The sequence below is a fragment of the Oryza sativa genome, chromosome 6 (genome assembly GCF_034140825.1).
Source record: "Oryza sativa Japonica Group chromosome 6, ASM3414082v1".
NCBI classification, from domain to species: domain Eukaryota; kingdom Viridiplantae; phylum Streptophyta; class Magnoliopsida; order Poales; family Poaceae; genus Oryza; species Oryza sativa.
In genome coordinates, this window is record NC_089040.1 from 20,852,160 (window position 1) to 20,982,055 (window position 129,896).

The 129,896-nt window shown below is 43.5% G+C and overlaps 15 protein-coding genes, 4 long non-coding RNA genes, 2 other non-coding genes and 1 pseudogene across 22 annotated transcripts; 16 read left to right on the forward strand and 6 right to left on the reverse strand.

The window, feature by feature from the left end:
• Positions 1–3,805: 3,805 nt before the first annotated feature.
• LOC107277193 (RING-H2 finger protein ATL65) lies at positions 3,806–4,795 on the forward strand. The gene has a single exon (XM_015786860.2). The coding sequence runs from the start codon at positions 3,911–3,913 to the stop codon at positions 4,697–4,699; it is 789 nt and encodes a 262-aa protein (XP_015642346.2). The 5' UTR covers positions 3,806–3,910; the 3' UTR covers positions 4,700–4,795.
• A 4,575-nt stretch (positions 4,796–9,370) lies between these two features.
• LOC136356836 (uncharacterized) lies at positions 9,371–13,847 on the forward strand. The gene is made up of 3 exons (XR_010741865.1): positions 9,371–9,822; positions 11,898–11,969; positions 13,526–13,847. It is a non-coding gene; the product is annotated as an uncharacterized lncRNA (long non-coding RNA).
• On the reverse strand, positions 10,137–11,335 carry LOC107281289 (protein ALP1-like). Its single transcript, XM_026025959.2, has one exon. It carries the CDS (start codon positions 11,318–11,320, stop codon positions 10,262–10,264), a length of 1,059 nt encoding a protein of 352 aa, XP_025881744.2. The 5' UTR covers positions 11,321–11,335; the 3' UTR covers positions 10,137–10,261.
• LOC107276431 (glutathione S-transferase T3) lies at positions 12,068–13,159 on the reverse strand. The gene is given in 2 exon segments (XM_026026427.2): positions 12,068–12,306; positions 12,308–13,159. Coding segments are annotated over 2 exon segments (960 nt in total). The 5' UTR covers positions 13,127–13,159; the 3' UTR covers positions 12,068–12,165.
• A 344-nt stretch (positions 13,848–14,191) lies between the features above and the next one.
• LOC4341210 (E3 ubiquitin-protein ligase EL5-like) lies at positions 14,192–15,939 on the forward strand. The gene has a single exon (XM_015786307.3). It carries the CDS (start codon positions 14,637–14,639, stop codon positions 15,681–15,683), a length of 1,047 nt encoding a protein of 348 aa, XP_015641793.1. The 5' UTR covers positions 14,192–14,636; the 3' UTR covers positions 15,684–15,939.
• Positions 15,940–23,067: 7,128 nt separating this feature from the next.
• Positions 23,068–25,208, forward strand: LOC9270717 (uncharacterized). The gene is made up of 2 exons (XM_015787086.3): positions 23,068–23,854; positions 24,385–25,208. The coding sequence occupies exons 1-2, from the start codon at positions 23,204–23,206 to the stop codon at positions 25,003–25,005; spliced, it is 1,272 nt and encodes a 423-aa protein (XP_015642572.2). The 5' UTR covers positions 23,068–23,203; the 3' UTR covers positions 25,006–25,208.
• A 4,318-nt stretch (positions 25,209–29,526) lies between these two features.
• Positions 29,527–35,339, forward strand: LOC4341211 (putative DEAD-box ATP-dependent RNA helicase 51). Its single transcript, NM_001421612.1, has 12 exons — positions 29,527–30,188; positions 30,320–30,505; positions 30,936–31,121; positions 32,544–32,630; positions 32,749–32,790; positions 32,868–32,957; positions 33,103–33,408; positions 33,501–33,539; positions 33,618–33,722; positions 34,167–34,235; positions 34,315–34,440; positions 34,860–35,339. The coding sequence occupies exons 1-12, from the start codon at positions 29,856–29,858 to the stop codon at positions 35,037–35,039; spliced, it is 1,749 nt and encodes a 582-aa protein (NP_001408541.1). The 5' UTR covers positions 29,527–29,855; the 3' UTR covers positions 35,040–35,339.
• Positions 35,340–37,170: 1,831 nt separating this feature from the next.
• Positions 37,171–38,731, reverse strand: LOC4341212 (RING-H2 finger protein ATL74). The gene has a single exon (XM_015787846.2). The coding sequence runs from the start codon at positions 38,029–38,031 to the stop codon at positions 37,360–37,362; it is 672 nt and encodes a 223-aa protein (XP_015643332.1). The 5' UTR covers positions 38,032–38,731; the 3' UTR covers positions 37,171–37,359.
• Positions 38,732–38,991: 260 nt separating this feature from the next.
• On the reverse strand, positions 38,992–46,568 carry LOC4341213 (uncharacterized). Its single transcript, XM_015787845.3, has 4 exons — positions 46,206–46,568; positions 44,617–44,710; positions 43,601–43,693; positions 38,992–42,702 (listed from the first exon to the last, which is right to left on the reverse strand). Exon 4 carries the CDS (start codon positions 42,507–42,509, stop codon positions 39,453–39,455), a length of 3,057 nt encoding a protein of 1,018 aa, XP_015643331.1. The 5' UTR covers positions 42,510–42,702; positions 43,601–43,693; positions 44,617–44,710; positions 46,206–46,568; the 3' UTR covers positions 38,992–39,452.
• A 5,072-nt stretch (positions 46,569–51,640) lies between these two features.
• LOC107278073 (uncharacterized) lies at positions 51,641–53,239 on the forward strand (annotated as a pseudogene).
• Positions 53,240–55,148: 1,909 nt separating this feature from the next.
• LOC4341214 (E3 ubiquitin-protein ligase Os06g0535400-like) lies at positions 55,149–56,353 on the forward strand. The gene has a single exon (NM_001421613.1). It carries the CDS (start codon positions 55,278–55,280, stop codon positions 56,031–56,033), a length of 756 nt encoding a protein of 251 aa, NP_001408542.1. The 5' UTR covers positions 55,149–55,277; the 3' UTR covers positions 56,034–56,353.
• A 3,168-nt stretch (positions 56,354–59,521) lies between these two features.
• LOC136356946 (uncharacterized) lies at positions 59,522–62,220 on the forward strand. Its single transcript, XR_010742033.1, has 2 exons — positions 59,522–59,662; positions 61,793–62,220. It is a non-coding gene; the product is annotated as an uncharacterized lncRNA (long non-coding RNA).
• Positions 62,221–64,193: 1,973 nt separating this feature from the next.
• Positions 64,194–64,293, forward strand: LOC112939505 (small nucleolar RNA Z101). Its single transcript, XR_003243219.1, has one exon. It is a non-coding gene; the product is annotated as a small nucleolar RNA Z101 (small nucleolar RNA).
• A 110-nt stretch (positions 64,294–64,403) lies between these two features.
• On the forward strand, positions 64,404–64,490 carry LOC112939449 (small nucleolar RNA Z102/R77). Its single transcript, XR_003243163.1, has one exon. It is a non-coding gene; the product is annotated as a small nucleolar RNA Z102/R77 (small nucleolar RNA).
• A 4,059-nt stretch (positions 64,491–68,549) lies between these two features.
• LOC107275500 (RING-H2 finger protein ATL39) lies at positions 68,550–69,153 on the forward strand. The gene has a single exon (XM_015786862.3). It carries the CDS (start codon positions 68,550–68,552, stop codon positions 69,051–69,053), a length of 504 nt encoding a protein of 167 aa, XP_015642348.2. The 3' UTR covers positions 69,054–69,153.
• Positions 69,154–73,711: 4,558 nt separating this feature from the next.
• LOC107281394 (uncharacterized) lies at positions 73,712–76,986 on the forward strand (the record flags this gene model as incomplete). The annotated part of the gene is made up of 4 exons (XM_015787406.1): positions 73,712–74,744; positions 74,846–75,384; positions 75,526–76,298; positions 76,407–76,986. Coding segments are annotated over exons 1-4 (2,925 nt in total), but the record flags the coding sequence as incomplete, so codon positions are not given.
• Positions 76,987–89,898: 12,912 nt separating this feature from the next.
• LOC107275861 (probable CCR4-associated factor 1 homolog 11) lies at positions 89,899–90,720 on the forward strand. Its single transcript, XM_066311746.1, has one exon. It carries the CDS (start codon positions 89,899–89,901, stop codon positions 90,718–90,720), a length of 822 nt encoding a protein of 273 aa, XP_066167843.1.
• Positions 90,721–91,917: 1,197 nt separating this feature from the next.
• LOC107277142 (RING-H2 finger protein ATL43) lies at positions 91,918–93,355 on the reverse strand. 2 transcript variants are annotated; one of them, XR_001546692.3, is made up of 3 exons: positions 92,698–93,355; positions 92,282–92,429; positions 91,933–92,207 (listed from the first exon to the last, which is right to left on the reverse strand). XR_001546692.3 is itself a non-coding variant. In XM_015787309.3 (2 exons), exon 1 carries the CDS (start codon positions 93,268–93,270, stop codon positions 92,698–92,700), a length of 573 nt encoding a protein of 190 aa, XP_015642795.1. In that variant the 5' UTR covers positions 93,271–93,354; the 3' UTR covers positions 91,918–92,429. The 2 variants fall into 2 exon arrangements, 1 of the variants encoding a protein (XP_015642795.1); XM_015787309.3 differs by having other exon boundaries at positions 91,918–92,429; positions 92,698–93,354.
• A 1,232-nt stretch (positions 93,356–94,587) lies between these two features.
• Positions 94,588–95,182, forward strand: LOC136356784 (uncharacterized). Its single transcript, XR_010741765.1, has 2 exons — positions 94,588–94,844; positions 94,980–95,182. It is a non-coding gene; the product is annotated as an uncharacterized lncRNA (long non-coding RNA).
• A 665-nt stretch (positions 95,183–95,847) lies between these two features.
• Positions 95,848–99,281, forward strand: LOC107276708 (uncharacterized). The gene is made up of 3 exons (XM_015787268.3): positions 95,848–97,849; positions 98,126–98,174; positions 98,497–99,281. Exons 1-3 carry the CDS (start codon positions 97,532–97,534, stop codon positions 98,691–98,693), a joined length of 564 nt encoding a protein of 187 aa, XP_015642754.2. The 5' UTR covers positions 95,848–97,531; the 3' UTR covers positions 98,694–99,281.
• Positions 99,282–102,861: 3,580 nt separating this feature from the next.
• LOC107276107 (E3 ubiquitin-protein ligase ATL23) lies at positions 102,862–104,794 on the forward strand. The gene is made up of 2 exons (XM_015786864.3): positions 102,862–102,995; positions 104,039–104,794. Exons 1-2 carry the CDS (start codon positions 102,862–102,864, stop codon positions 104,622–104,624), a joined length of 720 nt encoding a protein of 239 aa, XP_015642350.2. The 3' UTR covers positions 104,625–104,794.
• Positions 104,795–110,899: 6,105 nt separating this feature from the next.
• LOC136356949 (uncharacterized) lies at positions 110,900–113,750 on the reverse strand. Its single transcript, XR_010742036.1, has 6 exons — positions 113,101–113,750; positions 112,918–113,015; positions 112,429–112,511; positions 111,858–112,002; positions 111,536–111,723; positions 110,900–111,186 (listed from the first exon to the last, which is right to left on the reverse strand). It is a non-coding gene; the product is annotated as an uncharacterized lncRNA (long non-coding RNA).
• Between the last annotated feature and the right edge of the window lie 16,146 nt (positions 113,751–129,896).

Below are 129,896 nucleotides of genomic sequence, written 5' to 3' on the forward strand. Positions count from 1 at the left end.
CTTGGGGACTAAGGTTTCCTAGAAGGCTAGGCGTCGCCGGTGAGCACCCAAGATTATGGTGTGCCTCAAAAAGTTTGTGAAGGCTTCGATTTCGCCTCCATAAGAGAAGAAATCAAGAGTGAAATCGAGAAGTACATGTGTGCAACCTCGTGAGGAAAGGGTTAAAATATACCTGGCCTTTGTGGCCCCTCAACGGAGACGTAGAATCCATGGATCCAAACTTCGGGAAACAAATCAACATGTCTCATCTCTTGGTTTGCTCGTTCTTGCCATCTCTCATATTGTGCTTAGCTTATTTTTACTCGATCTACTTGCATGCTTAATTAATATAGTTGGTGACCTTATATCTTGCTTAGATACCTTGTTTGTCACCTTTCGATTCATATATATTTTATTTGTTCGAGCTACAAGTTCATAGCTAGTGTTTTATTCTGTTATCTGCCGAACTTTTCGGTTAAGACCAGAACTTCCAATCCCATACCGAAAGTTCCGATTTGAACCGAAAGTTCTTATCATTCTAATATGCTATGAAGTTGTGATCATTTTTGGGAATACCTATTCACCCCCTCTAGACGACATCAAGGTTATTTCAATAACACATGGAATTAAAAAGTCAGTAGAAAAAATTCTAATAAACCCTTAAATGTGTGTAGAAATTGGGGATAATTGGAAGAATATATAGGACAATTACAAACTAACTAACTTTTGGGTGTAAAATACAAAAATTCGGCATGACCAATTCAACATTTCATAGCATAACAACTACTCCATCCGTCCCAAAATATAACAACTTTTAGCGCTTAGGATTTGTCCCAAAATATAACAACTTCTCCACCAACATTCTCTTCCCAACCAATCACAACGCTCCGCCATTCACTTTTCCCACCTACCTCCACTAACTCATCCAATCACAACCCTCCACCACTCACTTCTACCTACTTTCTTAATAACCGTGTCCAACTCTAAAACTTCTTATATTCTGGGACGGATGGAGTACAAATTAACATTACTTGCACATCACTACAATATTTTACATGAGCAACAAAATAACCCATTATCATAACAATAAATGTTCATAACTAAACATGAGCATATGTACTCACCTAACAAATAACATATCAACTCTACAAAACCATTTTCCGCAGGGACGGAGGTAGAGTATGGGAGGAGGTGCCCAGGAACCTGGTCAAGAAATTTTTAGTTATAACTCACCGATTTTCACTATGTGTGCACCCCTCAATACAAACTTAGGTACACGCATCAGCTTAAACTTGATCTAAAGTAGATTAAATTAAGCAAGAGGCAACCTCCTCCATTTCGTTCTAGCTCCGTCCCTGATTTTCGACATCACTAGCAAACCATATTTCACCTATTTCACAAATATTCATATCTCAACAAACACCAATCGTTCACAATGTATTTGCCCTAATTCCAATACATTTTTTCTTTTTTCAAATTTCTTAATTATTTTTGGTTTTGCCCTCTTTGAAAAATTTTCTTAAACATATGCCACTACAAATCAAGAACTACATCCATGAGTTTTTCGATTTTTTTGGGAATTTTCAATTTGCTCAAATTTCATCTAAACCATACAGCGGTAAACCATTACCGTGCCCCGGTGATAAGCGCGGTAACCGCACGCGATAAGGTAAACCCTGCCACGAAGCACAAGACTTCAGCATATTGATATGGAAAAGTGACCTTAAGAAAATATATATAGTACTATGATGACCATATCTACCGTCATCTAAGTCGCCCTTCAATCAATGTGGATGAACCATTGAAGACACCAGAACATATCTACATTGTGAAGTAGTGAAAATGCTACTCCCTCCGTCCCAAAATAACTGTGTCCAACTCTAAAAATGCTTATATTATGGGATCCCAAAATATAACAACTTTTATCTCTCAAGATTTGTCCCAAAATATAACAACTTCTCCACCAATATTTTCTTCCCAACCAATCATAACTCTCTACCATACACTTTTCCCACCTACCTCCACTACTCAACTAATTAGAACCCTCCACCATTCACTTCTACCTACTTTCTTAATAACTGTGTCCAACTCTAAAAATGCTTATATACTGGAAGAGAGAGAGTATCAAAGACTGGGAACTAAGCTAAAGAGGATGCACAACACAACCAAGAATGGAGATCTTGTTGCTTATTTCTAAGAACCGCCCACGTGCCTATTATGTGCCCGTGCCAACATGGCACGGCACGCCTTGGTACCTCACTGGGTCGTGCCTGAGCCGAGGCATTAACACGTGGCTCGGCATGGCAAGGCCGGTCTGGGTTGCGCCATGTCGTGCCCCCTATTTATCCACCACTACTAGAGATACTCATTTTTCCCATTTTGGCCAAGCTCAGGCTACAAGGAACAGAAAAATTCAACTGCTACCATGCTATTGTCTTGTGTACCGAAGGGAAATGTCTTTTGCCTTTGGCATAGCATAGGTCGAAACATTTGTTTGAAAATTATCACTCCCGCCACCTTTGGCTGTCATGGTTCATTTGGTTTGAACTGCAGCAGGTGATATTCTGATTTTCCGTAACCACTTCACCTAGCCACTCTGGAGGCAGCTTCATTTCCCATTTTCCATCTCTTCCGTTCTGCCACTTTTCCTTTGGGTGACAACGGCGAACCGTGACGTACGGTTTTGGTCCACTTGTCCTTGTAACCGTCAAAAGTTACGGGAATGGTATTTTTCCAACAAATTTCTTTACCTTGTGGTATACGTCGTACTATCTGAAGATTTTTATATTATAAGTCATTTAACATTTTTTTAGTCAAATTTCTTTAAATTTGACCAAGTTTATAAACAAATATATTACTATTTTTAATATAAAACAAATATATTATCAAAATATATTTAGTGTTGAATTTAATGAACCTAATTTGGTGTGATAAATGTTACTAATTTTTTCTATAAATTTGATCAAACTAAAAAATTTTGATTGATAAAAAAATCAAACGACATTTAATATGAAGGAGAGGAATTACTATTTTCTGGTGCGAAGACAAGATTTTCGGTTCATCAGTTTTTGAGGTAAGAGCATGACCAACAGTTTCATTATTTCCTTATTCTATTTCATATCCTCAAATTAAGGAAGTTTTGGTCAAAAATCATATCCAACTCATTCTCCACTTTAAGGGAGCGATTTTTTTTCCCAACCGCTCTCTCATGCGCACATGGAGAAAAAATCGCAAGATAAAGGAGGAGCTGGCCAGGCGCGATGTGCGTTTTGGGGAGGAGATCGGGAGGATGAGTAGAAGAACTAATTTGTTAAAGGGAGGGTCCACTTTTCATTGTAGGAAATCAATTTTAGGAAGATTAGTTTTCTCACTTCCTATATTCAGTTTAGGAGAAAAAAAATAGTTTTGAAAATTAATTACTGTCAATATCTTGGTGATGCTCTGACACCTCTCTAAAAATACAATGTAAAAGCTACACACCGTACACAAAAATTGTTATTACAAACTTTTTACCATACTAGTACGCTTGAATCTAGCTTTTCTATAACTTCCAACAACCTCAATCAAATGATTCTGCCAGAAAGAATTCTGCAAGAGTTTTTTAAGTGATTATATTTTTTTTTGGTCTGTTTGAAATGCTAGAGCCAACACTTCAACAGAATCAAAATGCCGCGTTCCCGCACTTCCACTCTATACACTACGTGCTTGCCATGCCATCCTCCCAATTCGGAACTCGATCGCCACCGCACGCGAATCCCAAACACAAATCATGCTGCGCCCAACCTCCATATAGCGCGCGCAACCAAACCCCCCCCCCCCCCCCCCACCACTTTCCCGCCACGTCCCCTGCGTGCCACATCGCGGCCGCTCTCCGCCGGCGCCGACGCGACGTCTCTGACTCCGAGGCACGCCGCCGGCCATCGATCAGGCCATGCCCGGCGACTCGGCGTCGTCGACGCTGCAGTACACGGGCATCGGCGCATTCGTCGCCATCGTCGGCATCGTCGTCCTGGCCGTCATCTTCTACACCCGTTCGTCCGCCCGTCACGCCGCCCCCGGCGCGGCGCCCGACGCGGTCACCGCGCTCCAGGGGCAGCAGCAGCAGCGCGGCCTCGGCCTCGGCCCCGACGACGTCTCCGTGCTCCCGACGTTCACGTACCACGCCGCCGCCACCGCCTCGCCCGGCCGATGCGGCCTGATCGGACGCGGGGACGCGAAGGCGGCGGCGGACTGCTGCGCCGTCTGCCTCGACGAGCTCGGCGAGGGCGCCGTCGTGCGCATGCTGCCGTCGTGCAAGCACTACTTCCACGCCACCTGCGTCGACGTTTGGCTGCTGTCGCGGGCCACGTGCCCGGTGTGCCGGGGGAGCCCAGGGCAGGAGAAGGTCCGCCTCGGCCTCGCGTCCCTCTCACCGCCGCTGCCGCAGCTGCGCCGGTGCGCGCCGTCGCCGCCCAAGGAGGCCGCCGCCGCCGCCGCTGCCGATACGTCGAGAGCCAACGACGATGACTCCTCCGCAGCCGCGTCGAGGTCGCCATCCCCGATAAGATCGAGCACGCGTTTCGACCTCGCGGCCGCCGCCATTGACGCCGCCGCCCGTAGTCCGGCAATGTCGCCGTCGCCGACTCGCCCGTGGACTCCGGAGCGTGTGGCGCGGGTGTCAAGGTCACCGTCTCCCGTGACGACGACGGCGACGACCGATTTGCACGTGGTCGAAGTGTAGAGTACACGGAATGACGGAAGCGTACTAATTTACGCTTTCGCAAGAGGATGTCACATTATTGACTTTTCAGTTATTAAGATGTTTATAACCACGAAATTCATCTAAGCAAATGAGCCGATTGGCTCAAATGTGCATTCACCAATTTGACGCTGATATAAGAGGTTAGAAATAATACAAAAATTCATTTTTTTTCTACTCTTGTTTGTTTGGTGTTCATGCTGCCGAAGGTGATCGTGACAACTTGATTCTTTCCTATACTTGACTGCTTATTTGGTACGCAAGTGGACATTTGTCAGAACAGACTGACTTGTCATGTAGCCTACCCTTTGACTTTATTTACAAGACATTTTATGTTTTTTTTAGAACAGACATTTTAGGTTATCAACCCATTTCGACGATGCGCTAAAAAAGGCTTATTTTCATTTCAGCAATATTTTTTTTCTCTCAAGCACATGCTGCATCATCATTAAAAAGGAGGAATTATGACAATATGGTACATGTCTATAAAAACGAAAGAAATAACAAATTTGATCCCTCAAGTTCAGCAAGGTTTTGAGCATGTTTAGAAAGCTTTTGGCAGCAATAGTTTCTCACAGAATTTCCAGCTGATAGAATTCCCCCAATCCGTCCCAAAAGAAAAATCAATATGTGTGTCAAGGTTTAAATCTAGGATTGGGGTATTTTTGGAACAGAGGGAGTATGTCAGAACCTAGAAAATTCAGCGTTTTTAGATTCTTACAAGTTGGCTTCTTAGAATCTTCTCCTTTAGAGTCTTTTTTCGCTCCATATTATTTTTTATGTTCTAATTGCTGTGTTTCGTATTGTAAAAGTGTTTTAGGTTTGTTTTAAATCAAACTTATTTAGATTTTATCAAATTTCTATTAGAAAATGATACCATTTTCAACCCAAAGCAAATAATTAAACACATATTCAATGTATTCAACAGTAAATTTAACGAAATTAATTTAATATTATATATATTGGTATGTTTTTTTATCAACTTCAAAAAACTTAATTAAGTTTAACTTAGAACGATATTAAACACCTTATATATCTTGAATTAATGGATGGGCCAAGTTCCATTCAGAGATTAATTATAAGAAAAACACAAAATCCCACTTCATAAGAAGATATGCATGAGGATGTTTAGTATTTGTCGGTGATATGGACCCGGGATACCCATGTTAGGGGGAAGGAGTGGAGGAGCCCTTTCCCCTAGCCACCTGTAAGTAGCCGAGAGGCGCCCCGCATCCACCTAGGGGCCTCGGGGTATCCCGTCGCACCCCTCGGGCCCGAAGGGTTGCGCCACCCCAAGGCCCCCGCTCAGCTGCCATGTGGCGGCTGGGCGGGCGGAGGAGGGGGCGCCACTGGCACGTTTACGGACAGCGTCCCAACCACCCACGCAATGCGGCATGGTTGGTCGTGCGACGCCACCCAAGGGATTGACGTGCGTCAATCGCTTGGACCAGTCTGTGACCGGTGACAGATGGATGGGACGGGTGGCAGCGCACCCACGCCCCGCCCTGTGTCAGGCAGCGTGGGGGCAAGTATGCCCCGTCCCATCAGCCATTAGGGCTCAGCACGCACGTCCAGTGCGCTCCCGGTATCATGAGCCCACAAAAGTCTTCAAGGCTTAATGAGGGAATGACAGGGGATGTCCCCCATGTCAGATGGGAGACGGCGTTGGGACCCACCTCGGAGCAAACGGCCATGTTGCTTTTGGTCTAAGGCATGAGCGGGACCAGAACCCAAGGAAGAGAGACCCCTCTCCAGGAAGGGTGAGACGAATAGAGGCGGTGCATGTGGTATCCCCTTGAATTATAAAAGGAGGACCTTACCCGCCGAGCAAAGACGACGACTTTCGAGAACTTGAACTCTAGGGGAAGCACAGTTAGGTTTTCCTAGGAGCCCAAGATTTCTTGTAAGAACTCGAGCATAGTTCCACACACACAGTAGTAGGGTATTACGCTTCCGAGCGGCCCGAGCCTGTATAATCTCTGGCCTCACTCCCGATCACTTTCGACCACCATAACCAAATCCTCAGCTAAGGTCAGCTCTTGATCACTCGTGCCTTATCCCCTGGCCAAACTCACAAAGGGGAGGGTCTCACGTCCTCCTGCTAGAGAGGGTTACTCCTCGACAGTATTATAAGAGGAGACATTCTTAAAAAGAACAGTGCTCTTCTAACCACTTGAGACATGTGTGGTGGAAAGAACTAAAGAAACACACGCGCTTGTTCACCTCACCTCGTCTGGCGGTGCATGTACATGATAAGTGTGTGAATGATTCATCAAAATTGGCTCCTAATCCTTGGGCGGACACGGTTTCCTTTTGCAATTTTGTTTTCCAGCAAAATTCGATATGTCTTTTGCAGTTTTGTTTCGCTGCAAAATTCGGTGTTTGTTTTTTGAAACACACCAAATAATCCAGTGCGTGGAGTGGAGTGGAGTCCGTATAGGTTATGCACAACTTATCCAGTTTGATTACACGTTGTGGAGATCGTGCAGGCATCTTGATCACGTATCCTGTTATCTCTATATAAACCAAGCCATCGTCTCCTTTCAAGACAGTGAAAAGCAATCTAGGATTTTCTTCCTCCTCTATGTTGCATTGTCGCTCGTAGTCTATTCCGTCCTGCTTGCTGACATGCACCGACTATCGGTAGAGCTAGTTTTCGGAACCTTCGCCTTCGACCTCCTACACCGAGAGAAGGCGGCGTTTTTAGCAAGCGCTTCGCACGACAGCTCACTAGTCTTCCATAACGGCTTGTCTTCCTCTATGCTCTAGATGCGCACCAATGACAACATCTAACACCGTGTGTTGTTCCTGCGGTGCGTGCTACTCCTCGTCAACCTGATTCACAGCACAACCACGGTCCTCGGTACGTATTCATCATGTTTCGCCTATTTGATATGTTCATGTTTTACTATCTAGTTTACATACTTAGATCGTATGATGTGGTTCTACTAGTATTTACAAGTTTAATGTTATGATTAATTTATGAAATAAACTAAATTTATATGTTCTTTTATTTCCATCGATATATGGAATGTTTGCCCCCATTTACCTTCACCTGAGTCAAACCACATAGCACAAGTGAATGCATGGAGTGGATATATGGTGGGTGGGCTAGCATGATGAGGTAAGTCAAACCGGCTTTTCACTCTTTTTTACTACTAGCTGATCAGGGAGCATAGTTGTTTTCTCAAAGAGAGTTCACCATCAAAGTTGGCATACGGTTGCCTTGCAAAGATGGCACTTTAGATGTGCCCCAGGGCCACTTTGCGCCAAGGGCAAACTAGCTTGGAGGACCAAGATAGTCTAAGGCCTTGTTTAGTTAGGCAAAATTTTTAGGTTTTATTGTTACATCGAATATACGGACACATATTTGAAGTATTAAACGTAGTCTAATAACAAAACAAATTATAGATTTCGCCAGGAAACTGCGAGATGAATTTATTAAGCCTAATTAATCCGTCATTAGCAAATGTTTACTGTAGCACCACATTGGCAAATTATGGCGTAATTAGGCTTAAAAGATTTGTCTCGCAATTTACACGCAATCTGCGTAATTGATTTTTTTCCTACATTTAATATTCCATGCATGTGTCCAAACATTCAATGTGGCAGCGTGAAAATTTTTGTTTTGGGAACTAAACAAAGCCTAAATTAAATGTCATGAACCAGGCTGCGTTCAAATGTGAGGAGCTTTTCCATTGCACGTAAAACCAGATGAACCATTAGGATATAATTAATTAATTATTAATTATTATAAACTTAGAAAATATATTTATTTAATTTTAAAAAGATATTTTATTTTAAAAAATCGTAACATTTATCAGTTCGAGAATATGCTCACTAAAAATATACAAACCATATATATATTGCAAAACTAAAAACTACAATTTGATAAAATCCACGTCACCATATCTTGTAGAAAACGAGTCCTTTAAATACTTTATGCTTTTTTAAAGTAAATTGGCATTTGCTTCTAATATACATAGGAGACTGTCAAAAAAAGCTCGAGGCTGGCAAGCTGTTCGAGCTCAACTTGTCCTAGGCTCGATTCGAGCTCGGCTCGAGCTCCAAACGAGCTGAGCCTGAGCCTCTCCCAAAGCTCGTGAGCTTTGTCGAGCTGAGATCGAGCTTCTAACGAGCCTAGCTAGTAATATATGATTTTTGTTATTATTTAATTAATTAGGATATCAAATATGTTATTTGTATATCTTGTATTGGTATTATATATTTATTTTATTCTTTTTTCCTCTGCTATTAATACGATGAACAAGAAACTAATTATGTTTTAAAGATTATCCTTGAAATATGCATTGTTCTACTTTAAAAACCTAGGCAGGCGAGCTCGCTCGCTCTCGGCTCGTTGACAGCCCTAAGCACATGGGTAAAATGATATTCGGGCCCTCTTCCTGATTAGGCAAACATTAGATAAGACTGCTTTAGCCTATGATAGAGTAATAATGATTGTCCTGTATGTGTACTACTTTGTCCGCTATTCTAAGGGCAAGGCCAATGTATATGGTAAAATGCATAACAAGAGTGGGCCCATCTACAGGTAGCAATAGTTATTAAGGAAATCTCTACAATGATACTGTTTGTTTGATGGAAATAAGGTGGGTCCCGCTGGGCCCCACGGGAGAAAAAGAATACAGATCACTCCTAACCATCTGCTTGTTCGCGCGAGTGAAAAAAAATCCTCATCCACTGTTACTCTGTTCGATCCCCATTTCCTCCGCCTCAGATCCCCAATTCCTCTCTTCGTCGCTCCGCTCGATCCCCAAATTCTCCCACAGCGCATGCACTGGATCCCCAATTTCTCCGACGATTGCTCCTCCCGTGGCTGCGCCAACGTCGCTGCTCCTCCCGGCCTCCCCTCCTTCGGCTGTGACCTCGCTGTGCCGTGGCTTCGGTGCCACGTTGCCGTGCGCGGCCTCACCCATCGATGACGCTGCGTGCGCGAACTACTCCGGCCGCGACGCTGCCGACGCGTGCTTCTCTGTCTCGTCTGCGCCACAAACTTGAAGCTGCTCTCAACCATCAGCACCTACTAGACGGTCACCGCCCTCAACTTCGCCTACATCGTCCGTGAGTTCTGCGTTAGAGACAAGGTGATTGATTCCGTGGCCTCTCCTTTTCCGTGTTGTGGAATCTCTTCTTGCTTTTGGTTTGCCCGGTGATTAAATTTATATCTGTTTGTGCAAGTGCTGCTGCTGCTACGATTAAATTTGTCATCAAATATGTGCAAGTGCTGCTACTACAGATTCTTTTTCTGTTTGTACGTATGCATCATGTGAATCGTTGATTTCGATCCCGATGGAATTTTCATAGAGTGTTTAGTTGTGCTCCAACAGATCTGAAATTAAAAAAAATGACCAAAAAAACATGATATTTTCAATATGACTTGTGCTTGACTAATTAAGGCAATGGTACTGGTACATTACTCTTAGTGCATGAAAAAGTAAAGAGTCTCAGTTACTAATAAGAATAAATTGGACGACTGAAAGAAAAATGGAAAAAAGAACACAAGTTTCATAACACAAATAAACTCTAGTTTTGTTGTTGTTGACCACCATATTTCTGCCAAATGTGCTCCATCAAATCTGACTTTAGACGTCGATGGGTTGTTCGATCGCGAATATTCATGTCTGCGTCTAGGACCTCTGCAAATCCATGGATTGGCCCATGGTCGAGTCCTGCTAGTTGTACAGAAGATTGTGATTGCTCATATGTGTTGTCATCAGGTATGTCATAATCGTCTCTCTTATCCTCAACTATCATGTTGTGCAAAATAATACATGCATACATGATATCAGCTAGTTCATCCCTTTCCCAAAGCCGTGCTGGGTGGCGAATTATGGCCCAACGTTTTTGCAAAACCCCAAATGCTCGTTCCACATCTTTCCTTGCTGATTCTTGGCGTTGTGCATACAATTTAGCCTTGTCACTTTGAGGTCTAGTAATTGATTTGGCAAATGCAGCCCACTCTGGATAAATATTATCAGCTAAATAGTATCCCATGTTATATTCTGTCCCATTGACAGTAAATTGAACACTAGGAGCTCTTCCTTGTAGCACTGCAGTAAACAATGGTGACTGATCCAACACATTGATATCATTGTTTGAACCAGCAGCACCGAAAAATGCATGCCAAAACCATAGGTCAGCAGATGCAACTGCTTCAAGCATGATAGTGGGTACACCATAATCACCACGTGTGAATTGTCCCTTCCATGCAACCGGGCAATTTTGCCACTCCCAATGCATGCAGTCAAGACTACCCAATATGCCAGGGAACCCATGAGCCTCTCCTTGTTGAAGTAAACACTGGATATCTTGTTCATTAGGCTTGCGAAGGTATTGCTGACCAAATATATGTCTAACACCTTGAACAAAATTTATCATGCATTCCATTGCTGTGCTTTCTGCAACCCCAAAAGTTTCATCCATAAGGTCAGCTGGTGTACCATATGCCAACATGCGTATGGCAGCTGTGCATTTTTGCAACGGTGATAGACCAACCTTGCCAAATGCATCTCTTCGCAAACGAAAATATGGAGACCAAATGCCAAGAGCTTCAACAATGTGCAAAAATAGATGCTTTCTCATGCGAAATCTTCTACGGAACTGATCATCGGTATATAAAGGATTGTCGGAATAGTATTTTGCAAACAATCTGTTGTGGTCGTCTTGGTAATCTCTATTGATGTACCTTCGTTTGTAGCCCCCACGACGATTAGAATGACCAGTTTGTTGTGCTTGCATTTGAGCTTGAAGTTGAGCTTCAATCTCATCTTCAATCTCAGCTTCCATAGGATCATTGATTTCTTCCAAAATCAGCTCTTCAAGGTAGTCACTAGAGCTAGAATCATCTGACTCACTAGATTGATGTGGTGACTTGCTGGACATTTTTTTTTTTGAAAGTGGGAAGGCTGTTGAGATGAAGTTGAACAAAATGAGAATGGGTGTTGTTCTGCTGAACTACATTACCTATTTGTAGATGATACATTTTACAACGACTAGATTTGTCAGATTTTTACAACAGCTATATTTTCCTGGGTTTTGTCAATATCCTAACAGCTAGCTCTTGCTTTTGTCAGTCTTTTACAACAGCTATATTTTCCTAGGTTTTGTCAACATCCCTCTTGCTTTTGTTCTCTATTAATTATTGCTCATATGTATTCAGGTGGAGAAAAAAAAACAGATTGGTCATGGATGGAAGAAAAACCATCAACACCAACTAGATCCATGTGAAAAGGTGATTTCTCAAGTACTAAGGATATTGTAGTTTCATTCCATAGCTGTAATACACAATATTTATACAAATTACCATAACATAGTACAATACAAATAGGTTCACAGTACAAGCATCAACACAGTACATAATTTTAATATATGACAAGAATACTGACATTATAAAATAAGCATAATTGCTAACATTGCTTGCTAGTCATTTATTCCTCAGCAAGTTCTCTAGCTAATTGGTCCAATACATTTTCATGTCTCTTCAGTTTTGCTTCACTGGAGGTTGATGTATCCTTCTCCATCAGTTTTAAATACATTTGGTATTTTTCTGCCCTTGCCTTCTCTTTTTTTTGCAATCGCCTTCTCTTTTTTTGCTTCTGCTCCAATCAGTGTTGCTTCTGCTGCCTTTAGCAATGCTGCTGCTTTAGTTGTAATAGCTTCGTGAAAGAGAACCATATTTTGACTTGGCTTATCCCCTAAAGGTGATGGTGCACCTTTTCCTTTTTGCCTCTGTTTTGCTGCCTTCTGCCCCTCAGGGCGCTTCTCTTTGCGCTCTGTTTCCTCCTCTGTGTCTTGGTTCGACGATGAAGTATATGCTCCTGATTCAGAAATCTTGCTCCTCTTATTATGGCTACTCTCTTCAAGGACTCTACGCCATTTAGGTTGATCTTTAAGATCTTTCCACATATACTCCAAGGTGAAAGGTTTTTGGTTGTTGTGCTTTTTGTACCATTCACGGGCTTTCTCCATTATCATATCATCAGAATACCCACTTGTGAAAGTAGTTCTAGCTTTAGAATAAAATCCACAGAACTTAGTGACATCTCTCTTGACATTGTCCCAATGTGTTCTGCATTGCTTGGGGTTCCTTTTGTTCCCATTGCTAGGCATATTGCTGTTGAACTCTCTAGCTACAGCCTTCCAATATTGTTCTGATTTCTTGTCATTGCCTTTGATGGGATCAACTGAATTGTTCAACCAAGAACTCATTAGTCGTATATTGTCATCTTCAGTCCAATTGATGCGTGTCCCTCTTCTTCCTTCTTCACTGCTATCACTTGCCTCTTCAACCTCAACTACTTCTTTCTCATTATGTCTTGTATGACATGGAGAAGCTGATCCATGAGAAGAAGTGTTGGCTGTAGCCCTAATTGAAGTACTATATTGCATACCAAACTGTGATCTATTGGCTGCAAATCCAAATGCTTGGTTAGATGAGTGCACCAGATTTTCTTGAAGTTGAAAACCTTCCAAGCTTCCTGGAGTAGGTTGCCCATAATATTCTTGTTGCTGAGCACCTTGAAAGATTGGAGGGTGTCGATATGGCTGGTAGTTGCTTGGAGGACCAAAAGGATGGAAATTTTGGAGAAAACTAGGTCTGAAGTTTTGGGGATAACTTGTGGGAAATTGGGTAGAAAGGGAGTTTTGGGCCTCACTATTTGTTGCTTGGCTTGAGGAACCTTGGTTGAGGAGGTTTGAGAAGTTTCCTTTGAAAGGCTCCATTTAGTATGTGGGAAAACTGAATAGATCAAAAATTGTTGTTCATCTCACTTGTTCCTCCTTTTGTAGGCAGCAGAAGAATGCTGGAGGAAGACAACGGCTAGGGGACCAAATGAGCAACTCAAATGGAATAGCAGCAACGGCTAGTAGTACTCGTTACTATGTTTAGTAACTGACATGTATATTTTATTGGTGTGCACAGAAAAACAGTAAAAGTATTGTATTTTATAGCTTTGTTGCTACACCTTAAGCTTAAGGTGTACTTTGGTTGCATCGGACTTGTGGTCTGACTCCACAATGCTAAATGCGTTGTACTGTAGCAGTATTTAATGTCTAAGGTTACTTTCAGTGTACATTGTGGATGCCCTAATGCACTCGTAATCTTGCTGTCTCTGCTTCGTTGCTGCCATCCTATCTTAAGTCCTATCCTAGGCTCCTAGACATGGTTGGGGTAGTGGGCCAGAATATTTATGCTTTTCTGGAAAATTTTATATGGAATATTGTCCATATTTGATTATTTTCAACGTTACTCCTCTAGTGCCTAGGATGTTCTAATTGCAAATGTTTTTAGTATTTCCAGTTCTCGATGATGTCACTGTCTTAATTGTCCCAAAATATATTTTACAAAATGATACGTGCATCTGTTGGTTGCGAAGTTGACCGCAGCCTTATATTTGATCCCTATCCAGGCATTCACCAGCATATGTCAAGCAACTCGCAATTTCACAATGATAAAGTCACCAATCAACCATGACTAACAAAATGCACAAAATCACCACCGAATGATTTGAATTCAAGCATGACCAGATAATCTAATAGATGAAATTTATTTAAACAATACCACTACCCAGCAACCCAATCCAACACGAAATTATCACAAAACGATGTCCTAAAAAAATATAATAATCCTTCTAACCAATCAAATACTAATACTCCATGGCGTGGCGTCTCATCATGTCTCGATAGATCATCCAAGCCCAGCTTAGCTTAGCTTAGCTAGCGACCCAACTGAAAAAACCCTATCATGCGCGAAGCATGCATGCCTCGATCGATCTCGCACAACCACCCTCTTCTCCTCGATCGATCGAATGGTTGGTTCGGTTTGGTTTTGATTGATCGATATTGCTTTTGTTTACCATTGCCATGTCCTTGAAACCGGGTGGTGTTCTTGGTCGCCGCCATGTCCTCGCCGCCGTCTGATCCGAGCTCCGGTGGTGGCGATGGCGGCTCGGCCGTGCCGGGGACGGCGAGCTCCAACTTCACGCTGCTGTACATCATCATCGCCGTCCTCGTCGGCGTGATCCTGTACATGGCGATCCGGTACGGCCGGTCGGTGATGTCGGAGTGGCGCCAGCTGCAGGCCGGCGGCGGCGGCGGCGAGCCGCGCGCCGCGCTGCTCGGGCTGAGCTCGGACGACATCGACGCGCTCCCCACGTTCACGTACCGGGCGCGCGGGGCGGCGGCGTCGCCGCTGGTCGGCGGCGGCGGGAGGAGGGGCGGCGGCAGCGGCAAGGGGAAGGGGGCGACGACGGTGGTGGTGGAGTGCGTGGTGTGCCTGCAGGAGCTCGCCGACGGCGACGTGGTGCGCGTGCTGCCGGCGTGCAGGCACTTCTTCCACGGCGGCTGCATCGACCTCTGGCTGCGCGCCCACTCCACGTGCCCGGTGTGCCGCGCGCACCCGGAGCCCGACGGCGTGCGGCTCAGCGACGTCGTGGCCGTGTCGCCGCCGCTGCCGCAGCTGCGCCGGTGCGGCCTGTCGCCGGAGCGGCCCACGGCGGCGTCGCGCGCCCTGGCGGACATCCTGGCACGTTCTCCATTGAGGGGCAACACCACCTCGACGACGACGACCACCACCACCGGCGGACCGATCACGTCGACGTCGTCGAAGTCGCCGTCGTCACCGGTTCAAGCGGCGATCATCAACTACGTGCAGGCCTCACGTTCGCCGTCTCCGACGGCGTACCACAGCCTGAACGAGCGGTGGCCGAGCTCGCCGACGCCGGTTGTGGTTGTGCGGTCGAAGTCGCCGTCGCCGTCGTCGCCACCGATAGGTGGTCTGAGTCTGCAGACGACGACGGCGGCGGCGGCGAGAGGCGTCGGCGTGGTGGAAGGGGTGGATGCAGGTGCAACCACGTCGGCGTCGGCGTCGGCGCCAACGCAGGTGGTGGCGCTGTCAAGGGAAGGTGGTGGTTCGCGGTCCAAGTCGCCGTCGCCGGTGCCACATTAATAACGAGGCTGCAGAAGAGACGCCAGGATAAGGCTATAGCTTGACAGGCAATTTGATTCTTTCTTCCTTTTTTTTTTTTGTGTATGTCTCTTGTATAGCTTGTGGGCTTAGATTTGCTCCTTGATCACATTGTCTTGACACGAAGAATGTGTGTATTTTGATAGAACGGAAATGACAAAGTCCTGCCAAGCAGGGGTTCTCAACATTAAGGGCCCCTTTAAATCAAAAGATTTATGGAGAAATTTCATTGGATTAACATCGTTCATTTTTATCACTTATTTTAAGCCGGTGAGATGCGGTTTTCATTTGCAAAAGGAAAAGATAAACCCTACCCAAAACACTAAGCAATCATTTTCAGCCCTTGCTACATTGTGTCCACCTCTCTACCTGTTCAAACTCAGCCCAGCCCAATCCAGCTCACAGTCTACCAGGCCGGGCTGATGCCCATAGCTTGGGCCTGCGTTTTCAGCTCGTTTTTTCTGAGGCCCAGTCCAGAACCTGACACAATCATTAGAACGTACGTATTATGGCAAATTAAATGATCGAGATGTTTGTAACTGTCCATTAATTGACCAATTTACAATTATGCATATGTAACTCAACAAATCAGCGTGTTTTGCTATTTATAGGTACGACTATACCAAGACCATTTCAGTTGGAATTTTCAGGTGAAAAATCAATCCAAAATTTTCAATTTTGAGCTTTCAATTCTATGAAAAGAGACATGGAAATTAAAAAAGAATGAATCAGCGTCTTCGTTTCAGATTGGCATATATGGTGAACGTACAACTAAGCACTTGAAGAAACTCTCGAAATATCTTCATCTAAAACATGGGCATCTGCAAAAAGATGCACATAAAAAGTTGAGTTAGAGAACACAGAGAATAGATTGCAGAAAATGCATGCAACTTGTGCTGTACTCTGGGGCAATTTCGTTCTTACCCTGCTTTGATGTTCAATATTGATTTTGCCCCTGTTTTTTACGGTTTTCTTTTTACCCTTTGTTTTTCTGAATCGAAACCAAAATTTACCCCTGTTTTGGATGGGTATCTTAACGGTGTTAAATCTTTGACAAAAAGACATCCTTACCTTACTTGCTATATATTACACATTTGACACTATTTTTTATATGAATTGTGTATTTGTTACTATTTATCAGCTCGCAATTCTGATAAACTTTCACAAGTATGACAATTTTGCCAGACTGGGCAAAATTTTGCTTCAAAATTTCACATAATTTTGCCAAAAAATTGGACACATTTTGACAAAAAAAAAAGATAGAATGGCACAAGTTTCACACATTCTTAACACAACAAGCGGAAGTATAGCAAAGCATCACAAAGTCAAAAAATTCCAATCACAAAGTGAAGTAAATCCAATCCTACATCCTCTTGCTCCTCCCATGCCAAGTGCTCAAAGTCAAGCAAATCAAGTCTTAGTGCCTAGTCGACACTGCTCGCCATCGTGTTCACCTCCCTTGTGCCAACTCATCGTCGCCTTGCACCGTCTCTGCGCTCTACTTGTTGGCACGATGTCGCGGCCTCCTGCTCCCCCACCGCCGCCTCCAAGACCCCTTCCCGTCCCCGCCGCTGCCAAGACCCCTCCCCGTCGCCGCCGCCAAGACCCTTTCCCATTGTCGCCGCCACCAAGATCCATCCTTACCACGGCGAAGACCCCTCCCTACCACCTGGCAGAGTAGCCACCGCCTCCTCCCCACATCGGGTCATCGTCGTGGCCGCTTGCTTCGCCTGCTAGTGGCCGCTTGCTTCGCCTGCTAGTGAAGCTGCCGCCACCGCCTACTCCCCACTGCCTCGCCAGGGAAGGAGGTGGCTGCTAGTTGCCGCCGGCAAGATCGCCGCCGCCGTCGCCGACTCACCGTCACCGCCTAGGTCCCCTAGGGTTGGAGAAAATTGATTGGGAGGGTAATGGCGTCGGAGCCTGGCTCCCTTCCTTTCTTCTCTCCCTAGGAGGACAAAGGTCAACCAAAAAAATACATAATCAATATTCCCTCTTTTTCTTATTTTTTTTAGCTCAATAATTCAAGGTCCACTAACTTCTGTCAAAAACAGGGGTAGATATCTACTTCATTTAAAAAAACAGGGACAAAAACGAAAACCCTAAAAAGCAGTGACAAAATCAATATTGGACATCAAAGCAAGGATAAGAACGAAATTGTCCATAGATATCTGCTGACAGTTTGCAATGGGCCGTGTCAGGTGAAGGAGCTTTAGGAGCGGAAAAAGAAAGAGGTCGGGAAGCAGCACCACTGCATAATTTCACCCAACGAGATTATTACACACATGCAAATAACTTTTTAATAGGAATTAGCAAGATCAGAAATACACGGTTGATTTTCATCTCTTTGAACGTGTATTAGCAGACACATTTGTGAATGCGTGAGTTGGAAGTTTTGTGTGTGCGGGACGCATTCACGAGCGTGCGAGCACAGTGGTGCGCAAATATAATACGTGTGCGTTTGCTATGTGATAAAATAATAGGAGGAGGTCAAGATAAATAAACCTTCAAATCCCATAGTAAAGATGCACGTTCAGTCACAGAGTCACTCATCGGCAAAATATGCGAATAAGAGTATCAACTAACAAAATCACCTCCATTTCGGACAAACCAATAAAAATATATCTTAAGGTTTTCTTTCGGTTTTACATTGAGGGTAAAAAATAACCGACTTCATAGTTCCGTAGAAAATGAGCTTCTAGCAAAGTACAAGGGCTAAAATTGGATTTTACCTTTTTCTAGTGGAGTCTATTTTGGCAAGTGTGCATACAAATGTGCACTGTGTAATGTCCTTTTCATTATCCACATGTGTGCATTGTATAATGTCTTGAGTTAGGTCTTGCGCTGCCATACATGCATCATGACAGTGCGGTAAGTGAAACAAATGAGTGAGGTAGGTTTCCAGCATGCAACTAGACCGGCTAATATTTTAACAGCTCACACAATGGTTCGTTCTTTTGGTTACAGTCTTACAGAATTCAACTGTACATAAGACCCAAGCTGGTGACACTACTATACGATTGATTTTTCTGGACGCCTCCCCTTTTTATTTCCGTGCGGTTTGTAAGTGGAATCGCACAGAAAAATTAAGAACCGGTGCTAGGGTGTCGCCCGCACGGGAAAATTGGCGCTGTAGCAGTGAGATGACCGAAAGAATTCCAAGGCCATCTTTGCTCGATCTGTGCTCGCTGATATGTTTTGGATAACGGAACTGATGAACTCCCAACCTTTGTACCAATCATGGTCTCATGGATGAAAACACTGTCCTTATAACTAAATGCTAAGCATTTCATATTGTTTTACGGACTCATCTTTTCGCTATATTTATTAGCTAAAATTTAAATTTTCAGCCTTAAAGATTTTAGGTTTTTTCATCGAAGTTTATTTTTCAGCCTTTGTTTTTAGGTCGTTAAGAACACGTGTATAAAAATTTTATTCACAAATTATTTTTCGTTTGCAAATGTGCCGTACGATGAGGCCCTTAGTGATGTAAGCTTCAAATCGAAATGAGGATTTACGGTTCGGTTACTGATGGGGCCCTTATGGTATCATGTTTTGCTAAGTCGACAATACTAGGCTAGCTGTCCAACAGAGCCGCTTTACATTGCTGTCTGACATTTTTCATACAACAGGGTCTATTAATTATGGATTGCACAATTGAGCAATTGCAGGAACTGATCTTGACACTGGTGGAGAAATGCTTTCTAGTCCCGGTTCATAACCCCCCTGTAGTCCCGGTTTTCTAACCGGGACTACGAATCCGGGACTAAAGATCGCTATCTTTAGTCCCGGTTCAAATAACCGGGACTAAAAATCAATCTTTAGTCCCGGTTGGTGTTACCAACCGGGACTAAAGATGGGAGCATCTTTAGTCCCGGTTGATAACACCAACCGGGACGAAAGATATTTTTTCTTTTTTTTCTGCTTTTAATATTGAATATTGATTTCACACAATCCCATCCCATATCCAAATCATCACATATTACAGAACATCTCCAAATCCTCAAACAAATCATCTCCAAATATATCACAAACTCTTAAAAAAATTACATCACAAGATTCTAAAAAATTCATCACAGATTCACATCTCACACAAAAATACATCACAGATTCACATCTCAAAAAAAAAGAAAAAAAATCCGGCCGGCGGCCACTGCCGCCTCCCCTCCGCGCCGGCCGGCCGGCGCCGCGCCGGTCGCCGCTGAGCGGCTGCCCACCGCAGCTGCCGCCTCCGCGCGGCCCCCGGCGCCGCTGCGCTGGCCGCGCACCGCTGCCGCCGCGCGGCCCCCCGCGCCGCCGCCGCCACGCGGCCTCCCGCGCCGCCGCGCAGGCCGCCTCCGCGCGGCCCTCCGGACGGGCAGCCGCCGCCGCCGGGCCCTCCGCGCGGGGCAGCCGCCGCTGCCAGCCGCCAGCGCCTCCACCACCTGCCTCCGCGCCGGCCGGCGCTTGCCGCCGCCGGCCCTCCACGCCGGCCGCCGCCCGCTGCCGCCAGGAAGACAGGGGAGAGAGGAAGAGGAGGAGGAGAAGGAGGAAGAGGAGAAGGAGTGAGGAGGAGAACGAGTGGAGGGGAAGAAAAGCTAAGGATAAGACTGAGGAGCAGGGTCAGACAATGGACACGCGAAGAGATAAACATCGCGCTCGGCTTGGGGTGATTTTTAGTCCCGGTTGTTCTAAACAACCGGGACTAAAGATGGATCTTTAGTCCCGGTTGTTTATACCAACCGAGACTAAAAATAATTGGGGCCTGACACGACCTGACAACCTCTTCAACCGGGAGTAAAAATGATCTTTAGTCCCGGTTGGTGTTACCAACCGAGACTAAAGATCAAAAAATACCCCTAAGTTTTTAAACCGGGACTAAAGATGCTTTTTAGTCCCGGTTTTTATTGGAACCGGGACTATTGTGGAATTGGGCCGACCGACCAAAGATGGTTTCTCCACCAGTGTGAAGAAAATCCTGTGGATAAAACATTGGAATCTACAAAAGTTTTGTGCGGAAAATTAAATAAAGACTAAGGTGGTTACTCCCTCCATCCCCATATATAAAAATAATATATGTTGTAGGAGAAAAAATTAGTGATAGAGAAAAAAGTTATAATCTTCTTTATCAATGTAAAGAGTAACGGTGGTTGTTATAAGATTTGAACAAATTTAAATGGATGCGATTAATAAGACAATTAGTACTCTCTAATCCATCCTATAGGGATAATTTTCTTTTATTAAATTGTATAAAACTCTACTATTATGATCTAAATAGCACAAAACCACGGAGATTTTGGCATGTGGAACATAACTCAAGGGATTATGGTTTTAAAATTTCTCAAAACCCTACCATTGACCATTTTGACATACTCCTAATCAAAAGATAAAATTTGCTACAGGAAATTTAAAATTTGTGTAATTTGCTGGTAGGCATCGTTAAAATATGTCATGACTGAAAGACACTTTAAAAAACTGGTAATTTGCTGGAAGATTTTTTTCAGTTCAATTAGAGAGAGAAATTCTTCAAAAAGACAAGAATCCCCTAGGGTCAAAAACTTTTGAGCTGAGAATAGAGTGAAGGTGAAATATGATTTATGCTAGTGATTTACTTATGTTGATTGTAAATTTACAGTTGCATAATTTCTAAACTTTTACTCTAATGCCATGTCTGAAGCATGTGGTCCTAAGGTCATTCTCGTATTTCTTAAGAATTTATTTCTTCAATTGAGTCGAGAGTATCCTCTAGCAAATTATCAGTTGTTTAGAGTGTCTTTTAGCTGTAACACATTTTTTCGATGTCTATCTGCAAATTGCACAAATTTTGAGTATCCTATAACAAAATTTGCCATATCAAAATGATCAATAGTGTAGTTTTGTGAAAATTTTATGACCAAAATATCTAGGCTTATGTGCCATATGCCTAAATCTATGTGGTTTTTGGTTTTGTACAACTTAAACTATAATAGCTGTGGTTTTATAAAAAATACCCTCTTTGTACAACTTAATCCTGATTTTTGGTTCAGGATTTATAAATTATTTAATAAATTATTGTTAGAATTATATTAAATGTTCATTAATTTACAAGTGAAGTAAAATGCGGGAAATAAAATTTTCTAAATATATGGCTGGATTTACCATGCTTCTCAAATCAATAAACTGCATGTTTTATTAAAAATAAATCTGTATAGAAGTTTTTTTCAGAAAAATGAAAAAAATATTTTTCAAATTTATGATAGTTAATACTTATTAACCATGAGCTAATAATCCGCTCCATTTTTTGAGCCGTGAATAGCCACAACCAAATACTGAGCCGAACTGAGTCTAAACTATTTCGTCACGCGTAGAAATGATCATTATAAACAAACACACACATTTAGACACTTGGTAGCTATTGCCATTCTTTTTTTTTACAAACCAGCATTTAGACCATGAATAGTTTCATTAAATATAGTAAAAGAAATAAGACTATAACCTATAAGGTTTATATATAATATGAGTGGTGTAGGGTTGCCTTGCCTTACATATGAGTAGTGATCACCTCTGCGCTCTTGTCGTCCTCACCGCCATCTGTGCGCCCATACAACTACACAAGCACCCACTACCCCTCTTCTCTGCCACGCTCGCTGGCCTATTCTTTTCGCCACCGCTATCGCCACACATCACGGAGACATGGTCACATATAGATGAAGGGGAAGAAAAAAAAGACGAAAGGAGCCGCAATGTCATTTTCCCCTCAATTTATTGAGTTGGCGGTTAAAATGTGATAAAACTTAAAAAAAATCAGGTAGTCATTTTCCCCTTAATTTGTTGGAGTATGCTATCCAAGAGGATAATAAGTAAAAAAAAACTATCTCTATGCGAATGAAGGAGTTGTTCAGCTGCCTACGGTGTTGTTTCGCAGCCTCTAACAAATTTGACTTATGTAGCAAGTAATAAGTAGTAACCGGCTACGTGGTTGTGCCGTTAATTGTAGCAGAACAGCCCAAAAAAATACTTTATTTTGAACCACCTATTGAATGTATGAATTATTACGATTTATACGAAAATCATGTAAAAGCTTTTCGGATCCAAGAAACAATTTACAAGGTTACGAACAAACAAAACTAAACTATATAAACACACTATAAAATTCCTGTGTTCTAGTAATAAACAGCCTGTGCTGCGTGATCCCACAACACAAAAGGCCACGGTGACAAAAATATCGCGAATCGCCTGATATTTTGAGCGTACGAGGAGTGTGGGCGTGCGTGCCTGCCAAGTCTATCCAACTGAAACAAGCGAGCGAGAAAGGCAAGTAGGTCCACCAACCAGCAGCCGAGTCCCATCGATGGCGACGCCTCCCAATCCCAACGAGATAAACACGCCGCGCGCCCCGCCGCCACCATCCGCATCCACCATTCCATTCACCATTCCACCCCTCGCCCGCGGATTCTTGGAACGCTTTGCTGCTGCTCGCGCATGGTGGATTGGTGGGGCTAGTGCTAGCGATCGCGAGGAGGAGGAGGACGGCAAGATTGGCGGCCATGCTGAGGGCGGTGCGGCCTGCGCCGTCGGCGGCGGCGGGGCCCGCCGCACCGCCGGGCGACGGCGAGGCGCGCGCCTGCTACGGCATCGTGGTGGCGTGCGTGTCGCTGCTGCTGCTGTGCGCGCTCGTCTCCGCCGTCGGCGTCGCCAGGGCCTTCGCCGCCACCGGGGTGCTCGTCCTGCTGCTCGGCCTCGCCGGCTGGCTCGCGCCCACGGACGCCTTCGCCGTCGCGCTGGCCCCCGAGCTCTACGCGGGGAACGCCGGCGGCGGCGGCGGTAGCGCCCGCGCGGCGCCGGCGGTGCGGCTGCAGGTGCGCCGGTGCGCGTCGTGCGGGCTCGCCGCCCAGGCCATCGACGCGCTGCCCGCGTTCGCGTACGAGCCCCCCGCCGCCGACGTCGAGGACGGCGGCGAGGGCAAGCCGCGCGGCGGCGGCGCGCTGTGTGCGGTGTGCCTGGAGGACGTCGTGGCCGGCGAGACGGTGCGGCGGCTGCCGTCGTGCGGGCACCTCTTCCACGTGGACTGCATCGACATGTGGCTGCACGCGCACCGGACTTGCCCGCTCTGCCGCCGCGACCTCTCGCCGGAGAAGGTCACCGCGAAATCCTCCGCCGCCGCCGCGACGGTCTCCTCCACCGACGTGCTGCCGCCGGTGTGAAACGCTAATTCACCTTGCTTGGTGTTCACTACTAACATCACCTAGTGTTGTTATTACTGCGTCACTGTACATTAATTCCGAATGTTCTACCACTTGGTATACTAACTAATTAGCATTTCCAAACCAGAAAAGTGTGCCCTGTAACCGTGTTCTGTAACCCATTATTTTCGGGATCAACAGGACATAATAATCAACCAAGATTCCATAAGATTGTGACCAAACCGGCTATTTGGAATTTAGCCGGCATAGGACAATACAGAAATCTCTACAAACTCTCAAATTAATATACTCTACTAACTTTGTGATTGATGCAAACGCAACCGATTTGGACAGGTGTACGTACTTAAAATGGTACGGTAACAGCAACGGACGTGCTTGACACGTCTGGAACTCGTCGCCCACGTCGAGAGCGTGACGCTGCTGGTGTAATCCGCCAGCTATGTTCATGCAGATCGTGTGCTAGCTACTCATTTCCTAGTGTTTCTTGTATTCGGCGTCGTCGCTGCATTTCGAAAATTTCGTAGCATTTCGTAGGAATTTGGCACGAAATAAATCAGTTCAAATCATCGGAGAAATCGCTGGTCGGGATGCCCGAGGCGGCGGCGGCGGAGGAGGAAGGCGGTGATGGCTGCTCGACGAGGCTAGGGTGCTACGGCTTCATGGCGGTGAACGTCCTGATGGGGCTGTACTGCTCCATCGCCTACGCCGTGAGCGCCACCGTGGCGGGCGCCGTCGCCGTCGCGGTCGCGCTCCTCCTGCTGGCGCTCGCCGGCAGGCTGGCGCAGACGACGGGAGGAGGCTCCGCCGCGGCGGCGGCGTCGGGGCGGCGGCGGCGGCTGCTGAGCTGCCCGTGCGCGTGCGGGCTGATGGCGCCCGGCGCGGGGGGGATCGGCGTGCTGCCGGCGTTCGCGTACGAGCCCGGCGGCGGCGGCGGCGGCGTGCTGTGCGCGGTGTGCCTGGAGGACTTGCGCGGCGGCGAGATGGTGCGGCGGCTGCCGGCGTGCGGGCACCTGTTCCACGAGGACTGCGTCGACGTGTGGCTGCGCGTCCGCCGGACTTGCCCGCTCTGCCGCCGCGTGCTCCCGCCGCGCAAGTCCGTGGCGGCCGCGGCGGCGGCGTCGGCCGCTGTGCTGCCGCCTGTCTGATTCGGTAGTCGTTTCTGTTGTATCGTCGCAGTAAAATTAAGTGAAACTGCGCTCCTAATTTGCAGGTACAATGATTGTAATTGGGCTAAGATCTTTGTGGGTTCTATCAGTATTCAATGTAACCCCGTGTAGTGGAGTGGGATATCTACTTAATTAATACTAACTGTAAAATCATTAGAGAATAAAAGATTTTTGGACTCTAATTTTAGTCACCTCTTGAAGATGCTATCTAGGCCCTGTTGGTTGTTTGTGACTTTGTGTAAGACCTATGGGGACAAGTTGATGCATAGACTGAAATACTCTCTCCATTCTAAAATGTTTGACGCTGTTGACTTTTTTTAAAATATTTAACCGTTCATCTTATTCGAAAAATGTAAGTAATTATTATTTTTTTTCCTATCATTTAATTTATTGTTAAATATATTTTAATGTATACATATAGTTTTACATATTTTACAAAAAAAATTTGAATAAGACGAACGGTCAAACATATTTAAAAAAAGTCAAGGCATCAAACATTTAGGGAATGAGGGAGTATATTGGCGACGTGGCTTGAAATATGTTTAATGTGTTTGACATTTTAAATGTTATAATGACTATTTCTTTTATAACAGGATGTCATATTGGCATTTTCACTTTAAACTAGGAGGGATAGGACGAGGGTGGAGGGAGAGTAGATGGTGGCGGTGCCGGTGCCAGGGACTAGGAGACGGCGACGACGGGATCAGGAAGAGGTGGCGCTGCAGAAAAGGGAGGGGAGGAGGGATGGGGAGGCGGCGGCGTGAGAGAAGAGGCCGACAACACTAGGGACGCGGCGAAGAGGGGGAGGACGGGAAGTGCACGTTGTCTCGCCATCACGATTTTTTTACCGGGGAATCATGATTTTTTTCTATCTTAGGGACGTGGAAGGACTTTCTTGTAAAAAGAAGTTTCTTCGAGTACCATGAAAAGATTTCACCAGTTCAAGGATCTAACGGTTTCATATTGTTTAGAGGGGAAATCGGATGGCTCACATAATTTTACATAATAACTTTTCAAGAAAGATTACTCCTATCAATACTTTAGATTTGGGCTGGTTTAAACCCCGTCCAACGAATATGGGTCCCTCCAATGTGTAAACGGGCTAGTGCTAATAAATAGTGGAGGCCCAATCCGGTAGGATTTTCTCGGTTTCTCTACACGAAAAAGGAAAAAGTCCATCTTGACTCCTTCAATTATAGGTCGAATTCATATCCCTTAACCATAATACCAGATAGTTTAATCACTCAACTACTAAAACCAATAGTATCGGTGACATGGGACCGGGGGTATCTTGACTAGAGGTTTGGGGCAGCTGCAGTCACCCACGTGGCCTGACCCCCTCGGGGGGGTCGGGCCCGAGGGTGATGTGGCCGCCCCTCCCTCTGTCTCCCCGAGGGGTCGGGCCGCTCCCGTTTCGGCCCCGAGGGCTGGGGCGCCCCGACCCCCTGTGGGTTTGGCGCCACGTGTGTGGGTTAGGTGAGCACAGCGGCGCTCACCTAACCGCGTTTATTGCGGGTTGGACGAGCGCCCCACGCCGCATTTAATGCAGCGCAGCACACTCGTTCGGTCCGTGACAGGTCACAGTGTGTGACCGGTCAGATCGCGGGTTAGGTGGCAACAGGCGGCCTTTCGCACGCCTCGCCCCGTCCCGTCGGAATGATGAGAGCCTCTAGGCACTCGTCCCTAGCCGGAGCCGGCGTGCTGACTCCTGGAGTTAGCACGTCAGTCCCGGCTAGATTCATACCAGGCTTCATCGCAACCATTACAAGGAAGTCATTTTATGAAGAAGGGCTGACGTGTGGCATGCTAAACTGACGCGTGGTAGACAAGAATGACCGGTTTGTGACTGGTCTGACGCCGGTCACGTCATCGGCAGACAACCGTGCTCCCACGTTGCGCCTGCTTCCGGCGGAGTGGAGGTAGGTATGGCCCATCCCATCAGAGGGTCATTCGGACAACAGCCATGGCAAATCTCCGCCCATTAATGAGGGAGTAACAGGGAGATCCCCGGTGTCAGGCGAGTGATGACGCTGGGCCTCACTCAAAGACAAGCTGTGATTTAGCTTCCAGGCGAAGGGGCAAGCCAGTTTTTTCTTTTTTGGGAAGATAGGGTGAGTCCCCACCCAAAAGAAGAGTAGGTAGAAGTGGTGCATGTGGGATCCCCTTGAGATATAAAAGGAGGACCTTGCCCACTTAAGAAGGGGGGAGTTGGGGAAAGAAGGGGGAGAAGACCTGAGCTCGTAGAGGAGAGAAAGAGGAAGAGGGTTTCTAGAGTTTGAACTCTCTTGCTCTCCAGCTCTTTGTAACTCCTTCGTACACAGATCCACCAGAACACAGGAGTAGGGTATTACGCTTCTCAGCGGCCCGAACCTGTCTACATCGCCCGTGTCTTGCGCATTTGCTCTCTCGCAAAACATTCCACAGATCGAGTGCTTAGAACCTCACCTAGCGCCCCCGGCCGAACCGGCAAAGGGGGGCCCGCGCGGTCTCCCGGTGAGGAGCCCCACGCTCCGTTAAATAGAAAATGACTCTCTGTGGTTTTGAAGGTGGTTTTCACCGGCATGGCGTCTCCCTGTCACGTTGACTTAGTTTTTATCATCTAACATGGCGTTACAATAATAAAAACAATAAAATAATATGTGGACCCCATTGGTTAGTGACAGCTAGGGCTGTCAAAAAAAGCTCGAGGCTCGCGAGCTGCTCGAGCTCGACTCGTCCTAAGCTCGATTCGAGCTCGGTTCGAGCTCCAAACGAGCCGAGCCCGAGCCTGTCCCAAAGCTCGCGAGCTTTGTCGAGCCGAGCTCGAGCTTCTAACGAGCCTAGTAATATATGATTTTATGTTGCTATTTAACAAATCGGTAGATCAAATATGTTATTTGTATGCCTTGTATTGGCATCATATGTTTATTTTATTCTTTTTCCTCTTACACTAATATGATAAACCATAAATTAAATAGTTTTTAAAAATTATCCTTTGAAATATACATTGTTCTAATTAAAAATCGAGCTCGTTAGTCGAGCTCGAGCTTGATCGAGCTCAAAGCGAGCCTGTTTGAAAGCTCGAACATTTTATAGGCTCGGCTCGAGCTTGTATCGAGCTCGAGCCTAGGCAGGCAAGCTCGCTCGAGCTCGGCTCATTGACAGCCCTAGTGACAGCTTCTTTTCCTATTTCCGGCGCCCGGCGAAACATCTGGGGTGTGATACGGATTTAGGCCCAACTCATCTAAATTGAACCACGCCTCTGAATTATTTGTTTGCGCTTTTGTCTCCCTCAGCATAGCTAGTTGAGGCGGGACTTAAGGCCCTGTTTGGGGGAGCTTATCTAGAGAAGCTAGGAAACCTAGTTTCTGTCTTCTAGTTCATTTTCTGGATTCTACAACTACAGCTTCTTTCTAGTTTATTTTCTGGATTGTACAACTACAGTTTCTTCAAATCCGAGTGAAAATCTGGACTATTTGAGGAGCTTCTTGCAGCTAGAGATTCTAGAGGCTGTAGATGCCAGAACTCATCTAGTCGAACCACACCCCTAAATTAATTTGTTTGTGCTTTCATCCTCGCTCAGTGCAAAACAATTAACCGGATTTTTTTTCAACCGGACACCTTATCTTATAGGATGGTCTCCTTTACCTTAGCTAGCCAAGGCGGGACTAAAAAACGAGGATGACGATGAGAGGATGGCAAAGTTAGGCAACCAGTGGTTGGTGGGAGAGGACGACAACAGGGAGGACCAAGCGGTGGTGGTTGGGGGAAACGAGGATGATGATGAGAGGGTGGCGAAGTTAGGCAACCAGTGCCACCATCGATATTAGTTTCTATCTCATATCGTGTTAATTGAGGGGGGGAGCAGCAGTGCCACGCTCAGCAAGGAGAGTGTGTGCGGTTGCACCCAACATCCATCTCCTCTTCGATGCAGTACCCTGTGACCACCGCTAGCACCACCGTTGTACCCTCGTTAGCTCCCTCCTCAGCTGAATACCTTCCCCGATGACGACACTATCGTGCAGCACAACAACATCAGCCCACGCCACTCACGACCCAAGTGGCGACGGTGGCCTCCTCAGCCATCGTAGCCGCTTGACCTTCTCGTTGGGAGACGTCTCTGCTTTGAGCCACGCCGATGCCCAACTCCTGGCCTACCAAAGCCGCCGAACGCCCTCCCCCACTTGAACTTGTTGTCCTCGGCATCGTCGCTGCCTTCCTCTCCCTCCTCCTCGCCTGGCTGATCTCGGCGCGCATGGCCACCACCTCTCACGTCGACCGGTAGGCGACATCCTGGTCCTACCGGTCCTCACCATCGTCTCGACCATAGAGAGAGAAAGAGCGCTAAGAGGTGGAGAGAAAGAGAGGAGAAAATGAGGAAACAGTCACTAAAACTATGGGTCCCACGTATTATTTTTATTATTGTAGTGCCATGTTAGATGATGAATAATAAGTCAATGTGGCACGTACACGTCATTTCAATATAAACCACCTTCAGAACCATTGGAAAAGTTATTTTGCACCGATTTTTTAATAATAATAATTAAGGGGGCAAGATATATGGTAGCGTGGTTGAGGGGTACAAACCAGACTGGGCCTATAATTGAGGGAGTCATAGTGGACTTATCCCTCACGAAAATCCTCTTGGCCCGCTCAAGCGACGCTGCCCAGCCCACGACCCGACTGCCTTCCTCGACGGCCGGACTGCCGCCACCGCCACATCGCCGTCGCCTGCAAGCATCCTCCTCCACGGCGCCGGGCCGCCCCGCCGCCTCCTCACCCCGTCGTCCAAGCCCCAAAAACTCTACCCGATCGGCTTGCTTCGCTTCCCTCCCCTTCCTCCCGACGCAATGCACCCGATCAAACTCTGTGCCCGCTCGCCCCGGCCGTCGTCCAAGAAGCGGAAGCGCCCCGCCGCCGCCGCCGCTACTCCGCCGGAATCTGAACCGGAGCCGGTACACAACACCGCCGCCTGCAATTCGGAGGGAGAGAACAACGCGACGGGGAAGAGGAGGGAGCACAACAACAAGAAGATGAAGGAGGAGAAGAGCAAGAGGAAGAAGAAGCAGGGGGAGGGGAAGAAGGGATCAGGGATTCTGACGGACAAGCTCTTCTCGGATCTCCCCATCTCCGACCTCACCGCCAATGCCATCAGAGACATGAACTACACCCACCTCACCGAGGTCACCATCCATCGTCTAAAAATTCCACAGTTATCCATCTTCTTTTTGTTGAAAAATTGTTGGATTTCAGTGCTCGACAGATATGTAACGAGGTGTCATTTTTTTTTTCATGATTGATTGATTGATTGCAGATTCAGGCTAGATCGATACCGCCTCTGATGTTGGGAAGCGATGTGATGGCGTCAGCCAAGACCGGCTCAGGGAAGACGCTTGCGTTCCTCATCCCGGCGATCGAGCTGCTCTGCAGGCTGCGCTTCTCGCCGAGGAACGGGACCGGAGTTATCGTGCTTTGCCCAACAAGGGAGCTCGCTATCCAGGTGCATTTTCATACGCATTGCTAGTATTTGTTTGGCGTTTGTTGGTACCTGACAGACAAAATTTTTCATGCATGATGCAGCAGTATTTCTTTTGGATCCATTTTATACTACATGTTTTATGCCTGTTCAACAATTGAACTTGTTGTGACTTGTGAGTGAAAATAAAAAATCAACATTGGATGTACATGTAAAATGAGATAAGATTGTACTAGCTTTGTTAAGGCAATTTATGTTCATGTCAAGGTATTTTTAAGAATGCACAGAAAGCTGCTTTTCACATTGCTGTTGCCAATTATTAGCAAATTCTTAAACTTTAAAAGGCAGCATTTTGTAGTGTATCTAAATTTTGGTTCAGATTATGTATTGTTAGTGGCTCATCTTTGTATTTCAGTATAATTAATCATGCGTCTCATTGATTCAATTGCTCTAGACACACAATGTTGCCAAGGAATTAATGAGGTATCATTCACAAACTCTTGGATATGTAATTGGTGGTATTGACTTGAGGGGCGAGGCTGAGCAGCTCGCGAAAGGGATCAATGTATTAGTTGCAACGCCAGGAAGGCTTCTGGACCATATGCAAAAAACCAAAAGTTTCAAATATGAATGCCTAAAGGTAAAGAAACACTTTCCTTTACAATGTGGAACTAAACCTGTCTGTTGAAATAGTTTGCAGATTAAAATTTCCTTATTGCTTAAAAAGTACGAGCTGCATTTTCATGTTTCTCTCGCAATTTGCATAATCAATCACCTGATTATTTCGTATATAAATTGTGTGCCTGCATCTACCCTTTATTCTGTCCAGTGTGTTTGTTAGTACTGAATTAGAGTATATAAATCAAATTTCAAAATAGATTTTGCTGAGTATATGCAAAGCTGTATTTTTTAACATTAATTCGTACTGTCTCCAAATTGCAACTTTTAACAATAATTTCTATTGTATTATGTTTGTAAAGACAGATAGAATTGTACTTTTGCGGAAGTTGTTTCATTACAAGTCCATACGTATAATTTTCATGTGCCCGGTTAAATATTTAAAAAGATACAGATGGTAAAGGTTTTTGATGTTTGACTAGAGGCATGTCTAAAACAACTTTCTATAGGTTCCAACATTTTGACAATTTTACCCATTTGAAAAACTTATTGCGAAAATGGATCACTAACTCAGCGCCATTGGTGTTAACCTTGGAGATGGCGTTTGCCAGGTCATTGGAGCTCAACATCAATAGCATTGGCACTGAGCTCTCTACTAACTAAAAGGAAGCACATGCCTTATTTGATATAATGGTGCGGCTAATGCAGTGGTGGAGCCTCTTGCTTTTACCCAAGAGGTCATGGGTTCAAATCCTCATTCTCTTAATTTTTTGGATGGAGACTTGAACCCATGACCTCTTGGGTAAGAGAATAAGACACCACCACTATACCCTTATTGCTTTTACCCACGAGGTCATGGGTTCAAGTCCTCATTCTCTTAATTTTTTGGATGGAGACTTGAACCCATGACCTCTTGGATAAGAGAATAAGACACCACCACTATACCAAGCACACCTTGCAGTCAAAGAAGACATTCACCCCTTTTAGCTAGTACAGATCTCAGTGCCAATGCGCATATATTGAGCTTCGTTGATCTGGCAAACACTCACCTCGGATAAGAGGTCAACACCATCATTTGTGGCGCTAAGGCGTTATAACTCAGAGCCATCAGGTCTGGCCCTGAGGTGGTTGTATATTTTTGCAATAAAGTTTTTGGCACGTTCTCAAAAGGGTCAAATTGGCAAAATTTCGGGTGATAATTTTCTACTGTCAAGTCCTTGTTAGCTCTGTTGCAGATTTCTTGTTGTTTTGTTATTAGTTGCACCAAGTTTATGGGTGTTACATGGAGTCAAATCTAGTTGATACTTTTGCCGTTGCCATATGGACAGGTAGTTTTGGCTGAAGCTACAGAATGCCATGAAATTGCTGTCCAATATAATGAATGTCGTGACTGACCCCCTCGCCCTCTTCACTGTCTTTGACATAACTCATCTTAATGTTGTAGTGCCTTATAATTGATGAAGCTGATCGTATACTTGAGCAAAATTTTGAGGAACAAATGAAACAAATATTTAAACTCCTTCCTCGGCAGGTATATGACCATCTATCTGCCCGTCTGGCAATTTCATTTCATATGCATCATGCAGCCTTTAACTTTTTACTGACATAATACTGTATTTATCCTGCAATTTATTATGCATCATTTGCAGGGTAGGCAGACTGTTCTTTTTTCTGCTACACAGACTGAAAAGGTTAGTGGATCTGTTATTCAGCTCATTCAAGCTGTTTCCTTCATTGGTGTCTTTGCTTATGTGCTGGCATTCCGTAGGTTGAAGATTTTGCGAAGTTAACATTTGGGAGCAAAGAAGAAAGGCAGCGAACACTTGTTTATGTTGGAGTTGATGATCATGAATCAAAGGTATTGAACTTTTGAACTGTTTAACTGTCCTTTTAAGTTTTTTTTATGTTGGAATTTGACTGAATTACATGATGATCATGAACACAAGATTAGTGGAACTTTTTTTTGTTCTTTGGTGTGAGAAATAATTGCGATGCTCTTTCAGGCTACTGTTGAAGGATTGAAGCAGGGCTATTGTGTCATTCCTAGTGAGAGAAGGTTTCTGGTTCTGTATGCTTTCCTAAAAAAGGCACTTTCTGAGAAGACGAAGGTCATGGTGTTCTTTTCATCATGTAATTCAGTCAAATTCCATGCACAACTTCTGAATTTCATCCAGATAGAGTGTTATGATATCCATGGGCAACTAAAGCAGCATCAACGAACTAGTACATTTTTTAAGTTTCACAAGGCAGAACATGGCATCTTATTATGCACTAATGTGGCAGCACGAGGACTTGATATTCCTGATGTGGTGAGGTTTTTGACTTGTGGTTTTTAGACCATTTAATTAACCACTCCTATTTTTGTCCACTTACTAACCTAAGAGTTTGTTGCCTTGTTTAGGACTATATTGTGCAATATGATCCTCCAGATGAAACAAAGGTTAGGGATTTTAAATGGTGCCAAAGAAAATTTCTATTCCTCACTTTTACTAACTTGACATTGGAATTTAATTTGCAGGATTACATTCACAGAGTTGGTCGTACTGCCCGTGGCGATAATGGCAAAGGAAGTGCAATACTGTTCTTACTACCGAAAGAATTACAGTTGCTCATTCACCTGAAAGTATGAAATAATTCATCTGACAATTGTTTTCTCACAAAATACTTAAAATATGAATCTAGTTGTATAATTTCATACCATAAACATTTTTATGATTTGACTTCTCCAACCCATAATATATTTGGACAGAGGGAATAACGGGCTTGTTTGGTTTAGTACCTTACCAATATGTTGTTAGTGTCAAACTCTAGGCAAGTTTTGGCACTACCAATATTTCGGTAGGGTAGAATTGTAAATGAGTGTATTTGGATTTATGCCAATTGAGAGCCAAATTTTAAATTGTGGTGAAGAATATTCTAGAATTGTGCCACATTGAGTATAGGCATTACCAAACATTTGGCTTCAAACCAAATCATCACATTTACTATTTAAAGTACCAAAAAATTGGTATGGCAACATTTTGGTATCAAACCAAAACGCCCCAACATGTTTCATGTTTTCCTGCAGGCAGCTAATATTTCTGTATCTGAATATGTGTTCAGACAAGAGCTTGTGCCAAAATTGCAACCTTACCTTGTGAGTGTCTCTTTACATAACTACAATGACTTAATCCCATTATTTCAATATGTAGCATTATGACTCAAGTTTTGAGCAGGAGAAAATTGTTGGTGGGAATTACATCCTAAACAGATCGGCGAAAGAAGCCTACAAATCCTATCTTTTGGCATACAAATCACACTCTATGAAAGACATTTTTGCTATCCATCAACTTGATTTGACGGTAAAATTTTACAGTGTTCTTTCTCAGGGTTGTCTTTGGTTTGTTCGCATTACTTTTCCTCTGCATTTTGTTTTCATTGCACGTAAGAATTCACACTAAATGTTACTCAGGTTTGTTGGGGCATATTTCTGTTCTCTTTCCTTTAGTTCATTTTTAAATTATTCTTTCACTTATGAAATCTAATCTTAGTTCTCAAGTAGAAGCACAGTTGTTATTTTCTTAATTTTACTGTTAGATTAGCATGCTAGCTGAGGATGAAAAGTCTAATTGTCAGTTGGTGTAAGATAAATGCTAATGCTTCTTAAACTCTTTCTTCAACGCCAATGAAAATGGCGTGTGTTCATTCGCATACCGAATTAGAGGGTTTGACACCACAGAAAATTGAACTAGCTTGTGTGTTATTCCTCGCTGTCTTGCAGAGCGTAGCGGCTTCGTTCTGTTTTAGTGAGCCTCCAAAGGTGAATCTGGACCTGGAGAGCAGTGCGTCAAAACATCGAAAGAAGAGGAATGTAAACACTGGCAGGAGGCATGGTATCGGCCCTTCAAACCCATACGGAAGGAAAGGCAGTGATGATCGTAGGCAGTTTGCAAGATTCTAGAGAGGAAGACCCTGTGTTTGGAATTTGATAGATCATCTAATATTTTTACTAGTGGTTGAGTCTCTGTTTTTGTTCCTGATCATTGACACTTTCACTAGTTCTGGTTGTCATCTGGTTAACACAGGTAGAGGTAGGAGGATGTCACAAATTGGGAGAAGCTTTTGCTGAATACTAGTGATGAGTTTTTGTTCTCCCAAATGAGTGTGGCTTTTTGTAATTAGTTAGTATGGTAAATGGTCTGTGTTGCAAATAACTTATCCACTTATCGGCGGCGAATAAATTAGTTAGCATTATTTTTTTCATAGGTCGATAATGCTTGTGTTCTGAAGTCCCAAACCTTTCCTAAAAAATGCTATGATTGTCCTGCTTGAAGGACATAACCTATTCCTTCATCAGGTGCTCAGCTTTTGAAGTAATCACTCCGTTCCAAAATAAAGGACGTCATTCACTTTTGACATAATGATTAACCATTTATCTTATTCAAAATAATCATATAAATATCTTTTTTTTACTTGTTTTAACATCATAGAAACTACAACTTTTACATATTCATACTTACTTTTTTAATAAAAAAGAATGATCAAATGTTATGCGAAAGATCAATGGCGTCATATATGTTGGGACGGAGGTAGTATTATAGAGATAGAAGTTAGGTAGGGTTAAATACACCCTAAAGTTAGAGCCTCTTTAATTTCTTACAAAATTCTTGATTATGTTGAGACTGTTAAGGCTATGTTCAACACTACCCTTTTCCAACTTCTACTTTGTTATTTTTCATGCTAAATGATACGTTTAAAGCAACATTTATGAAACTTGTCTTATTTTTCACGCTAAATGATACGTTTTTAGCAAAAAAAAATCTATAGAAAAGTTGCTTTAAAAATCTCATTAATCCATTTTTCACGTTTTCTTAACTAATACTCTCTCCGTCTCAAATTATAAGACCAATATATTTTTAGACGGTCTTCAATAGCATACTTTAACCATTAATTAATTTCATATTATGTCATCAACAGCTATAAAATTACTATCACATGAAAATATTTTAAAATACAAATCTAATAATATAACATAATAATACTTGACCTACGTATTATTAGTGTAATTATTAATCAAAAGTGCCTAGTTTGATTTTCCAAAAAAAGGACCACCTATAATTTAGTACAGAGGGAGTATTTAATTAATCATGCGCTAATAAGTTAGCTTGTTTTTCGTGCGAGAAGAATAAGGTACGAACGCATTCAAACACACCCCCTAAATAAATAATCAGTGAGAGGACGGTTAAAAGTATACCATATTTTTTTATGGACTTCAATACCCGGCCAAACCTTTATTCCACTTGGAGTTAATAATGTGGCCCAAGTATTCAAGTGATTGTAGTGCAAATGAGCATTTGCTTCTCTTAAGAAATAATTTGTGCTGACCAACAATGTCAAAAACATGCTGCAGGTGATGCTGTTGAATGCAGATTTGCAAAATTCTAGGGGAAAAAATAGAAATACTCAGTCTTCTCACATGCCTTAATTCCAGTGCTTCTTAGCTTAACCCTGATGTCAGTTAGTGACATCCCAAATTTAATTCAGACTCCACAGTTCACATCATGGACAGGTTAGGACTTAGGAGTGGTTACCTGTGGTAATTCCGGAACATGGTTCACATTTTTGGTATGAAATTTCAGAAATTTCGGGTCTACTGATAGACCATGGTGCGATGTGCCTCTGGCCAAAAACTTTCAATGTGCTTTAATTTAGTAAAAGGAATATTTAAATTCAGTGGAAATTTGTTTAAGTTTCAAAAAAAAATCAAAAGTTTCGCCCCCAAGATGTTTTTTTTTTCACTCACAGAGATTGCGAACCCTGTTACTAACACCCCATGGGTCCATGAGACCATGACTAGTTACGTGCAACGCACCGTGCGTTGCAGCTGGATCGGGAGATAAAAATGTAGTTCAGTTTCTTTTATGTCGAATTGGGAGATAAAAATGTAAACTGAGTTTTGTTTATGCCGTTTTTTCACGGGTTTTTTGGATCGTTTTTTTTTTAAGAGGGAGTGGTTTTTCTGTAGAGGAAGAAAGACGAAAAGTAGTTAAGAAAATTGTCCGATCATAATTAACAGGGTGACAATTTGTGTATGCGACAGGCTTCAGATTTCACAAAGATGAGTCGCGTTAGCATCTACAAACAGCAGAATAAGCAGAGTGGCAAGAAAAACTGGCCTATTGTACCTCTAATCTAAACATGTAGTACAAATTTGACAAATTTTGTCTGCCATTCTGCAATCTTCTGCATCACTAGGAGGAAGACACAGGAAGTACGACGAGCTACACCGGCGGCTCCGTCTCCGGCTCCGGCGGCATCGGCGGCAGCACGCCGCCCTTGTGCTTGCGCTCGACGCGGCGCCGGCAGACGGGACAGGTGGCGTGCGAGCCCAGCCACATGTCGATGCACGCGACGTGGAACGTGTGCGCGCACGACGGCAGCCGGCGCGCCGTCTCGCCGCCGCGCAGCGCCTCCAGGCACACCGCGCACTGCGCCGCCGCCTCGCCGCCGCCGCCGTGCGCGGACGCGTCGTACGCGAACGCCGGGATGGACGCCAGCGTCTCCCCGGACACCCCGCCCCGCGCCGCCGCGCCCTGGAGCTCCTCCGCCGCGGTGACCGCGGCGACTCCTCCTCCTCCTCCGCCTCCTCCCAGCGGCGACGGCAGCCGCTCCGCCAGCGCCAGGCGGCGCGACGCGCACGAGAACAGCAGCAGGAGCGCGCTGTAGAGCGCCAGCGCGATCCACACGTACTTGACGAACGCGGCGAGGACGACGAGCAGCAGCAGCACCGGGTACGACGCCACCATCAGCGCGCTCCGCTGCCCGCCGCCGCCGTCCGCGCCGCCAACGCGCCGCATGGCGCGCATCGTCAGCCACGGGGACTCCACCGGCGCCGGCGACGACGACATCGCTGCGCGTGCGCGACGACACTTGTCACTGAGCAACGGCGACATGGGCGACGCAGCTTTAAGCTCGTCCTGTCCGAGACAGAAACGGATAGCAGCTAGAGCAGAGAGCAGAGGCAAGCTGCAACTAAGGCAGGTTGGATGCAGGTAGCTTTCGTGGACGCGCCAGGTTCGCTAATGGTATATACATTTTCTTTGTAATCCTCATGATTAAGATAATGCCTCCATGGCGATTAGGTTCAATGCTTATTTCATCATAGATTTGTTTGGATGAGCATCTAGCTACGATATTGGTTTTGTCCTACTAAGTAATTATCTGTTGACTTTGAAGGATAACAAATATTTTTTTATTGATATTGTGGTTGTGCACACTCTAAACCAGGGCTCCCTGAGATGATACTAATAACAGAGATGGTGGTCAAATAGAGATGAGAACACTGCCGGTAAAAGGGGCATCGGTCCATAAACTTTTCATAAATTGCTACTCTGTTACCATCATTAGAAAAAGCAATCCAGTTGCTACTTGCTAGTCTTTTAAGACCGAGTATATCAGCTGAAATCAAGCAACAGAGATCTTAGATTAAACCTTAATCTATCTTAGAGACCATTGTGTTCAGAGATGCACCATTACATCAAAGACTTCGGATAAGCAGAGATGAAGTCTAACCTTTTGTATGGTTCATACAACTAAAACTGAACTAAATTTCCCACAAATTCCTACCTGTTCTAAACAAGACCTAAATCACAGGCTCGAGGTCCAAATCCCAATTCTAAAGATTTGAAACTGTTCATAGAGCAACAGCTACACAGCATACCAACATCCAAAACTAAAAGATCAAATCAAATGGATGCCAACAAACCTGTACCTTGCTGGAAAGAAAACAGCAGAGAAACAAATCAATAAATGGACGAATGATACCTTGGGAGAGCTGCAGCAGGGTGTCTGTCCATTCCCATCACAGAAGCATTGCACAGAATCTAGTTCATCGTTACCCCTATGATGATCAATTGGCAACCTAAACAGAAGTTGGACTCAATTCATTAAGTTCCAGGAAAGGGAGGCCAACAGAGATTTCCGAATTAATCAGACTGGCCTCGCACAGTTCAATTTTACATGGTCCAACAATGCAAAGTACGACAAGAGAAAGGACGATTGATAGTCCAGCTAGAGAACTAGATACAACTATCGGTAACTAGGTAAAGCAGCTGCAGGAAAATTAATCAGTTCAGACTGCAGCTAATCTTGCAAAACGGTCCCGATTGCCTGACAACGCCTTCATAGTGAGGATTGGAGAATAGGCAAAAGCTGCGGCCCATAACATTACTGCTACATACAAATTCTGAAAATCCAGCAGCTTCTGTCACTAAGCAAAATATTGAATTGTGGACTACCCAACTTCTGGAAAACCTTTAGTTCCGGTAGCATCACAAGAAATGCTCTAGCAGATTAACTTGGGATAAGGCTTATCTCAGATTGATTCGGTGAAAAGAAACATCTCTGGCACTGACAAAGGATCGAGCTCCAAAAAACCTCGAAGCTTGCCTCCTCTTTCATTTGTCAGATGGAAGCAAGGAATCTGGTGAGAGAACTTTGGGTACTCATCTTTCCTTATTGTCTTCACAGCTCCCTCTCTTCTGTCTGGCATAAATACTGCCCTATAACCATCCACCTTTCTTAAAAGCTGAACTTGTATGGATGAATCAGTGTGGCCAAATATCTCCACCAATTCATAGTCACATTTCTTATAATCTTTTGCGGTCCATCCAGTCCTCCAGTTCTTGAAAACAGCCCAAATATCACCTTGGCAAGGAACTATTTCATATTCATTTCTTCTACCAGGTTTGGCCTGTACAGGATGAGACAAGTACTCTGTACCATTGTAAGTTTGAATACCATGGAAACTGGAAATCTTAAAGGTTCCGCACGCAACTGTTAGATCTTCTCTTACCAATCTTCTCTCCTCTTCACTCTGTGGGCAAGCATCAAGCCATCTTACTTGCAGTTCATTATTCTTGACATCAACAGTTTTTATGCAGGCATAGTAATTGGGGAACTTATCTACATCACTATAGAGAGCCCAGATCTGCCCAGGTTGAAATTTGTGGATCGATCTTATTTCTGAAAATTCAAAGAATTCTGATTCAGGATATAGTACTTCTGCTTGGGCAAAATCATCAGGTTCCTCGTCATCATCTGTACCTTCTACTGCAGATCGAGCGTTGTGCTCATTGATCTCTGCCTTTGTTGTCCTTGTAGCGAACCCTGTATTTGCGCATGTAGCATGTTGGCTCTCCCCAACATCCACCGATCCCTTGTGACAGTTATTTCCACTGGATGAACCTATGTGTTCAGCACCAGAACCCTGCACTTTCACTGAACAGCAGCTTTCTGGAACAACAGAAGCAAAAGCCACTCCAAAGTTCAGAGGAAGCGCCGCAGGATCAAGTTCAATAGCCCCTTCTGGAATCCCTTCTTTTTCGGTTCCAATCATCGTATGACGAGGGACACAATGTGAAAACCTTAGTGTGTCATCCTGAGGTATCACATATGGGGATGCCTCTTTAGACTGAATAAACAAGCTAACAAAGCCTTTTATCTTTACAAGTGGCATGACAATGATGCTAGTGCTACTAGTGAGATCAGAGAGGACTTGAACAACTTCATACTCATAGTTTTTGTGTTTGTCAGCATCTGCACTCCAATCAATATCCCAACCCTTGAAAAGAGCCCATACTTCGCCTTTCCTAGGATATATTTCATAAGAGTTTCTTGTCTTGTTTTTTTCATAGAAAATGGCATGAGAGAACATACTGCTCTCTTTTGCTGTATCTGACACTCCATGCTTAAAACGTCCACAAGACACTGGTAGGTCCCCAGAAGACCAAGCAGCCTCTGCTTTATTTTTGGGATCAAACTCCAGCCAAATGAAATTTAACATAAACTTCGGGACATGTTTTACTTTTGTAATTCGAGCATAGTATCTTGGCATACAGCTTTGACTATCATAGCAAGCCCATATCTGGTTGGCTTTAAACTGATTTATATGTCGAAGTTGATTGAAGTCAAAAAATTCTGAATCCGCACAAATAACCTCATTTGGAGCATCATCAGAGTTTGACTCTAGACCATTGTTGCTGACAGAATGGGATAATTTTTCTTTCTCAGCACTATTTCCTCCACCAGACATTGTTTCCCTCTTGATTTGCTCAGCACAAGCAGAGCCTCTCTCTATGTCTTCTGTATTATTGTAATTATTAACACCATTAGTTGGACCATCATGCCCAGGCCCAGTTGTGTCAGCATTCAACTTAGTTTCATTGTTTTCACCACCATGAAACAGACCGCCTTTCCTTAACCTTTTCAAACTGGGAGAACTCACAAAACCATCATCACCATTGCCGTGACAGTCAGTGTCGTCACCATCGCTATCTTCATTATACTTAACTTCTTGCTTCTGCCTGCTTGATCTGCGGGGATGTTGATCTGGCCCTACATTACTTGCAGCAGGACCATCTTCAATAATCTCTTCTTCGCTATCAGTGCTGGTGTCTGAAGCGCTAGATTCACTAGATTCAAACATAGCTTTTCTGCGCTTTTTTGATCCAGCAACTGAAGAAGCTTTTGAAGAATTCCCTGTTGCCTTAGCAAATTTTCTTTTGTTCTTTAGCCCACCAGCCTCGTTTCCATCAGCTCCCCTCTTTGTTTCTACATGTGCATTATGAGAACCAAAATTAGCATGGACTGGATTGGCAGAATTCTGAGCTTGCTGTCCTACATTTGCTTGTGAACCTGGAAAGTTTTGTGGTGCTCCTGAACTTTTCCACACCCCAGCAGACCTCTGATTTGCCCCAGAAGGAACAGCTTGCTCGTTTAAATCAAGTGCAACAAAGGGCTTCAAGCAATTCTGACAACGGAGAGCTTTCTTCAATATTGAAAGGTAGTATTGATATCGCATGCCACAAGTTGGGCATATGGTCCAAAATGTTTGTGAGTCTGAAGGATTTGAGGGCTTATGCTGTTGTGATTGATGCACATTATGGAGATTCACAGGTGTAGTGGTAGGTCTAACAGGTGCAGTTCTCCTTGATTGCTGATAAGGAACTCTTGCAGAACCAATTCTGACTGAGGCATTTCTTTTCATGTCATAGACAGAACGTTTTGAGCGGTCTGTAAGCGTCATGTTTGCTTCTCCCACTAATTTAAATGCTGCCTCTGCACCTGCAAAATTGTTCTTGTCTGGATGTAGCAAAAGAGCAAGCTTACGATATTGTTTCTTTATTAGTGTGTCATCAGCTGTGACAGGTACTTGAAGTATACCATACCAATCAATCTCTCCATTAACCTTCGTTGCAGAAGCACAATGAATATCACAAACAGTTAACATTTGTGAAATGTTGCTGTCAACATCTTTGGAGAGATTTTGTGCCTTGTTAATCATCCTTTTTGCACCAGCGAAATCCTTCTCCCGCATTTTTTTTTCAGCCAAAGCTTTTGCCTTAACAGCCTCATCTTTGTTGCAATCCATTGTAACTAGAATAGATAGAGATCCAAACCCCTAATTTCTTTCAAAAGCATACCAGTGGCAACAAAGTGTGATTTTTCTATCCATTCTTTTTCACACTTAAACTGTGCTGAATACAGCACCTTATTGTTCAGGAGCTGAGATATGCTATGGCTTCAAATAACAAATGGTACACCAATTTTAACAAGTTGCCAGCCTGCACAAAATTTGAACAAGTGACTCTGATTAAGAATTTCCATTTGGACCAAAAAAACACTTGTTGATAAATAACAGACTACAGTAGAACAAAGGCCAAATAGGCCTTCTTGCCTATCTCAAGAAACTAAATCTACAGCAATATCGCTTCACCATTAGTAATACTCCATCCGTCCCAATATTGTTTGCCAAAACAAATTCAGTGTGGCCCAAACAAATTTCACATTTGTGTGGCAGACTGAATTTGCCAAAAAAGTAGCAGCATAAACCAAAACTGTAATTAAAGTGGTGGCATAGATCAAATTACTAAAAATATCCTTATAGGAAGACTGGAGATGCTTCGATTACTTCAACATTTTGATAAAAAGTATTCCATGGTTAGAAACGGGCTGAGAATTGGGTGTAATGCTGTTACCCATACTACTGAAGGTTTGGCTAGGGTGGGAGCTTGGGCTGGAATGGTTTGGTTTGGTTTCTATCAATAGATTTGTGGGTGAGAAGCTGTCCTTGTTGGGTAGTTTGGATTCAGAACGGTTTCAAGACCATTAGCAGGCCTACTTACAAGAACAAAACATAAAACTTCAACACGATTAAACAATCTTTTAGCCTGCATCATGCCCCCCTTATGGAAAGGAGTAGCATTTTCTTGGTGAGCGTAAAATTATTATTTGTATAATAGGGATTGACAAAACCCCTAAAATTTCTGTGTTTTTCCCCTGAGTGTTCAGTACTGTAGAGAATTGCTGACCAAGGGCCAAAAAAAAAGAGCGAAATCAATAATACATCTAGGAGATAAAAGCATTGTATATTTGCTAGTATATAACACAGATAAATTTCTTCTTTTCAGACAAAGAGGAATATATGCAGCAAGACTAACAGTTGGTTGCACTTTGCATTACCTTTGGTTTCAACTTTAATTAAATGCAAATGATACAGCATCAGCCAAAAGGTTTGAGAATCTGAATAGTGTTATGTGGCCAACAGTATTGCACCTGAAAGAGATCAAGAGCACAATTAAGAATCAGAAAGAATAAGTGGGGAAGCTTTATAGACTGCATATCTTGTGACATTTTCAAATTAGACAATGGTTACAATACAGTAAAATCAGCATGACCACAGTTCAAAATATACAGATTATACAACAAATCACTCTTCTAGTAAAAAAGCTGAGTGCATAGTAGTTGCCACAGCCTTTGGGACATTATCAATGATACCAAGTCATGTTCAAAGTGTTCCCACACAATTGACCTCCTGCTACTAAATACTTGCAAGGAAGGCTCATTCACAGGACAGTGGTTCCAAAGCATTCTGAAAAATTTACATGCTTGCATACTTATGCATCACTCAACGCTAGCAAATTAACTCCATAAAATGACATGGCTCATGGAAAAGTATCCCAGTTAATCAAAGATACATACCAAATCCAATTCGAGGATATGTGGTTCAGGTTGGTTTTATGCCTCTGTACAGTTCAAAAGAAAATTCTGGCAGCATCACCCTATTATTCTCCAAATACATGTCCTGAAAACAAGCTCTGAGTTTGTGTATCCGGAGAACAACAGGGTGAGGCTGTACGAGAGGATAAAAACCAACCCAAACCACATATACTTAAACTATCCAAATATCATTGCTAATATGCCAGGATGTCATGTCATATTTAGTAACAACAAGTACCCACAAACAGGAGACAAAGGTCTAAACTCTCCATATGTCCGAAAGAGAGTACACAATTAGACATTACTAAAAAGAGTGTAGATTAACAGAATAGGCAAGTAACTAATCATGCATAGGTGTTAGGTCATACAGTGGCAAACAGCAGAAATAAAACAACAGTAATATAACTCCAATCCATATTCTTCTAACATTGCATATTAAGAGAATAACAAGTGTTTGCAATTCTTGCAATTCACAGTACCTTTTGGTTTCGAGTTCAACCAAATGCAAATGATATAGCACCAGCCAACAGGTTTGAGAATCTCAATCTTGTTGTCTAACAAACAGTATTTTACCTGAAAAAAATTCAAGAGCACAATCAGGCATCAGAAAAAATAAGTGGGAAAACTTTATAGCTTGCATATCTTGTCATATTTTCGAATTAGACAATGCTTACACCATACAGTAAAATCAGCATGCTCACACTTCAAAATATTCAGACTATATGACAAACCACTGTTCCAGTCAGAAGGGTGAGTGCACGTTAGTTTTACACATAGCCTTTGGGACACCATCAATGATTACCAAGTCCTATTCAAAGTGTTCCCACACAATTGACCTTCTGCTACTTGATACTTGCAACGAAGGCTCATTCATAGAATCACCAGTTCCAAATCACTTAGGACCATTTACACGCTCACAGAAGACTCATCACTCAACATTAGTAAATTAACTCCAAAAGATTGGCTAATGGTGAAGTATCCTGATTTCTAGTTAGGCAAAGATACCTAATCCAATTTGAGGATACGCGGTTCAGGTTGGTTTTCATGCCCTTGAACAGTTAGAAAGAAAATTCTGGAAGCATCTCCTGTTGTTCTCCAAATACATGTCCTGAAAACAAGCTATGAGGGGCGTCCGGAAAACAACAGGGTGATGGCACAGGATATTCCTCTCGAAATGTCTGAGGGCAATAACATATACTCAAACTGTTCAAAAGTCGTGGACAATTTAGAAGCTTTTGATTATTCCATATTGACACGTCATACTTGTTAGCAGCAAACATTCTCAAACAGGGGGAGTAGGTTACGCATTCTAAACTCTACAGATGTCAGAAAAAGAGTATGCAATTCGCATTACTAAAAGAACTGGACATGAACAGAATAGGCAAGTATCTAATCATGTATAGGTGGTGTACAATGGCAAACGAAACAGAACAAATAAAATCATTCTTCTAAGGACAAACAGATATTATTAAATCTCAAATAAAATCAATAGCATGGTTCAAAACAGCTATAGACAAGATACTGACAAATTTCACTGGCTAATAACTACAGAAGAAAAAATCATTAGCATTCGCTACTGCAACATTATTCAGTAAACTTAAGTAATCATTGCATACACTAAAAGACCAAACTATTTACTAGTGGATTCAGCTTATTCGTCGCATGCGTTTTGTCATTAACTTGCCCCTTCTCAATCTACCTCCCCAGAATCCGAAATGAATAATTTTAATATAGCACTTTTCTGATGCCGTATATTGGTCGGAAATTACAATTAGAGGTGGCAGGCACTATTAGCTTGCATGCAATTGTTGCAGCCTTCTTTTTATACGAGCATTTAACACTCGCACGGTTAAAGCCCACTTTACTAACAAGACGAATGCGGCTGCACGAACCCTAATTTCAACGACCTCATGAACTAGCCACCACCAACAGACGAACCACCGCAGCTCACCCCACAAAAACTCAAAAACCCGCACGAATCGTCAGATGAAACCGTATACCCCCCACCCAAAAAATAATACAAAATAGCACGGAACGAACGGGCATTGAAGAATCGCCACGAGCTTACCCCCAAACCCCCTCCTCCAGATCTAGGCGGCGGCCTCGCGGGGAAACGACGCGTCGGCGAGTTCCCAGCCGCCGGTGCCGACGACCAGGGGGAGAGGAGACGAGGGCGAGAGACCCCCCCGGCCGGCACCCGCCTGGAAACGGAGGAGGAGAGGGGCGGCACCACCCCCACCCGGAGAGCGAGCGTGGGGGAGGGCGGCGCGGCGGCGAGAACCCCGGGCAGCGGCGGAAACCTAGCGGGTGGGTGGGGAGGCGGTGGAGAGGAGAGGCGACGGCGGTGGCGTGCGCGGCTGCGGGGGAGCCGAGGCGAGGGTTTGGAGAGGGGGGGGAGGGGAGTCCTCGAGTCTCTCGCGCAGGAGAAGACACGAGTAGTGTGCGTCGCACCGTACTATACCACCGTAGGGTAGGGGACTTCTTTTTTTTACAGTTTGATCCTCTTCGAAAACCTGTTTTTATAGATAGACCCTTTTAAGCAATTTGTGATAAAAAAATAGATTCGTAGCTCCACGTCGATAACCTTGGGTGTTTCAGTCGAACCGAAGTGTTTTGGCGTGGATACCCACGGTGACAAAGGGCGTGTGCTGGAGATTGATATGTTAATATCTCAGCATGAAAAGAAGGGGGAAACGATAAACCGACGTATGTCGATTCATCTCTCGTGATATATATTTTATTGTGGGGAATGGTACGGTCTTCCCTCCTCATTCCTTCCTCCCTCCAAATCATGTCGATTTGATACTGGACTTCATATGGAAATTAAATCATTCCTAATTTAGCTTTTACTTTTAGGATTACTATTGGGATAAGTGTGTGGGAGATCAAACACCAATGACATAGGTGTAGACTATCAGCAGCAGACAGACTAGTGTTGTCCCCATCCACCTCACCAACCACGCACAATGGACACTTTGATACTTCCTCCGTTTCACAATGTAAGTCATTTTAGCATTTCCCACATTCATATTGATGTTAATGGATCTAGATAGATATATATCTAATAGATAGATATTCATTAACATCAATATGAATGTGGGAAATGCTAGAATGACTTACATTGTGAAACGGATTGAGTACTATGGTATAAGATCATTGGTACGGATGTCGAGATATTTAACCTCAACTTTGGCGTCGAGTTTCGGATCCATTTATACAATAAAGTTTTTAGATGTATTTGTAAAATAATTTTTACAAAAGGGCTAAAATGAAAAGTCCAATCACCTTCAGCCTCCCGCTACAGGACCAGTACATACCGAATATCCTAGACCAAGGCTCCAAGCTGGCAAGTTGTTTGGGATGGAGAGGATTTTTTAAAAGAAGGATTAAAAACCTTGGTTTTTCTTTCCTCTAAGAGGATTTTGGAATGAAGGTATAGATTGGAAGAATTGAAAATCTTGCCAAGTTTTCCTGTTGCAATATAAATCAAAGCAAAAGAAAAATGAGGTCAAAGCTATAAAAGTTTTCGTGAAAAGTGATAGCAACGGATGAGCAATCTTGAGAGGGAAAATACCGACCACGACTCCAGGACAAATCAATTTTAGAGAGCGAGTATAGCCAAAATGATAGACATAGGGTCTGTTTGGTAGATTTTCAACTCCTAAATTTAGCTTCAGGAGTTGTGTCTGGAGTAAAGTTGTGGAGTAGCCTAAACACAACTTCACCTCTCTAGTTCATTTTGTGGGAGCGCTCCACCCAGCTCTTTTCCAAAGCTGAAACTGTTTAGTTGGAGCTGGAGCTGTGCTAAATAGGCCCATAAGCCCATTGCCAACTTAACCACTTATTGTCTTAGGCTCTGTTTGCAAGAGTTGGTTCCTAAGTCCCTATTCTCATTTTTCGCGCGTACGTTTTTTAAACTGTTAAACGGTGCACTTTTGGTAAAAAATTTCTATATAAAAGTTTCTTAAAGAAATCATATTGATCTATTTTTGAAAAAAATAGTAAATACTTAATTAATCACGTGCTAATGGACCACTCCGTTTTTCGTGCCTTCCGTTGGGTTGGGAACCTGTTCTTTGCAAACAGAGCCTTAGTGATATTGACTTAATAAGAAATTAACGAGAGGAGATACAACTACAGAGGGAAAGGAAATGAGAAAAATGACAATTGAATCTTTGATCCAAAATAAACTATACTAGAATAGACTATAAAGTAATTATATATTATAGTTCAAAGGGTCAATTCCTAAACAGGCATCAGCTGCTTGATGGGAATAATTGATTTTTTGGGTAAAAGTAATTTTTAAACTGCATATACTTAAAAAAAATATCACAAAACTATATTTTTTTACATATTATTTCACAAAACTACATATGTAGAATTAAATTTATAAAAAAAATACAAATTTTACCTTATCTCTCACTGTTTGACTCAACTAGTTGTCTTAGCTACTCTATTTTTTTATATAGAAATTGCTTTTAAAAAAATCAAAGAAATCTACTTTTAATACTTAACTAATCATGAGGTAATGACTAGTCTTGTTTCGTGTGCCGCTAATATGCTCAGTGTTTTTGTTACATTCAAATGGGGTTTTAGATATGTACACTGTGTTTTAAAATAAGTGTTCTGGTTATTTACCAATGATTAATATTATGGAGAAATGGTACTCATTAAATTGCATTGGTAGTACACAAACTTTTTAGGTAGGTGTAATTTAATATATAAACTTGTAACATGCTTGTTTAGGTACACGAACTTGTTTAGTTCATGCGAACGAGGACCAAAATAGCTTCGAAATGTTAATTTTACGAAGCGGATGTTGATTAGGATGTGACGTGCATACGTATAGTGAGTATATATAAGACATGTAATATTTATAAATTTGATCTATACTTTATCCTTCATCATGGAATTAATGAATTTCATATATTTCTAACCCTTATATCATTACTCGGTTTTTTTTATCTTTTTCTATGATCCCTATATCCTATTTTTATTGAAGAGGTATTTATCTAATAGCAACCTTCTCAGATACATGTTTACATAGTATCCTAATGAGCCCCTAAATCAATAAAATTAGCCGTGTAGTGTCCTTTTCGCCTTCCTCTGCACGCTCCAGATAAATTCATGCACCAAAACAAGCATTTTACAAGTTCGTACACTAGATTGCACCCACCTAACAAGTTCGTGTACCAGAGATGCAATTTACTCTACAAAGAAATTTGATCAAGAAATTCAAAATAAGTGATGATGGTCGAGGAGAAAAGACTTTGGTAGTCTCAAAAATATTGTTTGAAGTGCTTATATGGTTAATAGAATATTTTGGTATACATTTTAAATACGTGATTGTTTTAGAACATAGGGAGTCTCATGAAATTTCACCCGTCGCCACGACGACGGGAGGTGTCCACTCACATCCCGTTTGCCGCCGCCGCCGCCGACCACCGCGCTACTACTTGTTCTCCCTAGAGCTGTCCTCCCCTCTGATGTCAGAGGGGTTGCTCGGATTATGGTCAAAGGCGAGAAAATCACGCGTGCGCCGTGGGCGGCTTCTTGGCTGCATCTGCTGGCCCCGGCATTTCTCCCGTCCAGGAAACCCTCCTCTTGTCGGCGGCGTACAGTATCGGCGCTTCTCTAGTTCCCCTTTGTTAGGTTTGCCTTCTCGATTCCTCCTCTCTTTTGCAGTGTGGGACACTTGTTCAAAACATATCTTAGAATTGCTTGGTTGCAATGCCCTTGTTTGTGGAAGGAAGAGCTGGATTACTAGCTTATTATTACTACTCTATTACACTAGATGAAGGTCATAATACCCAAAAGGCTGAAACTTTGATTGCTAGTAATATAGGTAGGTAATATATTTTGAACTGCAAATGTGAAATGCTCTATATATTTTCCTTCCGGTGTATATTTTTGGGCTTGTTTTGGTTGGGGAACAAGGATGAATAGTTCGGGATGTGATTTACAAAGTCCATGCTTGGTTGGTTTTATGAACCAAATCATTCATTTACTTGTTTGGTTGCGAGGTATGTATGGACTATGGAGTTGTTTAGTTGGTAGGATTAGGTTGATTAAATGGGTGAGATATGGGTGAGACTAGGTTCATAAGTCTGGCTCAAAGTCTTATAAAATCTACAAGCTAATCTTATATTAAAAATTAATTTCATTATGAATAACGATTTAGAAAACATAAAATATGTCTGGCACTAAGGGTGTTCACAATGCGGTGTCGTGGCATTCAGCCTCCATGTCCCACGTCGACGCGGAGGGGAAAATCACACCACGTCTTTTGACCGGGCCCACCAAAACGAAGCGTGCGCGTCCAAAGAAGGCTACCGGTTCTTCGAGCATGGGGGAAGGAACACACGAGGTGGTCGCGTTGTGGAGTGAGTAGCTTCGGCCTCGTACGTCTCTGCGCACCCTCCTCCTCGTATGTCATGCGTGGCTTTGGATCTATTTGAGTCACACAAAGCTTTATCTTTCAAAAGGCTTGAACCTAGGTGGTATCTCAGATCCAGCAAATACGTGACCTGCACTGTGAAGGCCCTAATGATAGATGAAACGGAAAAAACAACCTTTTGGGACTTTGGTGAGGGCTTGACTTGCCTTTTAAGCCTAGCACGATCTGGCAACCATTGTGACCTACACCTGTTATGACCTGGTTAGGAATGTTGTTGGGATTTCATTGTAAATTTAGAAATTTTGCATGCAGTACTTCAATATATTCAAGAAACAAAAAAAAGTCTTAAATGAGATTTTTTTTAGTGGCAAAAAAGGAGGCTTGTGTTTTCAGTTTCCTTGTCCATTTTTTCATTTTATCTTGTGCATTTCGGAACTGTGTCCATTCGTCACTTCCGTGAGCTGTGTCATTCATTTTTTTTCCTTGAACAGGATTGTATAACTATTTTAGGAATATTCTTAAAATTTGTATCCCGTCATCCTGAACCATATCATTTTATTCATCTAGCCAAAGTCAAGAATATATGTAGAAACGGAACAATATCATTTCAGTCAATTATTGAAATTGACTGAAATTCTTATAATACTATGGTCATGATCATGGTTTGCATTAAGGACATTTGCTGGGATGTTTTAAGGACGAGAATTCCATCGATAGTGCAAGGATTTGGCCAAATTCAAAAAATAACAAAAAAATTCTGGGGTACTATCTAATACCACACTTGGGCCAAAACTTTAGTGACACATCTTTGGAGTGGCATCAATGCCATTACATTCTATGGGGTGTCGTTTTCAAACTGTCATACTTTGGGGTGGCATAAACCCAAAAGTACTTTTTTATGGCTCATAAGTCATAACTCAATAATTTTTTTTCAAATTATTTCCGTTGCGCTTATTTGCATTCTTTTCTTGGCTCTATCTCAAAGGGGATTTATATAAAATGGAACTATAAAGATTTTGAAGCCTTTTATGCATTTTTTATGCTATGCTGATTTCTGTAGTTCTTATTTTGTAGTTGAAATAAGTGGTATTATCTTGTAGTTTATAATGGACCCCAAAATGAAGCAACTTCAAAAAGCTCTAGTTGACATCGAAACTGATGCAGAGCAACTTCTTCTGGCAAGACATCAGGTTTATATGTGCTACTGACTGACCTAATTCTTGTAAAAATATTACATGAGTCTTGATACTGATCACTTCTGATTTTTGTTTATTCTGCGACGATCAGTTAGTGGAAAATGACAAGATAAGGAATTCTAAGGGCACTCACAGTGCGCCGTAAATTTTGTTCGGCCTCGGCTGCCAAACAGGACTTAAGAACTCTAAAAGACACAAGGTCAGAAGTGCGTTTTAGCCTCCAAAAGACGCCCGCGACGCATTCCCCAATCTCGATTCAAGCGAAGCACAGGCAGCAAACTTTGGTCACGCACGCTTCAGATTTCTGGGCCCAACCAATAACGTGGCAGCAAATTTTCACTGTTTACGTACATGGAACGTTCAGGCCGAATGGCAGCGCATAGCACTGTGAATGGCCTAACAGGAAGCGCTAACAACGCTCCGGAAAAGAGCTAGGACAACCAAAACTAGTGTGCCATCTCCCTTCGAGGTTATAATGAAGGAGATGGAAGGAACTTCTGGCAAGCTGCTGGTTACGGAGATATGCTCGACTCGCGGAAATCACAATCCCAAAGAGGATACCTGGCTAATGTTTCCATGATCAGATATCTTTGCTCGTGTTCCATTTCATGTAGCACACATTGTTTTTGATAAAGGTACCTCCCTGAACTAAACAAATAGGTACAATTCAATTTACTATTTTGGAGTTAGGCCTCTACCATTAAGTCTATTGAGGATCATGTTTTCATATTTATTCACGTGCCGTTGTTTATCAACCAGGAGGATTATTGGTTGTCGTGCTTCTCAAATTACTCACATTTGCCAATAGCCCAAAAATACATCTCCAGCGGAACGACGTGTATATTACGAGATCTCGTAACTATAGCATTTAAGAGCAAGTTTAGTAGTACATCCCACTACTTACTATAAGTCAATGTTAAAACTAACATGTATAATAGGTTAGCTGTAAGGTTGGCTTTATTTTTGCATCTTCTCTTTATCTCACTATGAATTTAATGTATATTTCTTGGAGCTTGTGTGGAGCTAGCTCTTGCATGAGAGCCAACACTCCCCACTTTTCTTTATCTCTCTCTTCCACATAAGCATATAGCTTGCTTATAGCTCACCATTATCCTTGCTCTAAAGTTAGTAGCTGAATCCCTGCATGTATGCCACATATTCTCTATGCAGCCTCGCCTCGCATGATCACAAAAGGGGTTAAACAAGTTCAGGTCTTGCCTCAACTTCAGCACGTTCTTGCATACTATGATTATGTAGGCGCTTGAAATGTTTTCCCTTCACTGTTGAGAACAGTTTGTGTTCATTTAGTTCCTCGAGACAACACTGATGACTTCCATTCCCTAATGTCGCAGATCATCAAGAGCGTCTAGACTACGACACCAAGAAGCTATACAGAGCTTTGTGAAGGAGAAATCATTTGTGATCTCCGAGAAAGGCGCCCTCGGCATCGTGAAATCCCTCGTCAGCCTTACAGGTAAACCCAAGCATGGGATCCAACTCCAAGCATGATTTTTTTGCCTGCTCCAGACTCCAGTCACCAGGTCACCAGGTCACCAGGATTAGAGTATGAGTCGGACTCTATCCTAGGATCTCTCATAAATAGAGGGGCGTGCCTGTTATAACCGTATGACGACTTAGCATAGCGAGAGGGAGCGGCTGCCGGCGGCGACCGATCGTGAGTCGTTGTAACTCTGATATGCTGTATATGCTGGATTGGGGAGGAGCGTCAGTAATCAGTGCCTCGGAGATGTAGGCTTCAGCTGAACTCCGTTATCAAATATCGTGCCTCGGTGTCGTCATCGTTTTGGATCTCCTATGACGTTTTCTTCCGCGTTTGGTTTCCGATGTCGTTTTCGGAGCTGGTTTTATAACAAAACCATTGTTCCTAAACAAAGTTGAAGGCCAGATAAGTGAAGACTAGTTCATACTAGAGGGAACATCTCGCACAAATAGTTACGGGAAATCGCAAAATTCATAAACAATTGCTGCTTTAGGTGAAAAAAGATGGCTATTCAGACCCGACTATATAAAAATACCAAATCGCTACAATCACAAAGTCAGTTAATGGCCAGAGCTGGATTAAGTGAAACGTTCAGTTCATCCCGGCACCATATAAAGAACCAGTAAAGATAGTATGATAGACCGACCTTTTTTCTCAAATACTCCCTCCGTTTCAAAATATTTGACACCGTTGACTTTCTAGTACGTGTTTGACCATTCGTCTTATTCAAAAAATTTAAATAATTATTTATTCTTTTCATATCATTTGATTCATTGTTACATATACTTTCACGTACACATATAGTTTTACATATTTCACAAATTATTTTGAATAAGACGAACGGTCAAACATGTGCTAAAAAATCAACGGTGTCAAACATTTTGAAACGGAGGGAGTATATTGAAACTCCTATTTAAGAAGACTGAATTCTTGGCCCATCCAACATCCAGGAAAGAGATACCATCCTGGGATTTAAGTGAGAAAGAAAGAAAAAAAATTAAAATAAACCAGAATTTATGGATTATACCCTAAGCAAGTGTCAATTGTAATACTAGATGTAATACTAGATGTTTGGAAAAATATTTTCTTCCCCCCTCCCTCCGCTCCTTATCACGATGAAATTTTTTTTAAGAGCATCACCAAGAGATTATATATAATCTCTCTAAAAATTTGTTTTATGCTTTCTAAACTAAAAATAGAAAGTACAAAAAAGCTTAACTCTCCAAGAGAAACACTAAATTTTATCTTAAAAAAATAAAAGTGAGCATTTCTATCAAACTACCAACAAAATTCTCAGTTTTCCTCCATCCGTGTGAAATAGATCATGCGGTCCTTATGGCCCTCAAAATCAGTTTTGAGGATAATATTGGAGTATTGTTGGTGATACTCTAACCCCTAGGTTTGTGTTTTGGAATGATATACAGGTGGGGAAGCTCTCCCCTGGTGATTTGGTCAAAAGAAATTGTTTCCTCCATTTCCTCCTCAGCACCTCAAGCTTTATATTTATCCATCGCAGCTATCTCACTCGTTTCGTACAACAGCCAAAAAGTAAAAATTGAAACGGGGGCTTCCCTCAGCCGTTCATCGCCCCTTTGTCGTCTCAGCACTTGCTGTTAATTGTATACCCCACTTGGCCGCTATCTTTGACAGGTTACCTCTGACAATGACACCCCAAATCGTCATTATCCTCTCGGCGAAACCTCATTATCGCCGACAGCTCACAACGCCGATGCGACCTCGTGCATCTCCTTGTTGATGCTTAGTATTAGCGTGTCCTAATCACCTTGCTTACGTGGCACTTGCCGATTCCTCACTTAATCTTAATCCCTCGAATTTGTTTTTTTTTCACCGCATTTAATTAATTTAGCTTGCATTTCAATTCAAATTTAAGTTGATTCGTTGACTTGTTCTTTGCGCGATTAGGAAAAGGGGATTTAGCTGTTGGTGTAGTGGGTGGAAGGCTAGAAGGCGATGGGCGCGGTGGATTCCTCGAGGTGAGGAGGAGGTGATGTGCTCGGCGGCGACGGCGGCGGCGGCGCGGCGGCGATGGAACTCCCGTGGCTGGATCTGCCCTTCACGCTGCTGACGCTGCTGCTGGCGACGCGGCTCGCCTACGACTACTACGGCGTCGTCGCGGCCACCTTCACGGGGAGCTTCTCGCTCCAGATCTTCCTCTTCTACTGCTTCGCGCGCTGGTACCGCCACACCATCGCCGCCCGCGCCGCCGCAGACGCCGACGGGGATGGCGGCGGCGGCGCGGTGGCGGATGAGGAGGCGGCGCCGCCCGTGCTGATCCCGCTGCTGGAGGGCCGGGGCGGTGGAGGCGGGGGCGCGGGCGCGGCGTCGTCGCTGGCGAACCGGTGCTTCGCCGTGGTGTTCATGGTGTTCGTGCCGCTGGTCATCGTGGTGTTCGAGCGGAGCCAGGCCGACGTCGTGGCGTACGCGCTCTGCCTCGCCAACATCCTCGTCATGGTCGTCTGGCTCTCGCCCGACGCCGCCGCGGACCCCGCGTCGGCGGCCAAGTCGTTCCTCCGCCTCAGCGACGACGAGGACGAAGGCAGCTGCAGCGGCAGCGGCCACGGCGCCGCCGAGGACAAGTGCTGCGTCTGCCTCGCCGGGATGCGGGAGGCGCAGGCGCTCCGCGACCTCCCCCGGTGCGGTCACCGCTTCCACGCCAAGTGCATCGGCAAGTGGCTCACGGCGCACCCGACGTGCCCCGTCTGCCGCACCACGGCCGTGCCGCCGCCGGCGCCGCTGCCCGCCAGCGGCGACCATGCCGACGACGCCATCACCCCTGTCTAGCTCTGCACATAGTCTGACAGACAAACTCAGGTAAATTAATTTCTTGTGCTATTAATCTGTAAAATTGTTGGGAAATTTTTTTCTTGAAGATGTTGTATATAGATATATAGCTGTATGAATGAATTGCCTCCAATTTTTCATGCATCAATTGGAAAGAATGGTAAGTAGTAGTAATCTGTAAATTCTTTTGTAACATTGCTCTATGAAGATTCAAGATTGTGATAAGAGTTGCCTTGCTTGTTCCGTGAAAGGCACAATCATTGTGCATTCGGTTCAGAAAAGAGGGGATTCTCTTGGATGGTGACTGATAGTGACTATAATGAATTGCAAAAAGGAAATTATAGATAATTTGTCATGCATGCCTTATATTGCGAAATCATAACAAGAAGAAACCAATTATAATCCACGAAGAGTCATCACAAAAAAAATAAAATAAAATAAAATCCAAGAACAGAATGTGTTTAGCATAATCAAAATTCAAAGGGGAGTAGTGTGTAAACCATAAGAAGAATGTTTGTGTTCTGAAAATCATTTCAGGCATCATCTCACTCGGACATAGATTTTGAGCATGAACACACCCCGATTGATGTTGCCGGCAAGGTATCATCAGAAAGGAACAGGAGGATTAAACTGTTTGAGCAAGTGACCACTAATCCACTAATTAGCAACACACAAGAAAAAAAAGGACGTTCTTTTTGTGTTAAGGTAATTGTCTTGTTGAGCACTGATGGCGTTGCATCCGGCCGCCAAAGAAGACGTTGGATCTCTCTCATCATGTCTGGCCATCCGACATTGAGATGTAGTCACATCCAAATGATTTCGAGCTTATTTTATTCGTGTATTCCAAATTGTTTTGTCATGAAACTAATATCTGGTACACATGTAAAGAATAATACTATTTCGTAGGTTGAACCTGAACCGGCTTGTTAGTTGTACCATCCTAAGGAAACGATTTCCCAACTGAATTGGTAACTTAATAAGGAAGACAAGGACATTAGTTAGTGACTTTAATTTACAAATTAAAACCCTATTAAATGTCATCATTCACTCTATCGATCTTGTCGCCATACTACTTTTAAGAGCAGGTACAATAGCATGTTACTCCCTCCATCTATTTTTGATAGTCATATTTCATCTTGGCACATAGACCAACGATAAGTGATTCTACTTATCATCTATTTAAACATGCTACTAGTCATCATCGTGAACAAGCGATTCATTAATATTTATATTTCTCGATGCCCATGTAGCCAATCTTGTGTGGAGGAATAGAGAATCACGCATTAAATTCGAGAAAGACATTAAGATGATAGATTGTTGGATTGAAATATGCCTTTAAAAATAGATTTTTCAGATTTGGAAATATGACTATCAAAAATAGATGGAGGGAGTATTAGCCAGCTGTAGCACGAACTCCAAGACACAATGCGTATATGACAGGTGGGACCATATAATAATAGTATATTAAGTAAATATTGTACGAATTAGTTATTAGATTGGTTATAAATGAATTGGAGCTAGTAGTGGGCTATAATATTAAACTTGCTCTAGGGGGAGAAACTAGCATGAATCAGCAAGACATTTTAATCAGCAAGGCATTAAAATGTAGGATTGTCTTTTTAATGCTCGCCAACTGAGCTTTATGCTTTTAACCTCTGCTCAATAGCTATGGTTTATTTGGGTGTTTAGGGGAGTTTTAGATTCTGAGAAGCAGCTGTTTGGTAGCCAGCTTTTAAGAATCTGAAAAAGCTCTGAAACCCAGCTTGTACAGCTTCTGGCTTCTTAGTTCATTTTTTAGAATCTATAACTACAGATTCTCAAAAGCTGTGGACTGTTTGGGGGCAGCTTCTAGTAGAAGCAGCTTTTGGGAAAAGCTGCAGCTAGGACAAGCTCCCCCAAACAGGGCCAAATTTGTGTCAGTGTTCTCTGTTCTGTGCCCATATATACTCCATCAGCTAATGGTGGGAGTAAATACTGACAATTTACATTTTTCACCATACACAACTACAACTAATCCCTCGTATTAAAGATAGACCAACTTTTAGAGTTGAAAATATATTTTTTTAGATAATGGATTTTCATTAATCTAGCCTCTATATCCATGAAGGATATACACAGCGAAAATGATAAAAGAGAATTTAGACTTACACCTCAACAAAGAGGAGAACACACAACCATAAAAAGAAAAACCTACGAACTAGGCATATCCTTGCTTCCCAACATCCTCTCCTGAAACGGTCAGATTTGACGAGTGGAAGTCGTCTAGATGCCGCCATCCCTAGTGCGTCGTCGCTACAAATCTCCGCTGGTGCCATCTTCATCCGCTTCAGGTGAGTTGACGCCACGCACCATCAGTTTAGCCCACCTTCAACCATTGTCGTCCAGCTAGAACTAGCCAACCAGACGCGAGGTGGTAGGATCCACTTCCACTTTGTCGGATTCCTATGCCTCTGCCGTCCATAGGGCCGCCATCGTCGTCAGAATCCTCCTTTGCCTCCTGGACTCCTAGGCCGCCACCTTAGCTGGAGTCCAATGTCGCCGCCGACGAGGATAACCTCTTCCGTCTAGACTCCCAGGGCTCCGCTGCCCCTAGGGCTGCCGCTGCCAACGAGATATGTCTCCTCCTCGCCGAGGATCTTGCACTGCGCTCAGGCCACCGCCGTCTCGGATCACCACTGCCCTAAGGGCCACAACCGCCGCCACCACTTAGGATGTCTTCCGCCCAGACTCCCAGGCTAGGTCGTCGCTGCCTACGGGACCACCTCCACCAAATCCGCCTTCTCCCTGCCAAGGATTGGCCATCGATGCTTAGGCCGCCGCTGTCCTCCGCCGTTGCTGCCGTCGCTGCCGTCGCTGACACCTCGCCGCTACCCATCACCCTCCCAACCACCTCAACCCGCTCGGCCAGGCACGATCGCCCGCCACCGCGACACCTTCGCTGTCCACCTCCCTGCGAACTCCTGCGTCGCCAGATCTGGGGACTGAGGTCCCCGCCAAGGAGACGAGGAGACGTGGAACAACCCCACCGCTGCACACCTTCCACGCAGCTGCTCGGCACCCAGCGTCCTGCTTAGGCAGCGGCAAGGCAGCAGGGACGGTCTGGAGCGAGGAGATGAGTAGTAGTTGAAAATATATCCTTAAATAAACTGATTCTTACATTCTTGCCTACCATCAGTCTGTAAATAAAAAAGTTATTTCTTTAATACACCACACCTACCTATTAACCAATACATTTTTCTCATTAACTGAGAGCACTGCAGTCATTTGTTTTTTCCCTTGAATTCTTCTTAAGATGCTAAGGTTTGAGTTTTTTAGACAAGGGAGTACTTCTAAGGGTAGGATGTAGAGTTTTTTTCTTTCTGCCTTATACTCTTTTCGATGGGTTTCATCAATTCAACTTATTGTGGGCTTTGCTAAAATAATCCCCACTACACGACCACTTTGACCTTCTTTTTTTTTTACTGTACATGGCTTTTCTCTTTTCTAATTCAGGCATGGAAAATGACTCGAATGCTCTTCGGTCAGCAATCAATTTTCCAAGTTGCTGCTAGCGTTTGTTCTCCTGACCGCATTTCTCCGGCAACCACTGCTCATGCTCCCAGAACCCAAGCTGTTTGTGCGTCTCCACGGTACGTATTATTACATCCCAAAATAAATAAACTTAGTAAGGGATATAATATATCCAAACACAATACTAGTTTGTTTATTTTGGAACGTAGAGGTACTCGTCATCCGCGTGGTCGGTGAAATCTTGTAAAGTCATTTCCCGAGCCTGAAATTAGAAAACGAAAAGGAAAAGAAATAACAAAAAACAAAAAAAAAATCACAGTGGTCGAAAAGGTTAATGCATAAATATGAGCCAAACTTGGCCCATCTCAACTGAGCCGGTCAGAAAATAAAGGAAAAAGTACATGGAAAGTCCCTCATCTTGTCATCGGATTATAAAATCATCCCCCAATCATAAAACTATATATATATATATACTATCCCTTAACTTCATAGAGGATTTTGACCCCGGTTGTTTCTAACATAGCAGCCGAGTCACAGTGGGCTCACGTGGGCCCCACATGTCGGTGAACCCTCATCCTCTTCTTCCTCTCCTCTCTCTATCCTCTCTCTCCCTGCAACAGGCGATAGGACGGAGCGGCGGCGCCCGGAGTAGGCCGGCAGAGCGCCCCCACCAATCCCACCTCCTCCAGCATCGGGGATGGCTTTATCTGTGAGGCCGGTGCCGACGGCTTGGCTGTGCACCAAGGCGTCCGTGTTGGCTGCTGCGCGGCAAGGTTTCACACCAATGGGAGTTGTGGCGGAGGCGGGAAGTGGTGGGCGCCGCTGCTAGGGTGGTCGGGACATCCAGACTACATCAACACGCAGCCGGCGCGAGGAAGGAGGCGCGACCGTTGATGGGGAATCCGGTGGGGAGTAGAGGGAATCCGCGTGTGCTAACTTGCTGGTCCTTCTCCCCGTGCGCCGTCATCGAATCTGCTGGCGAATCACCGCGCGGTGGCACGGAAGTGCGGGCAGCTATGAAGGGGGTTACCTGGGAGGCGCTGTCGGCGAGGTAGATGACGACCTAGTGCGAGATGAGTGGATGGCCTCCACCACTGTGCGGACCTATCTCTCCATTGCGTAGTCGCGAGAAGTTTCTCTATGCCTATGAGGGCTGAACTCCCCCGCCGTTCGTCGCCCTCATCGACGTGCAGCCATGGCGCCCCCGATAGCCCCGTGGTCCGAGTGTATGCTCGTCCTCCCTACCACCACGGCTATAAAGCTAGCACGCATGCGCACTCCATGTCGCCACCACCACGCTATGCATTAACCGCCGCTACACTGTCCGCTTCCAATCCACCACCTTCAGTGCTCAATCGACCAAGCCGCCACTACCCCCAAGCTCCTTGTCCCTCTGTGACCCTATTTCACTCCTCACCAGTGCCCAACGACCACCGCCGCCATTTTCTCTAAATCCGGCCACCACCGCCACTCCAAATCCCCAAATCTGGAGTCTCATCGCCTCCACGCTGAGCGCCCAAGCTGCTCTTTGGGCCACCGCTCGCTTGCACCTAGGGGCCACTTCTTCAAGCCCTACCCAGCCACTACCCTTCATCGCCGGAGTCGCGACCACTGAGAAGAGGAGCAAGAGAGAGACAGAAGAAAGGAGAGGATGATGACGTGTCATACTGGCATGTGGGACACACGTCGGTCCCAAGCTGACTCAGCTGCCACGTCAGACAAAACCGGGTTCAATACCACATAAGGACCCAAAGTGAACCGATATTTTAAGTCAAGGGATCCTATATATCTGGTTTTTTGGTTGAGGGATGATTTTGTATCTCAGTGACAAGATGAGGGACCTCATTTGAACTTTTTTCTGAAAGTAAATCATAAAGGGGATAAGTCTATTATGCCTCCCTTATGTCTGGCTCGAGATTGAATCGCCTCCCTCAACAACAAAACTGTATATAATGTCTCCCTAAGAGAAGCATACATGTTGTAATCGTATGACGACTTAGCATAGGTGGGTGAGAACAACTACTAGTGCTATCCAGCCGAGGGCCCGTGTACCCCTCTAAGGCTCTAATAATACACTATAATATGTTGGAATCAGGAAGGAGTGCTCGTAATCAATATCTGGGAAGTAGGCTTCGACTTAACCTTGTTACCAAATAACAACTATCTTGTATAAGTGTCATCTTCATGTTTGAATTTTCTATGCATTCTTCCACATTTGATTACCAATGGTGATTTTAGAACTATTTCAGGATCGTTTTATAACCACTACAATCAGGAAAAAAAGAGAGGAAAAACTCAACCAGCTCATCACGAGCCAACCACACACCGATGGCGCCACCATACACCACTGAGAAGAAGACCTAGCACCAAGCCGGCCGCCGCTAATATTCTCCTGATTTTCTATGTTTCCTCGTAAGGCCCTGTTTAGTTCAGAGGTGAAAAGTTTTCGTGTGTCACATCGGATATATGTACACACATTTAAAATATTAAACGTAGTCTAATAACAAAATAAATTACAGATTCCGCCTGTAAACCGTGAGACGAATTTATTAAGCCTAATTAATCCGTCATTAGCAAATGTTTATTGTAGCACCACATCGTCAAATCATGGCGCAATTAGGCTTAAAAGATTCGTCTCGCAATTTACTCGAAATCTGTATAATTAGTTATTGTTTTCTATATTTAATACTCCATACATATCAAATATTGTGACAGGGTGAAAAGTTTTGCTTTGGGAACTAAATAAAGCCCAAATCTATTTTCAGGCAGATTGCATGTAGAGCCTATATTGTGTCGAGCCTATAGAAGGAATAAGTCCATTTTACCTCCCTCATTTCTTGCCCTCTGTCGAATAACATCCCTGTATAACAACTCCCTTATCTCCGAAAACTGGTGCAAATCGACTCCCAAGGTAGTATTGGGTCTAGTTTTAGCTTATGTGGCATCCACATGGCATCTAAGTGGCATTCACAGTAAAAAAAGATTAGGTGGGATCCACATGGGGGCCCTCCTATCACCCCTCCCTCTCTCTTTCATCTCCTCCTCTCTTACAGCCTCACGCCTTCCATCGGCTCGAGCGGCGGTGGTGGGGGAGGAGCTTGTCGGGAGGCCGTGGCCGGCCTGGCGCAGGGGAGGAGCTCGCCGGGATACCACGACCGGAGGGGCGCATGGGAGGAGCTCGCCGGGAGGTCACGGCCGCTCGGACACGGGGGAGGAGCTCGCCGGGAGGCCGCGGCCGGCCGGGCGCCGGGGAGGAGCTCGCCGGGTGGCCGCGGCCGGCCGGGCGCCGGGCAGGAGCTTGCCAGGAGGTCGTGGCTAGCCGGACGCGGGGGAGGAGCTTACCGGGTGGTCGCGGCCAGCTGGACGCGGTAAATCTTGTACTCTCCGAACGCTGTCGCCGTCCTGCTCGCCACGAGGTGGTGGTGGTGGTGCCACCGCAGGTGCCGCCTTCTCCCGCCGGCCGCCAACGCTCGCTGCATGCTGCCCGCATCTGGGGAGAGAGAAGGGAGAAGGGAAAGGAGACACGCTGCACGCCGGCTAGAGGAGTCGAAGAGATAGAGAGGAGGTCGCAGAGGATCCACCTGGATGTCGCACTCTTTGACTTCCCACGCCGTGGACCACCGACGTTGCCAGGCCGCTCGGCATCAAGGCGGCACAGTTCTCCATCTCCGGCGCGTTCATCATCGCCTCCGCACACTGCCTTCACGGCGATCGCTAGACCATCGAGGACCCCATGTTGACGCCCATGGGGTTTCTGCCGTCGTCGTTGCTCGCCACCGTGCGGGCCAGGCGGCGTTGATTGAGGAGGCGGCAAAGGACAGCAACAAAGAGGACTAGATGCAGAACGCCGCCGCTAGGCGCTAGCCCCCTCCCAACCTGTTGCGTGCGCTCCAGCTGCGGCGGGATGCGGAACGTGGCCGCCAGCGCGCCGCCACCATCTCGAGTTCGGCATCCTGAGGAGCTCGGCGTCGGGCGAGAACGATGATGACGAGGAGGAAAATGCCACCCTGTCGCCACGCAGCACCAGCAGCCGGCTGGCTGACATGTGGGTCCCACCTGATTACTCAGCCATTCAACGGGTCAAAGATGTCACGTGGGACAAAACCGTCTCCGAAACCGCTTGGGGAGTCAATTTGCAACGGTTTTGGCAGTTGGGGGATGGATTATACCCGGTTTTACGGTTGAGGGATGCGATTTAACCAAGCGCAAGAGATGAGGGAGTAAAATGGACTTATTCCGCTATAGAAACACAACCTGGGCTAGCTCGTTCGTTGACAAGGCCACGACTAAAGCCGAGGCCCATGATGGCCCACGCAACAGGAAAATCAATCTGGACCGTCCGTGCGCGCGTCGCCGTGAGCGTGAGCCTCACGAGCCGTCGGATATAGGGAACAAACCTAGCGTTTCCGTTCTCCATCGCCTCCTTCCCCCTCGGCTCTTCTCTCGTGTTCTAGGGCTCTTGCGTTGTCGGTCGCTTCCTCTTGCATGATAATGATCTTCTGATTGGATTGCGTCTTTCTTTCTTTTGTTGTAATGCTGCTATTTCTAGCGGGTTGGATTTGATTTTTTTTCCCTCACTTTCAAATCTCTCTTTTTTTCTTTCTCTGTTTGTTTTGCGGGTGTTTGTGGATTGGTTTGGCTGGAAGGAAGGTGATGCAGATGAGGAGACGCAAGATTTAATGGGTAATTTGCGTCTGAGGCATCTCTGTGATGTCACACCCTTTTTCACCTTGAAGATATGATGCATCTAAAAATCTTCTGCCTCGTTATTAATTTTCCTGAATTACGCTTTGCTTTTTAAAATTTTGTTCTTTTTCTTCGGTGAGAAAAAAAAACCTTTCTAGATGCAGTTAGGGGGTTGGATGATATGATGATCAAATTGTTTCCCTATTGGTTTGATTGGCCGCTATGATGGCCTCAAATTGTATTAGCTCTATCTGATCATCTTCCCCCACATCCACATTTTTTGTGTTGTTTTTCCGTCTCCTGTCTTCTCGTCTCTTAGATCCTTGTATTTGTTGAAAAACTTTTTTAGATACTTTTAGTTCATTCCAATTTCTTCTTTTAGGTCCTTCTAATTGCTGATTTTAAATCCTTTTTGTGTTTCAAATGCCGCTCAATATCGCGCGAATCTTTTAATAACGTCGTATTGGTTCAAGTAAAATTGCTTAAGTTGAAATGACAGCATCCACTTATCTAGAAGTACTTACCTCATAAAAAACTCAATTCTGACGTCCGTTCTGAAAATGATCTCATAAAAAAACTAGTTCTGAGAATAAATCTGCATCTTTATGATGGTAAAACTGAACAAAATGTAAATTTATTCTTAGGATCTGATTCCGTTTGGACAGAGAGTCTAATTGACTTAAGCAATTTTTATATAAGAAAGGAAAAATAATCTGAATTTGAATTAGACTGCGAAGGAAATTATATCTTTTACTTTCTCTATTCTAAAATATAAGGCACGCCTTATATTATGAAACGACTTTAAAAATTAGTTGCGCCCTATATTTGTATGTGCTCCCAATTCGTATAAAAAGTCGTATAATAAGAAAATTCGTATGTGCTCCCAATTTGTTGATCACTCAGCTTGCTGCTTGAGATGTAAGCTGGGCACAAGACAAAATTGATTGGTTTTACAACCCTATAATCTCAGTCTTATACAATAATCTCAGTCTTAACCTTTTCTGTCTACCCTTTGAAAATTATATAAATATTATTTATTTTATGACTGGTTTTATCTTAAAAAACTAGAATCCTAATTTATACTTTTACATATTTATACTAAATTTTAATAAAACGTGAAACATTATAAAAAAATTTGGATGAGGGAAAATTCTGATGAGGAGGGTTTATTGGGCCAGCTGATAGCCTGATACGAGGACTACATTCTTTTTGAACGACTGAGGACTACATTCATAACTGCGACGATGTATGGTGTTGATGGGTCGGTCGTCGGCGCAGGTGCATAACACTTGGAAAATTGGACGCGACTACAGGCAGCGCAGCGAATGCACTCGTTAGTGCTAACCAGTGACCACTCTCTTTTACCCAAAATAATATTCAATCCACAAAATTTATACCTATTTCACATTTAAGTTTTTCTAAATAAGTTGCTTCTATTCGTAGTCTTTTATGTATTCAAAACTTAAATAAAAAGATAAATTAAATGTTTTATTAGAACCTAATGAGTTATCTGAATACTCATTGGTTGTATGCTTGCATTCACTCTTTAATTTTGTAACATCCAAGATGATTTAATTTCCCCTTGATCTTGGTGATAAAAGTAATATGTGTAACTTTTGTATATGGAGGGAGTACATGTTAGTGCTAACCAGCGACCACTTTTTTTTTTTACCAAAAATAGTACAAGGTGTATTAACTCGTTACCCTTCTTACTAAAAGTAGTAGCACCTGCCACTTGCATCCTTATTATCCATCTAAATTTTAAATAAAATTTTCTCTTAAATTACTTATATGATATACGATCCGATTACACCGTTATGTTAAATCTGTACAACAAGATCTTACATGATTATATTATGATGAAAAAAACATTTATGTTTATAAATTACTTTTATTATATACTAAGTTACTTTTATCATACATATAAATTACTTTTAGATTTGATTAAATTACGTCCTATATATTCATAATGCTATAATGTGATTACTTTTATTATTGTTTTTAGTCAATTTCATAATTTATGCTGATTAATTTAGTTTCTATATAGTTATGTTTGTATCCCTACAACGGACGTCATGACAAGGTTAATTTCTTTTTTTCTTAAGTTACTTCTGTAATATATGTAAATTACTTTTAGACTTTATTGAAATTACTTTTATTTGTCTAAGAAGTAATTTAGTGAAATCTAAAAGTAATTTAGATATATTATAAAAGTAATTTGTAATTTTTCATCGTAATATAATCATGTGAGATCTTATTGTAAAGATTTATTTGTAATAAACATAATGGTGTAATCGCATTGTAGATTGGATAAGTAATTTGAGAGAAAATTTTATAAGAAGGGAAAAAAGACATGGATGCCTAACACTCTGATGCTTATCTCAAATTCTAAATTCTGATGCTTCTTGACTAAATCGGATGGCCGCGCTAGGCGTCGCAGCGTAAGACCAGATCGAGAGGCATCTCGTAGTCTCATTATATATTTTACGTGGAAAATTCCCTGGCAAGGCTCTTCTCTCTCTCTCTCTCTTTTTAAAAAAACTTACTCCCTTCGTCTCAAAAAAAACCTAACCCCGTACTAGGATGGAACACATCCTAGTATATGTCCAGATTCGTTGTACTAGGATGCGTCCCATCCTAGTATGAGGTTGGATTATGTCTGATGCGTAGGTTAGGTTTTTTTTGATGGAGGGAGCACGTGTTTAAAGACAATGTACATGAGTTACATCCCAAAAGGGTAAAGCTGTGAGAACAACTAATTTAAAGAAAAACCCCTGAGTAACATATGCAAAGGACTTAAATAGCTAGATACATAAAAATCAATCAAGTCGTTGCAACGACCACATCGGTAATAGGCGTATCCTTATGCATGGCAACGGCACTAACAGAAAAACCATGGTTAGCTGCAATGAGTAGAGACAAGAGCATACGCAAAGGGACCTCTTGACAAAGGTTAAAGCCACCTTGGTCCATAGGAGAAATTATCAGCTAACTTTTGTAAAGCTATCATTGAAGATGAAGCAGATGATCACCGTAGGTGTGGGAGACTTGTTGGAGATGAGAAACAGCCGGTGCAACCTTTTGTTCGACGTGCTAGAGGATAAGCCCTCAACCCTAAGTTAAACAGCAAAACTCTCAACTAAATGGTGTTGGAGGTGAACCCAACATCCACCGGATTATAAGACGATGTCAACAAGAAGCCGAGATTCGTCATGTCCGTCAAGCAGAGACCAGAAGAGTCGAACACCGAAGACCCTCTAAAGCTACACAAATAATAAAAAGACAAGGCTAGATCTAAACCTATCTTGAGTTGGACCCCCTCCCCCTCCACGCGACAATTGAGAGGCAGTTGGAGAAGGAAGGGAAGGGGCTAGGATTGGAGCTTTTTTTTTTCCACCCGCTTTTTGTGAGGGACTTCATGGTGAAATGATCCTGATGAGTCTCTTCTCACTCCCTATTTCTCCCCGGATTTAACCAGAATAATTAACTATTTGCCATTCTTATGAGTGGTTCTAAAGAATGTCATTAGATCTATATTATAGATGATGAGTAGCAAATTCTTAATTGACGAATCTTAAAAGTGTCAAATAATTAAATGTCCTGTTTAGCCGCCTCCAACAGAACGGAGCGTACATCAATCTCTCGCAACTGATTTCCCTCATTTTGGGGTTCTCCTTTCATGCGTATCACCACCGGCGCGACTTGCTTGTTGTGTTGGTGGGATCACTTCTTTTCCTCTCACCTGTTCTGCATTTTTCTGTAGCACAAAAACATTTAAGATTTTTTTTAAAAAAAACCCTACGCCTCGAAGAAGCCATTACTAGTATTAATTTCTTAACAACAACAATATATATTTTTTAGATAATGGAATTACTGGTATTAATTTCTTAACAACAACGATATATATATGATGTCTTGATTTCCTTTGGACTGACCTGTGTCTCATACAGTACTGTACTAACACTGATTGCACTTAACGTGGATAAGTCAAGATAGAGCAAGATCGGGCGAGAACCTTGAGGCATACATGCTTCTTGTATGTATCCAACGTTGATCCATCCTAGGATTTGGTTTGGATCAAACAAAGCATTTGTAAATTTATCAGACTTCTTATATGTATATATCCAGTTAATTAGTTATCAACTCCGTACGTGTCGTGCAGTAAATAAGGTTTAGGAAATTAGGAGGGAGGGGGATTTGTGCTCTAGCTAGCTGCTAGATGGAAGTGACGCCGCGCCACCATCCATGATGATCCCGAGAGCTGAGTTCAATTACCGCGCGCTGGTCGTCGTCCTCCCCGCCGGCGCCGTCGTCGGCGTCATGCTGTACCTCGCCGGAGCACGCTGGGTGCTCCTGCTCCTCGCCGCGGTCACGGTCCTCCTCTGCCTCCAGCTATCGGCCAGGGACAACGCCGTCGATGGCGCCGCCGCCGCCGCCGCTGCCGCAGGCCCAGCTCAAACAGCTGATCTCCCGCTGCAACAGCCGGCGGCGCTCCCGCGCGAGGCGCCCGCAGAAGGTGATCTGCGTGGGCTTGGCGCGTCGTCGTCGCCGGTCTTCGTCGTCGCCGTCCTGCCGGCGTACGCGTGGAGGAAGAAGGCCGCCGTCGACGGCGACGACGGGGACGGCGAGTGCGCGATCTGCCTCGGCGAGGTGCGGCGAGGGCAGGTGGTGAAGCAGCTGCCGGCGTGCACGCACCTGTTCCACGCGAGGTGCATCGACAAGTGGCTGATCACGTCGCAGGGGACTTGCCCGGTGTGCCGGACTCCGGTGGACTCCGCCGCCGCCGCCCTGCAAGCCGTGAGAGTTGCCGATCAGCCACCGTAGGAATCGTTAGGTCTTTTTTAAGACCCAGGTGCATTTGCACCACATGATGTGCATCAATATTCGAACGTACATCCCGGGACTTCTCGGCTGTCTCCACAAGTGACCAGTGTCTTGTACTATAATTTAGACTTAATCTTGTTGCTTATCTTTAGTGTGAGTTGTAAATTAGTGCGTGCACGAGTTAGCTTGATCAAGAAAGTGTTAGCCTAAAACCGGAAGACGTTGGCCTAACCGAGAGAAAGCCTTAAGCTCAAAAGCCGCTCAAGAGGTGAGAGACTCCCCCCACTTTAAAGTTGGTTTAACTCCCCCTAAATAAGTAATGTGTGACTATTCCTAACAATCTTTCCTGTCATACATTGGTGTCCCTCAGCACTGACCGGCCCCACACACGGGCACATACGAGACTCACACCTGCGGTCACTGACCGACCCAGCATATGGGCACATACGGGCCTCACACCTGCAGTCTACTAGGCTTTGGGCTTACACCATCCTAAGTGTACACAAGCACTAGAGATTGTGGGCTTAGCTATGATACCATTTGTTAGCCCAAAACCGGAAGACGTTGGCCCAACCGGGAGGAAGCCTTGCTACACCCCAAAAGATAGCTCAAGAGGTGAGAGACTCCCCTATTTTTAAGTTGGTTCAACTCCTGCTAAATAAGCAATGCGGGACTATTCCCAACACTATATGTAAACCTAAACATTACTGCGGGAGAATCATATGACAAAAATAGTAGATATCAGTTGTAAAATTTACTTTCTTACTTGCCATATCAATTTTCTTTTATATGCTATCTTTTACCTTGAAATTATGTAGAAGTTATAAATGATTGTGATGTATAGTGTGTTTTTTCATTAAGAAGAGGAGCAATTTGCACTCTTGACAGATTATCTCAAGACTAAAAATAATTAGGATGATATGGCTTCATTAAAAAAAGATATAATTAACATTAACTGCACTTCCGTAGTAGCTATAGGGATGAACTTTATCTAGGATTCCTATTTCTGTGGGTGTACCGAAATACATGAGGTGGGTGATAGGTCTCACAGGGTCACATCTCACATTTGTCCGAGAGTACCAAGACTAGGTGGTGTTTGAATCTCCTGTGAGACTAGGTGGTGTTTGAATCTCCTGAAGATGAAGATAAAAATAAAGATTAACTGTTTCACGCAAAACGAGATGTTAATAGCGTATGATTAATTGAGTTTTAATTATTACAAACTTAAAAAATAGATTAATCTGATATTTTAGAACAACTTTCATATAAAAAGTTTTCGCACGAAACGCACCGTTTAGTAGTTTGAAAAGCGTGCCACGAAAATCTTCATCTTCATCCAACTCATATTAGAGAAATGAACAGGACCTCTGAGAGTCGACTTCCCAAGGCCTCTCTTGTCCCTGACTCCCGAGCTTTAGTGTGCTGTACTACACTTCTACTTCTACATCTTTTGATTTCTGTGATTTTCATGCACTACAATCAAACGATCATTCCTATAGTATTGTTTTTTTTTATCCATGTCACTCTAATCCTATATTTTTAGTATTCCTGTATTTTGAGAATCCTAATTTACAATATAACCATAGAAAAAATTCAAATTCTTGTTTTTTCTGCATTCACTTTTTAATAGAAATGTATATTTTAGTCCTATATTTGTTCACTGCGGTAAAATATGATATTAGGCTCTTACTCGTTTATTATTTGGTATAATTTACATCTCATTGTCAACGAAATTATATTGTTATAAGTTTCATTGTAACTTTTTGATGTGACCATCATGTATATACATGCAATCAAGCATGAGAAATGTAAAACATTGCCAAAGAACGCATCGGGTGAATGGAGGATCTATAAGATATTAAAAAAGTCCAATAAGTTTTGGAATCCAGTTCGGCCTCCGTAGATAGCAATGACTTCAAACGGACTTAGCGTCTTCATGCCAACTCCGATTTGGGTGATCTTAGACTTAATGGAAAGCTTATCTCGCTAGCTTTGAAACGCATCCAGTCTCATGTCCAAATTCCTTCCGAGTCAATGGGAATCGTCAAAACAAGAAAGTGATGTTGCTGAAACCGAACTTGGGCCTTGGGCCTTGTACTAGACTAGACCCATCTTGGAAGTATCTCCCTCCACCTCCACGAATTAGCATTTAACCCTAGATCTATTTTCTTCTATAAATATCTATGCACACCCTCTAAAACAATTAGGTTTTGTTTAGTTAAATTTTGCCAAGTGCCATTCACCTTCTCTAGTCTTCGCACGAATAGTCGGCGACTATAGATTCAGAGTGTGTTGATTTGCCAGGTCGATTAGATCTACCACTTCAATCATAACTATTCCTTTATGCTTAATCACCTATTCGCAATATTTAGATTGCATCTTATCTTGTTCTTGCAGTGTTCTCTCGTTTGCATTGCAGGGATCATCAACCGCGCATCACGGTTGGTGCGGCATCGTTTGTGATGTAGCAATTGCACGGTGTCCTGAACTTGTTCTAATTGGTAGCCACATCGCAAACTTCGCACTCGATCAAAGCGTCATCACTTTTGTCGTTTTGGAATATAAATATATGAGGTATATCCCATAGTTGTTTAAATTCCTGTCTTATTGAAAATTATTGTGAATATGAAAAATATAAGTATATTTAATAATAAAATAAGTCATAATATAATAAATGATATTTACATAGTAACTTTTCAATTAGACGTGGTCAAAATCTACCACGTTAAATATTTATGACCGATGGGAGTAGTTTGCTAGCAGATAGGGACAACCGAGCTCCGGTCATACCCACCAACCGAGCTCCGATCGAAGTTACATATTATTTTGAGTAAATTACATTCATCCTAAACTTGAGAATGTGACGTCTAAGTTCAATAACTTGGTAAGTGGGTGCGCTTTAATACACGAATTTGATAATTTAGTATTTTGGTGCAATTAATAGCTTCGCTAGATATGTGCTATTTTGGTTAATGAGTGCTATGTAAGTTTTTTCACAATGTTAATATGTCATCACATAGTAACCCCGTAGATATAATCCTACAATGTTTGATGTAATCTGTAAGAATATATTGCTCACCTAATTTGCACCATTGATTTAGATATTTTTTCTCCATCTCGAATACCAACTAGAAAATTCCTACGCAATAAAATTTGTTTGACTTTTAATTACTAGAATGACAAAACAAAATATGCTTGTACAAATCTACATAAGTATATTAACAATTGAGTACATATAACCAAAAATACTAAAAGTAATTAACTTTTTACACCACTTCTCAAGTTATTATATCAAAATCACACCCGTCTTTCAAGTAGTTGTACTCATAAGCTTATTTATTAAGTTGTACCCATTTGACAAGTTGTTGTTCTAACATACTCATTTCTCAAGTTTCTACACTAAATTGCACAAACTTGCCAAGTTAATGTACTACAAATACAATTTACTCTATTATTTTCACTAAGTAACACCACATGCTTAATTAACTGTAATTTTTATTTAGTTTTAGACTGCAATTTGAGGCATCCCATTTTCAGATTGGATGATCAACAATATTAAGGGTTTAATTAAGTGGATCGACCCATAAATCCACTTATAAATTAAATAGCGGATAACCTTGCGTACTTCTATTTTATTATTTTTAGATATTTTGAAGAGAGAATTGTCATGAAAGACCACTTTGCCTCTAGACACGCCATAGACAAAACGACATTGTTGTGGTGTACTTGGAAAAGACCACGTTTGTTGCGCGTCAATCGCATAGCAAAACTTGCGCGTCAATCTAGATTTGGTAATTAAGCAATAATCATTCATGTACACAATGTACGAAGTTACACTGGTGGAGAAACCATCTTTCGTCGGTCGGCCGATTTCCACAATAGTCCCGGATGCAATAAAAACCGGGGCTAAAGATGATCTTTAGTCCCGGTTCAAAAGGGAAACGGGCATATTTGATCTTTAGTCCCGGTTTGTGTTACCATCTTTAGTCCCAGTTCGAATGCTGTCAGGACCTGTCAGGCCCCCCCGGGATCTTTAGTCCCGGTTGGTAACACCTTTAGCCCCGGTTGGTGCTACCAACCGGGACTAAAGTCCCACCCCTATATATATGTCTTCTTCCTCCTCCAGCTGCCCGAGCAAGCTTCAAAATTACTTCAAAAAAGAGGGGAGGTCATGCCAAAATTTCTATTGAATTTATTTTGGTGATTACATACAAATCGGAGGTGCCTAAAAGGTTTGCAACTTCATCCTCCAATGTTTTTTTTGTCATACTACATTTGCACCTATGTTTTGCACACTTTTTTTTGTCTCCAAAATTTAGTTGTAAGTTGATGAGAGAGAAAATGTGTGTGGGGAAGAAAGAATATATAGAAATTTAGTTCATTTGCTAAACAAGGTTTTATAAAATAGTTGAGAAGGAAAACTCTAGTGAAAGTTAATCTTAAATAATAGAAAACAAACTAAAATGAAAATTAAAAGAAGTAAAACACATTAAAATTAGTTTAAAACTTTACAAATAGTTTTTAAGAATTATTTGGTGTAATATTTTATGATTTTTGTATGAATAAAGATATCTTATAATTATTGTATGACTGTCATTATTGTAAGAATAATTATTTGTGTGCAGTTTTTTTGACTCATGTAGATGGATCGGCAATGGATGTACGCTGACCGGCGGTCCAAAGAGTTTATTGACGGCGTGCACTATTTTTTGAGAGTGGCCGAAGCTAACAGGCAAAGGGGTTTTATTTGTTGTCCATGCAATAAGTGTAAGAATCAGAAGGAGTATTCTGCATCCAGGACTATTCATTTCCACTTGTTTGAGTCGGGGTTCATGCCAAGCTATAATTGTTGGACATCCCACGGAGAGCAAGGTGTTGAAATGGAAGAAGATGAAGTGGAAGACGACAATATTCCGGACTTTGCTCAGTATGTTGGATTTGAAGGAAATCAAACGGGCGAGGAGGAAATAGCTGCTGATGGTAACGACGTTGCGGATGATCTTGGTCAGATGTTGCAGGACGCCAGGGAGGACTGCGAAAGTGAAAAGGAGGCCCATAAATTGGACAAGATGTTGGAGGACCACAGAACTTCGTTGTACCCAGGTTGCGAGCAGGGGCACAAAAAGTTGGATACCACTCTGGAGTTGTTGCAATGGAAGGCAAAAAATGGGGTTAGTGACAAGGCATTTGGCGATTTATTGAAACTCGTCAAGAACATTCTTCCGGGGGGAAACAAATTGCCCGAGACAACGTACGAGGCTAAGAAGATAGTCTGCCCGTTAGGACTGGAAGTTCATAAGATTCACGCATGTCCGAACGATTGTATCCTATATCGCGGTGAGGAGTATGAGAACCTAGAAGCATGCCCTGTTTGCAAAGCACTACGATACAAGATTAGACGGGACGATCCAGGAGAAGTTGACGGGCAGCTAACAAAGAAGAGAATTCCTGCTAAGGTGATGTGGTATTTCCCTATAATACCACGGCTAAGGCGTTTGTTCAGGAACAAGGGGAATGCTAGAATGTTGCGATGGCACGCTGAAGAGCGTCAACAGGACGGGATGCTGAGACACCCCGCCGATGGTTCGCAGTGGCGAAACATCGACAGAAAATTTAAAGAATTTGGAAAGGACGCACGAAACATACGGTTTGGTTTGAGTACGGATGGCATGAATCCTTTTGGAGAGATGAGCAGCGGCCATAGCACTTGGCCCGTTACGATGTGTATCTACAACCTCCCCCCTGGCTATGCATGAAGAGGAAGTACATAATGATGCCGATTATTATTCAAGGCCCCAAGCAACCTGGTAATGACATCGACGTGTACCTAAGACCACTGGTCGAAGATCTTAAACAGTTGTGGAAGAAGGAAGGTGTCCCCGTGTGGGACGAGGACAAACAGGAGGAGTTTAACCTACGAGCGCTGCTGTTCGTAACCATCAACGATTGGCCTGCACTTAGCAACCTATCCGGACAGTCCAACAAGGGGTACAAGGCTTGCACTCACTGTATGGATGAAACAGAAAGTACGTATCTTAAGCACTGTAGGAAGGTTGTATACATGGGTCATCGTCGATTCCTTGGAGCAAACCACCCGGTACGGAAGAAAGGCAAGCACTTCGAACATAAGGCCGACCACCGTACGAAGCCTAAACATCGCAGCGGGAAAACAGTGTTTGCTATGGTTAAAGATCTTAAAGTAGTGTTCGGAAAGGGGCCTGGAAGCCAGCATATAGAGAGCGAAGATGGTCACGCAGCGATGTGGAAAAAGAACTCTATATTTTGGGAGTTACCATATTGGGAATTCTTGGACGTACGCCACGCAATCGACGTGATGCACCTCACTAAGAACCTTTGCGTAAACCTTCTTGGCTTCCTAGGTGTATACGGAAAGTCGAAAGATACACTGGAAGCACGTAATGATCTGAAGCATATGGAACAACGCGGCGACCTTCACCCGGAACCAAAGGAGAAAGGAAGCCATTACTTGAGTCCAGCCAGCTACACTCTTAGCAAGGCAGAGAAGGAAAGTATGTTTGAATGCTTGGAGAGCATAAAGGTACCGTCTGGATACTCCACGAATATCAAGCGAATAATAAGCATGAAGGAGAAGAAGTTCACAAACCTAAAGTCTCATGACTGTCACGTGTTGATGACACAACTGCTACCAGTTGTAATAAGGGGTATCCTTCCAGACAATGTCCGGGCAACAATAACAAAGATATGTGCATTCATGAACGCAATTTCGCAGAAGGTCATCGATCCGGATAGATTAGAAGCCCTTCAGAATGAAGTGGTGCAATGTCTCGTCAGTTTTGAGTTGATATTTCCACCTTCATTTTTCAATATAATGACGCATCTGCTTTGTCACCTTGTGAAAGAGATCCGTATTCTCGGGCCTATGTACCTACACAACATGTTTCCTTTCGAGAGGTACATGGGCGTTCTGAAGAAGTATGTTCGTAACCGTGCTCGTCCAGAGGCAAGCATCGCCAAGGGTTATGGAACAGAGGAGATCATCGAATTTTGCGTAGAATTTATCGAAGACCTTCGCCCAATCGGGGTACCTGAATCACGCCATGAAGGGAGACTACGGGGAAAGGGAACTCTCAGAAGGAAAGCAATAACAACGGTAGACAACAATTTATTCCGTAAAGCCCATTTCACTGTTCTGCAACACTCTTCATTGGTAGCTCCTTACATCGAGGAGCACTTGGCTCTAGTTCGCGCCAGGAACATCGGTAAGTCCGATGCATGGATTACACGGCATCACATTGATACTTTCCCCGCGTGGCTACGACAACATCTCATGGGTAACGAGTCGATCAACCAACAACTTGCCTTCCTGGCGAGGGGACCGTCTGGGTCGATCGCGACATTCCAGGGATATGAGATCAATGGGTACACATTCTACACGAGAGCCCAAGACATGAAGAGCACGAACCAAAACAGCGCTGTTCGTGTCGATGCCATGGGACACGATGGAACAACTGCCACGTATTACGGTGCTATCGAGGACATATGGGAACTTGACTATGGTCCTCTCAAGGTTCCTCTGTTCCGGTGCCAATGGGTTAGGTTGACTGGTGGAGGCGTAATGATTGATGACAGTGGGATGACAACTGTTGACCTTAACAAGGTTGGATACTCGGACGAACCTTTTGTCCTTGCCAATGATGTAACGCAAGTCTTTTTCGTGAAGGACATGTTTAGCAAAGGAAAGAAGGGCAGAGGGCCTGATGAGCCTAAGCGTCAAGTGGTTCTCCCAGGCAAAAGAAAAATCGTCGGAGTTGAGGACAAGACTGACGAGGATTACGATCAGTTGGATGGGCAACCCCCTTTCACGGTGACGATTGACCCTAGCATCCTCCTATCAAACGAAGACACCCCTTACTCACGCAGCGATCACAAGGAGGGAACAATAGTGAGGAGAAAGTACGTGCCGTAATTATTGTGTACACGATGTAAACTATTTTGGATGTATTGATTATCCATATAAATCAATTGATGTATGGCATATGTTAATTACGCACGATTATTAGAGGTTTCAACAAGTTTAAATCATGTATATGCTAGTTATATGTGATACTTACAATTTTTAAAAGTTTTAAATCACACAGGTGGCAATTTTATATGTATGTTAATTAGAGTTTTTAACATTTAATTTACTAGCATTCATATGCTAATTATAATTGACTAGAGGATTTTTAAAAGTTTTAAATCACGCAAGTGGCAATTTCATATGTTAATTAGAGTTTTTAACATTTAATTTACTATCATTCATATGCTAATTATAATTGACTGGAGAATTTTTAAAAGTATTAAATTTAATATATTTTTAAAACTATCATTCATATATTAGTGTTTTTCACAATTTAATTTACTATCTTTCATATGCTACTTATATATGACTATTCCAATTTTTAAAAGGTTAAAATCATGCATGTGGCATTTACATATGTTAATTAGAGTTTTTAGCATTTAATTTAATATAATTCCTACGCTAAGTACATATGATGATTACATTTTTTATTAATTTTAAATCATGCAGTATGTACATACATATCTTAATTAGAGTTTTTACCAATATAATAATATCATTCATATATATGCTAAGTATATATGATTATTGGAATTTTTATTAATTATATTTGCTTATTACGATTTATCCACTTAATTTATTACAGCCAAAAATAATTTTTCGAAGTAATTGTCATTAATCTTTGTACTTTAAATAATGTTAATGCATTAACTTCTATTTTATAAACACATATGTAAGCGAAAATCATATGCAGTGCTATAATCTTTAGTCCCGGTTCTTAACCCTAACCGGGTTTAAAAAGAATTTCGAAATAGCGGGAAAAGATATTTACTCCCGGTTGTTGAGAACAACCGGGACTAAAGATATCTTTAGTCCCGGTTGTTGAGAACAACCGGAAGTAAATATCTTTTCTTTAGTCCCGGTTGTTCTCAACAACCGGGAGTAAAGATCTTTCTTTACTCCCGGTTGTTCTCAACAACCGGGACTAAAGATATCTTTAGTCCCGGTTGTTGAGAACAACCGGGAGTAAAGATCCAGGGGTATATATATTCCCGGTGCGCCCTCGTTTTCTTCACCAACACTTAAACGTTTTCGGCCGATCGATCTCTCTCGGCCTCTCTCCTTCGCCGCCACTGCCTAGGGCAAATCCCCACGCCGACGCCGCCGTATCTCGCCGTCGTCTCGAGCTCGTCGTCCTCGCCGCCGCCTCTGCCTCCTCCGCTGCCGCCGCATCTCTGGGGTGAGAGCCGCCGCCGCCAGATCTCCCTTCATGCATCTCGATCTCTCCGATCTCAATCTCTCTCCGTCGCGCCGCCCGCCACGAGACGCCGCGCCACGACGACGACGCGCCACGCCGCCGCCTTCGACGCCGCGCAACGCCGCCGCCGCATGCCAACGCCACGCCGCCGCCGCCGTCGCCACGCCGCCGCCGCCTTCGCCGCCGCGCGCGCAATGCCGCCGCCGCCACGCCACGCCGCCGCCGCCACGCCACGCCACGCCACCGCCGCCACGCCACGCCGCCGCCGCCACGGCCCCACAACGCCACGCCGCCGCCGCCGTCGCCACGCCACCGCGCCAACCGCCGCCCCGATGCCGCCACACCGCCGTTAACGAACGAGAACGAGAACGATCGAACGAACGAGAGCGAGAACGAACACGTCAACGTACGTTGCCGCGACAACGTGAACGAGAACGAGAACGATCGAACGAACGAGAGCGAGAACGAGAACGATCGAACGAAGACAAACGAGAACGAGGGAACGAACGTGAACGAGCTAGGGAACGTGAACGAGCGAACGAACGAGGACGAACGTTAACGTGAAATGCAATATATATATATATATATATGTATATATATATATGTATATATATATATATATATATATATATATATGTATATATATATATATATATGTTACTTCGCATTTATCCTAATACATTTTTTTGTATCTTGCAGAAAAGACGTGTTGTCGGAGTCGTCCGTCAAGCCTGAGTGGAAGAGCTAGCCCTAGAAGGAATTGGAGCAGGCAAGTGACGTAATAATATAAATGATTGTTATATTTGTAATGCAATTAATTAAGATTATTAGACCTGTAATTAGACTTATCATATAAGATTGTGTAGTGTTCTAATATTATTTGAGTTTTAATATAAGATTATTTTATTGCAAATTAGACTTAGTATGACATTATTGACTACGGAATTGGTGCGACTCCTAGCAATTGACTATTGTAGTCTTAATTAGACTTAGCATATACGCACGAAACACTTAGCATACATTACTATTTTAGTCTTAGCATGTAATATTATTTGAGTTTTAATATAATATTACTTTATTTGTAATTAGACTTGGTATGTAATTATTGACTACGGAATTGGTGCGACAAGTAGCAATTGACTATTGTAGTCTTAATTAGACTTAGCATATACGCACGAAACACTTAGCATATACATGACTATTTTAGTCTTAGCATGTAATATTATTTGAGTTTTAATATAAGATTATTTTATTTGTAATTAGATTTAGTATATAATTATTTACTAGCTAGGGTTGTATAATATACGTCACCTAGACTTAGCTTATATCACGATTTGTAATTAGACTTAGCACGTAAGGTTGTGTAGGGTTCTAATGTACGACATTTACACTTAGCATACATGACTTAGATTGTTAAAACATAAATGTCTCGTGACTTAGAAGATGTTTCTTGTATCAACAGATGGCTGACCGCGATGAGGAACAGATATTGTACGATACAATCGCGGAGGGAAGCAGCCAGTACTGGAATGAAGAAGAGGGGAACGAGGATCCAAACCAGTACTTGAACGAGGAAGGGAACGTGGAGAGGGATGCGGAGGGGAAGCAGCAGGGGCACGTGGAAAGGGATGTGGAGGGGAACCAGGAGGAGGAGGCTAGTGGTAGTCAACCCTCCGTTGGACAGAAGAGGGCACGCGGGCAACGAGGTGCAGCGAAGAAGCTTGAGGGTCGGCACATCATAACGGAAGTGGAAGAAGATGGACGTCCTAGTGCCCCGGCCGAAGCCGCCAAGAACTATGTACGTCACAGCGGTTGGGTTGTGCGGGATAACGTGCCTGTCAGTACGGTGTACTGGCGAAGAACAAGGGCACGCGGAGATCATGAGAGCTTTGTCCCAGATTCGGAGAAAGAGATGCTGTGGACCACAATGCTCGAGACATTCACCCTTCCTGCGGGTACAGAGGACAAAGTGAAAAGGTGGACTCTGAAGAAAATGGCAGAACAGTTTCAGAGCTTCAAGGGAGATCTGTACTAGAAGTATATACTGAAGGGGCAGACACCGAACTTCGACACATTCCCAAAGCTAAGGGATCACTGGGACGAGTTCGTTGCATATAAGACAGGTGAACAAGGGCAGGCGATGATGGAAAGAAACAAAGAAAATGCCGCCAAGAAGAAGTACCATCACCACTTGGGGTCAGGAGGCTATAGCGTCGCGATGCCGAAGTGGGAGCAGATGGAGGCTAGCTTGATTGAGAGGGGTATCGAACCGGCAACAGCCAATTGGCTGGAACGATCGAAGTTCTGGTACTATGCTCACGGTGGAACGCTCAACCCAGTTGATGGCTCACTGGTCTTTGGCTATCAGATACAAGAGGCTGCGCGACAACTAACAGATGCAGTGGAAGCCTCCTCTCAGGGCACGTTCCGACCAGACAGAGATAGGGTGAAATAACCGGGACTAAGGATGGCTCAGCCACGTGGCCGGCTGAGCCATCTTTAGTCCCGGTTGGTGTTACCAACCGGGACTAAAGATCGAGCTGACCTTTTTTTTTTGCATGGCCCTGTTGCTGCATGGTTTATATATATATATATGACCAAAATATATATTTACATTAAAGAAAATATGTGCATGCATATAGAAAAATAGACATGTATTAATTACAATCCATTATGATATCCTAGCTAGCTACGATTTCGACGTAGTAATCGTTATCTCAGAAGCTAAGGACCTATGAATTGTATTTCCGTCGTAGTAGAATTCACCCTTGGGATCAAGGATTTGTTCGTTGATGAATCCCATGAGTTGTTCTTAAACCGCCGCGATAAATTACTTGTGTGTGATCAGGTTATCTCTCATGCGAATAAACTATATGAATGTATGAAATTAATTAATAATTAAATAACAAATCGATACGTACGCAATGAAATTTTGAATTTATTTGTATGTACATCGAGCTCTCTTGTAGTGATGATTTGGTCTGCAAGGCAGTGGCAATACTCGCACACGTAGTAGCCGCACAAGTTAGTTCCCTGCTTTTGCTTTGCGCACTATAAATAAATGACAAACAGCGAGAGATCTAATTAATATACACTTGTATGTATTTGAATTGGAGATTCAATATAAATATAGAGCATGTGTACTCACAGGAAAATTGAACTTCCGCCTAAGTCTTTCTCTCCATTTGCCGCGGACCAAATGACGGAACCGATACCAAGCCCTACATGGAGTTTAAAGCTATGATTCGTAGTAGCAATTAATTATAACAAGATTCTTAATTAACATAGAAACTTATGACAGTACCTGTCTATAAGTTCGAAAAGCTTGCCAAACGTAGACTCTTTTTTATCCATTGAGTTATATACGTTGACGGTGCAGGCCTCCACGTCGAAGAGTAAAAGGACCCAGTGGAATCTACAATGTGTGTGGGATGCATTACATATGAAACACTTAGCATGTTCGTATGGGAATGAAATTTGGTATAGGAAGACAGTAAAATTAAACTAACTCTGTGTTGTACGGCAATAGTATGAACGTCTTGTAATGCTGCGCCTTCAGGAGATGGACGAGATTGTCCTCTGTGGCTTGCGGATATTGGTCGAGCATTGCGGCGTTTACTTTCCGAGGGTCGATGAATCCAGTATCGAAAACCCCCCGCCGTCGGGCCCTTTGAATCTCCATTCTACAACGATAAAAGGAAGTATATATTATATATAGTCTACTTATATACAAGGACCTAATTAATTAAAGGAAACGTAATAAGAAATCTAACTGAACAATACTTACAAAATCCAGCAACTCATAATAGAGACGTCGAGGGCGTCCAGCTGGTATAGTTCGTAGATACCCTTGAAATTGATCCAGAGAATGTCATCTCCTTGCAAGAAGTCCGTGTCCCTGATCCTCGCTCCAATCATCTCTCTACCGGTGGCGCTCATCTCCATGTACAGTTGATGGAACTTGTACATTTGTGTGGGTAGGGACTACAGCTGCTCAGGCTTGACAAGCGGTTTACCGAGTTCGTACATGTATTTCACTTCCTCCTTTTCGATTGGTGCGCCTCATAGCAATTGATCCGTAGTTAGCCCGGTGTCAGTAATAAATTATTCTATTCCAAAATCTTCACCGGTCACCAACGGCTCGATCTCCTGGTTTGGTTGCTCTCCAAGCTGAGGGACTGGTTTGGACTTTCCAGAAGATGCTTTCTTGAGTGTTCGCTCATAGTCCGATAGCTTTATGGCCTCCTTGGCAGGTGCAGACATACCCCTGAAGAAGTTCCTGACACTCGGGTCCATAGGAATTTTCTTTTCTAGACTTCGAGGCTTCAATTGTCTCCTGACTTCTGATGCCACATAAGCGTCAAGCTCCTCTTGAGTGCAATCGTACCCCGGGTCCTTGTTCTTGGCGGCGTCAACTTTCGCCTTCTTCGTTGCCCTTGTGGGGGCAGGCGGTGGAGCTTGGGGGGCCCTTGACTTGGAAGGTGTCGGACGAGGAGCTTGTGGAGGAGTCGGTGCAGGAGCCTGAGGTGGAGACGGTGCTGGAGCATGAGGAGGAGACGGTGCAGGAGCCTGAGGAGGAGACGGTGCAGGAGCCTGAGGAGATGGTGCACGAGACGCCGCTTGTCGCCCAGGGAGGATGATGTACCGCTTGTGCCATAGTATAATGGCGTGGCTTGTGTCTCGTAGATGTGTCTCACCGTCTCCTCCAGGGTAATCCAACTCGAGGTCCTCGTACGCGCCTTCGACCAACTCAACTTCGACCTTGGAGTATCCTGCTGGAATCGGCCTGCAGTGGTAAGTAGCTGAAGGGTCCGTTGGGATGGCCATGCCCGACGCCACCTTCACGTGGTGAGAGGTTATTTATTAGTAATCAACATATATAAGCAGCAACTTGCGGAATGGATAAATCTAAAATCTGTAAACTACGAGCTTACCTTTATTGATAAGTTCTTGAAGGTAATATGTAGCTCACATGGTGTCCGCTAAGTGATGTCACCAACGGGGCAGGTGGTTTCGTCCTGGGTTTGCATGGCGTCCATGCTCTGTGATCCTACCTGCCCCGTTGAGGCGCAGCTGCTACGATTTCCTGAAGGGCTCACCATTGCAAGAGGAATGGTCGGCTGGGGATCGTGGGACCGATGTGCGGCCATGCGTTTATCAACCTTCCTTGCCACCTCCTCTTGCATGCTGAGCTCGTAGCTCGATACCCTGTACTCAAGATCTGCAATCTTCGCCTCGGTATCTCTCTTGCTCCTCATCCGACTCCTGTACGTGTGGATGCCCTCCTTGAATCCAATCTTCTAAGGAATCACCCCTTTCCCTCATGTTCGTCCTGGATGCTCTGGAGTCTGCAGGGCGAGTGACAGCTCGTCCTTCTCTCTGTCGGGTCGGAACGTGCCCTGAGAAGAGGCTTCCACTGCGTCCGTTAGTTGACGCGCAGCCTCGCGTATCTGATCGCTGAAGACCAAGGAGCCATCAACTGGGTTGATCGTTCCACCGTGAGCATAGTACCAGAACTTCGATCGATCCGGCCATTTAGCGGTGGTCGGTTCGATACCCCTCTCAAGCAAGCTTGCCTCCATCTCCTCCCACTTCGACATCGCGATGCTATAGCCGCCTGACCTCAAGTGGTGATGGTACTTCTTCTTGGCGGCATTTTCTTTGTTTCTTTCCATCATCGCCTGCCCTTGTTGACCTGTCTTATATGCAACGAACTCGTCCCAGTGATCCATTAGCTTTGGGAATGTATCGAAATTCGGTGTCTGCCCCTTCAGGATATATTTCTGGTACAAATCTCCCTTGAAGCTCAAAAACTGTTCTGCCATTTTCTTTAGAGTCCACCTTTTCACTTTGTCCTCTGTACCCGCGGGAAGGGTGAATGTCTCGAGCATTGTGATCCACAGCATCTCTTTCTCCGAATCTGGGACAAAGCTCTCATGATCTCCGCGTGCCCTTGTTCTACGCCAGTACACCGTACTGACAGGCACGTTATCCCGCACAACCCAACCGCTGTGTTGTACGTAGTTCTTGGCTGCTTCCACCGGGGCACTAGGTCGGCCGTCTTCGTCCACTTCCATTATGATGTGCCGACCCTCTAGCTTCTTCGCGGCACCTCGTTGCCAGCGTGCCCTCTTCTGTCCAGCGGAGGGTTGACTTCCACTAGCCTACTCCTCCTGGTTCCCCTCCACATCCCTCTCCACGTTCCCCTCCTGGTTCCCCTCCACATCCCTCTCCATGTTCCCTTCCTCGTTCAAGTACTGGTTTGGATCCTCGTTCCCCTCTTCTTCGTTGCAGTAAAGATAAGATCTTTAGTCCCGGTTGATGAGAACAACCGGGAGTAAAGTCTTTACTCCCGGTTGTTCTCATCAACCAGGACTAAAGATATTTTCCCGCTATTTCCAAATTCTTTTTAAACCCGGTTAGGGTTAAGAACAGGGACTACTGATAAGCGCACTGAATATTAATTTCCATTACATATGTGTTTCTAAAATAGAAAATAATGCATTAAAATTATTTAAAGTCGAAAAATTAATGACAATTACTTCGAAAAATTATTGTTGTCTGTAGTAAATTAAGTGGATAAAACATAATAAGCAAATATATGATTTAAAATTAATAAAAATTCTAATAATCATATATACTTAGCATATGAATGATATTAAATTGTTAAAAATTGTAATTAACATATGTATATACATATGACATGCATGATTTAAAATTAATAAAAATTCTAATAATCATATATAATTAGCATATGAATTATATTAAATTAATTGTTAAAAACTCTAATTAACATATGTAAATGCCACATGCATGATTTAAACTTTTAAAAATTCTAGTTATCGCATATAACTAGCAAATACATGATTTAAAATTGTTAAAACCTCTAATAATTGTACGTAATTAACATATGCCATACAACAATTGATTTATATAGATAATCAATACATCCAAAATAGTTTACATCGTGCACACAATAATTACGGCAATACATCGGCGATGACGGTTGACCGCACATACTTTCTCCTCACTATTGTTCCCTCCTTGTGATCGCTACGTGAGTAAGGGGTGTATTCATTTGATAGGAGGATGCTAGGGTCAATCGTCACCATGAAAGGGGGTTGCCCATCCAACTGATCGTAATCCTCGTTAGTCTTGTCCTCAACTCCGACGATTTTTCTTTTGCCTGGGAGAACCACGTGACGCTTCGGCTCGTCAGGCCCTCTGCCCTTCTTTCCTTTGCTAGACATGTCCTTCACGTAAAAGACTTGCGTTACATCATTGGCAAGGACAAAAGGTTCGTCCGAGTATCCAACCTTGTTAAGGTCAACCGTTGTCATCCCACTGTCATCAATCATTACGCCTCCACCAGTCAACCGAACCCATTGGCACCGGAACAGAGGGACCTTGAGAGGACCATAGTCAAGTTCCCATATGTCCTCGATGGCACCGTAATATGTGCCAGTTGTTCCATCGTATCCTATGGCATCGATACGAACAACGCTGTTTTGGTTCGTGCTCTTCATGTCTTGGGCTCTCGTGTAGAATGTGTACCCATTGATCTCATATCCTTGGAATGTCGCGATTAATCCAGATGGTCCCCTCGCCAGGAAGGCCAGTTGTTGGTTGATCGTCTCGTTACCCATGAGATGTTGTCGTAGCCACGCGGGGAAAGTATCAATGTGATGCCGTGTATTCCATGCATCAGACTTACCGATGTTTCTGGCGCGAACTAGAGCCAAGTGCTCCTCGATGTAAGGAGCTACCAATGAAGATTGTTGCAGAACCGTGAAATGGGCTTTACGGAATAAATTGTTGTCTACCGTCATTATTGCTTTCCTTCCGAGAGTTCCCTTTCCCCGCAGTCTCCCTTCGTGGCGTGATTCAGGTACCCTGATTGGGCGAAGGTCTTCAATAAATTCTACGCAAAATTCGATGACCTCCTCTGTTCCATACCCCTTGGCGATGCTTGCCTCTGGACGAGCACAGTTACGAACATACTTCTTCAGAACGCCCATGTACCTCTCGAAAGGAAACATGTTGTGTAGGTACACAGGCCCGAGAATACTGATCTCTTTGACAAGGTGACAAAGCAGATGTGTCATTATATTGAAAAATGAAGGTGGAAATATCAACTCAAAACTGACAAGACATTGCACCACATCATTCTGAAGGGCTTCTAATCTATCCGGATCGATGACCTTCTGCGAAATTGCGTTCATGAAAGCACATAGCTTTGTTATTGTTGCCCGGACATTGTCTGGAAGGATACCCCTTATTACAACTGGTAGCAGTTGTGTCATCAACACATGACAGTCATGAGACTTTAGATTTGTGAACTTCTTCTCCTTCGTGCTTATTATTCGCTTGATATTCGTGGAGTGTCCAGACGGTACCTTTATGCTCTCCAAGTATTCAAACATACTTTCCTTCTCTACCTTGCTAAGAGTGTAGCTGGCTGGACTCAAGTAATGGCTTCCTTTCTCCTTTGGTTCCAGGTGAAGGTCGCCGCGTTGTTCCATATGCTTTAGATCATTACGTGCTTCTAGTGTACTTTCAACTTTCTATATACACCTAGGAAGCCAAGAAGGTTTACGCAAAGGTTCTTAGTGAGGTGCATCACGTTGATTACGTGGCGGACGTCCAAGAATTCCCAATAGGGTAACTCCTAAAATATAGAGTTCTTTTTCCACATCGCTGCGTGACCATCTTCGCTCTCTATAGGCTGGCTTACAGGCCCCTTTCCGAACACTACTTTAAGATCTTTAACCATAGCAAATACTGTTTTCCCGCTGCGATGTTTAGGCTTCGTACGGTGGTCCGCCTTATGTTCAAAGTGCTTGCCTTTCTTCCGTACCGGGTGGTTTGCAGCAAGGAATCGACGATGACCCATGTACAGAACCTTCCTACAGTGCTTAAGATACATACTTTTTGTTTCATCCATACAGTGAGTGCAAGCCTTGTACCCCTTGTTGGACTGACCGGAAAGGTTGCTAAGTGCAGGCCAATCGTTAATGGTTACGAACAGCAGCGCTCGTAGGTTAAACTCCTCCTGTTTGTCCTCGTCCCACACGGGGACACCTTCCTTTTTCCACAACAGTTTAAGATCTTCGACCAGTGGTGTTAGGTACACATCGATGTCGTTACCAGGTTGCTTGGGGCCTTGAATAATAATCGGCATCATTATGTACTTCCTCTTCATGCATAGCCAGGGGGGAGGTTGTAGATACACATCGTAACGGGCCAAGTGCTATGGCCGCTGCTCATCTCTCCAAAAGGATTCATGCCATCCGTACTTAAACCAAACCGTGTGTTTCGTGCGTCCTTTCCAAAGTCTTTAAATTTTCTGTCGATGTTTCGCCACTGCGAACCATCGGCGGGGTGTCTCAGCATCCCGTCCTGTTGACGCTCTTCAGCGTGCCATCGCATCATTCTAGCATTCACCTTATTCCTGAACAAACGCCTTAGCCATAGTATTATAGGGAAATACCACATCACCTTAGTAAGAATTCTCTTTTTTGTTAGCTGCTCGTTAACTTCTCCTGGATCGTCTCGTCTAATCTTGTATCGTAGTGCTTTGCAAACAATCAGGTTCTCGTACTCCTCACCGCGATATATGATACAATCATTCGGACATGCGTGAATCTTCTGAACTTCCAGCCTTAGAGGGCAGACTATCTTCTTTGCCTCGTACGTTGTCTCGGGCAATTTGTTTCCCTCCGGAAGAATGTTCTTGACGAGTTTCAATAAATCGACAAATGTCTTGTCACTAACACCATTTTTTGCCTTCCATTGCAAGAACTCCAGAGTGGTATCCAACTTTTTGTGCCCCTGCTCGCAACCTGGGTACAACGATATTCTGTTGTCCTCTAACATCTTGTCCAATTTATGGGCCCCTTTTCACTTTCGCAGTCCTCCTTGGCTTCCTACAACATCTGACCAAGATTATCCGCAACGTTGTTACCATCAGCATCCCTTTCCTCCTCGCCCGTTTGATTTCTTTCAAATCCAACGTACTGAGCAAAGTCCAGAATATTGTCGTCTTCCACTTCATCTTCTTCCATTTCAACACCTTGCTCTACGTGGGATGTCCAACAATTATAGCTTGGCATGAACCCCGACTCAAACAAGTGGAAATAAATAGTCCTGGATGCAGAATACTCCTTATGATTCTTACACTTACTGTATGGACAACAAATAAAACCCTTATGCCTGTTAGCTCCGGCCACTCTCAAAAAATAATGCACACTGTCAATAAACTCTTTGGACCGCCGGTCAGCATACATCCATTGCCGATCCATCTACATGACATGAAAAAAAATCGTACACATAATTATTCTTACAATAATGACAGTCATACAATAATTATAAAATAATTACAAACTCTTTCAACAGTCATACAACAATGACATATCATTATTCATAAAAAACTATAAAATATTACACCAAATAATTCTTATTTACTATTTCTAAAGTTTTATACTAATATTAATATTAATGTGTTGTAGTTCTTTTAATTTTCATTTTAGTTTGTTTTCTATTATTTAATATTAACTTTCACTATATTTTCCCTCTCAACTATTTTATAAAACCTTCTTTAGCAAATAAACTAAATTTCTATATATTCTTTCTTCCCCACACAAATTTTCTCTCTCATCAACTTACAAGTAAATTTTGGAGACATAAAAGTGTATAAAACATAGCTCCAAATGTAATATGACAAAAAAAACATTGGAGGATGAAGTTGCTAACATTTTAGGCACCTCCGATTTGTATATAATCACCAAAATAAATTCACTAGAAATTTTGGCATGACCTCCCCTCTTTTTTGAAGAAATTTTGAAGCTTGCTCGGGCAGCTGGAGGAGGAAGAAGACATATATATATATATATATATATATATATATATATATATATATATATATATATATATATATATATATATATATATATATATATATATATATATATATATGTATATATATATACATATATATATATATATATATATGTATGTATATATACATATATACATATATATATATATGTATGTATATATACATATATACATATATATATGTATGTATATATACATATATACATATATATATATATATGTATATATATATATATATATATATATATATATATATATATGGGTGGTACTTTAGTCCCGGTTGATGTTATGAACCGGGGCTAAAGATCGCCGGGATCTTTAGTTCCGGTTGGTAATACCAACCGAGACTAAAGTTACGATCTTTAGTACTAAAGATCCTGGGGGGGCCTGATAAGCCCTCACAGCATTTGAATCGGGACTAAAGATGATCGTTACCAACCGGGACTAAAGATCAAATATGCCCGTTACCCTTTTTAACCGGGACTAAACATCATCTTTAGCCCTGATTTTTATTGCAACCGGGTCTATTGTGGAATTCGGCCGACCGACGAAAGATGGTTTCTCCACCAGTGCAGCTTAATTTGCTACGTCTTCTCTCGATCGAAAGGAGATTAATTAAGCTAATTAATCTCGCCATCGTCTCGATCGTCATGGCCGCTGCCGTCCGGTCCGTGTGGGCGGACAACTTCGCCGCCGAGTCGGCCATCCTCCGCGCCGTCGCGCCATGCGCCGTCTACGCCGCCATTAACGTCCAGTATCCAGGCTGCGTCGTTTCCGCCGCTGGCGGCGCCGGCGACCACCGCTGCTACTACGACCTCACCGCCGAGGAGCGGTACCAGGTGGTGAGGGCGAACGCGGACGAGCTCAAGCCCCTCCAGCTCGGCCTCGCCGTGCGCACCGCCGACGGCGGCCGCTTCGCCTGGGAGTTCAACCTGAACGAGTTCGACCTCGCCGCCGACGGCGACATGTGCGAGCCGGGCTCCGTCGACTACCTCCGCCACCGCGGCATGGACTTCAACGCCCTCCCATGGTCGGGCGTCGGCGCCGCCAGCCTCGGCCGCCTGCTCTGGAGCTCCGGCCTCCTCGCCGCGCGGCCGTCGTGGGCCACCTTCGCCGGGGCCTACCACGTCGCCTACTTCGCCAGGATCTTGATGCTCGCCGTCGCCGTCGCCGGCACCGGCGGCGGCGGGGCGGCGAGGCGGCTCCCCGCCGACGTCGGGGGATTCGAGGAGATGGTCCGCTCGCTGCTGGGGCATCACGTGTACGACGTCAGGTTGCTGGCCGGGGAGCTCAGGGGCCCGCTCGCCGACGTTGCGAGGCAGCTCGGCGCCGCTGTCCCAGCCGACGCGGCCGCCGCGGGGCTCGCCGGCGCCGGCGCCCTCATGGCGCTGCAGGCTTTCGAAGCCCTGAGGGAGCAATGCCGCGGCGTGATGCCTCATCGTGGATTGCTATGTGGGATTCAAGCAAGCTAGTTTGTTTGTTAGCAAGGTTAGTACTCCCTCCGTTTCAAAATGTTTGACACTGTTGACTTTTTAGCACATATTTGACCATTCGTCTTATTCAAAAAATTTTATGAAATATGTAAAACTATATGTGTACATGAAAGTATATTTAACAATGAATCAAATGATATAAAAAGAATAAATAATTACTTAATTTTTTTAATAAGACGAATGGTCAAACACGTACTAAAAAGTCAACGGTGTCAAATATTTTGAAATGGAGGGAGTAATTAATTAGGAGAGGAGAAAGGGCCTATAGCTAAAAAAAACTAATTACAAGACTTCGTCAATCTCCAAGATAGATTTGTCGGCCCCTTCTTCGAAGATGTTTATAAGGGTGAGTGTGCGTGTGTTGTGAGTATGTACGTTGTACTGTGTAATTTTTAAAAAAATTAGGTGAGAAAATTGAGGTAATAATCGAGGTGGATTGCCAGGCGAAAGCGACGATCAAACGCATGCAGAGCCCAGAGCCCAAATCCGACTATGAGCCTATCAGATCAAGAGATTCAAGACTGATCGCTAAGAAACCAATATTGGAAGCGGTGATCGATTGTTTTATGTTGTTTTGTTACGAAATAATTTAGTCGTGTTGATTAATTGTGTCCGTGTCCGTATCCTTAGTGAGCCCAATATTTTGAGCTAACCACGTTAAAAAAATACATAGAGAGAGTATATACATATTTAATTAGCCATGTAACTGGGCAAGTGTCCTCACTCGCTGAGTTGAATAATTTAGTTGTGTAATTGCTTGTGAGTATCCTGAATTGTGTAAAAAAGGGTTATACTCCAGTTCAATTTAGATCCAGTTCACTTCTTCAGTTTAGATGATTGATATCGATTTTGCTCAAGTACTTTGTTCATATATTTACTTTCTTTCTTGAACTAGTTTAGTAGCATATGGATTATACGGTGATTCAAATTACTCGCTCTAGTATTCACAAAATTCCAACACACAATAACTTGTTAAATGTTTAGTTTAAAGAAAATGGTATACATCGATTTTCCTCCAAAATCTAGTATCATAATATCAAAAATTTATTATATTTTATTATAAACTTATTCTAATATAAAATTGATAGTTGGAATTTTAAGAGTTGGATCGAATTTCGTTATATAAACGCCAAATATTTATGTTTTGTTATATATCTAATTTTAAGAGTATTATTTTGTGATATCCGCTGGTACACTTAAAATAAATTTAAGACAGAAGGAGTCACTATGTTTTTCTTCCGTACAATTGAGATTGTAACGTGTATAGCATTTATTCACTAATTGTATACCAAATACAATTTGATTTCTATAGATAGAAGAGAAAAGTTAAATATAGCCACAAAATCTTGCTTGTGGCCTTCTTAATCCTATAGCATGTAAAGAATTGAACAAAATCTATGCTAACTCCCCTTTATGATTCGGCATCCAGCTTGAAACGTTTCATCACATACAAATCCTACATATCCCTGAGTAAACATACATAATACAACTGTCACTTACTAATTCGTGTTCTTGAATTGGTACAATAGACCACACTTACCGAGTTAAATGAATTAAATTTTATCCTCTGGTTATGCAAGACACGCCAGAAATCTGACCGCTTGTGTCTGTGTACCAAAATTCGTTGATCAAATCACATCACCAAATTTCTCTCTTTCTTTGCCAGCTTCTTTGTGTGATATTTCCGACTGAAATTCCCAATACATGATGCACGTCAACACACGAAGTTTTCAATATCAAATTAGTTTCATTAAATGAAACATTAAATATATTTTGATAATATATTTCTTTTGTATTAAAATGCTGCTAAATTTTTCTATAAATTTGATAACTTAAAAAAAATTTTGCTAAGAAAAAATTCAAAATGACTTATAATATGAGATGGAAGTAGTTAGTTTCACATATACATCGATCATCCCTGATCCCTACTTCAGAGTTCAGAGTTAACAAGCTTACTTAAACCGGCAACTGATCAGTTGGATCAACTTGTTGCTGTGCAGGCGCCGGCGGTGCTCCGGCCGCCAGCTTGCCCGGGTCAAGCTCTCGCCGGCACAGCGGGCACGTCCGGTGAGCGGCGAGCCACCGGTCGATGCAGTCGGCGTGGTACACGTGCTCGCACGCCGGCAGCCGCCGCACCATCTCCCCCTCCCGCACCGCGCCCAGGCACACCGCGCACTCCCGCCCGACGCCGCTCGCCGCCGTCGCGCCACCGTCGTCGGAGCTTCCAACTACATAAGCGTAGGCCGGGGGGAGGGCCTCCACAGGGAACGGCTCGCCGCCGCCGCTTTCGCCAGCAGCGACGACGACGACCGCGCCCTCGCCGTCGACGTAGCCGGAGACCGCGTCGCGCTCCCTCCATCTCCGGCAGCAGCAGAAGGCGAGCGACATGAGGGTGAGGAACGTGGCGAGGAAGATGGACAGGAACACGGCCGACACAACGATCAACCCGCGCGGCGGCGGGCCGGACGCCGACGCCGCCGCCGCCTGCCCGCCGCCGCCGCAGCATGTCTCGACGCCGGCGCCGGTCATCACGACCACTCCGACGAACACTACAAGAACGAGCTATCTTGCGACGGCGACGACGACGAGTCCATGTGCCGTTTTGCCGCGTATATAAATACGACAGGAGGAAGAGAGATCGAGATCATGGCCGCCAACGTTTTTGAGCTTTGTCAACGACTATAATATAATTATTGTTACAATAGTTTAATACTAGTGTACTAAGTAAAGTCAGAAGTGAATTAAGCTGGCATGCAGAAATGTTCGTCATGTCTGACATAATCCTCCGTGAATATACATATCTTTGGTAATAATATTGATGTTTGCTAGGTAGAATATATATGCATGCACTAACTAATTCAATTTCTTAATATTTATTTCTTCTTTGTCCAATAGGAGTTGAGATCGATCTGTAAACAGAATCTCCATTGGGCTGAATTTATTTGCTCAAACGATGACCTGATATTCTAGTTACCACTTAATTAGCAGCCCTGATATTTGCTTGTGCAGTTGTTATCACTTAGCAGCCTTGATATTCTAGTTGAGTAATTAATTAGGTGGAAAATTTTTCAGAGTCTGGGTCAAACTTGTTATTCAGTTAGCTTGATGACCAAGTATATATAAACATGTCAGTGATTATTTATGGGAGAGTAATCAATTTTGTCCTTTTCGCTCTTGGATCAATTTTATCCCTTGTTTATGTTGTCTAAAAATCTCCTCTATGGAATTGTCCCATGGACCGATCGATATATATTATATATTTGAGTAAATTTCGTAAATTATATATACTTTGATCAAACTTTAGCAAAACTACTACTACTCACTTCGTCCTAAAATATAAGTATTTTTAGCGTAGTGACAAGTCAAACTTTTTTAACTTTGACTATTAATAACAAAAAAAAAGTAAAAAAAATCAATCATGTAAAATTGATGTTATTAGATTTATCATTAAAATATTTTACTTTTATAGATATTGTTGGTCAAAGTAGTATCTCAGAGACCGTGTCAGAGTCCAAAAATACTTATATTTTAGGACGGAGGGGATACAATATAAGGCAGAGTATCATACTCATACACCTACTTATATTTAGGGGTGAACAGAACGCTCGTGGCTCGTTAGCTCGCTCGGCTCGTGACAAGCTCAGCTCGGCTCGGCTCGTTTAAATTTCGTAACGAGCCGAGCTGGCTTTTAAGCTCGTTAGGGATAACGAGCTAGCTCGTGAGCCTTAACGAGCCAAGGGATATGGGCTGTTACTACTTGGGCTGTAGGCCTGTGGTATAGAATAGAAGGCCCAACAGCCAACAGCCCGACTTCAACAGAAAACCCTAGACTGCCTAGTGCCGCACGCCCACACCGCATCCGCATCTCCCGATTCCTCGTCTCCGACTCTCCGTAGTGCGCGGCTGCCAGCCGCCACTATCGCTCACTCGTGCGTCACCTCGTCTCCTCTCCGCACGCGTTGGCGGCGCCGGCGGCGCCTCTCGCCGCCCGCATTCTGCCGGCCTCAGCCACCGACGGAGCGTCGCCTGCCCTCAGCCCCCGCCGGCCGCAGCCCCGTGCCACACGCCGACCTCGTCGAAAGCAGCAGCGGGAGCAGCAAAAGGTCCGCATGGATCCCTGTAGGTTGTAGTCAAGGATCTGCAAGACTTCTTGGCTGTTTGATTTTTTTTTTTCGAGGGGACTTGGCTGTTTGATTTTGACCTTCTGTGTATCCAAAGCCCTGTTTTGATCCCTGTAGGCGGGAGCGTGCTGTTTGGCCCTAAAGCCTCTGTGTCCATGGTGTGTATCCAAATTCCAAAATCTCTTTTATGGTTGTTCCAATTATCCTAGACTTCTTGGCTGTTTGATTTTGAGCATCGATGATATGCTTTGTCAAGAACAAAACATGGATCTCCTAAAAATTATTTGGTGGTTTATAAATTGCGAGTAATATTTCCCAAATTCCAATCCAGACAATCCTCTGTGAGATGATTGATTCAGTTCTTTGTTGTTAATTTTAACCTGAGCTCTTGTCAACTGATTCAGTTCTTTGCTTGGGAGCAGTAACGGCAGTTTTTTTTTGTTTGGCTCGCGAGCCTAACGAGCTAGCTCGAGCTTTCAAACGAACCGAGTGGAGCTAGGTTTCTAGATTATCCTAACGAGCTTGACTGAGCTGAGCTGAGCCGGCTCGCTATCCACCCTTACTTATATTAGTAATAGTATTATCACAACACTACATATTTTAGAGTTATCATACCCTATTATTGTGCTAGGGACTGGAGTTAAAAATAATCTGTAATTATTTGATAAAATTGATGCTAATTGTCTACATTACAACTTAAATGTTGTTTTGTGATAAATATGCTAAATGTTTAGTTTTGTGGTACACCATCTTACATATATATAATTTGATAATAGTTTGATTAAGGTATATATAATTTCATAGTTTGATTAACGTAGGTATTCTATCTCAGCAAACCACTAACCTAATAGCTTAGCGAGATCTATAGAAAATATTCTTTCAGATTTACGTGGAAGCAATCAGGAATGTTAGCTATAAATTGTCAATACTTCAGGTATAGAAAATACTTACTCTTTTTGTGCTAATTGATTTTGGAATGCTATGCTCCATGGACCAAAAAATATCCACTGTTCGGAATCAAGTAAGAAACGACATTTGAATCTTACATTTGAATCTTAATATTTTGTAGGAAAAAGTACGAATTACCCCCTTGAACTATCGCGGTCGACTGAGTTACCCCCTAAACCCGAAAACCAGACATTGCTCACCCTGAACTTTCAATAACAGACAAATTACCCCCCTCGACTTAATCCAGAGCGGTTTTGTTCTACGTGGCGTACGCGTGGCAACCCAATTAGCATTTTTTTTAAAAGTTGTGGGACCCACCTGTCATATCTCCCCTTCTCCTCCTCCTCTCTTCACACTCTCTCCCTTTCTCTCTCTCATGGGGCGACACAGAAGGAGTGAAGAAGTGCACCCAAGCGCATGGGGGGCGGCCACCCGAGTGCTGTGAAGAAGTGTCGGAGCACAGTCAGCGGCGGTGGCAGACGGATGACGCCGACACCGAGACACCGTCGCCGCGTTCCCGGCTCTACGTGTTCATCAGGGCGTCGCTCCTGTTGTCCGTCTTCTTCCTCGCCGCCAACGCCAATGGCCATGGCCACGTCCTCGTCGCCTCCGTCGACTTGTTCCACTCCTTGTGGGTGCGCTTCCGGGCGCGCCTACGTCTCCCCGCCGCTCCAACTCCTCGCCGACGCATGCGTCGTGCGCTTCCTCGTCCAGAGCGCCGACTGCCTCGTCTGGTGCCTCGGCTGCCTCTACATCCATCTCAACCGCATCAAACCTAAACCCATCTCCTCGCCGGCAATAGATAGAGAGAGAGAGAGAGCGGGGGGCTGGGAGAGAGGTTGGGCGAAGAGAGGGATGACAGGTGGCCCAGGGGTTATTTAACTTTTTTATTTTTGCTGACTAGTCTGCCACGTTTGGTGCCACGTGTACTAGCTCAAGTCAAAACCGCTCAGAACAGTGTTCAGGTAGGTCATTAGTTCAGTATAAATAGTTTAGGGTGTAAAATGTCTGGTATTAGAGTTTAGGGGGTAATTCGGTTGACCGCAATAGTTTAGGGGAGTAATTCGAACTTTTTCCAATTTGATATTACTCAGAGAGTATTATAAACCAAACCTTAAGTATGGTAATGACTGTTAATTTTTTGTTTTTACAATGTGTTATTTTGCGCAGTGATGCAGCTGTGTCTTGATTGAAGAAGAGTAGAAGACCATGGAAAAACATAGCAGAGCAAATGCTAAGACTACAGGGCCCATGTACCGCAGGCCGAGAATGGTTACATACTGTCTAAATCGGCATAACCAGCCCATACCAAAGTAACACCACCTACTCCTTACACAACAAAGACCATTGACGAGCCCAGCAGAGCCTAGCCAAAACACCAGTTGTGGGTTCGAAAAAGTATACCGAAGGTCCCTCAACTTGTTATCGAGTTACAAAATCGTCCCCTAACCGTAAAACCGGATACAACGCATCCCCCAACTTACAAAACCAGTGTAGATTAGATCCCTCGGTTGTTTTGCACCCGGTTTTATCCGACGTGGCGGCTGAGTCAGCGTGGGACCCACGTGGACCCCACATGTCAGAATGCCACGTCAGCAGGCTGGCCTCTCCCTTCCTCTCCTTTCCTCCTCTCTCTCTCTCTCACTCCTCTCTGGACTGGGCAGGGCGGCCGACGGTGGGGAGGAGGTCGCCGGGTGAGGAGGTCCGACGGTCGGCCGGCGATGCGGCGGCGGAGACACGGGAGAATGGGAGGGCGGTGGCAGGGCGAGGCGGCGTCGGCGGGCGAGCGCAGTGGCGGAGAGGTGGCCGCGGCGACGACGCCGTCGCGGCTCCCACTCCCTCTCCCACTCCTCCCCAAGCAGCGGCGGCGGCGGCCACCGAGCAGCGGCGCGACGAGGGCATCGTTCGCCATGGCGGCGGCACCTAGGCTCAGCGGCGGCGAGGCGTTCCGGCTGTCGGCGGATGCGGGCGCGGGCGCGCTCAAGCTGCACAAGGACGACATCACACTCTGGTCCGTCGACGGCGCCACCGTCGCCATCGTACGTCCTTCCTTCCTTGTTAATTCGTTCCCTTCCTCGATCCTTGCCGATGCTTGTGTTCGTGGCTATGGTGCGTTTCAAATCTGATGCTGCTCGTGTGGATTTGGTAGGATTAGCGCGCGTGGCCACACATTTGGTGGGATTAGTCTTGTGTTTGACTTTCACTAATCCTCAATCTTTCTAGAAATATTTGCAAAATTGTTAAAGCAATAATCTCTAACTCTTAACTATCTGGGTATGACGACGAAGAAGATGACAGTTATTCATATTTCTCAGGTTAATGCTGCTAATAAACGAATGCTAGGAGGTGGAGGTGTTGATGGAGGTGATTGAATGCAGCTACTAACTCCGTTTTTTAATAGATGACGCCGTTGACTTTTTCTCACATGTTTGACCATTCGTCTTATTTAAAAAATTTACATAATAATAATTTATTTTGGTATGAGTTGTTTTATCACTCATAATACTTTAAGTGTGATTTATATCTTATACATTTGTATAAATTTTTTAAATAAGATGAATGATCAAACATGTGAGAAAAAGTCAACGGCGTCATCTATTTAAAAAACGGAGGGAAAAACGGAGGGAGTATCATTTATCTCATCACGGATTGACTATCTCATACTCCAGTACAATTCTCATTGTAGCTATACATCGAGCTGCTGGACCTGAACTCGTAGAGGCCTGCCCAGTCCAGAGACGCGGGGCTGACAGATTCTCCTACGCCGACGAGCTTCTCAAGGCGTTCTGCGCTGCCTTTCCTTCTTCTTCATCGTCGTCGCCTGCGCCGCCGCCGACGCAGCCGCAGCCAGAGCAGCAGAAACCGGTGGTGGTGGTGGTGTAGGAGAATCCGCCAGCCCCGACGACGGCCTCTCCGGCCAAGGCGAAGCTGGCGGCCGCGAGGCAGGTGCCAGGCGGCGTGCCTAGATCCAAGAGGAGGTGAGCTTTCTTCACTTTGCCTCCACGCTCACCCACGCCGTCGCCTTCGGCTTCCCGCGTCGCAGCCGCAGCCGCAGCCGCCGCCGCCGCCGCCTCCTCTCCGCCACCGCGCTCGCCCGCCGACGCCGCCTCGCCCTGCGGCCGCCCTCCCATTCTCCCGTGTCTCCACCGCCGCATCGCTAGCGACCTCCTCCCCACCGTCGACCGGCCTGCCAAGTCTAGAGAGGAGTGAGAGAGAGAAAGAGAGAGAAGAGAGGAAAGGAGAGGAAGGGAGAGGCCAGCGTGCTGAAGTGGCATCCTGACATGTGGGGCCCACGCTGACTCAGCCGCCACGTCGGATAAAACCGGGTGCAAAACCACCGAGAGACCTAATCTACACTGGTTTTGTAAGTTGGGGGATGCGTTGTATCTGGTTTTGTGGTTAGGGGACAATTTTGTAACTCGATGACAAGTTAAGGGACCTTCGGTGTACTTTTTCCTTGTGGGTTAATCACTTGATTGGGTTGAAAATTCGGTCTGAAAGCAAAAACCACATGTGACACAGGCCTGATTACAACTGTAAGTCCATAATATGTATAAGGTGAATAAAAAGACTCCTAACTCGGCTCGGCTCAATTTGACAGAGTTACCGAGTTGAATAGAGTTCAAACTATTAATCATTTGTTTATTAACGGGCCAACTCAAGCTAACTTGCCCATTACTCGCTTAGCTCGTGAATGGGTGACTCATTAAACCACAAACCGAACATAGGTTGTCAAGTATAGGCCACATGCCCACTATCGTACACATTGAGTCATTACGCATAGCACGGTCGAGGTCATAGCCCTCTGTCGGTCTTAGGCTCACAAACGGTTCTAGGCTGCTAGCAACATGCATGTAGAGTAAATTGCATATTGGTCCTGGTTTTCTTACCTGTGTTGCACAATGGACTAAATGCTACCCCATGTTTTCACTTTTAATACATATGAAGTTACCAAAACTTTCATCTTGGACTAGTGGCCCACATGTTATGTAGAAAGTGTTTTCTTCCATCTCTCCCGTCTTCACCGACGAATGCATCAATCTCATCTTGGACACGTGGTCAGTGACCAGCAGTCTAGCACGAGTGCAGCTTTGCTGGTGTGATTTGCTTGGGGTTGATTCCAATTGAAGTCCGATCTTGAGCAACGCAGCGCAGGTTGGCCAATGGATGGACCGAGATCGATCGAGCGCCAGGTTGTACGCGAGGAGCTTAAGCTCCTACACGAGGATGGATCGACGGTTGTACGTGCCTTCACCAGTCAAGCTCGAGGGGCGCCCGCACTCGTCTCCCAGTGGCAGCGCCAACGACAGAGCCCATTCCATCTCGCGCATCGCGTCAGCCGATGGAGCGGACGAGCGGTGATCATCTTCAAGAGGGAGGGATGCGGCACAGAGCTGCCGAGGACATGCCGGCGGCCACTCGATGTTCGTGCAGCTAGGCTGCTACTGCTGCATTACTGGGGAAGAGATGAGCTCTGCCCGATCAGGATAGGGACTAATAAAATAGGTAGATGAATGGCTGAGGCTGACATGTGGGTCAACTAATCCAAATTGCATAGTTTGGTAACAAAACCTTTATGTTCCTAGTCCAGTATGCAACTTAGGTAATTAAACTAGTCCAAAGTGTAATTCACTCATTTTTAAATTATATATACTGTGTTGTAACGAGTTTAATGAGCCAACCTGAGTTTCGTTAATCCAAGTTAGCTCATTAATTTAACATTTTTCACAGGTTAAATAGAGTTTTTTTTTTGAAACAAGGTTAAATAGAGCTAGATTATTATATGTATAAGCTTTTGTTTTTGCTAACCGCGTCGTGCTTTTCTAAATTTTTTTCATAACTTTTGGATGCTTTTTTAATGGATTTGCTAACCTCCTCTCGACAGAAATTGTATCCCCAAATCTTGCAGATTTTGGGCCACCGGATGAGCTTTAAGATTCGTGCTCCAGGCCTTCTCCTCCAGCTCCGGCTACCTCCTCTTCTTCTCTGGCGCCGGCGACACCCCCGGGGTAGGGTGGGGGTTGGAGGAGGAGTTCACCGGCGTAGAGGGATGGCCGGGGGAGGCGGCAGCTCGGCGATGGGCGGCGGATCGGGCGGGCGGCGAGGCGCCGGCGGCGGCGCCGGAGCCGCGGGGCTGGAGGAGGGCGGTGGGCTGGCGTTGGTGGCGGGGGTATCACCGACGACGACTCGTGGAGGAAGGAGGGGGAGGGGGTGAGGGGGAGGAGGCTGGCCGGGGAGGTCTCGCCGGCGCCGTTGACGCCCTCTGGTGAGCCGGCGCGACGCGGTGGGGTGGTGGCGGCGGGGGATCGGCCGGAGGGATCGGTCGGAGGGTGGCGGCTGAATCGCGCGACATCGGAGGGGAACGGAAGGAGAGCTAGGGTTAATGCCTCTGCACGAATCTTAAAGCACATCCAATGATCTAAAATTTGAAAGATGGGAGGTGAGATTTTCTGTCAATAGATGTATAGGCAGACCCTTTTTTCGGAAGGTTTTTCTTAAGGTTGGGAGACTCATGACTTGGGAACTCTCTGTTACGCTCATGGTTTACAGTTTTTCAAATAAAGGATTAAAACCTGACCTCCACACTAAAAAGGATATATACGACCAATAATGTTTATGGAGTACATAAATTGAGTCCGTAAATAGAATTAACTCAACCAACACCGAAAGGACACTTAGACTTGAACCCATTAGAAAACAAATTGAAAGTTCTTGCAACAAGTATCCCAAAACTAAAGAACCAAACTATGATTTTAGTTTCCTTCTCAAGTTTCAACCAAATGTCGCAAAGAAGTGCATCACTCTAGTTTCTAACAATTTGCACCCTTCCTTTGTCATATCGCTATCCTCTTCCTTACACAACAAAGACCATTGATGAACCCAATGCATCGCCCCTGAAAACTACATGCAAACATGAGTTAAATGTGGAGCCATCGAAGACCACATTATTTCTACAGAATTAAACCGCCCAACACAAAGCTATAATTCCTACAAAAATTTGGTACTTTAGCCTAGGTTGTAAACCATTTAGCCAATTGTCAACCATATTAGCAACATTATCAGACGGTTTAATCCCGAAGGTAATAATGACGATGGTTCATACAAATCTAACAATTTGACAATTAAAGAAAAAGATGTTGTATTGTTTCACCATGAGTAAAAAACAACATTTAGTATTGCTCTTCCATCTTCTTTTTGCCAAATTATCATGACTCTCTTTTTAGATATCACAAGCAAATCTTTAATTTTAAGAGGAATTCTAAGATTCCAAATGAAAATTTTCCTTGGCACAATATCCCTATACATGATTGCTTTGTAGATAGTGTTAACAGTGAAGATTTCCATCTTATCAGCTTTAATTTCCGATTGGAAACATCTCTTTGTTAGGAGAAAATTAACTAGGGCCACTCCAGCCACTAGGTTAAACCAAGTTACTAGCTTGTCTGCTACCAAAGCCCTCCTAAATGAACATTTTAGTGATACTCTTTCCATTCCATTGTATCCATCACTTTAACATCCTTGTTCCATACTAAGTTGTACAACAAGGGATAAAGCTTACTGGACGAGGAGTTTCCTATCCAACAATTCTGCCAAAATCTTAACTGCGTACCATCATTCATACACCTTGTATGCTCCTCAAATAAAAAACAGAACAAAAACTAACAAGGGGTAATTTTGTCCTTATAAAAAAGTTGAGCCTGTAAAATATTCTAGGAGGGGAGCGGTTGTCTTGTATAGATGGCCATAAGGCCCCAGGCCCGATGGCTCGGCCCAGGCACAGCACAGCCCGATTGAGGTTGTGCCCGGGCTGGCCCGACCCGACAGCTGGGCCGTGCCTGGGGTCGATGCCTTGGCACCGTGGGCTGGCCTAGCACGGTCCGATCCAATGAGGAAGGAAGATAAATAGTTTAGAGACTAAAATTAGACTTAATGCAGCCATATAATTCATGGCCCAAGGGAGAAGGGACACAAAATAGACTTATTACAATCATTTAGAGATGGCCCAAAGAAATGAGGGAAGGATATTAGACTTTCTTTATGAAGAAGCACGATGTGCTGTCATTCCCATCCCGATCTGACCGGGCTCCTCCTCCTCGTCTCCTGCTCTCTTCACCGCCGCAGACCAGGTCAGCAGTTGAGCACCATGGCAAGAAAGTTGAGAGGTCAGGCGGCCAGCAGCGGCACGTACGTACCTCGCGCCCAGCACAGCCGCGCAGTCGCAGATCGAGCAGATGTGGTCAGACTCAGAGCTGGACATGTGCGCAACGCTCTCGGCTCAGCCCCTTGGCTGCAGTCTGATGGCATGGAGGCGGATTTCTTCGTAGTCACCGGCGTGGATCGCTCGGAGGCGATACACAGCCGGCAGGGGCAGCGACTCTGCTCGCCGAAGGAATGGGGATGGGCTGTTCATCAGAGCTCGCGCCCCGCCGCCGCCGCCGCAGCCGCGAATTGATCGCTCCATCGATGGGACCAAGTTTGGATGGATAGGATATGGAATCAGTTTTTTTGCAAGGACAAGCTAATAGGGATTACTCTGTTATAATCTACTTCGTATAATCTGCGGTCGGTTTTCAATTTCTTTTAGATTTCTCCGGTGTCCTAAATACAGTCGACATCTTTGCCTTTTGATGAGATTTAGTTAATGTCTTTATTAATCCTTGTACAGTTCCACCATCTATGGTTGGTAGCCTAGCATCCCGTGTGTCTTTTGTCGACTGTCATCCCTATGCATTACTCTCCCGTTGTCAAATAACTAGTATCGTAATAAAAAACAAATTACGTATGTCGTTAATTACATATATTCTTGGGCATCAAGCTTGCTACTAGCTGATTTGATTAACAGGTTTGACCCACAAACATGAGAATTTTCCTGTGCATAAGAAACTTTTGGGCAGCATATATATGTAAGTTTCAGTTTGAAAATATGAATCACGAAAGGGACGTAAGAGATTAGAGATTTACGAATTGTGCTAATTGAGATCATCAGCTCATGTTCTCTCTGCCAAGCTACATTACATTACACAAGAGATGTAGTCACGGATTAGGTCAGACATGACGAATCTCTAATTCTCTACTAGCTTAATTCGCTTGTCTTTATTTTTAAGATATATATAATGGAAGATGAAAGATACATCTATCGATCCCTCTTCTGACTTTACTTGATAATAATAGGATAAAATCCAGTAGTCTTTCGCTGATCTTTTGCAAATAACTTTAAATTTTTGCAGCCAAAATTCCAATGGACTCTCAAATTCCAGTCTCGAGCTCCCCTCTGAACACCATTTCTTGGCAGCGCGCACAGGCATGAACGGCTTTGCTCCGACCGGCTACCAGCAGCCGCCGCCGCCGCCTGCGGCCAGCGCTTCGCCGGGCGGATGGATCGCGTCGACGGCCATCTTCATGTCCATCTTCTTCTCCACCTTCCTCCTCGCCATGGCGGTCTCCGTCTACTGCTGCCTCCTGTGCAGAGACCGAGTCCGCTCGGACCGCGACGACACCGGCGCCGTCGCCGAGCGCGCACGTGGCGGCGGTATCGTCGCCCCGCTCCCCGTCGAGGCCCTCCCCCCGGCCTACCCTTATGTAGTTGGAAGCTCCGAGGATGGTGGCGCGACGGCGGCGAGCGGCGGCGGGCGGGAGTGCGCGGTGTGCCTGGGCGCGGTGCGGGAGGGGGAGATGGTGCGGCGGCTGCCGGCGTGCGAGCACGTGTACCACGCCGACTGCATCGACCGGTGGCTCGCCGCGCACCGGACGTGCCCGCTGTGCCGGCGAGAGCTTGATCCGGGCAAGAATCCGCCTGATCAGTTGCCGGTTTAAGCTGATCTCAATGTGCAACATGTATTGATTCTTTCTTTTCTATAGGGGCATGCATGGTGTTTTGTGTCTTTAGGGGATGTCCTCTTTTTTTTTTCCTAAAAATACATGTAAATAGCTATGTAAAGTTCTGAAGAATTTGATGACATTAGTGAAGCATATGTATCTAGCTATACTGTACTTTGAAATTCAAAGTTTAATTTCGATCCATACATTGAGGAGAGAAAAAAAAAAGATAAATGTAACATAGTGCCTTATTAGAGCCCTGTTTTTTCATTTAAACCTGTGTAGAGCTATTCTTGTACAGTTTTTTCCTACTATATTCAATGAAACTAGAAGTGTTTCTTTTAACAACATTATACTATTATAGTTATATGTCACTCTAAATTGGTATGTAGTATGTTACAAATCAACTAACAATAACAAAAATAGAAGAAGATGGCAAACACTCAACAATGTGTTTGTTTTGGCACTACATTAATCAGTACATTGAGATATACGTATATAAAACTTGAACGTTCTAAAGCCTAAAAAAAGTATTACTAATAAACATACAGGGGTGTGACCTAGGCACACGCAATGCTTGGTCACAACTGACCTTGGTGGGTCGGCCAACATTGGACCAAAGTAGGATGGTCACCCTAGCAACAGGGCACATGAAAACAAATATTGGAGGTAGGACCAAATTACTTCCTCCGTCCCGAAAAGCTTGACGTTCCAAGCATTATGACACAAATTAGCTTATAGAGCAAATTACCAATCCACCCTCCATTTATCAGCTATTGCTAGAATGAATGAGCATGCACTCAATTCAAATGAGTGGTCCAGAATAATCCAAGGCAAAAACAAATAGCTCCCAGAGCTGAAACGACCATCATTTTGGGACATTTTGTGAGCTGTAGAACGACAACCTTTCCAGGACGGAGGAAGTAGGTCACATCAGAAGGAGATGGAACCTAATCAATATTCTGTCAATGGCCGGAAGAGATATGCTTTGGTATTTTGGTGACTCCTTGTTGGTAGAGTTGTGTAGAATATCATATCAAAAGCTTTATATCTACAAAGCTCCACTGACATCATGATATAATTATGATTTTTCTGGTGTATATATATGAAGATATTTTTTTAATACTATATATATTAGTTGGAGAAGAAAGGTGTAGAGATAATTGCTTGGAAAATGAAGTTGTCCATGCAAAGGTGCCAAAACTCGGTGGCACTAAGTAGGAAACGAATGCTACGTGAAGATGTTGATGCACTACCTGTCGACGTTTGATAGTCACGACTAGGGTATTTGGATGGTATGAGGATCGTTGGTACTAGGTTATATGCGAGATTGTGGTAAAAGAGATGGAGACAAGGATTTTTATACAGGTTCAGGCCCCTTATCTTACAGGTAATAGCCCTACATCCTGTTGGCTGAAGCCGGTGTTGCTCTTTATTCATCTAGATCACACAAATACAATATTTGAGATAACCTATCTAGCTATTGTCGACTTGGCGGCTAGATAACCAACTCATAGTCGATGACAAGGTAATCTTCCTCCTCGAATCCGTACTTGGCGAGATCAGAGATGGCGCTAGATCCCTCTTGCCGGCCCCCGTAGGTACCGGATGGGGTATGGCTAGGCTAATCTCTGATGTCGATATACGGCAGCGTATTGGCTTGTAGCTTTGTGGCTTCTCTCCTCCTGGGGGCTTGTATCTATACCCATAGATGCTCCCTTGTCCAAGTAAGACTAGGGAGATAAATATGATTTAAGTAGTCCTTGTCGTTTTCATGTAGAACTCTATTTGTCCTTCCTTATCCGGAACTCCTTCTATATACGAAGTTTGTTTCCGTATAAGACATGGTATGTGGTGGGCCCTGCCGAGCTTAGTCAATTACTATTGGGTATGTGGTATCCATAACCCTGACAGTAGCCCCTGACTACAATGCAAATAAACGAGTTCATGTTCTCGACCGAAAACTTTGCAAAACTGTTGTCGTGCTCACTTGACTGTTCTCGGTGAGATCAGAGATAGTGCTAGATTTCTCTTATCGGCCTTTGTAGGCACTATATTAGGTTTGTCTAGGTTAATCTCCGATGTCGACCGAGAAAATATGGAGCATGCGACTAAGTCTCCCGTCTTGCTGTAATCGAGAATTTGGATTGAAGTCAAGAAATTTCATCTCGGCGGGTACACCATTGCTTCATTCCATATTCCTTGTCGAACTCCAGCAGCCGTTCTCAGATAATCGAGAAGGTGCAAAGTCTGCGACAAAGCCTTGAAAATCTAGCTTGACTGCTCTTATGTCTGACTTTCCTGAAATCAATACCCAGAACAGAATATTAAATAGAAATAGCCCCCGAGCGAACGCTCGAGGGTAACATGATATAATATGTATGGAAAAATTGAAAATAAATTGAATCTGCATGTGACAATAAAAGAGTACTCTCACTAGAGTTGCCCTCAGCAATCAGAGTTCGGTACTCCTCCTAGCCCCCAGCCTTGTCCTCGGAGAAGTCTGTTCTCGGAGGGGAAGGCTCGATGACCTGTAACTTGCCTAGCTGAAAATACGATTTACCTAGCCCCCAGCCGTGAAGTTGGAAAAACTAATTTCTGATTACACGGCTTGGTTAATACGCATTATGGAGCACTTTTACATGACCAGGTTTTACATGGTCGTTTGGCTCTTTAGGATCTGACAAGACCTTATCTGCTTTGGGTGTCCCCAGCCGAAATCCCCTTAGGTTTCTTGGAGGCTTGTCAGACTGGCGTAAAGGGACAATAGGTTCGATTTCAAGAGTAGGTGTTATCGTGGTAAGGGATCTCTGGACAAATATTGCACATACAAGCACTTACAGAAGTTGACGTAAATGATGAGACGACCACCACAATAGGCAAAGACCAGGTGTATAGTTGTGCCCAACAAATCGCATAGGTAGTGGGAGAATCGCTACATCGCTGGCAGAAAACCAGTTGTAGTCATAACTCGACTACTTGAAGTGGAGGTATGAGAGATCACTACGACCTACTGGTTCGAGAACCAGGAGTAGGAGTCTCTCAACCGTTTGAAATTGAGGTGCGAGGACCACTACGCTGCCAGTCAAAGACTAGTCGTAATCGTACCTCGACCATCAGAAGTCGTGGTGCGAGGACCGCTACGTTGCCGGTCAAAGACTAGTCGTAGTCGTACCTCGACCATTTAAAGTGAATTTTTAGGTGGTAAGAGATCGCTACGATCTACTGGTCGAGAACCAGGTGTAGGCGTATCTCGATCACCTCAAGTTTTAAGTGGTGGGAGATCGCTACGATCTACTGGTCGAGAACCAGGTGTAGGCATATCTCGATCACCTGAAGTTTTAGATGGTGAGAGATCGCTACGATCTACTGGTCAAGAACCAGGTGTAGGCGTATCTCGATCACCTGGAGACGAATTTTTAGGTGGTGAGAGATCGCTACGATCTACTGGTCGAGAACCAGGTGTAGGCGTATCTCGATCACCTGAAGACGAATTTTAAGGTGGTGAGAGATCGCTACGATCTATTGGTCGAGAACCAGGTGTAGGCGTATCTCGATCACCTGAAGACGAATTTTGAGGTGGTGAGAGATCGCTACGATCTACCGGTTGAGAACCTGGTGTAGGCGTATCTCGATCACCTGAAGACGAATTTTCAGGTGGTGAGAGATCGCTACGATCTACCGGTCGAGAACCTGGTGTAGGCGTATCTCGATCACCGGAAGACGAATTTTTAGGTGGTGAGAGATCGCTATGATCTACTGGCCGAGAACCAGGTGTAGACGTATCACGATCACCCAAAGACGAATTTTTAGGTGGTGAGAGATCGCTACGATCTACTGGTCGAGAACCAGGTGTAGGCGTATCTCGATCACCTGGAGGTGAATTTTTAGGTGGTGAGAGATCACTATGATCTACTGGTCGAGAACCAGGTGTAGGCATATCTCGATCACCTAGAGGGGCTCTAGAGTTGGTGATTAAATGTGCATCTCATGTGGCCAGCATGACTCACATACCCAACATATAGCATATCAGGATGTCTATTCGCAATCATTTCGGGTGATCAAGCCGACAACGTTCGCGAGGAATTATCGGTTAACAACCTATTCCCAAGTAGTCCAGCCGTAGCCGGCGCTATACATGAGATAAGTTGTCAGTCTTTGTCAGTAGGTTGGTGTGACAACTCAGCATTTTTCGAGAACGTTCTCGATAATGCGGTATACTCGACCACATCCTACTCGACTGCTCAATTGTTCCTGAAAAATATTTTCTAGAAGACAAGATATATAGCAGAGAATAATACAATTAAACTGTAACTGCAGTATGTTTGTACTGTAGATTGAAATACAGAGAACAAACTGAAACTTAGTAGAAGTCAGCCTGTCTTCGTCATGTAACAATCTATAATCAATTTGAAACTAATATGAAAAATATCTATGAGCATAAGGAAATCAGCCTCTATGACTCATTTTGAAATATTCAATAACCTTTGTTCTTAACTCGTGTAAGATTGTCACTGAAAGTTTAAAAATACCTAACTAAATTGCACATAGCATATAGCATTATTAAATCATCGAGTTATCATATATGCTTCATAGTCTATATTAGTTTCACCATCTAACCAGTGATCGGCTGGTATCTATCACTAGAGAGTAGCCGATAGAGTTAGATTTCATTATTAATTTAGATTATATAGCATATCTACCATCTTTCTGAAGCTTTCATCATCTTATCTAGATCTTGTACTTATTTTTATGCTTAATGTTGTATCGGTTGAGTTCGATCTATTAAGTAATATCCATAATTGCAATATCTGGCTTGTTTTATGATCTCTAATGAAGATAGTATCGGAGTTTCAGCCGATCTTACCTAATTTAGTTATTTTATTCATTGTGTGCTTGATTGACATGCTAAATCTGCCCTTTATATTAAGATGTTATCGCATTAAAGTATATTAGGCTTTCTGTTTGACATATTTTGTCTGTTTTAATATCTTAATATAGAGTGGTATCGGAGTATTAGCCGATACATGCTAGATCTATTTGATCGGCTATGCTATAAACATATGTATAATTGTTATCTTAAAGTGTATTTGAATCTAAGTGATTTATAATGTCTCGACTTGCTGCTCGATCTATCCCAATCACTTAGTTCAAGTATATTTTGAGAAAAGAATTATACATTGTTAATATCTACAGCCAATCGAGTAGATTTAGTTTTACCTTGCTTCATTCTTCATTGCCGATCTAGTATCAACAACACCGACTTAATGATTGACGATATGTCATCGGCTCCTAGCCGATCGGCTGTCGTTTATGGATTTAACCTCGGTTTTCTTATCTTTCTTTCTTGTTGATTGTAGGATCAAATCAATTGGCACGTCTTTGAACTCAAGAGCAAGATTTAGGACCTGCACTGGAGTTAAGCAGATCTCCCAGGCCAGTGTGTGTTTTTCGCATCAACACGCTTTTGGCACTCCCGGTGGGATCGAGTTGTGACAATTTTTCACCATGGTGGACATTAAGCAAACAACCGGCCAACCATCTGAGGTTGACCCTGATAACATCATCCCAATCACCCTAGATAAGCTGACACCGGAGCAAAAGCAAGAGTTTGAGCAGATGATGAACAACTTGAAAAGTAAATACTTGCATTCGTTCAAACAGACCCGTTCAGGAACAGTAATTCAGAGGTACAAGCTGAAGGTAGTTTACTACAAGAGATCTTATGATAGGTGACGTTTCATTTTCGTCACAAACATTGAACTTTTCGTCACGTTTTGTCATCTGTGACGCTCTCACGAAAATCCATTCATCACCTATCATGCGTCTCTAATGATGTTCTATGACGAAACCTTATTTTTTCGTCATTAATCTAGTGACGATCCTTCTGTCATCATAAGTCTATGACGTCCATTTTCGTCACTATCAAGCCCAAAAATCGTCATAATATGCCATGTGGCCTATTAAGGCCCATGTAGTGAGCAACATGATTATGGGCTTAGCCCAATGGCAAGCCCGACTAGATTTTAGCCTAGCCCATCTATGTAGCATATTTTCAGCCCAATTCTATTATATCCATTAGCTTTAATATCAAATAATAAATGGGCCAAGCCCATTGCAAAAGCCCATATAGGCACAAGCATTATACCAATACCCATATAACAAACCCATGTATCTCAAATGATTGCCCGGTTAACAATCAATACATCACAACTTCACAAGCCCACTTAACATCCAATATAGCACATGCTATCACCACACAGGTTCACTCATAGATCACAATATGGTCATATTCATATACATCAGTACATTGACCATAGCAAAATAAATAAGTTCAATGCATACATCTTCACCAAATCTAGCCAGAAAAGCAAACTAGGTTCAGTTACAGCAGTTCGACCAAATCCTAGATAGAAACATAAGATCGTACATCACTGACCAAGTCCACACTGAGTCCAACCACAATTAACTGATCAAAATAAGATAACACGTCCAAATAGTTCAAAATTCACTGAAGTCACATGTCCAAAGCATACCAACCTCAATGTAGACCAGGCATCTGTCAAACAACAAAATTGAGGAGCATTAAGCTTCACTTTACATAATGTAAATTTGAAAAATCAACACCAAATTCAGCTTACATCTAGATCATGCAGCCTACATTTGATTCACAGTAATTGTTGATGAGTGCTTAACTTTGCACTATATACTACAAATACTAGTATTTCATTTGGATACTAAGATGACAGTGGAAAAATAATATGCATGAGTATTATTGAATGTTCGCTCATGGTATTCTGGACATCTAGGTGCGAATTGAAAGGGACTAAGTCTCTTGTCAAACAAGTCAAGTGCGTTCAGAAAAAGAAGGAATAAAGAACTACTCAATACAAAGGAGGTATGCAGACCTGTGGGCCTCATCGTCATGTTCAAGCAGTTGTAATTTCATTTTAAACCATATATTAAAACTCCATTTCTCATGTACCGGCATAAAGTATGACAATTTAGGGAAGTTTCATGAAGCTCAGATGCAGTTCATCCTCTCTTCCTCTTTTAACTTCTTGTATTAGATCCATCGAAGTGCCATTCTCATGACCTGCAAGATTGTAGTTAGTTGTTAGTTATAAGTACTGCGCCCTTTGCTTTTGCACAAATGAAATATACTATATGATAACAGGGTGGGAATGGTGTACTGATTTCAAAGAGACTGCTTCAGTTGTTTGTCTTTACCTATGCAATTTCAGCCTTAAAATCATTCTCTACTTCCACAAAGGTAGTGCAGCTGGTATAAGGCTTTAACTCTCTTGAATTATGGATGGGAGAACTGATATGGACAAGTCAGATGATGTACTTCTGCCTGGTTTCCGGTTTCACCCTACAGATGAAGAGTTTCAGGAGAAAGATTCAGCAAAAGCCCCTGACCATTGAGCTCATCAAATCAAGCATGATCCATGGTATCCCCCAAGTAAGCTGTTATCTGCACCTCTTGTTCTTTTTGTTGGCAAATGGACTAAAACACTATTCAGTTTTGAAGATCTATGAAAATAGCAACTGTGGATTTCTGAAAGTAAACACTTTCTGTTTTTTTTATCTAGTTTCTATGAAACTTCACGAATATTCGTATTTATGACTGCACTTGCATTTGCAGAAACTAGGAATTCAGTTTCTTGTCAGAGATCATATTGTTACAGCATGAATTGACTTGCTTAACTAGATTAGAGGTTTCTACATTCATCAGATTCAAGAACTTTGATAAGCAACTAGCATCAGCTAGCCCAGGAAAGAGAGAAAGATTGGTTACTGTTGGGATGCGGTCGCTCGCAGTCGAAGTTGGGGCGCTTCACCAACGCCCCTCTCACGGTAGCAAATCTCTCCTCCGCCCTCCTGCACATGGGTGAGCCACATGCATCAAAACTCGCCAAGAAAACACAGATCAAACAGAAAATATATCACACGAAACTGGATCATACCATGTCCAACCGCACAGATCAAACAGAAAATATATCACACGGTTCTACAATTGATGCATGCGCACACACAGACAGAGAGACACAGTCACTCACTCACTCCAGTGCCTGCTGTCAATTAAAGGTACGTAAGCTAACTCATTCTATAAGGCTCAATTAGGCACCTAGTAAATTTATAGTTGTGGACGTGGCCAATCAGGCACAATTCCTAGCTAAAAAAGACAATCCCAATTCGATTCGACCCAAGACGATTGAAGCAGCAACGAAAAATCCAAATCAAATTTAAGGATGGAAAAGAGAGGGAGGTGCGGGGTGCCGCGTACTGAATCGGTCGATCTGTTGGCTGGGAGGAGACGACGTTGGGCGGGAGCAGGCCGCGGAGGCCGAGCCGGTCCCTCTCCGTCATCGAGAACCCCGTGCCCTGCAGAGAAGCCACGCCACACGCATCAGCACGCTCCCCCGCTGCCGCGAAAGAAGAACACAAGGGCGGAACACAAGGGTTGAACCATGGGTCGTGGAGGATGTCGGAGCCGCGCTTGAGGAGCACCACGGGGCGGTGGCACTCCGTCGTGACGAACCCGTGCGCCAGCAGGAGGAGGTGGTGGTGGTGATCCCCGCCGCGGCGACCGCGCGCTGGCCCCAACCCCGGCCACGTGAGCGGGAGCGGAAGCCGAGGAGAGGCCGCCAATGGGGCGCCGGGGACGTCGGGGAGGGGGAAGGGGAGCGGAAGGTGCAGGAGAGCGCTCCAGCGGCTGCGGTGCCCCTCTGCATCCTCCACGCGGCGACGGATGCCGGCGTGGCAAGCGGCGAGGGGGGAGGAAGCCGGCGTGGTGAGCGGCGATGGTGGCCGGTCCCGGCCCCTCCCGAGCGTGCCGCCGCTGGATCTAGGAGGGCGAGGGCGCGGCCGTCGATCCCACCGCTGCCGCGCCGCGCCTGCCCGTCGTCGTGGCCGTTCCCGACCTCTCCCAAGCGCGCCGCCGCTGGATCTAGGAGGGGGAGGGCGCCGGCCGTCGAGCCCGCCGCTGCCGCGCCACTCCCTCCCGCAGCCGTGGCCGCTCCCGCATCGACCGGCCCCTCCCGAGCGCGCAGCGCCGCTCCCACCCTCGCCGTCGTCAGTGAGAAAGAGAGGAGAGGAGAGAGCGAGAGAGTAGAGACTGAGAGGAGAGGAGAGGAGAGGAGAGGAGTAGATAAGGTTGGTGAAAATTTTGAAGTGGGGAAGAGGGTGAGGATGCAAATCAGACTTCTAAGTAAAATATAATTTCAAATCGAATTTTATGGTACTAAATAAACTCAAGTGAAAAAGTTGTCAAAAACAAAATTGTATAACTGATTGAGATCTACCAATTTTATTTTGGTTATTTCTCGATCCGAGTTTGATTGAACTATATAAAATTTGAGTTTTAAAATATAAGAAATTCAAATAATTTTTCGGGTAGTAAATGATTTCAAATGGGAAAGTTGTCAACAATAAAGTTGTATAACTTATCAAGATTTACAACTTTTGTTTTGGTCATTTTTCTATATGACTTTGTTTGAACAGTTCGAATTTGAATTTCAAATTATGACAACTTCAAACAACATTTACAAGTACTAAATGATTTCAACTGAAAAATTCATCAATAACAAAGTGATATAATTCATCAATATCTATAACTTTTATTTGGGTCATTTCTTCATCTGATAAAGTGGTTTGTAACATTGTTTACAAAATGTGTATATCTCTTATATAATTTATTAACTATAAGAGAGATATGTAAATTTTGTGAACAATGTTATTATTACTTTGTCGGATGAAGAAATTACAAAAATAAAAGTTGTAGATATTGATGAGTTATACAACTTTGTTATTTATGACTTTTTTAGTTGAAATCATTTAGTACCTGAAAATGTTGTTTGAAGTTGTCATAATTTGAAATTCAAATTCAAATTATTGAACACAAAGTCATATAGTAAAATGACCAAAACAAAAGTTGTAGATATTGATGGGTTATACAACTTTGTTGTTGATGACTTTTTAATTTGAAATCATTTAGTATTTGAAAATATTGTTTGAAGTTGTCATAATTTGAATTTTAAATTTAAATTATTGAAACAAAGTCATATAGCAAAATTACCAAAACAAAAGTTCTAAGTTTTAGATCTTGATAAGTTAAGTTATACAACTTTGTTGTTGACAACTTTTTCATTTGAAATCATTTACTACCCGAAAAGTTATTTGAATTGAGCGGAGGGAGGTAAAGTGGACTTCATGGCGAGGGAGGGGGCAAAAGGGCTGGGCCGTGGCCCAAAGAGGGAGGAGGGAGAGAGAGGCTGCGGGCTGAGGGATGGAGAGAGTAATACTTGGGCCGAAAAAGGCCCAAGTACAAAGAGAGGAATTTTAATTTGTTTTCCATTTATTTTAATAGGTTAAATAAAGTTTAGGGTATTAAAATTAGTTAATGAGCTCTGAAAATTCACGGAAAATTTAAAAGAATGATTTAGACCATGTAGAATATTAAAAAAATATATCCGTCCATGATTTTAAAGGAAAATTTTAGTTACCTCATTAATTCATTTGATTAAATTGCTTTAACTTTTAATACTCCCTTCATCCCATAATATAAGGCGTGCACGCATTTGACCAACACTTAGTATAATATGAAATAAATTTTATTTGTTAAATTTACATCATTATATTGACATTTAAATTTACTTTCATATGGTTATAATTTTGTTGCTGCAAATCTTATAGTACAATAAATTATAAGCTAAAGATTAGTTTTGGAGACCATGTCAACTTTGACCGTGCCTTATATTATGGGATAGAGGGAGTATTTTTTTTTAGAAATGCATTATATATATCTATGACGTTTGCTTTGTGCCCCTTATGACAAATTAATATTTGTCACGATGTCACATTGAAATACTTTATGACGATTTCTAGTTGGTATTAACGACGAACACCTTTTTTTCGTCACTAAGCCACCTCATCTCATATTAATCGTCATAAAATGGAATGTGCTAATGACGAATAGCTCCGATGTCACGAGGAATTCGTCACAGAAGGTCATATTTCTTGTAGTGTTTCTACCGATGATTCAGACTCGAGCACATCGAAGGGCGACAAGAATGCCAAAGATGGCAAGGATAAAGGCGATAAAGACAAAAGTGAAGAGCCCAAGGATGATGAGGCTGGGGAAGAAGAGCCATTGGAATTCAATAACTTCCAGGACCAAGTCGACTACGGTGTTCATCAAGCGCTGATCAACCAGTCAGGGGTGCTTGTCAACACCCTGACTAACATGATTAAATCTGTGGTCGATGGGACAATAGCTGAGCATCAAGTTAAAGGGCCAACATTTCTTCCTGAGGGTGTGTTTCCACAATATAGGAATTTGGTGACCGGCAACCAGCAGCCTGTTTCTAATATACCTCCAGGGCAGCCGATGGCGTCGGCTTCGGCTTCTAGACCAGGTGCATCATCATCGGCACAAAGATCACCGGTTAATCCGTACATGCTAAGCAGGGAACAGCCTCAACGTGCTGGGCAGAACATCAATCGGCTGACTCAGGAGCAAATTGCGACAATGTTCAAGCCACCTCAACCGACTGTTGAGCCGATTCAGCTGATACCGACTGAGCAGCGAACACCTATCAACTAGCAACATCAACATCAACCTGTTGGAGCTCAGTTTATTCCTGAACAGCAAGTGCACAATGTACAACAGCGCCTTCAGAATTATCTTGGTGGTAACTTAAACTTCCAGTATCAACCTCATTCACCACAAGTTCAGTACCAGCCAGGAGGGTCACCTCAACCACAGCTTTTACCTCAATTCAATCAGTTTGACTCAATTCAACAGTAGATGCAAGGAGTGCCTCAGCAAATCCTAGGCCGACATGATTGCAGATGTGATGAAGGAGCAATTTGGGCTTAAACCAAAGGATACTGGAAACTTGTATCGGCACCTTTATTCTGAGTAGTTTGAGAGGGTTCCATTACCAAACCAATACAAGGTCTCGGATTTTTCAAAGTTTTCAGGGCAAGACAATGTGTCAACTTATGAGCATGTCAGCTGATTTTTGGCTCAATGTGGTGAGGCAACAGCTGTTGATGCTTTGAGGGTCAGATTGTTTCCTTTGTCCTTGTCTGGATCGGGATTTACATGGTTTTCTTCACTGCCTTATAATTCTGTTCAGAGCTGGACCGATCTAGATAACAGTTTCATAGTTATTTTTACAGTGGGAGTCGTGAGATGAAGCTTTCTGACTTGACAACAGTTAGGCAGAAGCATGATGAGACTGTACAGGATTACATTCAGAGATTTAGGGATATAAGGAACAAATGCTATAGTTTGGCTTTGACCGATTCTCAGTTAGCCGGTCTTGCTTTTCAAGATTTGATAGTTCTGATTAAGGAAAAGTTTTCGGCTCAAGATTTTGAAAGCTTGTCTCATCTTGCACAAATGGTAACTTTGCATGAGTAAAGGTTTGCAGAGGCTAAGAAGAGTTTCAAAAAGGTCAATCATGTTTATCCTAACATGTATGAGTCTGAAGAAGATGATGATTCCGAAGTAGCAGCAGCCGAGTGGGCACGGAGTAAAAAGGTTGTGACATGTCAGTGGGTGAAGAATTCTGCAAATGTTGAGAGATATGATTTTGATGTCACCAAGGCGGACAAAATTTTTTGATTTACTACTTCGGAAAAGCAAATTCAACTTCCTGCTGATCATATAATCCCATCGGCTGAGGAGTTAAGGAAGAGGAAATATTGCAAGTGGCATAATGCCGGATCTCATACTACTAATGATTGCAAAGTTTTCAGGCAACAGATCCAGTTGGCTATTGAGGGAGGAAAGATAAAACTTGATGGCTCAAAAAAGCCGATGAAGGTGGATGGCCATCCTTTTCCTGTCAAAATGGTGCATACATCTGGGAAGGCAGCCGATGGGGGAAGTCATCAGAGCTCTCGGCTTTATTCAGCCATGATTATTAATAAATATCAAAGAATACATGACAAGCAGGAGGAAAGGTATTTTGAAGATGATGGTGGTTTTGATCCGCATTGGGATTGTGAGTTTTTCAGGTTCTGCTGGAACGAAGGGATGAGGCTGCCATCAATTGAAGATTGCCCTGGATGTAGTGATGCGGCAGGGAGCTCGAGCCGATCTTACAGTAGAGGGTTGGCTAAATCAGGAAAAATTGCATGTTCATCAGAGGTTGGGTTCGGTCCACCAAGATCGCTTCCAAGATGAGCATGAAGGTAGGAATTCACAGTGGTGTCCTTCTGGTATTTTTACTAAGAATCAGAAGAGAAGGGTCCAGAGGATGAGGAATAGGGAACGTTTTCAGGAAGTATAGCAAGAAATCAACCATCGGCTGAAGAAAACCAAGCAGGAATGGCGCGTTAAGAGTAAAGTTACGATAGCCGATGAAGTTGAAGCCGACAAGGCGAAGAGGTTGCTCAAAGGAAAAGCTATTGCATCTTCGTCAGTAAACATGGTTTTTATGCTACATGCGGAATATGAAGCTAAACAAGCCTATGTTGACGATGTAGAGGAGGCCTCTGCTAGGTTGATTTTGTCACCAGAACAAGCAATTTTTGAGAAACCAGAGGGGACAAAAAATCAGCATATCAAGCCATTGAATGTTATTGGATTTGTCAATGGGAAGCCGATGTCCAAGATGATGGTTGATGGTGGGGCTGCTATAAATTTGATGCCATATACTACATTCAGGAAGCTGGGTAAGAATGCAGATGATCTCATCAAGACCAATATGGTTTTTAAGGATTTTGGTGGCAACCCTTCAGAAACTAAGGGAGTATTGAATGTGGAGTTAACTATGGCAGGAAAACTGTTCCTACCACGCTTTTTTTCATCGATGGGAAGGGTTCCTACAGCCTGGTGCTTGAAAGGGATTGGATTCATGCGAATTGTTGCATTCCTTCAACCATGCACCAGTGTTTGATTCAATGGCAAGGTGACAAGATTGAGATTGTGCCAGCCGATAGGTCAGTTAATGTTGCTAGTGTCGATTTAGCTCTTTGGGAGATGGATGGGATTGATTGCCTATCTGGGAAAGTTTGGGAAGGAGATTATTTAAAAGTGTTCAATTGTGATATACAGCCAATTGAAGACGGAGAGCCCAAATTGTTACTTTGAGGGCGTTGTGGAGGGTTCAAATTTCTACACCAAGGACATGGCAGATGATCTCGATGGCAAGTTAGGACAGGGTTTCATGTCGACTGATGATTTGGAAGAAGTTGATATAGGTCTAGGGGATAGGCCAAGGCCGACATTTATCAGTAGGAATTTATCTCCAGAATTCAAAACCAAATTAATAGAGCTTTTGAAAGAATATAGAGATTGCTTTGCTTGGGAATATTATGAGATGCCAGGACTCAGCCGATCGATTGTTGAACATCGGCTTCCTATTAAGCTAGGATATAAACCATATTAGCAACCACCTAGAAGATGCAAAGCCGATATATATTATGCTATCAAGGTTGAGATTACTCGTTTATATGATGCTGGTTTTATTCGGCCATGCCAATATGCTGAGTGGGTTTCCAACATAGTCCCGGTCATCAAGAAAAATCAAGCTTAGGGTGTGCATCGATTTTCGGAATTTAAACAAGGCTACCCCTAAGGATGAGTACCCAATGCCAGCTGGCGATCAATTGGTTGATGCTGCTTCGGGACATAAGATTATAAGTTTTATGGATGGCAATGCTGGTTACAATCAGATTTTTATGGCAGAAGAAGATATTCATAAGACTGCTTTTAGGTGTCCCAGCGCAATCGGCTTGCATGAGTGGGTTGTGATGACCTTTGGGTTAAAAAGTGTTGGGGCTACATATCAGAGAGCCATGAATTATATATTCCATGATCTGATCGACTTGTTGGTTGAAGCCTATATCGATGATGTAGTTGTCAAATCAAAGGTGGTGTATGACCACATAGCCGATTTGAGGAAGGTTTTCGAAAGACAAGGAAATATGGCTTGAAGATGAACCCCACAAAATGTGCTTTTAGTGTATCGGCTGGACATTTCTTAGGTTTTCTTGTTCATGATAGGGGAATTGAAGTAACTCAGAGGAGTATCAATGCAATCAAGAAGATTCAACCTCCAGAGGACAAGAAACAGCTACAGTAGTTGATCGGCAAGATTAATTTCGTTCGAAGGGTTATTTCTAATTTATCTGGGAGATTAGAACCTTTCATACCTTTACTTAGATTGAAAGCTGATCAGGAATTCTCTTGGGGGGCAGAGCAACAGAAGGCTTTGGATTTATTAAGGAATATCTGAGTTACCCTCCAGTTTTGATTCCTCCTCAAAAAGGAATACCTTTCAGGTTATACTTGTCAGCCGATGAGAAGTTAATCGGCTCAGTTTTGATCCAGGAGCTAGAGGGCAAAGAGAGAGCTGTTTTTTTTTATCCAAGTCGTAGGCTTTTGGATGCAGAAACAAGGTATTCTCCAGTGGAGAAGTTGTGCTTATGTTTATATTTTTCTTGTGCGAAGTTAAGGCATTATTTGTTGTCCAACGAATGCACAGTAGTGTGCAAAGCCGATGTGGTCAAGTATATGTTGGAAAGTGGATATATGCTTTGATAGAGTTCGATCTTCGGTATGAATTACCCAAGGCAGTCAAGGGGCGAGCCATAGCCGATTTTATTGTTGAGCATCGTGATGATTCAATCGGCTCAGTTGAGATAGTACCTTGGACATTGTTTTTCGATAGGTCGGTTTGTACTCATGGATGTGGCATCGGCTTAATGATAATTTCTCCTCGGGGGGCAAGTTTAGAGTTTGCCTATACTATTAAACCTTATGCTACCAATAATCAAGCTGAGTATGAGGCAGTTCTCAAGGGTTTGCAATTGTTGAAGGAGGTTGAAGCTGATGCTGTTGAGATTATGGGAGATTCTTTGTTGGTGATCAGTCAACTAGCAGGAGAATATGATTGCAAGAATGATGTGTTGATGGTCTACAACGAGAAATGTCGAGAATTAATGGATAGTTTTCGGTTGGTGACTTTGAAGCATGTTCCTCGGGAGCAAAATGTTGAAGCCAAAGATTTAGCTCGGGGGGCATCAGGATACAAGCCGATGGTGAAAGATATTGAAGTAGAAGTCACCACGATTGCAGCCGACGATTGGAGGTATGATGTGTATCAGTATTTACAGAATCCATTTCAATCGGCTTCACGAAAATTGTGCTATAAAGCTTTGAAATATACCTTGTTGGATGATGAGCTATATTATCGGACGATCGATGGGGTATTGCTTAAATGTTTGAGTGCCGATCAAGCAAAAGTTGTGATGGGAGAAGTACATGAAGGTATATATGGTACTCATCAATCGGCTCATAAAATGAAGTGGTTGCTTCGGCGTACGGGGTATTTTTGGCCAACAATGTTAGAGGATTGCTTCCGATACTACAAAGGATGTCAAGATTGTCAGAAACTTGGAGCAATTCAAGATTGTTAGAAATATGAAGCCAATTATCAAGCCATGGCCGTTCAGAGGATGGGGCATTGATATGATCGGTCAGATTAATCCATCTTCAAGCAAGGGACATAAGTTTATATTGGTGGCGACCGATTATTTTACCAAATGGGTGGAGGCAATTCCTTTGAAGAAAGTTGATTCTGGAGATGCAATACAATTTGTCAAGGAATATATCATCTACCGATTTGGTGTTCCTGAAACTATCACGACTGATCAAAGGTCGATCTTTGTATCTGATAAGTTTGTTTAGTTTGTTGAAGGCGTGGGTATCAAGTTGTTGAATTCTTCACCATATTATGCGCAAGCAAATGGACAGGCCGAGGCATCGAACAAAAGTTTGATTAAATTGATTAAGAGAAAGATCTCTGATTTTCCTCGACAATGGCATACAAGATTAGCCGAAGCATTATGGTCCTATCGGATGGCATGTCATGGGTCAATTCAAATTCCTCCTTATAAGCTCGTATATGGACATGAAGCAGTTTTGCCATGGGAAACTACAATCGGCTCAAGGAAAATAGATTTACAGGATAAATTGACAGCCGATGAGTATTATAATCATATAGGGGATGAAATAGAAGATCTAGTTCAGTCCAGGTTAAGAGCTCTTGCAAAAGTGACTAAGGATAAGGAACGAGTTGCTCGTCATAATAACAAAAAAGTGGTGCCCAAGTCCTTTTCGGAAGGAGAGTTAGTTTGGAAATTGATCTTGCCGTTAGGAACTCGTGATAATAAATTTGGCAAGTGGTCACCAAATTGGGAAGGACTGTTTCAGATATACAAAGTTGTATCCAAAGGAGCTTATATGTTACAAGGGCTTGATGGTGAAGTTTTTGGACAAGTGCTTAATGGGAAGTACTTGAAGAAATATTACCTAAGTGTTTGGATTAATTCATGATCGGCTAAGTGTTGCCGATACATGCTAGCCGATGTGTTGACATCGCCTTTAGATGGCCGATATAAGTTATATCACCCTTAGCATTTTTATCATAATCGGTTGTGTTTTGCCGATGTATGATGGCCGATATAGATTATATCGCCCTTAGCAATTTTATCATAATCGGTTGTGCTTTGCCGATATATGATGGCCGATATAGATTATATTGCCCTTAGCATTTTTTCTTCTTATCATAATCGATTGTGCTTTACCGATGTATGATGGCCGATATTTGATATATCGCCCTTAGACCAATTATAATTTTATCAATGTATTCAGCTTTGCAAAATTAAGGGGGCAAACATATATGGAAAATACGGATTTCAAAAGCTACGGATTTCAAAAGCAAAAACAGTGTTAAACTTAAAAATTCATTACAGCCCAAAAGTTTGCAAATTTAAAAGCAGATTACATGTTCAGTTTAACCAGACACATATTTTTGGATAGCTGATATAGCCCTTCCCCTAATTTAGTCTACTTCATCGATGATTTGGGCATCGGCTGCATCAGCCCCAGAGATCACCTTCAGATATTTTGTCAATTCGGTTAAGTATTTGACAAATGATTTCAGCTTTGATCTCTGGTCTTCAGTGGCTTTGGGCAGATCGGCAAGCTTCTGCTCTTCAATGGCAATTTGTGCGTTGCATTGTTCCAACTCGGCTAAAAGTTCTATCTTCCGAGCGTTCAGCTGTTCTATGTTGGCTTGAGTGGAACTTGGACCGACTTCCAATTCATCAAGTTTTGCCTTTTCTTCATTGATAGAAGCTCTGCTAGCTTGGATGGTTGCTTCGAGATATCTTCTTTCACGACGATCGGCAATCCTTTGTTTAGCTTTCTCAAGCTTGAGCCGATGCTGTTCAAGATATGCTGCTGGAGTAATGACATCGGCTAGTTCATCTGGGAGTTGGTCATGGATTTCCAGGAATCTGTCTCTAAAGGATCCATAGCTAACCACCAAAGCTTCCAGAGAGCCTTCAAGCCGTTTTGAGATGTCCAGTAGAGTTGCTTTCACATCATTGGCTAGAGGCACCAAGGCTTTGCATGTGGTTTCTTCTTACTCATCCATAAATTGCCTGATGTCAATGGAGAATATATTGGCTAAAACCTAGAACAAGGAAATATTAACATTACTGGTTAGAAGAGGTAATATGATAGCCGATATGATTTGTGGGTTCAAGACAAGTACTTACAGGTATGGCAGGAGTTGGTGCTACCTCTTCCTCCACATGATGGCTACCCGTAGCCGATGGAGTATGTTCACTTGACTCAGGAACAGGAGTTGGAGAACGACGAGGCTGAAAATGACAAATCTGGATTAGCATCAGTTATTTAAAAAGACGAAAAGAAAATTTTGAAGGAGTATAAAGATTTAACTGGTGGAGTTGGCGCCTATGGTTTCTTGGAAGCTATCTTCTTTTTATGCAAGGGTACAAAGTTAAGAATCAGCATATAGATAAAACAAATTTGAGCAATGAATTGAAAATAAACACATACCCTTGGTTTATAAGTGGGATGAACTGGAGATGATGGGGGTTTTTGAGGAGCAGGAATATCGGCTGGAGGTGTTTGCTTTCTTGTTTCACTAATGTTTTCGGCTGCTTCATCCACAGCTTCTTCTAATTCTTCACCTTCCAGAAATTGCTCCACATCTAGATCTATAGATGGCAGGTCATCAACAGCAGTCTTTTCCTTCTTGGATTTCTTTGTTGCAGCCGATGGAGCAACAACCGATTTTGTTCTCTTTTTCTTGCCAGTATCAGGAGCAATCGGCACAAGCGGCAGACCATGTAGTAGTGTTGAAGTCTTGGGGGCATAGTAGCCGATGACTGGGGGAGCTAAGCCACCACTATTAGGAAGGAGCCCTAGAGCGTGTTGGATCTCCAAGCCGCTATCACTATGATGGGGAGGGGAAGATTCTGTTGTCTGCAGAAAGGAAAATTACACAGTCAAAATTGATGCATCGGCTTACAATTGACAAAATTGGAGAGAATAAAGGATACTTACTTGAGGGACAGCTTCAGGGAATAAGTCTGTCATGTACATTGAAGCCGATTGATGGAACAGATGTTTTTTCCATTCTATCCACCATCGGTCAAATGCTGCACTTCTCAACATTCTCAGCTTAATGTTCTCAATGCTGCCTAGAGGTGGTCCTGGTATGTTCAGCAGCCGATCCATCATAAGTGCCGATGTAATCTCTCCCCTGCTTTGGATCTTGTCGGCAAAGAACAAGCTGATCGGCAGTTGGCCCATCCCTAGTTGTCTTGCAGCACTTGTCGGATGATAGAATTCGTAGGAGATCTGAATGTTTTTGCCTTGGTGGATGCCGACAGGGAGTATGCAAGGGGTAATGGATGTTGAGAACACTTCTCTGGATTTGTCATACTTATCAGAATTGATTTCATCAAACCAGAAATCAGATGGTAGTTCGAAGCAGGCAAACCCTTCATATGCAAACTAGATTCTAGAATTCCTTGGGAAGCCATCATAGAAGTTAGTGAACCAATCTCTGAAAAGATCAGCCGATAGCTTAGATCTGGTATAGGTAGATGCTGCCTCTCCAAAAGACATGCATCGGCACGTAGTAACTTCTTCTCCATCATCATTGATAATCGACTCAAACCTTGGGAATTGTGCTCCTGATAGTGGTGGCCGATCGACAACCTTCATGGTGTGCAAGTTAAGCCAGATTTGAAGGAGCCACCAAGGTGAGAATCCTAACGAGCGAACAATCACTCTGGGCGATCAATCCCCCCTCCCTCCACTTTCCTTTTTTGGCACCGCTATTACTTTCCTATTTTAGAAAATTTATGCACCCAAAGTTTATACACCTAAAGTTTACACATCTAAAGTTTATACACTTAAAGATTACAGACCCAAAGTTTATAAGTCAAAAGTTTATATATCCGATTCAAATTTAAATTTGAATTCAAATATTTTTTTATATATAGTATTTCTATACATCTAAAGTTTATACATCTAAATTTTATAGACCCAAAGTTTATAAGTCAAAAGTTTATATACCCGATTCAAATTTGAATTTAAATTCAAATATTAATTTGAATTTGAATTCAATTTTTTATATATAGTATTTTTATACACCTAAAGTTTATAGACCCAAAGTTTATAAGTCAAAAGTTTATATACCTGATTCAAATTTGAATTTGAATTTGAATTCAAATTTTTTTATATATAGTATTTCTATACACCTAAAGTTTATAGACCCAAAGTTTATAAGTAAAAAGTTTATATATCCGATTCAAATTTAAATTTGAATTCAAATATTTTTCATATATAGTATTTTTATACATAAAATTTTCTAACTTTGTTTTTTTATTATTTTAAAATTTATGGTGTAGGAGGAAGAGAAGAAGGGGAGAAGGAAGGGGGAGAGGACGTATAGGGGGATGGGGGGGGGGTGATCGCTGGCAGTGATCACCCGCCCATTAGCGTCGCCCCCACCAAGGACCTCCTATGCCGATTAGCAATCCTGAGGCTATCTTAGCCGATGCAGTGCTCAGGGTCTGATACAGATAACATACAGATAACCTAGGAGATATTTCCCAAGGGGAAATTGTTTCTTTTCTACTAGATTCTCGGCTATATGCTGCCAGTTGGCAATAGGACTACAGCTTGGGCCGCAAAACAAGAATTTTTCTAGCCATATCAGGAGGAAGGTTGTGTGCTCTCTTGGGGTAACTGGTCGTGCCCATGTTCTTTGCAACAAACCCTGACCAGCCACCAATGCTCCGGGTTTTGAACTCAAAGTTGGGCTTCATGTTCAGGCTAACTGGATTAGCCGATGATGTTACGTCCAGACCAATTATCATCGTAACATCCAAAAGAGTAGGGGTCATCGGTCCTTGAGTAAAAATGAAAGCATTTAAGGCTGTGGACCAAAAGTAAGTTGCAGCTGACATCATGGGTTCATCCTTAGCCATATCTGCTGCGGTCAGGGCTAGAGCTTGAGCTATGCCGATTTCATCCCAATGGGTGCGCTTTCTAGCCGATACCCGCATATACCAAGCTGGCCAACTTTTCTCGGCAGATGGCCAAGATTTGAAGGTGTTTTTCCAAAGACCTAAATTGGAGTTGGCAAATCTGAAGGGGATCCGATTGGTTTCAGCATTGATGAACTTAGTGGGATCTAAGTTGCTGATTGGGCCAAGATAAAATTGATACTCATCGGTTATGCTAGGAACCGCAACTTGATGAGAAAGATGCTACAAAAGAAAAGAATAGAAGATTGAGCAAAGAAAGAATCGGTCTTGCGCGAAAAAGAGGAGATTTAGCCGATGGTACTTAACTCAGCATATTCGGCGGTTGGTGCGCTTGAAAGGTCGGCGGAGGTCGACATTGCTGGCGAGGGAGTTGTCGTCACAGGGAATCGCCCGTGGAGTCGCCGGAAAGCTCGAGGAGGTTGCCGGGGAAGATTGGGGAAAGTTTTTGGTTAGAGCGGTGAGAACGGAGGTGACGCCGTGAAAAGTGCAAAGCGGTGGTTATTATTTAAAATAAAGCACGGAAACGGCCAAAACAGAATCGGAGAAGGAAACCCTAGTTAATCTCGGAAGATGAAATTGAGCAAATCTGCAACATTACCAATATAGCGGACTTGGGGGGCATGTGTTAACGACCAAATTTGGTAAATCATGAACCAGATTCGGCATTGGAATCAAAGTGGATTTGGTAAAGAATTGTACTCGAAGAATAGAGTGCGCATCGGCTACACAGGCATTGGCTGAAGACTGCATCGGCTGAGATGGATCGGACAGAAGATAGCGGATATAGCCGATACAACCGATTTCGTTGAGATGGTTATGAAACCGTTTCCGGAATTGATCAACGTGCTATATGAGGATTGCCACGATGGAGATAAGCTCTTAGATAGGCAATTGTATCCATTAATTAGGGTATTTTAAATAGTTTCTTTAGAGATATGTTTCGGCAAGAGTCTGCCACAATGACTTGTTTGTATCTTAGAGTTTGTTAGAGATAAGAGTCGTGTCCGGCAAGGACCTATCATTTATCTCGGGTATAAATATGACCCGAACCCATGTAATTGACAACAACAGTTCAATAACACTCTTGGCGCATCGCCACCCTTTTACTTTCGTTTGTTTCGACGAGTTCTTGCTTTCGGGTTGAGCTGCATCGATTCCGATCTTCAACAAGAGGTAAACTTGTCATGATGACTTGCGTTCTTGTGATTAGTGCTTCCATCATTATGATACTCTAATCTTGTCTACGTAAATCGTCGAGTTATCATATATGCTTCATAGTCTTTATTTGTTTCGCCATCTAACCCGTGATCGGCTGGTATCTATCACCAGAGAGTAGCCGATAGAGTTATATTTCATTATTAATCTAGATTATATAGCTTATCTACCATCTTTTTGAAACTTTCATCATCTTGTCTAGATCTTGTACTTATTTTTATGCTTAATGTTGCATCGGTTGAGTTCGATCTATTAAGTAATATCCATAATTGCAATATCTGGCTTGTTTTATGATCTCTAATGAAGATAGTATCGGAGTTTTAGCCGATCTTACCTGATTTAGCTATTTTATTCATTGTGTGCTTGATTGACATGCTAAATCTGCCCTTTATATTAAGATGTTATCACATTAAAGTATATTAGGCTTTCTGTTTGACATATGTTGTCTGCCCTTTCTGTTTGAACCCAAGAGCAAGATTTAGGACCTGCACTGGAGTTAAATAGATCTCCCAGGCCAGTGTGTGTTTTTCGCATCAACAGTAGTGAGACAATTTAATAATGTTAAGTTAATTAAGAGATACAATCCTATCTAGAGTAATGTTAAGTTCATTAAGAGATACAATCCTCTAGAGTACTACAGTGGATTGTTATTCATTCTATTTTTAAATGAATGGTGCTGTTGACTTATGAACATAACATTTGATCATTAATCTTAATAAAAATATGTAAATATGAAGAATATAAGTCGTGGGTCAAATAAAATTAATGATGAAATAAGTCGTCATAACAAAATAAATTGCAATTATATAGTTGTTTTAATAAAATATCACGGTATATAGCTTTTTTTAAGGGACAACAAAAGCTTTTCCTTGTATATTAGTTGAGAAGGAGAAAATTATATAAAAGACAAATAAAGATATGTACAAGGCCAGTCAAAAGAGACGAGGCTGAAAATAGGCCCCTAGGCAATATCTTCCAAAATTCCGAACTCCCGGAGCCTACCGGCTCTCTTTCACCCATGCTGCTACTTCTTCCTTGATCTTGGCTAGTATCGAGGCCAGCATTGCTACTTTGTTGATGAGGAAACTAGGTCCCGATCTTCCAACAGTCAATCATCGATGCATTTCTAACGCTCGGTCTCTTTTCCTTCACCCAAGCAAGTACCTCTGCAAACGAAAACAAATTAAACTCATTTTGTAGCAATGTTTGTTCAAATATATAACAAGTAAATCTAATATAGAACATATATACCTTTGGTTAATGAATACATAAGGTAGTCATGGTTATATCCGAGCTAGTTGTGTCCTCATCATTTGTGGCGAAAAGTTCTTGCATTCGCTCACACCAGATTTCTCGGGAAACTAGGATCACTAGGGTTGAGGGGTTGGCGAGGGTTGTGAGGTGCTCGACTGAGTGACAATCATTCCACTTGGCTATCTGAAGGTCCTTGCTAGTCCATCTCTAAATCTTCGACCACACTCTCTTTGTAACCCTACATTTAGCATTTAGCCAGCAGATGAACCGTAGATTCATCAACCGTACAACATAACTAGCAAACCTTTTAGTTTTGCCATTCTTCTTTTTCCAATATGCCCGCTGTTCATACACTATTTTGGATAACTAGCCAGGAGCCAGGAGAAGAATTTGCACTTGGGAGAAGATGCCCATGACTTCCAGATCATTTGGTTGAAAGCAGTTCTCACTACTACAGAAAACGTCATAGGTGCCGGTTGGGAATGGGCTATAGGTGCCAGTTTCCCAACCGGCACCGATTGGTCGGCACCTATTCCCAAAATTATAGATGCCGGTTTTATAACCGGCACCTATGACGTTTTCTGGAAAACAAAAAAAAAGAAAAAAAAGGTCGCCGGTCTCCCCCTCGCCTTCCGCCACCACGCCGCCTGCCATGCGTCTCGCCTTGCGCCACCGCCGCCATCGTGTGCGGCCACTTCACCACCACCACCATCCCAGATCACATCATCCCCATCGAAAAAATAACAGAGATCACCTCATCTCCATCCAAAAAATCAACATCAAACTACTACATATATGGTACAAACTATCAAGAACTCAACAAATTGGACATGAAGGAGGAGAAAACAGAGGTGAACTCCAAGAACTCACCACCTGCCGGACACCACATCGCTCGTGCCAGCCTTCACCACCACTCCGCATCGTACCCGGGCTTTAGAGATCGGCTTCCGGAAAAGAAGTTGCAACTTGTTAATATGAGTATTCTATTAATCCTATTAAGCTCTAGGCTGGGATGTTACACGCTACCTCGCCACGCGAGCGCCGGCCTCCGCGTCGGCCGCCACCACCCGGGCCTGCCACCGTTGTTCCTCCGTCGGCTGCCGCCGCTCCTCCATTGAGGAGGCAAAGGGAGAGGAGGGGCGGATGCTGTGGATAAGGATTGATGGGAAAGGATAAGGGGGCAGTGTGGAGGATAAGAAGGAGCTGTGGTCTGGTTTTTTTAAGTAGGTGCCGGTTTTTAATAGAGCCGACACCTATACTTATATTATAGGTGTCGGTTCTAGATTAAAAAAACCAGCACCAATACTAGAGGTGCTGGTTTTTCTTTAAAACCGACACCTATAATATAAGTATAGGTGTCGGTTCTATTAAAAAACCGGCACCTATATTATTGGTATCGGT

Coding starts and splice junctions, on each gene's coding strand:
- LOC107277193 (XM_015786860.2), top strand. CDS start 3,911: ATGCCCGGCGACTCGGCGTCGTCGACGCTGCAGTACACGGGCATCGGC.
- LOC107281289 (XM_026025959.2), bottom strand. CDS start 11,320: ATGAGAAAGCATCTATTTTTGCACATTGTTGAAGCTCTTGGCATTTGG.
- LOC4341210 (XM_015786307.3), top strand. CDS start 14,637: ATGTCCTCGCCGCCGTCTGATCCGAGCTCCGGTGGTGGCGATGGCGGC.
- LOC9270717 (XM_015787086.3), top strand. CDS start 23,204: ATGCTGAGGGCGGTGCGGCCTGCGCCGTCGGCGGCGGCGGGGCCCGCC. Junction 23,855..24,384: donor CCACCGACGTGCTGCCGCCG/GTGTGAAACGCT, acceptor AAAATTTCGTAG/CATTTCGTAGGAATTTGGCA.
- LOC4341211 (NM_001421612.1), top strand. CDS start 29,856: ATGCACCCGATCAAACTCTGTGCCCGCTCGCCCCGGCCGTCGTCCAAG. Junction 30,189..30,319: donor ACTACACCCACCTCACCGAG/GTCACCATCCAT, acceptor GATTGATTGCAG/ATTCAGGCTAGATCGATACC. Junction 32,791..32,867: donor CTGCTACACAGACTGAAAAG/GTTAGTGGATCT, acceptor GGCATTCCGTAG/GTTGAAGATTTTGCGAAGTT.
- LOC4341212 (XM_015787846.2), bottom strand. CDS start 38,031: ATGTCGCCGTTGCTCAGTGACAAGTGTCGTCGCGCACGCGCAGCGATG.
- LOC4341213 (XM_015787845.3), bottom strand. CDS start 42,509: ATGGATTGCAACAAAGATGAGGCTGTTAAGGCAAAAGCTTTGGCTGAA.
- LOC4341214 (NM_001421613.1), top strand. CDS start 55,278: ATGGAACTCCCGTGGCTGGATCTGCCCTTCACGCTGCTGACGCTGCTG.
- LOC107275500 (XM_015786862.3), top strand. CDS start 68,550: ATGCTGTACCTCGCCGGAGCACGCTGGGTGCTCCTGCTCCTCGCCGCG.
- LOC107275861 (XM_066311746.1), top strand. CDS start 89,899: ATGGCCGCTGCCGTCCGGTCCGTGTGGGCGGACAACTTCGCCGCCGAG.
- LOC107277142 (XM_015787309.3), bottom strand. CDS start 93,270: ATGACCGGCGCCGGCGTCGAGACATGCTGCGGCGGCGGCGGGCAGGCG.
- LOC107276708 (XM_015787268.3), top strand. CDS start 97,532: ATGCGGCGGCGGAGACACGGGAGAATGGGAGGGCGGTGGCAGGGCGAG. Junction 97,850..98,125: donor ACGGCGCCACCGTCGCCATC/GTACGTCCTTCC, acceptor CATATTTCTCAG/GTTAATGCTGCTAATAAACG. Junction 98,175..98,496: donor AGGTGGAGGTGTTGATGGAG/GTGATTGAATGC, acceptor TTCTCATTGTAG/CTATACATCGAGCTGCTGGA.
- LOC107276107 (XM_015786864.3), top strand. CDS start 102,862: ATGTGCTGTCATTCCCATCCCGATCTGACCGGGCTCCTCCTCCTCGTC. Junction 102,996..104,038: donor CAGGCGGCCAGCAGCGGCAC/GTACGTACCTCG, acceptor AAATTTTTGCAG/CCAAAATTCCAATGGACTCT.